At 42.3% G+C, this 139,860-nt stretch overlaps 1 protein-coding gene and 1 long non-coding RNA gene across 2 annotated transcripts; both read right to left on the bottom strand.

Moving 5' to 3' along the window:
* Positions 1 to 8,990: 8,990 nt before the first annotated feature.
* On the bottom strand, positions 8,991 to 15,580 carry LOC123456457. The gene is made up of 2 exons (XR_006634554.1): positions 15,540 to 15,580; positions 8,991 to 14,651 (listed from the first exon to the last, which is right to left on the bottom strand). It is a non-coding gene; the product is annotated as an uncharacterized LOC123456457 (long non-coding RNA).
* A 33,767-nt stretch (positions 15,581 to 49,347) lies between these two features.
* LOC101595094 (zinc finger protein 585B-like) lies at positions 49,348 to 137,537 on the bottom strand. Its single transcript, XM_045139736.1, has 7 exons — positions 137,402 to 137,537; positions 129,851 to 129,980; positions 119,852 to 120,077; positions 77,458 to 77,547; positions 69,145 to 69,271; positions 57,748 to 57,840; positions 49,348 to 53,804 (listed from the first exon to the last, which is right to left on the bottom strand). The coding sequence occupies exons 4-7, from the start codon at positions 77,458 to 77,460 to the stop codon at positions 52,183 to 52,185; spliced, it is 1,845 nt and encodes a 614-aa protein (XP_044995671.1). The 5' UTR covers positions 77,461 to 77,547; positions 119,852 to 120,077; positions 129,851 to 129,980; positions 137,402 to 137,537; the 3' UTR covers positions 49,348 to 52,182.
* Between the last annotated feature and the right edge of the window lie 2,323 nt (positions 137,538 to 139,860).

Genomic DNA, 139,860 nt, shown 5'->3' with positions numbered 1-139,860 from the left:
AAAGCTGGCCATAACACCCATAAGCTTGCTCCCAATAACACCTCTCCTCCATCAAGGCTCAGTGACCAAACTGCCACCAGCTGAGTACAAAGCATTCACAACACATCAGTTTACCAGGGACACCTAATTCAAATCAAAACCGCACACAAACTAGTTAATTACCTACTCCATTACAAAAGGATGAGAACTGTGGGGGAACAAAGGATCTGGAGAATCTAGCTAGCATGGGTAATTTGGCCATTTTACATAGGGCTTCAAGGAGAAAAAGGTTTTCCATAAACACATGGACAATTTGAGGGAAAGGCCAAGAAGATGGCTGTCTAAGGGCTTCCAGGAAAAAAGAAGCTGTAGGGAAAACATCACAAAACAGAGGCAAGAAGGAACTTCAGATCCTGGGAGATTTGTAGACAGAGAGTTTGGGCCTGCTGCCATAAGACAAGGACGTCCTGCTGTCTAAACCTTGTCACTTTGTTCCTCTGATAGCCTACAGGAAACACTGCTGGTACTTGAGAGGCTCTCAAGAAGGCTTTTCTTAACAGCCAGGCATTTAAAATGCTGGGTTACACATGTTACAGTGCCTTGGAAGTTTTTGTTATGTTTATCCGGTGACTTCCTTTTAAAGTTTTGGTATAGATTCACTGGTCACAGTGAGGGGTATCATTTTCCTCAAGTATATTGTGCATATGAACATATTTTCCCTTTATACATTATTCCTCCCTTTTCTATAGTCTCTATAGTCTCAGGCAACATTACATCATTGTCCCATATGTAAATGAGGGATCAATGTTCAGCTTTTCCCATTTGTCCATTGGCATACATACAACTTGTGTCCTTTTAAGGACACCTCAAGGAACTTCCTTCTCTGGTTATTGTTGGTGGTTAACATTTTTTGGGTGGCCCCACTGGCTCATACAATCACCTTATCCCTAGGGAAACTGGCAGCATGATAATAGGAATGCCCTGATGTGAGCAAAGCAGTGCCCTATAGTGCAACCTGCCTGGGTGCCCTGATGACAGCCTGTCCTACCCCCCCACCCCTCACCCCCCACCCCCACCCCGTGTTGGGAGCTGCAGCTGCTCTTTGACTTCGGGAACTACAGGTGGTCTTTAGTCTCTTAACACAAAGGCCTTATCCTACAGCCTAGGTGAGAAGGCAGCCCATGTGAGATGACACCAGTTACAAAGGCATTATTTAACATAAGGCATAGGCACCTGATAGAGGGGTGTTACCACATGGCCCTGATGAAGCTGACTTAGGCACGGAGGCATTGTCGAGAAAGTTCTATCTTCCGTATATAAGCCTGAGTCTGCCTGAATAAACCTGAGCCTTGATCAGAACTTGTCCTGGCTTCCTGGCTCCATTCCTTGTGTTCTTGTCTCAGATTCATTCCCACTCCCTCCTTCGGGGTCTGTTGCAACCTTTGTACTGCTGGCCCACACACCCCGGCCCCACCACAAAAACAAGGCTGAAGGTGCCTGGTGGAAGACCAGTCAAGCAGTTTGGGGGGCATTCCTGCCATCTCAACCCTCACCCTATCTGCCTGTAACTCACTAACTCCTATAATTAATAAAGGCCATTCTGACCAGAGTGACATGGGAAATCAATGTGGGTTTGGATTGCATTTCTGTGATGGCTAAGCATGCTATTTCCTTATTCCTCAAATTTGGAGGACTGGAGGGGTCCACTGTATGTAGTTGGCCAGTATCTTATTTTCAACGGGCTTATCAATCAGTTGTGTTCTATACATTGCATGGTGTGGGAAATTGTGCCTGGTGCCCTGAGCATGTGGCTGAAGGCTTACTTACTGAGCTATTCCAAATTCATCTACTGGGGATAAACTACATACCTCTACCAAACATCTACATAGTTCCACTTGAACTTAGGAAGTAACTGGAGTAAGTTAAAATATATGAACAAAGACCTAATCCCAGCTGCAAAAGACCCAATACAGAAATGTAAGAAAACAAAAATACATGGCAACTTGTTTTGAAATGAAGTCATAGTGTATTGTCAGGCTGGAGGTCTCACTGTATTATCAGGCTGTCCTAAAACTCATGGCTCATGTGATCCTGTGCCTTGGTCTCCAGAGTATATGGGATTAAAGACATGTCACCACAGCCTGGCCTAAGATTTTAAATCTTATATGACATGATAGCAGTTTAGATTATTTTAATTTGCAAACTAGATTTATGTCTTAATGTGGTGGCATGGAGGTACTGAAGTGGGTGGAAATTCAAACACTGCTTGCCTGCCGTCCAGTGCCACTTTAAATCTATCCTTTTCACGGGCTGTATAAAGGAAGATGTGATGGTCTGACCAATAAAGATGTAATGGGGGCTGTACTGCAGTGGCAAGAATAAGAGAGGAAGTAAGGGACGTTGGGGTGCTGGCATGTGTATTTCCAATTCTGTCAAAAGTTTAAATAAGTTTTTGGTTGTTTATTTGTTTACAAGCAGAGATAAGAGAGAGAGAGACTGGGCATATGCCAGGGCATGCAGCCACTGTAAACAGAGTTCAGAGGCATGCATCACTGTGCATCTGGCTTCATGTAGGTACTGGGGAATCAAACCCAGGTGGTTGGGCAATGCAGGCAAGTGCCTTAACTCTGGGCCCATCTCTCCAAGTCCTGTCAAAAGTTTAAGAGGGGAGTGAGCCTGATGCACAGAAGTGTGCTGATGATCAACATAGGGACACTGTTGGGGCATCTGTATCCCACAATAGCTGTGCTTTGGAAATACAGACACTACAGACCATGTAGAGTAAGCCATGCTCACTGAACAGTAACAGTGCTGGTTTAAATATAGTAGGTTTATGTGTTTCTGGTTAAGCATCCTACTTAGTCTTCAGCTGGTGAAGGTTTTGGGAATTGGAGCCTTGCTGGAGGACAGGCATCACTCGGGGTGGTATGGAGGTTTATTTCTTCACAATGTCCCTCCTTCTATCCCTATTCATGTGTGAAGATGTAACATGAATTTGTCTGGTCCTGCTATGCTTTCATCATCAAAATAAAGCTTCCCCTCAAAACTGTCAGCCAAAATAAAACCTTTCCTTCTATAAATAGCCTCACATTGGCCGTTTTGTCCAGCAATGACAAGATACATGCTACAGGCAGGAGGTGGACCCTAGGCGTCAGAGCTACCTGTGACCATTTCCCTGCCCCCGAAAAGACCTCTGTGGTCCTGGGACCTTACCTCTGCTTCAGTTCTGTTGAGACAGTTATATGAACTGTCTAGCCCTGTTGACCCTAATACTTCAGGGCACAAGTGCACTGGGTGATGGTGGCCAGCCTCAGAACACAGAGGAAGGACGACTCCTGGAGCCAAATGGGAGGCTGAGACTGTGCCTGGCACTGAAAACCTCTCCCCCACTCCTGAACCATTTGAAATTTGCTTCAGGACAAACTGCTTTGTACATGTGATCCTTCCAGTGAGATAGTATAAATTGATTATGAAGAGTTTTATGTGTACTTGAAGAAACAAGGAGCATCATGGGCCTGGCTGAGGAGTTCCAAAACATAGAGATGAGAAGTGCTCCAGCTTTCATGGTTTCTTTTTTTCTTTTTTTGCCCCCAAGTGTGAACATTTGAGTTGCATAGAAGCGTCCGGATATTGAGCTTTAGGCTTTATGAGTTACAAAGTGTGAAGCCTTCCTTTAGCTTCTCCAAATCTCGCGTTGGCAGACTTAGGCAGTGCAGACCACGCAGGCTCTGCTGAAAGCCCTCAGCTCAGTCACAGCAACATGCACACATCCATTGACAAGAGAACTCCACAGTCATGGCTGTGCTCTGACAAAGCTTTACCCTGAACTGCTACTGGTGCACAATATGCCACTGGTTATTTATGTATCAACCTTAAATAATATGGAAAACAAAATAAACTGAGTGTGGTGGCACCGCCCTATACCCCCATCTATTCAGGAAGATGAAATAGGAGAATAGAGAGTTTGATGTGAGCCTTGACTATCTAGAGAGACCTTGTCACACAAAGCAAATAAAAAGAAGGAAACAACCATGGGAAGTGCCATTTGGCATACCATTATTAGTGCACTGCAAAGAGCTTAGGGGTCTGCAATGCACTGACTTAAAACAAATTCTTTGTGTGTTCGCTTATTGAGACAATACTCCTATAGCTTAGTGCACATCCTTCTGCCTGAGACTCCCAAGTACTGAGATTATGAACATAAGCCATCATTCTCAATTTAAAAGAACAAATTTGGACTAGGGGCAGGAAGAAAGAGGAAATTGTTGCAGGGCTTCTACTTGATCCTGCCCTGCCTGATCAGCCCTGGTTCAAGGGCTGGAAGCCTGCAGAAGGCAACAGCAGCAAACAGCAGAAAACCAACCATGCTACCAACCATCAAACCTCCTTCAGCCCCCATGGTGCCACGGGTGTTGACATCACCCTCTAATCTACCTAGGTTCCTTGTCAGCCAGCTGTCTGTCATCTCTCACTCTAGAATTTAATAATTATCCCTCTCAGTTTGATTTGCCCAATTCTTTGCTTAAACACAAACACAAACTCATGGTTTAGAGTTCAAGGACATTCCTGAATGTCCACCACACCCAGTAACATCCTGGCATGGCTTCTACCCCACCTGGGTCCTTCCTGAGCTCTGCCACCTTGGTGGCTTTTGATCTCTCCTACCATTTTTGTTTGGTGATTTTGTCCATTGGTACTGACTTCTCTGGGTTGTCTGGGAATTCTTCTAGAACCCGTGAAAGAGCTGCCACCCAAAGCCTGAAGGTTTACACAGGTGAGGACTGTACATGAGGGGCTGGACACTGAGCATCTCTGAGATTCTTCACAGCACGGAGAAGCGGGCCACAGCCCAGAGCAGCAAAGGGAACCAGCTCAGGGGAGGCAGGGTCTCTCGAAATTTGGGTGGGAATACTGGAAGTAGGGAGCCCTTCTGTGGGCCTCTGGGCCAGAAAACCCTCACCTCTGTGCATAAAATCTCACACACAAGATTACCACTTCAGAACTGTTGTCCATTCCACCTGTGTAACCTGAAGTGTGGGTGTTTTAGAACATCTCTGGGTCAAATACAAACCCTGTCCTATCACTGACGCCTGTTCTGGTCTCACAAAACCTTTGTCAGACTGCTTTGTGAGGATTCCACCTGTCTCTAGAACTTTCCTTCTCCTCTTGTGTTTTTTTTTTTTTTCCTGTGAGATTAAGATATGATTTTTAATTTTTTTAAAAGATAGGGTCTGAAACTATCACAAGCTGGCCTGGAACTCACTAGGGAGCCAAGCCTAACTTGAACTGGTGGCAATTCTACTGCCTCAGCCTCCTGAGTTCAGGGATTACAAATTGAGCCATCACGCAAGCTATCTGTATTTAAAGTTCACACTGGGCTAGAGTGAAATCCTTTCTGAAAAGGAAATTTAATGACACTTCAATATAGCATGAGGCAAAATTCGTGTGTAATATGCAAAACTTTCCAGGTTCCATCCTGAGTCTCCTCCATCCCCACAAACACATGGGGGATGGGGGATGGGGGAGAAAGGGCAAGTGCCTGATCAAGGTCACCCAACAAAGTATAAACCAGGTTCCCAACACAATGCCTTCTGAGGAAGAAGTGGTGAGAGACACTAAGCAAAGATGACACAGTGACATCAAAGACAAAGGGGATAGGTAAAATTCACAACTAAATTCAGTCAAAGACAGTGACATATTCAGAGACAGATATTGGAGAGCTTTAGATAGAGAGCCAGAGACATAAACCTGGAGGTCCACCCAGAGATGTGGACCAGTGGCACAGGCCTAGGAAACTACTGAGCACCAGCATGGCTCCCCGCTCTCAGGGTTCAACCTTTTTTTTTCCATCTACCTTTTAGTATTTTTTTTTCCCCGAGGTATGATTTCACTCTAGCTCAGACTGTCATGGAATTCACTATGTTGTTTCACAGTGGCCTAGAACTCACAGTAATTCTACCTGTGCCTCCTGATTAAAGGTGTATGCTACCATGCCCAGCTGTATTTATTTAATTTCCTACTGTCCCCTTTAAAATTTAATCATTCTATATTCCTCTAAGGCTGTGTTCATTTTTCTTCAAATATTTTTTTTTACACTTTCTATCAGAAGAGGTAATTTCTAGGGCTCTGTCTTTTGGATCTTTTTTTTTTTTAATTCTAATCCTTGAAAAACACAAAATTAATTTTTCCATTTTCTTTTCATTCTGTCTTCCTTTTTATCTATCTTTTCATAGACAGAAGGTGCACAACAGAGAGGAAGGAAGTGTGGAAATGCCAGACCATCTTGCTCCTGCAAACTCCAGATCCATGTGACACTTTGTGCATCTGCCTTTACATGAGTACTATGAATTTAAACCCAGGAGAGTAGTGTTTGCAAGCAAACACCTTAAATTGCTGAGCAATCCCCCCAGCACCAATTTTCCTAATATATTTGAATTTGTGTAACTTCAATTTCTTTTATAATATTTTATTTATTTTATGAGAGAAAGATAATGAGAATGTGTGCTCTGAGAATGTCAAACACTCAAAGAAAAGGAGACTTGCAGACAGTGGTTCAGGGATTGTGGGTCTTATTAGCTGATGGAGAGGCCGAGAGGACCAGACCCTGAGCACACTATAGCTAGGACCCTACAGGCAGGGGCAGGTAGACATCTCCACTCTCTCCCCATTGCCTTGGGGAGAAGAGTGAGCCAGGGGCAGTGAGGACATGGGCCAGTGCTCAGTAGCAGGAGTGGAAGGGCAGAGGCCCCTTCTCTTGTCCCACCCTGTGGTGTGACCACAGCTCCCAATTTCAGTATTTTCCTGGGCTTTAGCTTGGTCACTGAGTGAAAGAAGAGAGTTAAATGCTTTAGAAATAATGAGCAGGAAGTTGGGGACTGTGCCCCAAACTTGCTACAGGACACACATAGTTTGCTTATTTTTCTATGGCTGTCCCTGTGTGTCTGCAAATCTGTTCCTCCATCTCTTGACTCCTAACTCCTCATTCTGTCTGTTTTATTTGATTTTCCAGAGAAGTCTTAATATATATAGCCCAGGCTGTTCTTTTTTGTTTCTTTGTTTTTTGTTTTTTGAGGTAGGGTCTCACTCTAATTCAGGCTGACCTAAATTCATTCTGTAGCCTCAGTGTGGCCTTGAACTCACAGCAATCCTACCTCTGCATCCCGAGTGCTGGGATTAAAGGCGTGTACTACCACACCCAGCTCCCAGGCTGTTCTTAAATTTATTACAATCTCCCTGCCTCAGCTTCTTAAGCACTGGAATTTACAGTCATGAACTACAAACTCTCTCATGCCTATAAATGCCAGAAGTTTTGGACTCTATCTCTGTGTTCTTTGAAGATTTGGCAAGGGACACTAGGAGCCCCCTCACACCATGTGTATAGGTAAGTCACCACACAGCTGTATTTCTGAATGAGAACAGTGAAGACCCTGCCCATCTAAACACCAATCATCCATTTTCCTCAGGTGGCAGTTTGCTTGCTCTGGCTGAAGCTCTTGCTTGTTCTATGAATAAATCTAATTACATTCGTTCCTGCTGCAATGGCAGTCTTTTTCTGTCAGATCACTTCTTCCTGCTCAAGATGGCAAACCCTACATCACAGTGAGAACTGTGCTGTTAGTTTCCAGAAGCTCATGAATACATGACTCCACCCCTCCCTGCCTCAGTTTCCCCATCCAAACCATTCCTTCTCAGGAAGGAGACAGAAATAGAGCTGGATTTTGTAGCTACTGCATACTTACATTAGTCTACTTGCTAGAAATGAGATGCTGGAGCCAAATCTGTCTGCTTCCTCTTCATAGCCAAGTGTTCAGAGACTCAAGTTCTGATGAAAATTTGAATTGCATTTTTATATAAGGTTGGGAAGTGATGATATGGTCCAATTCCTAGATGGAACTGGTCCCATAGCTTATGGTCCTATCCTGTCTCATCTTTGTGCTGGGAAAGGCTACAAGAAGTCATAAACTGATAGCTAAGGTGAGTGAAAAATCAGCAATGAAGCTAGGAATGGCATTGCATGTATGTAATCCTAGCACTCGGGAGGCTGAGACAGGAGGACTGCCATGAATCAGAAGCCAGTAGGTACTACACAGGGAACTCCATGCCAGCCTGAACTTCATACTAAGACCCTGGATCAAACACACAAACAAAAACCTGCACAGGTAACACAGCCTTTAATCCCAGCTACTAGGAGGCCATAACTGCATTGCTACAAGTTCATTTTCACCTGGTATATAGACAGAGACCTTATGTTTAAAAAAAAAAAAAAAAAGGCCTTAAAAACATCATGGTGGGGTAAGTGATCCTACGTCTCCCTTCATTCCTAAAACTGGAGAGGAGGCTCCTAGGGAGCCAGGGCATGTAACGGCTGCAGAATGTATACTTTCTCACCTCACTTCCCTACCTGACCAGTTCCCTACTCCAGGTGCCTCTGCTGAACTTGCAGGCAGTTTTTTGTTCTCCAATGTCCTCAAACACTTTTCCTTCTCTCAAGTATACATCTGGAAAAATATATATAAAGATCATACTCCAAGTTACACACACTTAGGCATTAAGCATTGTTTATCACTTCTGTTGCTTGGATGAGGGAATGAGGGGGCTGAATGAGACTGCTCTAGTTCAATTACCCAGCAAAAACTGATGATCTAATAACCCCCATGTAAATACAATTTATGTCTATTCCTTTCGGTATTCATACATTGTTTACGATTTCAAATATAAACACAACCAAATTGTAGCATTTGAAAAATCTATGAAACACAGCATTAATTTAGGCTAGTGTCCACAAGAAATTCATTTTCATCTTGTAGCAACTAGCTACAAAAGGAAGTACATCTAGACTTTCTTCTTTGACTTGTGGCACACAAGACTATTTTCTAATATTTATAACTAAAATACCACAAAGGGCTAACCACATAGTACACATGGCTATCATACACCAGTCAGCACCCTAGACCCTGGTACATGTGATGGAACTGTTAGTGGAAACTGAGTCACACAGACATGACACCAGAGACAGAGAGGAGAACAGAAAGTTTATTCGTGTCAATATAGATTCAGGAGAATAACTTCCAAAGGCTGAGTACTGAGCTCTGACGTCACAGGGGTTTATGGACAGTGTGGTTAACAGTACGGCATCATCATGAACTCTTTACAGTAATGGTGGGTTATAAGCTACCAAGATTACATGACTTGGAGGCACAAACATAATATTTCTTAGCAATAAATCAGTATTAAAGTACAAATATAGAACAGAAAGCTGTTTGTTCAGGGGTGTTGGTGCCTACGGCTACACCAACCAGATAATAAATAATACAAGCAGGGTTCTTACACATGAATGGGGAAGACGCTTGGGTTCATGCTGTCTCCATGGTATAAGCTTGACTAATAGAAACTTGTATTCTAGACTATCATCTGGGTCTGGTTTCCCTGTTAAAATTCTTCTACTACAGAATTTCTGGCTTCACATTAGACTTTTATAGAAGGACATTAAAAGCCTTTCAACCTCAAATTACAATGGACTAACAGATTCAGAATTATGGCTCTGGATTTTTGAGATATGATTAAATTTTCTAGGAGAATTCAGTTTAAATACAAGATGCAAAATTCTTGCTTTGAAACATTACTACATGCAAGTAGCATCTTAAATTTATACAACACAGTTTGTTGCTGTGTTGTAGGATTTCATTTCTACCCATGATTCCTAACTACTATCATTTGTTCACCGCAACATCTGCACATTTTGCTCTTGACTGAACACAGTCCTCCAAGTGCTCCATGATGTACTGCAGACTACAAAGTGTTACTTTCCAAAACTGGCTTATTTCACAGAAGAACTGAGTCTATACCACACTTTTTTCCGTATTCTTATCCTTTATACCTCATACTTTCCTCTTCCTAGCATTTTTCATGTACTCAATGTATTATTACGTTATGAACCTATATATTTGAGGATGGTAAGAAATAATGAACAAATACTTAAGCGGTCACTAAGTCCACAATTTACAGTAGGGCTCACTCTTCACTGCAAATACTTGGTAGCTTTTCACAAATAAGTGCCATGTATCTGGCATCCCATTATTAACTAGAATAGTTTCACTTCCACAAAATTTATCTGTCATCTGCCTGTTGATCACTCTTTTTCCATACACACTGCAAACAGATACCTTGGCATTGGCACCCACTGATTATTAAATGTCTCTGAATGGCATACTTTTTTTCACAATCTTATATCTTTGGAATGATGCTTCCATGTTGGATGCCCTTCTTCTCTCTGGGAGTTCTAGTTCTGGTATGAGAATCTCTCAATCTCCCAGTCCTGCCCTTGCTCCTCATTATTTTGAAGTGGTATCTCACTGTACAACCCAGGCAGACTTTGAAATCACTGTAATTCTCATGCATCATCCTCCCAAGTGCTGGGATGAGAGGCATGAGCAACTTACTAAGTCATGCACCATCCTTTACTTCTTCCCTTCCACCACTTTTTTCACCTTCCTTGTTGTTTTCTTCCTCTTTTCACCCATTTGATCTTTCTAGATAGTGTCTCATTCTAGGCCACCCTGACCGGGAAATTCACTATGTAGTCTCAGGGTAACTTTGACCTCATGGCAATCCTACTTATGCCTCCCAAGTGCTGGGATGAGAGGCATGCATCACCACGTGTTTCTCTTTTTATTCCCTCAATCACCCCATGATTTCTTACAAGTAGCACAGGCTGGCCTCAAAATAACAACCCCCCTGCCTCAGGCTGCAAAGTGCTCAGGTTGAAGATATGCTCCATTAACTTCCCAGAACTTTTATGAGAGAAGGAGTATAAAACTACCACTTGCCATGTAGTTCAGGCTGGTTTGGTACATTATAGCTAACACAGTCTTCAACTCACAAAAGCAATCCCACTACCTCAGTAATGAAAAGAGGGAAGTGTGTCAATATGCCTTCATAGGCCCTTGTTGTTACCCCATCTCGCTCTACACTGGCTGACTGAATGACCATGGTCACTGGCATCCCTTGTACACCTTCCCAGTGAATCCTAGAAGCACAATGACCTATGAGAACACAGCATGTTTCCCAGACCGGGACTTCCTTACTCAATCCATCTCCGAGCCTACCACGACCAAGAAATGTTCAGTGGGGAGAAAGTCCTTGCTTTCCTTTCACCCAGGAGTCACCATGAAACCATGTGCCTACTGTGTTCCCAGAAGGAGTGTGCTAAGTTCCCTGGGGAATTTCTATGGCAGACCACAGTGTTCTATATTCAGGAAGAGAATGAGCTCATAGGACAGGACAGGGGATTATGGAGGTCACACTGCCAAAACCCTACATAGCCAAGGCAAAGACACAGCAGGTAGATGTTAAATTAACCTAGTCTCCAAGGCAATTCCATGCACTTGCATTCCTGTGGACTCAATACCCTCTTAGGCAGCAGGCAACAGCATCCCATTGTTCAGCAAAAACTGAGTCTTAAAAGATTGGCTCTTCAAAGATAGCATGCAGAGAAGGTGAACAGAAATGAAACCCAGAGCCTGTGAATGCCAGGCAAATGCTCTACTACTGAACTGTACCCCTTAGCTTTTTGGAGAGGAGATCACTAAGTTGCCCAGCTTTATCTGGAAGATGTTTGGTATTACAGTCTGCGCTAAACTTCACCTATTTTCTCCGGCATATGCCTCCTCATCAAGGTATGCAGACCTTCATTGACTGTGATTGCGCGAAGATCTGGACCAAGGGATAGGCTCCCTTACCACGTCAGCTTAGCTAGGCACCAAAGAGGACACACAAGTGTAGGCAGAGGAGATGGGAAGGGGCAAAGCCTCTGCATGCAGCTGCTCCTGAAATCCTGCATCCTTCGCTAGTTACCCTCCTGGACAGTCCACTCTCTACATTTCTCAGACTAACACCACACACAGACACTTGCATAAATGGCTCTGAGAGGAAATTGCCATGACCCAGTGAGCCCAGACCTGAAGGAAAGGCTTCATAAGGAACATATACTGAGAAACACAGAAACTACAGACAGATGGGGCAAGGACAATACAATGTGGGGTCACATTCACATGCCTATGATTAGGACAGCCAAAGAGAGTCACAGGGATTCAGAGAAAGAAATATTAGAGTTTCAGAGGTAACATCCTAAGACACAAACTCAGAAGCGAACACAGAGCTCCACAGGTGAGTGAGAACCTTCACCCTTGACTGTGGCTCCCTGTGGGCTGTTAGAGGGTTCAGGAAATACAGGGAAAGAATGGTTACCCTGGGAAAGTGGGTGGCCAAGATCATACAGGATGACGAAAGTCTCTTCTGTTCAGCTGCTGACGGGGTACCTGGTGAAACCGATGTCTCAAACTAGTGCTGAAGATTCTATCACCTACAAACAGTGACCAGATACACTGTCCTTGCTCCCAAACCATGGACACGGGGCCCATGTTTTTTCATATACATCAATAATATCAGTTTCTAACACTGTGCTGCCACTTAGCCTTCCTAAAACTCTGCCTCATGGTTAAAGCATGTCCTTGGAAACAAGACAACCTCGCTATATTAGGGTGAGTAGATTCCTGATGGCCAGGGGTAGGTGAGGGTCACCTAAGATCACCTGACCCAAGAGACAAAGTTTAGGTCACAAAGGATAGGGCTTTGAGTAGCTGGGAGACAGGATCGAGCCTGATGACTTGGGAACAGATATAAGATGATGCAGGTGTTCAGTCATGCCAACACCAGGTGGCATTAGCCTTGAAATCAGATACACATGTTCCAGGAGGTGAGGGGGCCAAGAAATCCTGATCTCTCACCTCAGTGAAGCCAGGAACCAGGTGACATGGACAATGAGGAGAGAGTGAACAGTGTTACATGGTTATAAGGTGTTACCATTGCCTTCCTGTGGCCTAGGATGCCAGGGACAAAATCACCATGTCTAAATTCCCAGGAATTAATTGTCCTCATTTCTTCCCACTGAAGAAATGTTTCCCAAAGAATTTGGAAAAATATCAAGTTTCCATCTGGAAAATTATACAGTCATGAATCAAGGTTATACATGCTAAGAACTAAGTGTAAATCATTATTACTATCAGATAATTATTTTAACTCTATAGAAGGAATATTCTATATGTAGGTAACCATCACCTATAATGTTACTAACTGTGCTGGAATTCTTGATTTTCAGCTCACGAGAGAACTTAAACAACCCCAGAGTGAGGGGCTCCTTTCCTTTCCCATTTCCTCTTACCTTGCCCCATTTCACTCTCCTCACACTCCATAGGCCATGAATTCACCCTTCAAATCTCCTTAGATCCCACTCGTTCAGGAGATTTGGCCTCCAGCCTTAAATTCTATCCAAGTTTCATCTTCCCTCTGAACCTGTTCCAGAACTCTTTCTCTTGGTATGCTGCAGCCACATGGCACTTATCAGCACGGAAGCAACATTTCTCCATGTTAGAGAAGCGCTGAGTCAAGGGCAGCAATTGGTCCCTCTGAGGGGCCACTGACAGGTGGATGGAAGGAACTTAAGGTCCAGGACATGCCAGGGTCCCTCAAACCCTCACATCTTCCCTCAGAACAAAACTGTTTCTCACACAACTATAAGGCCTGCTTACTCACAAACAACACCTGTCATAAATCACTCAGTTCCTCAATCATCCTACGAGACTGGAGCTCCCAGGGACTAACACTTCCGCCATCATTTTTAGCCCCCTGTATGCTTTTTGGACCCACAGCCTCTTGGAATCTCTGATAATCAAGCCACTATCCTAACCATCTTACGTTGGCACACAGTGAAAGACTCAACCACCAAAATAGCAATACCTGGCATCAGATCCCTTTACTCAACAGTAAGATAGGCTCAATATCCCAATGTTCCTTTAGGTCTTACGGTCCCAGGTGGGGGAGTGGGAGATGGTAAAGCATGCCTTGCCTCCCCAAAATGATTTCTTGCCATGCTGAAGCCACACCACAGTGGACTGCAAGGAGGAACATCACTCCATATAGGAGAAGAAAAACACCAAGTCAAGGGCAGAAATTGGCTTCTCTGAAGTAACTGCAGGTGATATGGAATGAGCTTAAGGCACAGGACATGCCAGGCACAAGTTCCATCACCGATAATTATACACTTGGTTGAGTTTTCTTTAAGACAGGTTTTCAGCAGATACCAGTGTTGCCTTCAAATATTTCTCTGTAGACCACATTGGAAGTTGTGGTCCTCCCTCATGCCTTGGGCTTCTGAGTATCTGGAATTACAAATCTGCACACAGATACCTATTTGGAAGAGAGATTGAACCCAGGTCTGGGCACCCTCCTCCATTTCTCTTTAACAAGGAACAGATGGGGGAGCATCCAGAGAGAGAAGGGAGGAGGCAGGAAAGGGTGAGACCTCTGGACACAACAGCAATTGGTGTCAGACATCATGGTAAACCTTCCACCTGGCGGATGTCTCAACAAGAAACAATAGCTCTCCAAACCAGGGCTACATAGTGCTTTTCATCTTTTTACAGGTACATCACAGAGGCCAGAGAGACTGAGACAGATGTGAGGAACAAAATGGACAAGTAGCTAGAGGTTGGCGGCTCATATGTGTACATCTCAGTACTTAATTGTCAGAGGTCAGAGGATGGTTGCAAGCTTCAGGCAAGCCTGGGCTATACAGTGAGTTCCAGGTCCATCTTGACAATAGTATATGGCACTGCCTGAAAAAAAGATAAAAGAAAGAAAACAGAAACCGAGAAAGGAATCTGAGATAAATATTCAGACACAGGGAGAGCCAGAGAAGCAGGATTGGGGTCCACAACTCAGTCCTCTACACCTGAGTACCCAAAGCCCTCCTCTCTAACCTCTGACACCCAGGGAAAAGGATTCAACCCCAACATCAGCCCTATGCACAGGGAAACAGGAATGCCTCAAGCCTTAGGCCTCTATGTCATGGAGAAGATGGAAGGGGCTGCTTATTTCCCAAGCCAGCTGGGCCTGCACCAGCCAGGCCCTCCCAGGTATGGTATGAGAAGTAACAGAAGAGTCGGTTTAATCTCAAACCCCAGTGCCTGGGCCTTGAGCTCTGTGGCCCACTGAGGTGTCTTAATAAGTTCCCATGTCTCTTGAGGTCTCCCCACCAGGCTCCAATGCTGATTTCACAGGACCCACCTTGCAATTGGAAAGCTGTTGTGGGAGAGACATATTCAGCTCTTCCAATTGCCTGTCCAGATCAAAGTGAGTCACAAGGTAATACACAGAAGGACTTGGCTGAGGGGGTTGTGCCTAAACAAGGTCCCCCAGTAAGGAAGGACATGGTATCTGGATTCCAATCCATGTCTGAGTGCCCACAGAGCCTGAAAGAAATGCAGCCTGGAGAAGGGGTGATGGTGGGAAACATGAACCAATGATTACAGAGACTAGCACGGACTTTTCTGCTTTGAAAACTCCTACTTGATGTTTCCATGAATGAACTTTGCCTAGATTTATACCTTTCTTCTTCTATTACTATAAATATTCCATGAGTCTGGTAGGGTGCTCCACATTTTTTATTGCCAGTACAAAAAAAAAAAAAAAAAAAAAAAAAGAGGCTAAAGTAGGAAACTCACTGTGAGTTTGAGGCTATCTTGGTTTACAGGTTGAGTTCCAGGTCAGCCAGGGCAAGAGTGAGACCAGACTTAAGAAATGATACAAAAATTTCTGAAAATTTCCCCATGTTGAAACATTGTGTTAGATGTAACCTAGATCTATTCCAGGCCCATCACAGGGACTGACAGCACTCAGGCCTGGGTTCTGCAGCCCTGCCCTGCTTCCTGTGCTCTCCCTTCCTCTCATCCTCCCTTTCTCATTCTCCATTTCCCATTTTTCTCCTCTCCTGCTTTCTCTCCCACTCTCGCACCTTCCTTCCTTCCTTCTTTGTTAACCTCCCTCACTCCCTCCTTTCTTCTTACTATACTCCCCTTTCCTGTCCTTCTCCCTTCCTTTCACTCTTCTCCCTTTCCCATTTTTTCTTCCTTCCTTCCTTTCTTTCCTTCCCACCTCCAATCTTCATCCTTGCCCCCTCTTTTTTCTCTTCCTTACTTCCTTGTTTTCTTTCTTCCCTTTCGTCTCCCTTTCTCCTTTTTTTTCTCTTTCCTTTTCCCCTTCCTTCTCCCTGTCTGCCTTCCCTCTTTCCTTCCCTCCCCTTCCTCCCTTTACCCCACTCCCTTCATTTCTGCTCTTGTATCTTCAGGTTACAGCGCAGACTAGCTCTTGAAGCCCCTACCTCGGCCTCCCGCGGGACAACCGGAGCGCCCGGCCCCTAGGTTTCGCGCGTGGGGGGGACGCGCATTCAGGCTCCAGCTGGGCTGGGGAGGCCGCGGCCCGCGCCCCGGCTCCCGGCCCTCCGCCCTACCTGCCGCGCCGCGCCCGCGCCCGCCATGGCCGCCGCGCCGCCCACGCTGACCGCCTCGCGGTGCCGCGGAGTCCCGGGCGCGGACTCGCCCCGCCGCCGCCGCCGCCGCCGGCTCGGGACAAGCTCCGGAGAGAGCGCCCCGCGCCCCGCCGCTCTCAGACTGCGCTCCCCGGAGGATCTGGGCGGGAGCCTCGGCTTTGTGACGCCACGGCCGGTTCCACCTGCCCACGATGCGGGGGAGGCCGGAGCCGTCCACCCGCCGGGGTGGCGCGGGCCGAGGATGAGCAGCTGCGGCTGCCCTGGGGCAGGCGCTTGCAGCCGACAGAGCTGCTGCACCCCAACACTCGGAGAGCGTATGCAGGGGCTCCTGACGCCTGAGGTGCAGTTGTCTGGAACCAAGGACTTTGCAGCTCCAAAAAGCTTGCGTGTCCCTCGCAAACTGTGGGGTTCCTGGGGTGTATATGTATAGAAACAGGAACTTTGTGGTTCACACTGTCTGTGCGCCTGCCGACCCAGAGAGCCGATGAAGGGGTGCAGCTGTACTAGAGCACGGACTTTAGGGGTGCAGCTGTACTAGAGCACGGACTTTACAGTTGACCGAGCTTGTGCCCCACCCTGCACATACCCAAGGGAGCAGATGCAGGGGTCCCTGGGACCTGGGCTGCAGCTGTACTGAGGCAGCTTTGCAGAGCTCACAGAGCTTGTGCTCCGCGGCCGCCTGCACTTACCCAGAGCAGAGATGCGGGCACTCCTGAGCAGGCCTGGTGTGACGCAGTGACTCCTGGGGCCAGAAGACCGCACAAGGCCCTGTGTGTGCCGGACCACACTGGTCAGCCCACGGGGATGCACTGTGCTCAGGCCAGGGTCCTGCAACCCGGCCCTGCTTCCCTTGTCCTTCCTTCTTTCCTGCCTCCCTCCCTTCCTTCCAGTCTTCTCACTTTCCCCCACTTTTCTCCATTCGTTTTTTAAAAATATTTAATTAAATTAATTTATTTATTTGACAGAGGAAAAGGGATAGAGAGAGAGAGAGAATAGGCCTGCCAGAGCTTGCAGCCACTGGAAACGAACTCCCGGCACGTGCGCTGCCTGGTGTGTCTGGCTAAAATGGGTCCTGGGAAATTGAACCTGGTCCTTTGGCTTTGCAGGCAAACACCTTAATCGCTAAGTCATCCCTCCAGTCTTTCTATCATTCCCTCTTCTCTCCGTTATGCACTCTCCTCCCTTTCTTTTCCTTCTTCCATTCACCTTCCCCTTCTTTTTCACCTTTCCGTCCTGCCACTCACCACCCTTCCCCCTCTTTTCTCCCTTTCTTCCTATTCTTCTCCCTTTCACACTCTTCATTCCTCCCATTCTTCTCTTCCCTTTCCCTGCTTTCTCCTTCCTTCCTTTTTTCTTTGCTCCCTCCCTTTATCTATGGCTTGCTGGGAGCTCAGAAGCCTGATGAAAGTTCTGGCACACAGAAGGCAAGAGAGAGACGTGAAAAGCTGGGATGGAAGCATATGGAGATTGGGGGGTGGACAATGATGAGATGGAAAGCAGCCCTGAGAACAAGTAGAAGATCTCACCAACACTAGTGATCATTTTTTAATAATCAGTGGGAAATGAGTATGTAATTACAAGAGTTGAACCCCACAAAGAAGTTCCTATCTTTATAACATCTGCAGGGATTTATAAATACTACAGAAGCTTTACAGCATCCTGATGCCCTCTGGCCTTGGCCACTTTGCCAGCCCTCTGTCAAAGGAATAGCAAGGACATAGCACCCAGTAAAGGCTAATTAAAAGCAGCAGGATGCTGCTGCTGCCAGGCCCAGGAGTCTGGGGGAAGTAAAGGGGAGGAGAAGGACTGGGAAGAGCACCCAGGTGCTTTGGTGGAGGTGAGGGATTTGGAGAAGCCCCTACTGGGAAGCTAGACCAAGCTTGGCCAGGGAGGGTGGTGGTGGTGGGGATGAGGGCGCTGATCCCACACATTCCTCTCTCACTGTTTGAGTTTGTGGGCTGGAATGATGATTTCTTGAGAAAAGTCCCTCCGTGGGCTCCAGAGAAAATTCATTTGGTGAATTCCCAGTGTGGGGCAGGAAAATGACTCTTGGACAGCAGGATATTATGTAAGAAATATCTAGAAGCAGGAAGTCAGGCTGGAGACATGGGAGGCATAGCTTCATGTGTGATGCAGGTGAAACCTGGATTTCTCAGCAACTGCTTGCAAATGTGAGGTGATCCCAGCTCATGGCTAAGTCCAGGCAGAATGGATCTTGCTCTTGAGGTCTCTAAATCTGGAGGCAGACATGTGGAGGAAAGACAGGCAGTGGGGTGTGGGCAATGGCAGTGATGGTCCAAAAATGGGAAATGGCTGTGAGTTCGAGGCCACCCTGAGGTCGGCCTGAGCTAGAGTGAGGCCCTACCTTGGAAAAAAAAAAAAAAAAAAAACAGCAAAAATGAAAGGTGAGGGGAAGATAAAGGGAGGAAGGAAAGGAAGCAGGGAAGGCAGACAGGAAGAAGAAAGGGGGAAAGGAAAGGGAAAAAGGGAGAAAGGGAAGAAAGAAAAGATGGAAGGAAGGGAAAAAGAGGGGGAAAGGGTGAAGAATGAAGGTGAGAATGAAAGAGGGGGAAAGGGAGGAGAAGGAAGGAAGAAAAAAGAGGAAAGGAAGAAGAGTGGAACAAAGGAAAAAGACAGGAAAGGGGAGAATAGCAGGAAGAATGGAAAAAGGGGGAAAGGGAGAAGAAAGGACAGAAGGAAGGAGGGAGTGAGGGAGGGAAGCAAAGAAGGAAGGAAGGTGCAAGAGTGGGAGAGAAAGCAGGAGAGGAGAAAAATGGGAAATGGAGGGTGAGAAAGGGAGGATGAGAGGAGGGAGAGCACAGGAAGCAGGGCAGGGCTGCAGAACCCACGCCTGAGTGCTCTCAGTCCCCATGGCTTGACCAAAGCGTTGTCAGGCACACACAGTGGTCCTGTGGGATCTTCTGGCCAGGAGTCGCCTTGTCCCATGAGGCTTCCCCAGGAGTCCTGCATCTGCTCTGTGGGTGGGCGAGGGGCACCATCCCTGTGAGCTGCAAAGTCCCTGCTTCAGTACTGCTGCCTCTCCTCCCTCCAGCAGGGAATGGCACAATGCTCTTTCCCCTCTCCCCCATGCTAGGGACAGGTGGAACAGCCCTCCATGTCAAAATGCTGCAGCTCTACCACAGCACTGAGGAAATTGTAAACTTAGAGGCAGGGAGGTGCAAATGGTGAGCAGGTAGCAGCAGAGTTCATTTTCCTGAGCTTTTACCTGGCCAGATGGTGGTGAAGGAGGTGTCTATGGCAATCTGCTTGCAAGTGAGACCTCTCAGCCTGAGGCAGGAGGGTCAGACCAGGTACAGGGGCCTTGTGTCCTACCCTGGTGGCACTGCAAGGGCCCCTGGTCATAGGCCTGGTCACAACCCAAACCCAGCTCCAGCGTGCCACCCACAAGTGTCTTCACCTCTCCATGCCAGTTTTCTGATCTCAGTGTGATGTGCTTAACAGACATTGCCTTCATTTTCCTGTGTAGGTGGACAGAAAATAAAACCCAACAGTGTTAGGTACTAAATGCTAGAAGGGAAAAGCAGGAAGAAGAATAAGTGAAGTCTTGGCTTTACTAGCCTCTGGCCTTAACCCAAAGTTCAAAAGCTTTTGGGGTGTGAGAAATGAATATCCAGCACTACTGAGTGTGATTATGAAAATTGGGAATGTCCTGAGTTTAATAAGCTCACTGTAATTGAGGAAAAGGTTATCTACCTAAGGTTCACATGGTGATAGACAGGTAGAGAATGTTAGAGAAGTCACTAGTCCCATGAAGAAATGTATTAGGAATTTAAAGGAAGATGACATTAAAGAGAGAACTGAGATAATTCAAGTATTTTGTGTGTGGATGTGCATGCCACAGAGCACGTGTGCAGATCTGAGGACAATTCCTCTTTGCTGGACACCAGGTCTCACTTTTCATATGTGCAGTGCTCTTTGTGTGTTTTTGCAGCTTCGTGTGCCCCATTCTCGCTGGTCTGCAGGCTCCTGTGTTCTCCTAGCTCCACTTCTCATTGCAATGGAGTCGGTATGGTGTGTGTATGTGCCTTTTTGTGGATGATGGGGAATTGAACTGGAGCTGTTGAGGTTTCAAGGAAATACTTTAACCATCTCTCTAGATGCCTCATTTGATATGTGGATGTGTGAGACCTCAACTTCCTGAAATGGTACATATCAAATGTCCCTGAACAAGGTTGTTTTTCATAATAAACAAGGTGGCCTGAATCACAAAGCCCAAATAAGAGGCAATGGACAGGAAACCATAGTGCCTACATGAAAATTGCATGTGTGGTGGGACCTGGACAGGAGAAAGGAGACAGCCAGTGGGTAGAGCTCCAAAGACATGCAAACCCATCACCCCATTTCTCAGTGAGGACATCCTGAGGAGCTATGCCCTGGGCCTGTACTATGAGGATGGCACTCTGAGTTGGCAATAGGATTTGAAAGACTAGATACTGACATGGAGTTTGTGGAATTCAGACCATCAGGATAGAAGTGGGTAGGTGTGGTCTTCCTTTAAGGAGAAAAGGCACACGCCTTGTGCAGGATGAGTGACCATCCTCAAATCACCTTCCCCATTCTGGGAACTGGTGCTAGGTTGGTTTTCGTCTAAATTGTGGTCTGCTCATGATGGTGATGCAGAGGAAGGGGTAACCAGGTGGAGAAGCAGGGAGCCAAGCTCAGACTGCCTGTGAAGCAGGGGCAATGCTCAGGACTCTGATGCATCTACCACTTTAGGGTCTAATGCATGAGACATTGGCTTGTGTATGAAGTCTTTGTTCCATCACTTCCCTCTCAGCCCACTGATTGGTGACTTCAGAATCTCCTGATTTTCTTCCCATAACTGTCATCTATATCAGTGATCCTACATTTCTGAAAGAAGAATTCAGTCCTTGATACTTGTACTCTCTAGATAACAGTAATTATAGGAGGGGAAAAACAACAATCATTTCAAATTATTTTAGTCAAGTAGTCAGTCATGACTGTGAGATTTATGGTGTCTTTGGTTCTATGTGTCTCCTTATGGACTTATGGACACTCTCTCTCCATGTAGTGAGGGTTTCCTATTCACCAAAGCCCTTGCATTCCTCTGAATCTCTGCTTAGACTATATCTAGATCAGAAGTTAACATAGGACAAACCATGACCTGTGCATGTATAGATTCCTTTGTATAAATCAACCTGTCTCTATTTTCCCCTTATCACTCTTATCAGTATGAACAAGAAAGTAGGAACTCCAGCCCACTCTGAGCCCTGAAACTCTTCCCCCTGATGGCCTGTGTTTTCTTGCCTGTTCTGTCAGATCAAGGCTCAGACCTGTCTCAAGGTTGTTCACTTGGCGGCCACTTGCAGTAGTGGTTCAGCTTCTTCCCTGACATAATCAAACCAAAGTCACAGCATGTCTCCCCTTTCCACATGCCCCTGTGCTTCTCCCTGAACTTCTCTGGTATTTTCAGAAAATGGTACAGACTGTGTTGCTGGGGTTCCTCTCAGGAGAATGAGTTTGCTTTAGCCATTCAACAGATATTTTGTGATGTCGGGGGCCATTTTTTGTTATTTAATTGAGGGTGGGTCATACAATGCTGTATCTGACCTTGTGTGTGGGATGCTGCATTGTGCATGTCATTCCCCAAACAAAGTCTATCTGACTCAAATTGTCAGTAGGATGAAGGGAATTCCAAGTGCACTGGCATGGACATTAAAAAAAAAAAAAAAATCCCTGAAAGTATCAGGGTAGAATATGTGCTTATTTTTCAAATTTACTTTTTATCTTAATCTTATACAGGGAATTGAAGCTTTAGATGTCAAACCCCAGTTCTTTCTGAGCCAAATATGAGAGCTTTCCAATTGCAAGGTAGGTCCTGTGAAATCAGAGCATTGGAGCCTGGTGGGGAGACCTCAAGAGACATGGGAACTTATTAGGATACCTCAGTGGGCCACAGAGCTCAAGGCCCAGGCACTGGGGTTTGAGATTAAACCGACTCTTCTGTTACTTCTCATACCATACCTGGGAGGGCCTGGCTGGTGCAGGCCCAGCTGGCTTGGGAAATAAGCAGTCCCTTCCATCTTCTCCATGACATAGAGGCCTAAGGCTTGAGGCATTCCTGTTTCCCTGTGCATAGGGCTGATGTTGGGGTTGAATCCTATTCCCTGGGTGTCAGAGATTAGAGAGGAGGGCTTTGGGTACTCAGGAGTAGAGGACTGAGTTGTGGACCCCAATCCTGCTTCTCTGGCTCTCCCTGTGTCTGAATATTTATCTCGAATTCCTTTCTCTGCTTCTGTTTTCTTTCTTTTATCTTTTTTCAGGCAGTGCCATATTCTATTGTCAAGATGGACCTGGAACTCACTGTATAGCCCAGGCTTGCCTGAAGCTTGCAGCAATCCTCTGACCTCTGACAATTAAGTACTGAGATGTACACACATGAGCCACCAACCTCTAGCTACCTGTCCATTTTGTTCCTCACATCTGTCTCAGTCTCTCTGGCCTCTGTGATGCACTTTTAAAAAGGTGAAAACCACTATGTAGCCCTGGTTTGGAGAGGTATTGTTTCTTGTTGAGACATCCGCCAGGTGGAAGGTTTACCGTGGATGTCTGACACCAATTGCTGTTGTATCCAGAGGTCTCACCCTTTCCTGCCTCCTCCCTTCTCTCTCTGGATGCTCCCCCATCAGTTCCTTATTAAGGAGAAATGGGGGAAGGTTCCAACACCTGGGTTCAATCTCTCTTCCAAATAGGTATCTGTGTGCAGATTTGTAATTCCAGATACTCAGAAGCCCAAGGCTTGTGGGAGGACCACAACTTCTAGACCAATGTGCTCTACAGAGGCATTTGAAGGCAAAACTGGTATCTACTGAAACCCTATCTTAAATAAACCTAAACAAATTTTATATATAAAATGTATAATTTCCAGTGATCAAGCTTGCACCTGGCATGTCTGTGCCTTAAGCTCATTCCATATCACTTGCCATTGGTACTTCAAAGAAGCCAATTTCTGCCCTTGACTTGGTGTTTTTCTTCTCCAATATGAAGTAATGTTGCTCCTTGCTGTCTACTGTGGTGTGGCTTCAGCATGGCAAGAAATCATTTTAGGGAAGCAAGGCATGCTTTACCATCTCTCTGTCCTCCATTTGTGACCATAAAACCTAAAAGAACTGTGAGATATTGAGCCTAGCTTACTAGGGAGCAAGGTGAGCTGATGCCAAAGGATTGCTATTTTGGTAGTTGAGTCTCTCACTGTGTGCCAACATAAGATAGATATGATAGTGGTTTGATTATCAGAGATTCCAGGAGGCTGTGGGTCCAATAAACACATCTAAAAATGATGGGAGAAGTGTTAGTCGTCGGAGGTTCCAGTCTCTGAGGATGGTTGAGGAACTAAGTGATTTATGGCAGGAGGATCTTTGTGAGTAAGACAGGCTTTATAGGTGTGTAAGAAGCAGTTTTGGTCTGAGGGACCATGGCATGTCCTGTGTCTTAAATTCATTCCATCCACCTGTCAGTGGCCCCTCAATCATCAGGGGAATGATTATTATAAGCACATTGAGATTGATGTGATGGCATGCACCTTTATTCCCTGCATTGACAAAGCAAGTGTACATGGTTAGCTATGATTTCAAAGCCAGCCTGAGATTCCATATTGAGTTCCAGGTCAGCCTCAGATAGAATGAGACCCTACCTTGAATAACCAAAACTAGGAGCTGAAGAGATGGATTAGCGGTTAAAGCATGTGCCTACAAACCCAAAGAGCATAAGTTTGTTTCCACAGGACCCACATAAGCCAGATGCACAATGTGGTGCATGAGTCTAGAGTTCATTTGAAATGGTTGGAGGCCCTGGTGTACCTATTCTCTCTCTTTCTCTCTGACTCTTTCCCTCTCTTGATCTCTCCAATAAATAAATACATTTAAAAATTAAATAAATGAGAGCATGGTCGAAGCTGACTGAAGCTTTCACCTTAAATAGCCTAAATGTTGCAATTAGTTTTAAGAGACCCTATTATACATCAATTTTGGAAAACTGCTATTGTTTCTTCTGAGAAAAGTACTCAATATTCTTTAAAGATTAGGGATAACCTATATAAGGCCTAGCTCTGGAGATACATATACTATCATCCAGGATATTTTATCTTGATAAGGAAAATTCAGAATAGGCTTCAAAAGTTTTCCACAGGAGCTTTTGAGAACAAAAAATCCTATTAAAAAAAAAAAGGAAACACCACTACTTTCCAAACTTTTCCATAAAATAGAAAAGGAAGGAATTCTACCAAACTCCTTCTATTAAGCAAGCATCACCCTCATACCAAAACCAGGCAAAGATAGAACAGAAAAAAAAAATTACAGACCAATATCCCTCATGAACATAGATGCAAAAATTCTGAACAAGGGCTGGAGAGATGGCTTAGCGGTTAAGCGCTTGCCTGTGAAGCCTAAGGACCCCGGTTCGAGGCTCGGTTCCCCAGGTCCCACGTTAGCCAGATGCACAAGGGGGCGCATGCGTCTGGAGTTCGTTTGCAGAGGCTGGAAGCCCTGGCGTGCCCATTCTCTCTCTCTCCCTCTATCTGTCTTTCTCTCTGTGTCTGTCGCTCTCAAATAAATAAATAAATAAAATTAAAAAAAAAATTCTGAACAAAATATTGGCAAACAGAATGCAAAAATATATCAAAAAGATTATTCACCCCAACCAAGTAGGCTTTATCCCAGAGATGCAGGGATGGTTCAACATATGCAAATCAATAAATGTAATACATCATATAAATGGACTGAAGGACAAAAATCACATGCTCATCTCAATAGATGCAGAAAAGGCATTCTACAAAATCTAACACCCTTTCATGGTAAAGGTATAGAAAATGGCAATATAAGAAACATATCTCAACATAATAAAAGCTATTGACAAACTTACAGCCAACATAATACTAAATGGTGAAAACCTGGAAGCTTTCCTACTAAATTCAGGAACAAGACAAGGGTGTCCACTGTCCCCACTTTAATATAGTACTGGAAGTCTTAGCTATAGCAATAAGGCAAAAGATGCTAATAAGAGGGATACAAATTAGAAAGGAAGAGATCAAATTATCACTATTTGCAGAAGATATGATTCTATACATAAAAGACCCTAAAACTTTACCAGCAAACTGGTAGAGCTGATAAAAACTTTCAGCAACATAGCAGGATACAAAGTAAATACTCAGAAATCAGTAGCTTTCCTATATAATATAACAAACATGAAGAGAATGAAATCAGAGAATCTCTCCCATTCACAATTGCCTCAAAAAAGTAATGTACCTTGGAATAAACTTAACTAAGGAAGTGAAGTATCTCTACAATGAGCACTTTTAAACATTCAAGCGAAAAACTGCAAAAGACACAAGGAAAGGGAATGACATCCCATGTTCTTGGAGTGGAAGAATCAATATTGTGAAAATGTCAATCTTACCAAAAGCAATCTATATATTTAATGCAATCCCCATTAAAATTCCAATGGCATTCTTCACAGGACTAGAAAAAAAGCAATCCCAAAATTACTTTGGAAGCACCAAAAAACCTTGAATAGCCAAAATGATTTTGAGCAACAAAAATAAAGCTCATGGTATCACCATACCCGATTTTAAGCTATATTACAAAGACATCGTAATAAAAACAGCATGGTGTTGGCACAAAGACAGACATGTAGAGCAGTGGAACAGAATATGTTAATCCAGATGTTAATCCAGGCAGCTATAGCCATCTGATTTCTGACAGAAATGCCAAAAATAATTCATTGGAGAAAAGACAGCCTCTTCAACAAGTAGTGCTGGAAAAATTGGATAGCTGTATGTAGAAAAATTAAAAGAGATCCTTGTCTTTCTCCACACATAAGAATCAAATCCAAGAGGATAAGAGACCTTAATATCAGACCTGAAACTCTGAAATTGTTAGAGGAAAAGGTAGGGGAAACCAACATATTGGCATAAGTAATAACTTTCTGCATATAACCCCAATTGCTCAGAAAATAAAACCACTAATCAACTGCTGGGATCTCATAAAATTACAAACCATTTGTACAGCAAAGGACATTGTAAATAGAGCAAAGAGACAACATACAGAATGGGAGAAAATCTTTGCCAGATACACATCTGACAGGATTAATATCCAGAATATACAAAGAACTCAAAAACCAGAACAATAAGAAATCAAATAGCACAATCAAAAAGTGGGGTATGGAACTAAATAGAGAGTTCTCATCAGAAGAAATACGGATGACATATAAACATCTAAAAAAGTGTTCAATGGCAAACAGAATACAAGAATTTATCAGAAAGATCATTCATCCTGACCAAGTAGGCTTTATCCCAGAGATGCAGGGATGGTTAAACATATGCAAATTGATAAATGTAATACATTATATAAATGGACTGAAGGACAAAAGTCACATGATCATCTTATTAGTTGCAGAGAAAGCGTTTGACAAAGTTCAACATCCCTTCATGATAAAAGTTCTACAGAGACTGGGAATAGAAGGAACACATCTCAATATAATAAAGGCTATTTATGACAAGCCTACAGCCAACATATTACTAAATGGGGAAAAACTGGAAGCTTTTCCACTAAAATCAGGAACAAGACAAGGATGTCAACCGTCCCCTTTTATTTAATACAGTACTAGAAGCCTTAGCCATAGCAATAAGGCAAGAGACACACATAAAAGGGATACAAATTGGAAAGGAAGAGATCAAGTTATTATTTGCAAATGACATGATTCTACATATAAAGGACCCTAAAGACTCTACCAGCAAACTGTTAGAACTGATAAACACCTGCAGCCATGTAGGAGGATACAAAATAAATACACAGAAATCAGTAGCATTCCTATACGCTAACAACAAACACACAGAGGATGAAATCAGAATCACTCCCATTCATAATTGCATCAAAGAAAATGAAGTACCTTGGAATAAACCTAACCAAGGAAATAAAGGATCTCTACAATGAAAACTTTAAAGCACTCAAACAAGAAATTGCAGAAGATACTAGGAAATGGAAAGACATCCCTTGTTCCTGGATTGAAAGAATTAGTATTGTGAAAATGGCAATCTTACCAAAAGCAATCTACACATTTAATGCAATCCCCATCAAAATTCCAATGGCATTCCTCACAGAAATAGAAAAATCCAAAAATACATTTGGAATCACAAAAAACCTTGAATATCTAAAATAATACTAAGCAACAAAAATAAGGCTGGTGGTATCACCATACCTGATTTTAACCTATACTACAGAGCCACAGTAACAAAAACAGCATGGTACTAGCACAAAGGCAGACATGCAGATCAATGGAACAGGATAGAGGACCCAGATGTAAGACCAGGTAGCTATAGCCACCTATATTTGATAAACAAATTGAGCTTGACATGATGACACACACCTTTATTCCCAGCACTGACAAGGAAGATGTAAATGGTTAGCTATGAGTTCAAAGGCAGCCTCAGATTTCACAGTGACTTATAGATCAGTCTGGGCTATAGTGAGACCCTACCTTGAAAAAACAAAAATAAGTAAATGATAGTATGGCCAAAACTGACTGAAGCTTTCACCTTAAGTAGCCTAAATGCTGTGATTAGTTTTAAAAGTACTTATACATTACTTTTGGAAAATATCAAGTATATTCTTCTAAGGTAAGTACTCAACATTCTTTAAAAATTACAGAGAACCTATATGAGCCATATATTTTAAGGAGAGACACATGTTTGGCACAAGCAGGGTCCAGGGTTTAAGCAGGCATAAGCAGTCAGGCTACAAAGATGTTGCAGCAGCCTGAGCCCAGAACCTTGGATCCCAGGAAAAAACAGGAGTTAAGCTCCTTCCCCCTCACAGGGGTTGCAGTGAGCCTGGACCCCAGACAAATCTCAAGCCCCTGATGCTGGCTGGAGTAAGACCACTCCCTCCCCCTACATCCTGATAAGACCTAGGTTTCCCTCAAAGCCCAGTGATCTTTGGCCAGTTGCCTAGAAAACTACTTATATGGTATCAGCCCAGTAACCTTTGCATATCCCATCCCCTTGTGATGCATAACCTATACCTCCCCCACCCCGCCTTTGCTTAGGTGCTGGAATGCATGACCCCATATGCTGATTAGGCATCAGCAAGCAACCTTGTACATCCAATCCTCTATGACCCAGGTCTCTTCCCACTCTGTCACAACTGCTTATAAACTCATTTCCTGACAAATAAACTAGCTGTTCACTGAAACTGCCTCCCAAATGTGGTTATTCCTTTGCATTCACACCCCACAAGGCTCTGCTCCATATGTTGCCTACATGTTTCTGGGGAACCACGGCCCCAGGGAGCCCAGGAACTACAGGCACATACTGCCATTCAGGACTTCTTATCATGGTAAGGAAAATGCAGATTTTCCATCCAACCTCTCCCACAGGGGCTTTTGATGAGGAAAATTCTATTAAAATAAAGGGCTAAAAGTAGGTGGTTTCTTCAGTTGAAAGGATAACATCATATCAAAGATTCCTTCCTACATAGATGAAAAGGATGCTGTGTGGTACTTACTATTTAAGGACCCCAGAAGGGATTAGTTGTTAGACTGATACTTCTCAGAAGTTGTGCCTTCTTTTCCTGAAATCAAATTGTGAATGAGTACATCAGATAACCAAAGAATGACAACTATTTTTGTGGTATCCCCTGCCTGGATTGGGCCTGGTAATTTTCAATTTTGATGTAGCAACCCCATGATCTGCTGCCGTGTAGGTGAGATAAAAGGGGGCTGAAATATACAGAAACCATGACAGTGACTCTAAATGTAAAATCTCACTGCCTTTTCTGATACACAGAGTTGCCAAGGCAGTCTATGGTAGAGTGCCAAATCTTTCTTGCACAGAGACAATGAGATCAGAGTACCAAAAAAAAAAAAAAAAAAAAAAAATCAACTATTCAAGAATACCTAAACCTCTATTTTGAGATGAGACAAGATGCCCACATTATTCGGGATCCAAGAGACAGCTCAGAGGAATTGAGATAAGCACAGTGCTCTTTGGAGGGAGAGTCTGAAAGCCTACACCAGTGTGATGGGGAGACACACAAAACGTACAGATGCAGATTTCTAGAAGCTGCGAAGAACTCGATATTAGAACGACTTAAAACAAAACCATCAATGTTCAGGAAAATGTGTGGAAGAGAAGGCAGAACTAGAGGGTGTGAGTCAATATCCCTGTGCATTGGCTTCCTCCATTGACTGACTGCTGCGTTCAGATACTTACAAAGTATTTGAAATAAAATAAAAAAAACAAAAGAATTAAAATAAACAAAGATATTAAAAAACCTATGTGATTGAGGTTCACCCTATGAATAAGTGTCCTCCTGTCTTGTGTCAGCAGATGCAAATAAAACACTGCTCCTCCTATGTCATGGAGCTCTGCCTCTATTTCACAAGTCATGCACAAACTTCAGAAAAACGGAGTCATTTTCATCATCAACAACAATGGTAAGTGAGTAGTCCAAGTAACTGAACTCAACCCTCCTCTAAGATTTTTAGATCTCTGTAGATTTTTATATTTTATTCAGGGTCGTATGTTCTATCATCTGGCTTTGGACTCCTGGTGGTTCTCCATTCAGCCTTATACCATCTCCTTAGCTGGGCTGTGTTACTCCTAGGGAAACACACCCTTTGTGTCCTCTTCACTCATATTTCAGACACCCCAATCTGACACTGAAGAAAAAGAGCAGGCATTCTTATGCTTTATGCTTATATTGTAGATATCACTGCACAGAGCACTTCCATTTTTAGAAACAGTTTCATATATTTTTCATTGGAATTACATCTTCACTTGCTAGGAAATGACTTTCTGTAAAATACGACCTAGTTTGCAAACTTTTCATTTTATCTGTGATTTTTCAATTATCAGGATGGATGATTATCATAAGCACATTGAGATTGATGTGATGGCATGCACCTTTACTCCCAACACTGACAAGCAAAATGTAAATGGTTAGCTATGAGTTCAAAGCTAGCTGGATATTTCATAGTGTGTTTCTGGTTATCCTGAGCTAGAGTGAGACCCTACCTTTAAAAACCCAAAATAGGGGCTGGAAAGATGGCTTATCAGTTTCCTATAAAGTGTTTCCTATAAAGCCAAAGGACCTCAGTTGGATTTCCCAGGACCCATGTATGCCAAATGCACAAGGTGGCACATGTGTCTGGAGTTCATTTGCAATGCCTAGAGACCCTTGCCTGCCTATTCATCTCCCTCTGTGTCTGCCTTTTTGTCTCTCTTGCTCTCTCAAATAAATAAATAAATAAATAAATAAATAAATAAATAAATAAATAAAAGTATAGTGAGACCTGACCTTTCTCCTAAAATAGCCTAAATATTGTGATTCATTTCAAAAGAAACTATGATACATCACTTCTGGAAAACATCTATTATGTCCTTCTAAGGAAAGAACTCAATATACTTTAAAAATTAGAAAGAACCTATGTGAGCCCTATCTCTTAAGAAGAGATACATACAGTTATCCAGGATGTTTTATCATGATAAAGAAATTTCAGAATTGGTACCAAATATTTTCTATGGGGACTTTTGAGTATGAAAATATTATTTTAAAAAAAGGTGGCTAAAACTGTGTGGTTTCTTCAGATGAAAGAAGGCTCTCTTCAACATAGATTTTTTTTTTTAAAGGGTGCTATGTGGTACTTACTATGTAAGGACCCTAGAAGGGCTTAATTCTGACATTGGTACTTCTCAGAAATTGTGCTTACTTTTCTTGAAAACAAATTGTGAACAAGTACATCTGATAATGAAAGAATGACAACTATGTTTGTGGTAACCCTAGCCTGTACTGGGCCAGTAATTTTGAATATTTACGTATCTCCCAATGGTATGGTGGTATTTATGTGAGAAAAAAGTGGGTTGAAATGTACAGAAACCATTACAGTGCATCTAAGTGTAAAAATCTCAGGGCCTCCTATGATACACAGAGTTGACAATGCATACTGTGGTTGAGTGCCTGGTTTTTCTTGCACAGAGGCAATGAGACCCAAGGACAACAGTTCAAGAACAGGTATCTGAATCTCTATCATGTTTTGATGCCCACCTCATGCACAACTGATGAGACAGCACAAAGGAATTTCAATGAACAGAAGTGCTACTTGAAGGGAGAGGTTGAAAACTTACACCAGGCTGGGCATGGTGGTGCACACCTTAAATCCCAGCACTCAGGAGGCAGAGGGAGCGGATCACCATGAGTTCGAGGCCACCCTGAGACTACATAGTAAATTCCAGGTCAGCCTGTACTAGAGTGAGCCCTACCTCAAAAAAACAAAAAAGGGGGGAGCACTAAAACTGTTTTAAAAGGGCTGGAGAGATGGCTTAGCGGTTAAGCACTTGCCTGTGAAGCCTAAGGACCCCGGTTCGAGGCTCGGTTCCCCAGGTCCCACGTTAGCCAGATGCACAAGGGGGCACACGTGTCTGGAGTTCGTTTGCAGTGGCTGGAAGCCCTGGCATGCCCATTCTCTCTCTCTCCCTCTATCTGTTTTTCTTTCTGTGTCTGTCGCTCTCAAATAAATAAATTAAAAAAAAAACTGTCTTAAAAGAACCTATTATAAAACACTTATGGAAAACATCTATCATGTCCTTTTAAGAAAAGTATTCAATATTCTTTAAAAATTAGACAGAACTTCTACGAGCCCTAGCTCTTAAGGACAGACACATACTGTCATCCAGGACTTTTTGTAATGATAAGGAATATTCAGAAATGGTTACAAAACTTTTTTTAAAAAAAATTTTATTTATTTATTTGAGAGTGACAGACAGAGAGAAAGAGGCAGAGAGAGAGAGAGAGAGGAGAGTGGGCATGCCAGGGCTTCTAGCCACTGCAAACGAACTCCAGATGCATGCGCCCCCTTGTGTATCTGGCTAATGTGGGTCCTGGGGAATCAAGCCTTGAACCGGGGTCCTTAGGCTTCACAGGCAGGCGCTCAACTGCTAAGCCATCTCTCCAGCCCAGGTTACAAAACTTTTTGACAGAAGGTTTTTGAAAATAAAAATTCTATTTAAAACAAAAAAAGGCTAGCCTGTTATGGTGGTGCACGACTTTAATCCCAGCACTTGGGAGGCAGAGGTAGGAGAATCACTGGGAGTTCAAAACCACCTTGAAACTACAGAGTAAACTCCAGGTCAGCCTGAGCTAGAGTGAGACCCTAACTCAGAAAAACAACAGCCATCAGAAAAAAAGAGAGAAATAAAGAAAGAAACAAACAAACAAAAAACATTTTAAAAGGCTAAAACTGGTGGTTTCTTCAGTTGAAAGGATGACATCATATAAAAGACTCTCTTCAACATAGAGAAAAGGGATGCTACATGGTACTCACTATTTAAGGACCCTAGGAGGGATTAATTCTGAGATTGATACTTCTCAGAAGTTGTGCCTCTTTCTCCTGAAAAGAAATCATGAATAAGTACATCATATAAACAAAGAATTAAGCTTACGGAAGACTTGATCAAATGAAAGAATTCCAGGAAGCTTCAAGAAAATCAGAACTCAAATTGAAATCATACACCCAAAAAGAGATGGACATGATGCAAAATAACAAAACAGAAAACAAAAATCAAATCAAATTTATAAAAACCTCTCTGGAACCCCTCACCAAAGAGTTACTCATATAGAAGATAGAACTACTAAACTGGAAGACAAGACAGAAGAAATTGATCTAGAATCCTAAAACTTTGGTAATTTCAAGAAATCAAGTGAACAGATTATGAGGGAACTGTGGGATACCCTAAAACAACCAAATATCCACATCATGGGTAGACTAGAAGGAGAGGAAATCCAGGCCAGAGGCATAAAGAACATAATCAACAAAATTATTGAAGAAAAATTTCTGAATCTCTCAAGGGAGAGGCCAATCCAGATACAAGAAGCCTACAGAACACCAAACAGACAGGACCAAAGAGAAAACTATCCAAGACACATCATAGTTAAAACTCTTAACAATGGAAACAAAGAGTGTTAAAAGCAACTCAGAACATACAAAGGCAATTCCATCAGAATTATCTCAGACTTCTCAATGGAAAGCCTGAAAGCCAGAAGGGCCTGAAATAGAAACTTCAAAGTCTAAAAAACTATGGCTTCCAACCCAAGCTTCTATAACCAGAAAAAATATCCCTCATAATAGATGGTTACAGAAGAGCTTTCCATGAAAAAGTCAGCTCTATGATTATATGAACACGAAGCCAAACCTACAGAGAACACTTGAGGGAATACTCCACACAGAACAGTCAAACACCCAATCTCATGAGCTAACAAGAAAAAGATGACAATAACCAAAATAAACCAGGCTCAAAATATTACAACCCCCCAAAATCACCAAACCCCATAAAACACCTTATGGCAGGGATTAATTCAAACCTCAAAGTAATAACCTTACATATTAACTATCTGAACTCACACATCAAAAGACACAGGTTATTAGGGTGTATCAGAAATTGGGACCCTTGGGGGCTGGAGAGCAGGGTTCTGGCCTGCTCACTTCATACTGCCAAGCCCTGTCCACACAGGGAACCCACACCAGGGAACTGGAAACAGGGGTCTGGCCTGTTCACTCCACACTGCTGTGAATGCCTGCATAGGGCACACCATCTGAGCAGGGAACCCAGACCAGGCAACTGGAGGAGCCAGGAAACAGAGATCTGGCCTACTTACTCCACACCACTGTGCCTGCCCACACAGATTAGCACAGGGAGCCCAGAGCAAGGAGATAAACTTCCCTCTTTTGAAACTGCAAAAAGGAAGATTGCTTTATGCCAGCTAATAAATAACAAAAATTCTGTTAACAATTTGCAGCTAAAGTTAAATAGGAACTGACTCTGGGCCTGACCCTTTCTAGATAATACATAACTACTTTATCTCCGGAGACAGCAACCTATCTTATTGGACAGAAAGGAATGCCTTGACACTCACAGACCATAAATTTCTTCCCTACACAATTGGAGGAAAATTGAAACAGAGAATTGAGAAGGATGTGGAACTCCAGCACAATTGGTATTTGAAAACTCCATGCATGGAGTTTGGAGGCTCTCCCCCTCTCTCTCTGAAGTGGGTTCTGCCTAAAAGTGTGTCTTCCATTAAGTTGTTTTCAGTTAAGATAAAATGAATTAACATAAAAAGTTGTTTCTCTGTGTTTGTTTCCCCTTAATTGTTTATCAATAAAACTTAACTATAAGGGTTTGTAAACATATTTATTATGCCTTGCCTTATATTGAGATAGAAATTTGGGTTAGAAAGTTAAAAACCCCTGACCCAAAGGTATGTCCTGTATTATAACAGAATTTTGTACTGGTAATGTTCCATACTGTACAGTCTGTTGTAGTGATGTAAATGACCTTCTGGAACTTTGCAGCTCTAGCAATTTACCTCAGAGGTCTTCATATAATTTTTATTTATTTAGTTGAGAGCAACAGAAAGAGAGAGAGAGAGAGAGAGGCCTCCAGCCACTGCAAATGAACTCCAGATGTGTGCACCCCCTGGTGCAGTGCATCTGGCTAACATGGTTCCTGGGGAATCGAGCCTCGAACCAGAGTCCTTAGACTTCACAGGCAAGCACTTAACCGCTAAGCCATCTCTTCAGCCCTACCTCTGAGGTCTTTATAACAGAGTAACTCCATCTATCTGAGCCCCTTCCCATGGTTCTTCTAGGCCTAAAATCAACAGGAGTAGAGACTTCCCCTTTCACCATCCCACTTCAGATTGAAGAAAGTCAGACATGAATCTGCCATCCATCTTCTAAAGATCTTGGAGTCTCTCTCCACTAAAATTAGACTTAGATGTCATTATAATACAGAACAAATTTTCTTTGTCCCTGGTAACATTAAAAAATGCTTCTTAATCATAGTCTGATCCTAAACAGAGACATGAAATATGTAATATGTGCTGATAGGTTAAAAGGGTTGTAAAAAGTTGTTCTATCTCTGATAGAGATAACTAATTTATGTCCAAATGATGAGTTTGTATATTTTCTGTTTGATAAACCATGTATTTTGTTGCATAAAATGGCTGTTCACAAGAATAGGTTTCTTAAATATTCTATTCTTACATGTTTTCCTATTTGGTAAAACTTTTATTTGTTTGCTGTAAACTTATTCTGATAGATAAAAACTGGACCTGATATAAAATGTAGTTGTTCCTGTAAAATGAGCTGATAATACAAATTATTAAGAATAATCAAACTTTCAGCGCTTCTAAAACTAAGGCCTTTTGATCAAAGTAAAAAATTATAAACCTTCTTTATTAAGAACATACAAAACCCTTTAAACCTGATGACTAAACTTCAAAATTAAATTACTTTCTTAATCTCTATTATATTTAAAATTAAAATTGCTTAAGATGTTTCAAATATTGCTTCAACACAAGTTTCTTATACTTCCTCTTACCTAAGCTAAATATTTATATTTCCAGAATTTTCATTCAGTTCCATTTCCAGGTTAACAATTCCTTCTTCCTTACAGACATCACCCCTGTTTTCTTACATACAACCTATGTTGTTTTTCAACCTTAGATATAATATTCATATCACCTGTAAATGTCATGTCACATACAAAAATTCATACATAGATATTAACCAAATCATAATGGCTAACAGATTTAATATGATCTAGGTTGTCTTTTTTTTTTCCTAATGGCTCCAATAAGTATCACTCTCCTGAAGATTTGCCATCTTGCCTGTGAGTCTATTACAGTTAAGAAATAACTTTGTGTCAAGGGCTTTAAACTTTCCTTATGCCAATTTCAGTTTCAATATAAGGCATGGCACTTTAAGTTATTTATTTATTTATTTTTATTTTAGAAAGTGAGAAAAATATAGAGAATTGGCATGCCAGGGCCTCAGCCACTGAAATCTAACTCCAGATGCTTGTGCCACCTAGTGGGAATGTGTGACCTTGTGCTTTCCTCATCTTTGTGCATCTGGCTTATGTGGGATCTGGAAAGTTAAACATGAGTCCATAGGTTTTTCAGACAGTGTGTTAATCACTATGTCATCTCTCCAACCCAAGGCATAACACTTTAAATAAATTTATCAACCAATTATATAGAGATAAGTGTGAATTAGATAAACAATTAAGGCAGGATAAGTAAAGAAAAAACCTTTTATGTTAACCAATCCTATTTTAACTGAAAACACATTTTTAGGCATAATCTACTTCAGAGAGATGGACAGAACTTTCACCTCCATGCATGGAGTTCCCAAATCACTTTTTAGTGATTTAAGTCTTAATTAATGTTTAGAAAACACTGATAGGAGCAGGATCAAACTTTAGAATATAAACATGTCTATTGTTGTACTAAGCATGAATGAACACAAAGCAAAAAGTATAGAAATAAATTATTTTAAATATATTATGAGCCTGTTTTAGCAATTTGACATCATCACAAAATATATCTACAAACATTGAACATTTAATGACCATAAGCACTAGAAGAATAAAATCTTAGCAATTTAATACTCTGAAGACAAAATGGAAGAATATTTTCTCATGCTTCCTTCACAGAAAAAAAAAACAACAAAAAACTGGTAGAGGAAAAGGGAATCTAAAACAATACATGAAGACAAACAACAAAAGAATATAAAAATAAAATAACCATAATTATCAGTTGGATTAAAATAAAATTAAACCATGGGCTCTGCCTGGTAAATCCCAGTGACATAATTCTCATAGTGAGATTTTCATCTAGGAGATCCATGGGGTGTCTCCAAAACAATGAGGACCATTGTAAAGCACTGTGTCCATGCCAGAGCTGAAAGATAATGCCCTATTGCTGAAGACACTACAGACTGCAATCAAAGGACATCAAAAGACCAAGTTGGAACTGAGAGGGAAACCAATTTCCTTCTGGTTAACCCTCACAACACTAGAAAGTACTATGGGAATTGCTGGGAAATAATTGTTACCAACATCATGAGTAAGTTACCCTGCTAGGAATGAAAACCTGCTGGTGAAGCAGTACACATCTGTGGCTCCCAGCTTACCTAGGTAACCAACTGTTCTCGGATTCGACATAAGGCTTGTTCAAAGGGAAAGAACTCATACCTGGTACTGAAAACTATGTCAGAATCCCATGGACAGGAAATGCATAGATTCCAGGGAGTAGTTTCCACTGTTCTTTGGCTAAGAGTGCTTATACACATCACAAAATTCTCTCAAATAACCATGTTTATCCCCTTTAATCCAAACTTGGTTGGAGTGGTGTCCCTGAATCAAGCTACCACATAGTTGACAAAATATTTTGACTCTATGGGAGGAATACTTCATTTAGAGCTATGATCATTGTTTCTATTGAAGTAATAAAAGTGGTTTAGTAAAATTTAAATGAGTAATGCCATTTTACATTGATCTGAGACTAAAATTCGACTAAGCTTATAAAAAATTTTAAACTATGACAGATGTATTTATTTGTATGCATGGGTATGTGTGTTTGGGGTGTGCTACAGTGCACATTTTGAAGTTAGAGGACTATTTCAAGGTGTCCATGTTCCCTCTTCTTTGAGACAGTGTCTCTATCACACACTCCAGAGCTCAGGAACCATTGTAGAAGAAGGAATGGAAAGAAGAAAAGAGCCTAGGCACGGGAAGGGGTGTTTGGGAATGCTGTATTCCATACAAATTGTGGGTTTGTATTCATGATATCATAGAGGTTGGCACTATCTACACAAGTTGTATAATATGAAGGAAAAACTATTAAATCAAGATATAAGTATGGCTAGTTGAAAAGAAAAAGGATTTCAGTGGACAGTGTATGGAAGGGAAGACAAAGGAGAATGTTGCAAGTGGATTATGACCATGGTACGTTGTTTATATGTATCAAAGGTGTCAATAGAAAGTTTAATTAAAAAGAGTTATTAAGCCAGGCACGGTGGTGCATGCCTTTAATCCCAGCACTTGGGAGGCAGAGGTAGGAGGATTGCTGTGAGTTTGAGGCCACCCTGAGACTACATAGTGAATTCCAGGTCAGCCTGGGCTACAGCAAGACCCTGCCTCGAAAAAGCAAAAAATAAAACAAACAAAAAAGAGCTATTGTCATAGACTGTTGTCATCTTATGGGTGTTTCTTCTATTTTCCTTTCTCCAATAGATTAATATTTGTTTGAAATTGTTAGCATTTGAAAATTAGTAGTTACATCTGAGGAAAGAAAATAAGTAATTTTGTAGTTCAGTGATTGTTGTAAGAGTAGATTTCATTTGTTAGGTAGCCCAGGAAATTAAACAATGTCTCAACCAATGGGTTCTCATAAAGCTAAAAAGCTTTTGCAAAGACAACTGTACAAGCACAGCCAATAGATTACTGATAGAATGGGAGAAAAATTTTGCCAACAATACCACTGATAGGCCAAATATCTAAAATCTATAAAGAACACAAAAAACTAAACAATAAAGAATAAAACAATTCATGTCAAAATGGGGTAGAGAACTGAATAGGGAGTTCTCAGAGAAATACCAATAGGTAACACACACTTAAGAAAACATTCAACATCCCAAACCATCAGGGAACTGCAAATAAAATAACTATGAGATCCCACCTTACTCCAGTAAGGATGGCAATCATTAAAAAAAAAAAAAATGAAACAACAAATGTTGGGGAAAGAGGAACCCTCATTCACTGTTGGTGAGAATGCAAACTTGTACAATCAATATGGAGAGTTCTGAAAATAATTAGCAACAAACCTAGTTAATCGTCTACGGGGCATTTACCATAAATACTTAATGCTTCATTACAGAGGTATTTGCTCAATCATGATTATTACTCCTCAATTCATAATAGTTAAGAACTGAAATCTCCTGTGGTGCCCACCATTGAATGAGTGAATAACACAGTTGTGGAAGATACACCCAATAGGATTCTACTCAGCACTAAGAAAAACATGATACAATGAAATTTGGAGGAAAATGGATGGGCTTAAAACAGATTATATTCATCAAGTACACACAATCACAAAGAAAAATGCCACATGTTCTTACTCATCTGTGGTTCCTAATCTGGATCATCCTGAGGTGCTGGCATTCTGTATAGGAAATTTGATGCCTAATCAACAAGGATGGAAGGGTTTGGGGGAGGGCAAGGGGAGGGTGGGGAGCAATAGACACAAAACTAAACCCAAAATAAACTGGTACCAGAGAAACCTTTATCCTTGAAGGTACACTAAAATGTATAACCCTCAACAGAAGTATAGGAGGAATATCTGTCATTAATACCAATAAGACACTAAGCTAAGGCAAATATTGTTGCTATCTTGAGGCAGGCTGGCCTAGAAGTCAGGTCAGTTGCCTCTTCCTTTTAAGTACATTACAATTTTTTTAATACCTGACAAATTATAAGTTACCACTTTAGAGAGAATTCTGTTGTTTTTAATAATCCTCTATGAAAGTTGAAGTTGACCTATAACATGCATTCAGTAATTATATTTACTATATCACATAACAAAGTTGACACACTTTTTACATAAAACTTTAGTTTTTTAAACAATCCAAAAATTCATTTGGAATCACAAAAAACCTCGAATATCTAAAATAATATCGAGCAACAAAAATGAGGCTGGTGGTATCACCATACCTGATTTTAACCTATACTACAGAGCCATAGTAACAAAAACAGCGTGGTACTGGCACAAAAACAGACATGTAGATCAGTGGAACAAAATAGAGGACCCAGATGTAAGCCCAAGTAGCTATAGCCACCTGATATTGGATAAAAATGCCAAAAATACTCATTGGAGAAGAGACAGCCTCTTCAGCAAATGGTGTTTTGAAAACTGAATATATATCTGCAGAAGGATCAAAATAGATTCTTCTCTCTCACCATGCACAAAAATTAAGTCCAAATGGATTAAAGACCTTAACATCAGACCTAAAACTCTGAAACTGCTAGAGGAAAAAGTAGGGGAAACCCTTCAACCTATTGGTCTTGGCAAAGACTTTCTGAATACAACCCCAATTGCTCAGGCAATAAAACCTCAGATTAATCACTGGGACCTCATGAAATTACAAAGATTTTGCACTGCAAAGGACACAGTGAAAAAAGCAAAGAGGCAACCTACAGAATGGGAAAAAATCTTCGCCAGCTATATATCTGATAGAGGATTAATATCTAGGATATACAAAGAACTCAAAAAGTTAAATAATAAGGAATCAAACAAGCCAATCAAAAAATGGGCTATGGAGCTAAATAGCGCATTCTCAAAGGAAGAAATACGAATGGCATATAAGCATCTAAATAAATGTTCTACGTCACTAGTCATCAGGGAAATGCAGATTAAAACTACATTGAGATTCCATCTCACTCCTGTCAGATTGGCCACCATCATGAAAACAAATGATCATAAATGTTGGCGGGGATGTGGAAAAAAAGGAACCCTTCTACACTGCTGGTGGGGATGCAATCTGGTCCAGCCATTGTGGAAATCAGTGTGGAGGTTCCTAAAACAGCTAAAGATTGATCTACCATATGACCCAGCTATAGCACTCCTAGGCATATATCCAAAGGACTCATCTCATTTCCTTAGAAGTACATGCTCAACCATGTTTATTGCTGCTCAATTTATAATAGCTGGGAAATGGAACCAGCCTAGATGTCCCTCAACAGATGAGTGGATAATGAAGATGTGGCACATTTATACAATGGAGTTCTACTCAGCGGTAAAGAAAAATGAAGTTATGAAATTTGCAGAAAAATGGATGGACCTGGAAAGGATTATACTAAGTGAGGTAACCCAGGCCCAGAAAGCCAAGCGCCACATGTTCTCTCTCATATGTGGATCCTAGCTACAGATGACTGGGCTTCTGCGTGAGAATGAAAATACTTAGTAGCAGAGGCCAGTAAGGTAAAAAGGAGACATAAAGGGTAGAGAAAGGGAGGAGGATATTTAATAGGTTGATATTGTATATATGTAATTACAATGATTGTAATGGGGAGGTAATATGATGGAGAATGGAATTTCAAATGGGAAAGTGTGGGGGTGGGGAGGGAGGGAATTACCATGGGATATATTTTGTAATCATGGAAAATGTTAATAAAAAATTTAAAAAAAAAACTTTAGTTTTTTATAGGTTGTAGTTAAACGTGACCTTTTTTTCTTTATTGCCGCTTTTCAGTGCGCTGTTGCGGCTGGGCGGGGCTTGTATACACCTTAGATCAGCCCTGCCTTACTCCCAGCACTCCCCAGGGGTCCAGTGTAGTACACATGGAGGTAATGGCCAAGAAGACTGCCAGGAGGCCAAGGATTTTGACTACCTGAAGGGGAAATGGGGGGCCTCCAGGACTGCCAGGAGGCCTCTGAAGAAGGCAGCCAACTGGGAGGCCACTGAAGAAGTAGTGGGCCTGCTCAGAGGCCACTGGGAGAGGAGGCGGAGACATGGCAACTGCATGGGCAGAGGCACCATTGTTTGTCTGCCACCTGACTCTGACCCAAGCCACGTTGGAGTGCTTGCAAAGCTGGCTTGTAGTTTTGCTGCTTAAAGGGAGTGAGGGGAAATTTCCTTCCTGAGCTTTTCATTTCCTAGCCAGATAAGGTATGAGGGTCCTCATGGATGCCCAGAAATCCAGAAATGACCTGGAGGGCTTCTTCCCAAAAGGAGCCTGCCTCCCTCTGGGAGAGCTAATTCCCTTAACTTTCAGAAGAGCTCTTATTCCATGGATCTGAGACATATATCTCTATATGTATATGTTGGCGGGAGGCAATGTTACCCATGACAGAGAAAGATTAGAAACACCAAGACCAGAGGGCAATGTTCCCAAGGGCTGATTAGCACACAGGGGATTCCCCAAAGCTCCGGCTTGAGCCTGTCCACAAGCTTAAGAGGCCGGCGACCTGCCCTACAGGCTTTTTTTTTTTGGCTAAGAGGCACTACAGCCCCTAAAATGACCTTAATGGAGTGGGGGTGGGAGCCTTTGGATAGCTCAGTGGACCTCAGTTGGAATCAGCAGTGGGGGGAAGAGAGGACATTACTCAGACTACAGGGATGGTATGCAGAGCCTGCAGGTAGCACAGTGAAAACCTGGTTGGGGAGTCAGGGGCGTGGAGGCTGTGGTCAGTGGTTGAAAGGACCCAACGGTGTAGTGGGCTGAGAGCATGGTAATCAGCAGATTCCCAACTGTTCCCCTCCATCCCTCCATGCCCTCCCACTGTACTTGACCTGTAGTCCCACACACCTTGCCTGATATTACCCTGGGAGCTGAAACATGGTTGGAAGGTGGCCATCTTGATCAGAAGTCTGAAGGTTCTCTACTGATTCAGTTGATGACTGAAGTGACTCAAAAGTCATTATATTACTGAGAAGTGACCGCAGAAACATCTTTATCACACTCTCCCAGGCTCAGGAATCTCAAAGGGAGAAAATAAGTGTGGGTGGAAATTAACATGATATGTTGTCTATATGTATGGAAGATGTCAATGAAAAGGTTAAGTTTTTTTTTCTTCAAAAATTAAATAATTTCCAAGTTGCCTCTCAGAAATGTTGTTAAAGTTTACATGGGACATATTTTATATTTTACATTTCACACAGTAAAAATTACTAGTTTTTGCAGATGAGAACATAGCATCATTATGTTTAGTTTAAATCTTAACTTATAGAACTTGTCATATCTTTTAAATCTATTTTTATTTATTTGCAAGGAGAGAGGGAGAGAGAAACAGAACAAGAATATGAGAATGCGGATCCCAGGGCTGCAGCCACTGCAACTGTACTCCAGACACATGTGCCACTTTGTGCATATGGCTTCATGTGGGCACTTTATCTACTGAATGACTTGTCCAGCCAAAGATCATTTCTTATTAGTTTATAACTTTTATATATTACACATATGACCCTTTCTTTTTTATTTATTGCAAATATGTTTTTGTATCGTGGCTTTTTATGCATATTTTTCTACTCAGTGTAGAATCTGGGGCTATAAAATTTTTAAACTTTTGTTTGTTCATTTCTGAATTCACTTCAGGCTTGAAAATGCCTTTCACATATACAATTTTAATTTATTAAGTTATCTATTTAACTATTTATTTTTTATTTAAAGCAGCTTTGCCTAGATAAAATACATGTAAATTGAAATTTATTCTTTTATAATTGAGAATGTAAATATATAAATATACAGTACTATAATCATATTCCCATCCGTTTATCCTTTTTAGTTTGCTCTCTCACACCTACCAGCCCCTGAGGGCTGTCTTCTTCAAGACATTCCCTTCTCTGACTATTGCCTCATTATTTCTGTCTTTTGTTATCACAATACTGGTGGGCTCATACCCACGTTGTTCTTGAGTATAGTAACCCTTACAATGTCACAAATGCACCAGTCAGTTCATATAAGGAAAATGCTCCACTATACAAATACACATCCTGTGGCTTACTTTCTTTACACCTCATCTTCCAAAATGTACTCTGATTATTAGAGGGTATGGTAGTTTGAATGAATAGCCCCCAAGATATTCAGGATTTTATTAATGTTTGTAACTTAGATCTGCTGCCACCTGGATGGGGGAGGTGTCACTGCTGGTGGATTCTAGAGTCTAGCCCTAATGTGTGGGGTGGATTTGGAAATCCAGCCTAAAGATATGCAATGTGTTTGGGCTTTTCCTAGAATTCCTGAAGTGTGCTTGCCTGCTTATTGGTGATGGCTTTTCTTCTCTCTGTTTGGGTCTGTGATAGCAGGTGAACTTCTGCTGCTATGGAAGTTCCCCTGTATCTGTAACCTTCAAAAAAAAAAAAAAAATCCCATTTTCTCCTATAAAGGGTGTCTGGTCTGGAGGCTCATGCCACCTACGTGAAGCTGTCTGCTACAGAATTGGTACTAAGGAGTGGAACAGAATTGATGCATGATCAATGTGGTTTGTTAATTTGGAACTTGTGCACAGCAGCAATGGGAAACTTGGTGGTTACAACTGAAGATGCCTTCTGGAGTGGTAAGCCAAGTTATATGGACTATTAATGATGAACGTTTCAGAATGGTAATTGTAGAGAGAATTGTATTTAGAGGCTTGGCTTATGAACTTTCTAGGAGAAAGACTATAGAAACCTTTGTTGGAAATTGGATACTGACATAAGAAGAGCTGGCTATGTTCTGTTGCCCAGACCCAGAGAGTTTGATCAAGGTTACATTTGTGATGGACTGTTGTGCTTGGCTAAAAATATGGGACTGAGAATTTTAAGATTTTAAGTTAGAAAAGTCAAGCAAGTTTAAAATTACTGGCACAGAGACTGGCTGCTGAAGCTGAATTGTCAAATACATTAGCATTTGGAAGGAAGATGGCCCAGGTAATTTCACATTAAAATAATGGGAAGAGTGCTTGAGGAAAGACTGATATTCATGAAAACTCTTTTGGAAAATTTTTGACTGGAGAAGGAACTCACTTTTCAAGTTTACAATTTATTTTGTCCTTAAATTAAAAATATGGTTGTGTTATGCACACCTGTTATTGGTTTCAAAAGGATAAAAAATTTATGCAGTGGTCATAAAGTGCACATGGTCCCAGGGGTCATTTCTGAGACATGGCATGAGACAAGGCATGATGACCCTAAAAGCCATTGGAAGATGGACTGTGGATTGCATGGAGACTTGGAGGTGTTTTGGATGTACCAGGACTGTGCAAGAGCTACCATGGAGGCTGTTGGTTAGGGATGAAGTTTCTCCTGGTATTCAGCACAGCTGAAGGGGTGGAATTGGAAAATCCAGAGACTCTTCCATGGACCCTGGTCATATCTGATTTTAACTGCAAAAATTTTATATTTGCTTCATGGTTATTGAGTATGCAATTTTTCCAATCTCTCTTTGCTATGCATTATAGCAGTTGAAAATGTTTACTCTGTCCCTTTAAATATTGAATCTATACAGCTTGTTTTGATTTTACAGGACTCACAGTTAAGATACTATCTTAAATCTCACATGAGACTTGGGATTTTCAAACTATCTTAAGTTGGTAAAGACTGTGCAGACCTTTGATTTTGATAATATAGAATGTGAGATGGTTATAAATGTATTGGGAGCCAGGGGTGGATTGTGGTTGTTTGAATGAATGGCTTCCAATATACTCAGACTTTAACTTAAATTTGTAATTTAGATCTGTAGCCACCTGGTGGGAGATGTCTGTTCTCTACATTGATGAGTTTTGAGACATCTCAGTGTCTACTGTCATTTCCATGGAGAAGCTTAGTTGGCTAGCACTAAGAGAAGCACTCATGTTCTTCCCATGTCTACCTCACATAGTTCATCAAGAAAGATGACTTTTCTAGTAGTAAGCACTGGGGATCATGTTCTCATTTTGATGAGTATTTCACCTCTCCTAGATTTGTCCCTACTTGTAACAAAAAGTTTTGCTAATCAAAAGTGAGAATAGGATTGTCAAAAGGTTTAATCATATACATTTAGTGGGCTGCTTGTTGGGCATAATTTCTTTTTATTCATATAAAATTTGTTGAAAGCTTCCCTTTGGTATCTATAACCATCCATGCAATAAGTTTCTCATTTTTTTTCAAGGCATCATCTTACTGTACCCCAGGCTGACCTGAAACTCACTCTGTAGCTGCAAGCTGGCCTTGAGCTACCAGAAATTCTATCTCAGCCACCAGGGTACTGGGAATACAGGTGTGTGCCACCACCCATAGGTTTTGATTCATTTCTAAGTTAGAAGCATGAATTCCCACAAATGTATACTGAAGGTATGGATCTCTAAGATAGACTGGAATGGCTGAGGAATTCAAACCTATAGCCTGAGAACATACCAGGGTCTCTTTCTATTCTCCAGACAACTGTTGTTGGAGTGCCCAGCCCACATCCTATAATGAGTCACACAAATGCCATTCAAAATATGTATTAATTCTACTAGTACTGGTGTTCTAGAGGAGCATGAACAATATAAATACACATAGTCTATACATGTTTACCATGTATAAATTGAAGACACATGCAAATAACGGTACATTTACTTCTTGTTTTCCTACTTGCATCTTTTTTCTCTACGTATGTCTTATTTCTCTAGGTAGGGTTTCCATCAATACAATTATAAAGAACAGAAGAAATATAACCTTTGTTTAGTTCCTAATTTTATTGGAAAACATTTTAATTTTGTACCCATTTAGAATGATGTCAGCTAATAGTTTGTTGTGAATAATCTTTATTATGTTAAAATATGTTCCTTATGTTTCAGTCAGCTTTAGGCTGCTGGGATGAACTTCCAAACCTGGTACAGTTAGTAGGAGAAACATAATTTGTTTGAATCCTGCAGATAAAGAGAAAGTTTCATAATTGGGAAAGAAGTTGGCCTCCATTCACAGGACCATTCATAAAAAGAGAAAAGAAACCACTAGTATCATAAGCAAGCACACCTAGGATCCATCCACAGTGACATTGAATTACAAGCTTGTATAAAACCCCTGAAACTACTGGGAAATATCCATTCAAACTATCATATTATGCCCCTGGCACAATAGATTTATAGGCATTTACATTGTAAACTGTATACAGCCAAACATTAAAGGTTACCATCACCTTATCTGAGGGCTTTAAGATTATTTCTTAGCTGTGAGTCCTGGAAGATCAAAACTTATATGCTTTCAACATATAAAAGCACACAATAAATATTTCAAATGGCTATAAGGAATAACGAGGAGACTCTGGGCCAATGAAAACTTAATAACCATCAAGGAAACATAACCTCTGCAGTTCAAGTCCAATACCATAACCAGTGACTGAGTCTCCAAAATTCCCAATACTGCACCTCCAGTTGTGCTGAATAGCCAGGGAAAATGTCCATCCTCAGTGAACAGTGGTCCGTGGTAGCCCTTGCATAGCTCTGGTATCTCCAAAACATCTTCAGGTTTCCATGAAAACTGTGGTCTAGCTTCCAATGGCTTCACCAGCCTCCTCATTAGGGTCATCACACCCTGCCTACATGCCATGTCTCAGTAGCAGCTCCAGAAACTGTGCGTACATCATGAATCATCCCATTAATCTTTCATGCTTCATAAACCAGTATCAGTGAGCACTATACAACCATATGCTTAGTTCCAGAATGAAGGAAATTATGACTTTGAAAAGTAGGGTCCTTCTTTATAGATCTCCTTTCAAAAGAGATTAGAGCCAGACATGGTGGCACATGCTTTTAATCCCAACACTGGAGAGATAGAGTTAGGAGGATTGCAATGAGTTTGAGGCCAGCCTGAGACTACACAGTGAATTCCAAGTAAGCCTAGGCTACAGTGGTAACATACCTTAAAAAATACAACAAAAAAGTTTTCATTTCTACTATTTAGTCCTTTGGGGTGGAGTCACCTCAGGCATTCTCTCCATTGTGTCAGTGTAAAGCAGGTGGGTCATATTTGTTAAGATTGCTAATGTGTTAGACATTCGAAGTTACAGCAACCTGTTTCATTGCCATTAATTTTAAACTCACTTGATTCTTTCCAAATTTAAATCATAAATTTCTGAGCTCCATATCTTCAGCCAAGCATATCAGTCCCTTAAACATTTAACCTCGATCAAACTCTACAGGCATGGGCTGCAGAATGCAACCAGCCCCTATGCCAGTAGCCCAGTTCCAACAACATTTCTTGTAGTCTACCTTCCCCTTAGAAAGTTTATATGAACAGCCTTCAAATACAATTCTCTCTGCACTTTGAATTTTAAGATTCTTATCAAATTATTCCATTAAGCACTTAACACTCTTGAAGGCATCTTCAATTTAAGGTTCCAAGTCCATGCCCATTCTTCCAAAAAAAAAAAAAAAAAGGTACCAAAAAAACAAAATCCACATTGCTTCATCTCAGCACATCTACCCTATTTCTTGGTACCAATCCTGTTGCAGTCAGCTTTATGGTGCTGGAATGAACTTCCAAACCAAGCACAACTTATAGGTGGGAAGGAATTTATATGAAGCTAAAAGAAAGAGAAGTTCCATAACAGGAAAATAGGCTGCACTCTTTTCACAGGTCATTGCAAAGAGAAGGAACTGCAAGCACCATAAGGAAACTGAATCCAGTAATCCAGGCAGAGCTCCAGCACAGTGCATATATTTTATGATGGAAACAGATCCACCCTCAAACACACCTCAGGGCTGGACCCTAGGATCCATTCACAGTGACATGAAGTTACAAGCTTAAATAAAACTTCTATACCTATTGGGGGACATTGATCCTGTATCTGGATTATAGTCATCTGAATGTAATAAGTGATATTTTGAATGTATTCTGCATCAGCTTGCAAAGATTTTGTTTAAAATTTTTGCTCCTATGTTTAACAAATTGGCCTTAGAATGTCATCATTTGTTATAGACATGTTTAAATTATTAATAAAATCCCAGTTGTAGACATTGGGATGTTAGATGTATCTACACCAAGTCTTTCTCTGAACTTAAGAGCTCATCAACTCAGCTGGACAAACTAGATACTCATATCTGGGATTCCTTGTGTCCTCTTCCTTTTGCTGGAATTATACACATGAACAACCACAAATAGTAATTTTAATTGTTTCATTCATTTATTTTTTTATCTGGAGAGAGAGAGAATATGGGCAGGCCAGGACTTCTACCGGCTGCCAACAAATTCCAGATGCATGTGACATTCTGCATCTGAATTTATGTTGTGCTGGGGAATTGAACATTAGTCAGTGGGCTTTGCAGGAAAGTGGCTTTGTCACTGAGTCATTTCGCCAACCCCACAACTCCTATTTTTGTGTGGGTACTAGGGATCCAAAGTCAGGCTCTCATGCCTGCATGATATACACTTAACCCACATAACCATCTCCTTAGTCCTTTAAAACAGTTTTTATAATCATTTTTCAGATATCATTCTTACATGCATTACATGTTATGTCATGACATACATTAAATATTGAATAACCACTGGGCATAGTGGCACATGTCTTTAATTCTAGCACTCAGGAGGCAGAAATAGAAGAATCAGAGTTAGAGGCCAGTATGAGAATACATAGTGAATTCCAAGTCAGCACAAATTGAACAAAACAATGAGGCTAGAGGAGAAACTTTATTGTCAAACATCCAAATTATTCCCCTGCCCACATAAACTCATGACCATTTTATGATTACATATGTATTGTCTGACTTGAAAAATCTCCATAGTATTTAACAAATATAATATTATTCAAAACTCAAAAATCCATCATCTCAACTGGCATGACAGAAAGTCTATTAACTTTAAGCCTTATAGACTCAAGGTATAATTACTTATTTCCAACACATAATGACACAGAGAAAATATTTTCATTGCAAAAAGAAGGCATAACAAGGAAATACTGAAGCAATATAAATGAGAAAACAAACAGGACAAACATCAAATCTTGCAGCTTTACCTTAGGGACTGAAGCAAAAAAATTACCTAGTCTCCAAATGTAACTCCTCCAGACACGAATGCTAGCTTTATGGGAAAATCAAACTATGTCAGCATGAGCAGTATTCCTTGGCAGCAACTACCATAAAATCTGGCCACATTGAAACATTTTTCATCTTCATATCTCTATTTTTTACATGATAGGAATTCCACACAAGAACTTCAAAACTTCCCTTAGTTGGAAAGTGGCTATCTGAACATTGTATGCTTCCTGGCCCATCTTACATGCCTTTGTTTGACTTGCAAAAGCAATATGAGATGAGTGACAAAATTTATTAATATAGGAAGTCTGAAATATACTTGGAAGAACAATAATATCTTTAGTATTGTTATTATAGACTTTTCTATTTTCAAAATGACCAACACTACTTATACTGTTCTATCAGAAATGGAGATTCCTATCCTCAAAGATGGAAATCTCTTAATGAGTTGCAGATGCAGAAAAATGATGCTTGTATGTCTTCAAATTCAAAAGTTCTCAAATTTCCTCTGCCAGACAATAGATGATTCCTTTCAATTAAACATCCCTCCAATTGCAAGAACTGGTCAGAATACAACACATGGTTATTACACAAAATATTGTAAAAATTTCTTATGTCCCAAACGTTATTCTGAGTCTCACAAATCAATTCCAAAAAAAGAAAATCTACATGTTTTTAGAAGTTCACTGCAGGCAATTTCTGATGTAAAATTAGGACTAGTTTGCTTATGGGTTTTCTTTCTTTTATTGTCAAGATATATGGTCAGCGCTGGGGAAAAAACAAGTGAGTTGTTATTTTGTAAGATTTCTCAGTTGTACATATTTTCTCATGTGTGAAATGAAATATGAGTTCTGAGTGAAAAATGACCATGCATTCATTATATGTCAAACTCATAAACAATTTTGGAGGTCTATATTGGGAAAATTGGTACCTTTGGTAGCTTGTTCACATGTATAGGACTTTTGAATTTCATTATTTCTCTGCTGCATACTGAGAAGAGAAATGGAAACATCTTTATGCATTTTTTACATTCCCATGGCTTTTATCTAGTATAAGTACTGAGAGATATAACTTCCAGATCCAAGAGTTGTGACTACTGGCACAAAGCATTTCAACCTACAAAACTTTAATAAGGCTTATCATGTACAATAGTTCTCTGACACATGAGTTTTGACTTATGGAAGGAAGCTTTTTCACAAACATTGTATATGGTTTTTCACTTGTTTGAATTCTCTCATATTTGGCTATCAAAACATAGAAGAAATATTTTCAACATTCACTATATTCATATGATATTTAGGTTATATCAATTCTTTGATGCATAGTAGGTTGTGACTTGGAGATGAAGGCCTTTCCACAGTCATATGTCAACTCATCTGTATGCATTCTCTGATGCATAGTGAGCTGTGACTGAAAGACAAAAAGCTTTAACACACTGATTCTATTTGAATGGTTTCTCATCTGTGTAAATTCTCTGATGCACAGTCATCTGTAACTGGGAGATGAATGTATTTCCATAATTACATTCATATGCCTATTCACTATTGTAAAATTTGGTTTAATTTCCACAAGAAAATTTTCTCACATTTATTACATTCACTTGGTTCCTCACCTGTGTGAGTTCTCTTTATAATTAGTGACTTGTTACCTCAGGAAAAAAATTCCCACTTTCAGTACATTCATGTGATTTTTCTCTTGTCTACAATGGAGAGTGAGTTGTAACTTCTAGCAGAAAACTTCCTCACATTCATTACATTAATATGGAAAAAAATTCCCACTTTCAGTACATTCATGTGATTTTTCTCTTGTCTACAATGGAGAGTGAGTTGTAACTTCTAGCAGAAAACTTCCTCACATTCATTACATTAATATGATTTCTCACATATGAGTTCTCTTTTGCTTATCAAGGAAAAGCTTTTTCACATTCATTGCATGACTATAACTTCTCTTTTATATAAGATATCTGATGAATACTAATGGATAACACCTGGATGCTTCTTTTCCTACATTCATTACATTCATATGGCCACAAACTTATGTGACTTCTCTGATGAATAATGATTTGTGACTTCTAGCAGAAAGGCTTGCCACATTCATATGGCTTTTCACTTATATGAGTTTTCTTAGGAACTTGGAAATTAAGGCTTTCCCACATTAATATGGTTTGTCATGGTTTTCTGATGGACAGTGAGCTGTGACAGGGATATAAAAGCTTTTATACATTCATATGTTTTCTCACCTGTGTGAGTTTTCTGATGAACAGTGAACTGTGACTGGGAGGTGACTGAACTTCCAGATTGATTATATTCATGTGGTTTCTTTTCTATGTGAGTTTTCTAGTGCATAATGGGCTATGATTTCAAGATGAAAGCTTTCCCACACTCCGTGTATTCACATGGCTTCTCACTTCTATCTTCTCTGATGTGTTTAAAGATGTGGCATAGCAGTCAAATCTTTCCCACATTCATATGGCTACTCACCTGTATGAATTCTCTGATGATTATTAAGATCTGACTTGGAAAGTACAGTTCGGCCACATTCATTACATTGATAAGGCTTTTCACTTGTGTGCATTCTCTGATGCTTACTGAGCTGTGACTTAGATATGAAAGCTTTACCACATTCATTACATTGATATGGCTTCTCACCTGTGTGAGTTCTCTGATGCTTAGTGAGCTTTGACTTGGAGATGAAAGCTTTCCTACATTCAGTACATTCATATGGTTTTTCACCTGTGTGAGTTCTCTGATGCATAGTGAGATGTGACTTGGAGATAAAAGCTTTCCCACATTCAGTACATTCATATGGCTTCTCACCTGTGTGAGTTCTCTGATGCATAGTAACATAAGACTTGCAGATGAAGCCTTTACCACATTTAGTACATTTATATGTTTTCTCACCAGTATGAATTCCCTGATGTTTCTTAAGATCTGAACTTGCAAAAAAAGCTTTCCCACATTCATTACATTGATATGGCTTCTCACCTGTATGAGTTCTTTGGTGTACAGTGAGCTTTGATTTGGAAATGAAGGCTTTCTCACATTCAGTACATTCATATGGCTTTTCTCCTGTGTGATTTCTGTGATGCTTATTAAGATCTGACTTGGTAATAAAAGCTTTCCCACATGCAGTGCACTCATATGGCTTTATACCTGTGTGAGTTCTCTGATGCATAGTGAGTTGTGACTTGGAGATGAAAGCTTTCCCACATTCAGTACATTCATATGGCTTTTCACCTGTGTGAGTTCTCTGATGCATAGTGAGATGCGACTTGGAGACATAGGCTTTACCACATGAAGTACATTCATATGGCTTTTCACCTGTGTGATTTCTATGATGCTTATTAAGATATGACTTGGTAATGAAAGTTTTCCCACAAGCAGTACATACATATGGCCTTTCACCTGTGTGAGTTCTCTGATGTATATTGAGTTGTGACTTTGAGATAAAGGCTTTCTCACATTTAGTACATTCATATGGCTTCTCACCTGTGTGAGTTCTCTGATGCACAGTGAGATCTGACTGGAAGATGAAGCTTTTCCCACATTTAGCACACTCATATGGCTTCTCACCTGTATGAATTCTCTGATGCTTCTTAAGATCTGACTTTGCAAGAAAAGCTCTTCCACATTCATTACATTGATAAGGTTTCTCACCTGTATGAATTTTCTGATGTGTAGTGAGCTTTGACTTGGAGATGAAAGCTTTTCCACATTCAGTGCATTCATATGGCTTTTCACCTGTGTGAGTTCTCTGGTGTATAGTGAGATGTGACTTGGAGATGGAGGCTTTCCCACATTCAGTACATTCATAATGCTTCTCACCTGTATGAGGTCTCTGATGCACAGTAAGTTGTGACTGGGAGACGAAAGTTTTCCCAACTTCAACACATTCATATCGCTTCTCACCTGTATGAGTACTCTGATGCTTAGTGAGCTGTGACTTGTAGATCAAAGTTGTCCCACATTCATAGAGCTTATTACCTGTGTTTGTTCCTTGATGACAAGTGTGATGTAACTTGTGGTAAACAGCATTCTGGCACTGCTTAAAATCATCATTCTTTTTCCAGTACATTTTCTGTTCACTTTTTAATACTGAGAAATTAAAAAAAAAACTTATTACATTCCTAATATTAAGTAAAAAAAAAAAACTGACTTACAAGAACTTCCTAGTATTTGGGTAAGACATTATATTTTTTAAAAAGTTAGCTCACAATAATTACATTAATACTACTTTTCAGTTGACTTCTTTACTATTCTCTATGCTTGACATGAGACATTGTCGTATATAGTGAAGTGTAAATTCAGACAATGTTTTCCAATATTCACACATATATTGGAGATCTCTAAGAGAGTTTACATTTGTTTGTTGTTTTTCTTGCCTCCTCAATAGATTCTTGTCTAATTATTCTGACAGCAGCAACTATCTCTTGCACTAGGTTTATTCAAGAATTTAATTTTCAGCTAGAGAGAAGGCTTATCAGTTAGGGTGCTTGCCTGCAAAGCCTAAGGTCCCATGTTCAACTATCTACATCCCACATAAGTCAGATACAGAAAGGTGAGGCAAGCACAAAGTTGCACATGCCCAATAAGTGGCACAAGCATCTAGAGTTTGATTTCAGTGACTGAGGACCTGGTACACCAATTTTCTCTCCTCCTCTCTGTCTCTCTCTCCAAACTTTAAAAGAAAAAATAATTTAATCCTAGCACTCGGGAGGCAGAGGTAGGAGGATTGCAAATGAGTTCAGGCCACTCTGAGATGACACAGTTAATTCCAGGTCATCCTGGATCAGAGTGAGACCCTACCTTGAAAAAAAAAAAAGAATTTAACTTTCAGTGAAAAAACATGGGTATGAAGATTACCTTTTTTTTCCACTCGCAGTTCCTTGCCTAAGTGTTTACACATCATTTTATTACATGTTTACTACAGATGTTTGGCTTATGTATGATGACTAGTGCAGAATTCTACAATAACAAAGTACATGGGGTTTTTTGTTTGTTTGTTTCTAGTCTCTTCCCTACCAACTTTCTCCATGGATCATATTCATGACAGTTTTTGTTTTTTGTGTTTGTTTCTTATATGTTTATAGGTTAATATGTGTTTGCAAGCTTCGAAAGGTGTGTTACTAAATTCATGTTTACAGACAACAGGTCAAACCTGGGAGTAAATCATTGCCTTTGACCTTGTTTGACAGTGCCTTCTGTTGTAAACTACTATGTATGCCATGATTATGGCCTATGACATTTGAGGGATTTCAGTGTTCTAGTTTACTATGGGTATCCTAACTTATAACTATGCAAAAAGCACATTAGCCCACTGAATTATCTCCCTAGCCAATATTGGGTATAATAATGAATGTGAACATGATTATTTGATATTTTTCAATTACTGGTATCTAATGATAATAGTAACTGAACAGTGTTTTCAATAATTGTTATTATGGATGAAGGAAAAAGGGAGAATGAAGATAGCAAAAAAAAAAAAAAAGGGCTGCATAAGAAAAACAAAAACAAACCACACTAGAATATGAAAGCAAAATAACAGTAACTAAAACATATAAGATTAAAATAAAACATGAAGAAGCTATTACAACTGATAGGCTAGCTTCATGGCATTGATGATACATGGCTTAGCCACACTAAAAGCTGCCTTTCCTCTCTAACCTGTAAAGAGGTGATTAAGTTTCCCTTGATGGAGACGCACTGTATATGCGTGTTTATCATGGGGCTTGGTACACTGGGTCATCGTGTGTTTTCGTGGTCTACTTTTTTTTTTTTTGTATTCAAAATTTTACTGAAGACAACAGACCCCCTTCTGGTTTTCTTTTTCTCAACTGTGAATTGTCCTTATTTGTAACTTTTTGCTTTCAATAAAATCTTTGACTTGGATAAGGAAGGGAAAAAAAATAAAATAAAATAAAAAAAAAAAATAAAACATGAAAAGCATCACAATATGAAATAAAGTGAAGGGCTGGAGAGATGGCTTAGTGGTTAAGCGCTTGCCTGTGAAGCCTAAGGACCCCGATTCGAGGCTCAGTTCCCCAGGTCCCACGTTAGCCAGATGCACAAGGGGGCGCATGCGTCTGGAGTTCGTTTGCAGTGGCTGGAAGCCCTGGCGTGCCCATTCTATCTCTCTCCCTCTATCTGTCTTTCTCCCTGTGTCTGTCACTCTCAAATAAATAAATAAAAAATGAACAAAAAATATTAAAAAAAAAAAAGAAATAAAGTGAAAACAAAGTATCAATGTTGAAAAATAAAGAAAAAGGAACAAATTGGAAAACACCTATATTTCTCCTCCAACTGGTCGCAAGTAATGGTGTTTCATCTGTAGATGGAAATTGGTGGTATTATATGCACATGGATGAACCCATAAGCAAGGTCAATGGCAGGTCTGCACTCAAATAAAAATATTTTTTCATATAAAAGTCACTGGAGAGCCTTGAGATTTATATAACAGAGTCCAACATTTACTCCCATACAAGCAAAAATATTAGGCATCTCCATTGTGTAGCACACAATGAAAAACCAGAAAAATTGACTCTTAGCTCAATTCAGGGAATTAAGTACCCAAGCAAGAACCAACTACATGTGATAAGGGGAAGGATACACCCATGTAATTGACCTGGGATCAAAATTTAGATCCACATTACAACTAAACATGTGAAGCTATAATGAATGTCTAAAGGCCAAACAACATAATCAATAACATTCCCTATTTTTGAACACCACGCAATGTGAATGACTCTTCACCTTGAAGGGTGCAACCACTAAACACTTCCTTCCTTGGGCTCCCTAATGCAAAAGTTGATTAGAAATTCTACATTTAACCCTATCGGATCAAGTATTTCTTCTTGGGTCCTTGGGTCCATATCTCACATATAAATATTCAGTGTGTCCAGACTCCGTAGATTATCCATGCTTTCAGGTTTCAAAAAATTCAAATGTTTTCTTATAACATTTTTATAAAGTTAGTCTGCTGTTACAGATTGAGGGACAACACATTGATCTGAATCTCTAGTATTAACCCTTGCAAGAGATACATATTTCTACTAACATTCAGATACCACTGTTTTGGTACAAGAGCTCTTTCTACTGTTTGGTATTATGTTGTACCTGTGGCTTTACCTTGTATTTTCATCTACAACATGACAATGGAATATTTCCTACTTTTCTTTGCACTCTTATGGAGGTTTCCTTCCCTTCAAAGCCCCAAATGCTCTTTTTAAATCTGTGATACACTTCTTATCATTCACAAATCCAGTATATTCTTTTGTCACTTACATTCTTATCATGGACAATTCACAAAAGGATACTAATCCCTTATCATGGAATCTCTGAGGCTCTCTTTTCTCACTTCTAATAGATGACTGTAAATATATTTATATTAAATACTCTCTTTTTGTCAGCATTTTAATCACAACCACCATTATGGAATTGTATACTTGAATAAATACATTTCTTCCTTAAGGTGTCCCTTCTAAGAATTTTGTCACAACAGATAAATTGACTAACAGGACTCTTATATTGAAACAACAAAAAATGGACAAGTGAGAATTTAGGTACACATCTAACATGTAGTATTTTCCAAGACCACCTGTATATGGAATTAAACTTTGGAATGCACAAAAAAAGTTCTTCAGCAAAGTATGGTGGCACATGCCTTTAATCACAGTACTTAGGAGGCTAGGGTAGGAAGACTGCCATGAGTTTGAGACCACAATGAAACTACATAGTATTTCAGATTGAGTTGGACTGAGCTGGAGTGAGACTCTACCTGGAAAAAACAAGGAAGGAAGGAAGGACAGAAGGACGGAAGGACGGAAGGACGGAAGGACGGAAGGAAGGAAGGAAGGAAGGAAGGAAGGAAGGAAGGAAGGAAGGAAGAAAGGAAAAAGAAAGAAGTTCTTCAATGGCAGAAACTGGGTCATGCTTTATCCATGTCATAACTTGTCTGATTCACAATAATATCATTTATCCTAACAAATTCTGATGAGTTCTCATCTCACTGGCCTATGTTACACAGTATGCATTTACTTGCCTGGAAACCTCTGAATTGAGCCTTCTACTACACTCCATGGTGCAAATCCATGTTCCAACTTGAAGATCAAATCTGGTTTGGTCATACAGTTCCCTGTAATTGGGAAATAATGTACAGATTCTGTCAATGTGTTATATCAAGTGGACTCCTGTAACAGCTGCATTTCTACAAGTCATCTCTAGTAGGTGAACTGCAAATTTATACTCCTCGTGTTCATTAGAGTATTTCCCTAAAGTGACATCGAAAATATCTTCTGCAAGGGATGTAGAACAGCATGATATATAACACAATGTTGTTTTTTCTTTTAAAGATATGGACTAACTCAAGCCCAGGTTGGCCAAGAACAGATGCTGTAGCCTCAGGCTGTCCTCATACTCATGGAGATCTTTCTACCTCAGCTTCCCACATCATAGGACCAAAAGTGTGTGCCACAATACCCAGCTTAAAACAATTATTTAAAACATAAATAAATAGAGCATAATGTAGGGGGAGTATAATGAAACTAGAAAGATAAATGGCATTTATAATAGGTGGAACAAAGAGAGAGTGGTCATAAAAAGAACAAGAGAGAAAGATCGTGGGAGAAGAATTCAACTAAAGAAACGAATATAAAAAAAGTAAAACAGCAAACAGGATTCACAAATAAATTGATAAGGAACAGAAAGAAAATAACCTTAGTCAAATTAAGAAACGGGAAAAAATATAAGAAAGGAATGATCTTTGGATGTATAAGAATTGCCCTTAAGTAACTGAATGTATATAAAAACCATGTTCCAGAGTAAAGCAAATAAAATACAAATAATTTCCATGAAATAAGATTCTATTATGGGAACAAAAGCTCACAAGAATTTTAACATATTTGAACAGCAAATTCAAAAGGAAAACCAAAAACCAGTGGGAAAAGAAAGAACTTAAGAGATGTAGAAAATACACAGACGAAATATCCAAAGTACAGATCCAGTAATAATTTGAAGAATACAGGTGCAAAATTCTTGAATGTAATAGAAAATAATGAGAAACAGCACATAAAAAATATTATACAGTATAACTAGAATGATGGCTCAGCAGGTAAATATTGTTCCTCTATAAGCATGTGGTACTGAAGGCCCCTGAGTTCAATTTTCTAGAGCCAATGGAAACTGCAAGACCATGCAGGCCTACAACCACAAGTCATGTAGGGTTGTAGAGACCCAAAAAATCTTTGAATCCCTGCAAGCTCTGCAATCAGGAACAGGAGGCTTAGGCAAAAAATAAGAATAATGCCAGATAGACATGGAACAGATAATATCAGTGAGTTCAGAGATGCACAGGACAGCAACTGCCACATGTTCTCCCTCAGGTGTGAGTCCTAAACTGGAACAGCTTGAGTTCCATGCATACCTGACAAGAAACTCAAGTGACAGATAAGAGGAATGTAAGGGTTGGGAAAAAGGGAACAGGAAGGCAGGAGAAGATATACACAAGACAATATACAAAGTGAATTGGTATTATAGAAACCTTCCTACTGGATAGCAACAAAAAGATAAAACCCTCAATAGGAGCATGGAGAGATGTCTGGTAAGAAGGGCCCTGGAGAGAGTGAGTTAAAGCTTTACCCAAAAACATTTGCCTCTGGATTGTACCTCCCAGTACCAGACATTGGTTACAAATCACATTAAGCTGTTGATCAGAGTGACACACAAAGTCCCCAAAACAAGACAAGTTTTTGTTGAGGCAATTGATTACCCACCTGAGGGAAAAGAAAAGATCATATTGCTAAAGACACTGCATGCTGTGAATGTAGAACATCAAGCAATCCAGCTGAATCTGGAAGCAATTTGCCAGATGGTTAGCCTGTATAGTGCTAAAAAGCACTACACGAGATGCTGAGGGAAAAGTGCCAACAATGTTGTGAGAAAGCAGGACAACCTTCTATATGAAAGCAGTGAACCAAAGAAGATTTACATATTTGTACAATAGTGGCCCCCAGTCTAGGTGGGTAAACAATAGCTCTCTGGTTGGCTATAAAATCTGCTCAGTGGAAAGGAATCTATAGCTGGAACTGGGAACCAAGTCAGAATCCTATGGAGACCAAGATTATGGACCCCAGTGAAAAGCTCCCACTAGTCTTTGGCCAAAAGTGTGGCCACTCTGATCAAAACCTCTCTAAATTAACAATGTTTATCCCCGGTAACTTATTCTGATCTCTTTCTCCATTGGAGAATCTGTTTTTATTTTTCAGATAGTAGCAAGAATTGAGGACAAACAAAATCTATCAATAAAACAAGAACAGAGAGTTGACTCTGTGTCAGATGAACCACCCGTAGCACGGCAACTAGGACCAGGTGAAGCCACAGTGGAAATGACAAGATGCGCACAAGCACTGCTTCGTAGCAAGCCTGACAATCTGCACCAGGGTGATGTAGACAGACACAGAGGATGCTGAAAATGCACCAGAGCAGAAGCCCAGAATCTGATGAGAGCTCAGCGCTAAAGAAGACTTAAAAGTATATGCACCAAAGCTCACAGAATTTTGCAGAATAGGTGGAAATAATGTAAAAGCCACAGGGTAGGAAAGAGGCAATGCCCCCCACACCCACAAGGACTGATTACTACTTTCACAACTTATAACTGACAACTACATGGTGAATACTAGCAACCCCACTAAGGAAGGCCCTCAGTGGAGTGGGGTATGGGAGAAAGATAATCATCATACCAACACATGATGTGTCCACACCAAGTTTCTACTTAATAAGAAAATGTTACACAGAGATGCTGTTACTCATTGTATTTTGAGCTACTCTAAAACAGACTGTATATATAAACTCATAAATAAAACAATCTGGAGCAAACTCATTAATAAAACTACATGAATTATCTTGCTCTATCATGCTGGAAATAAGTACCAGGATGATAATCTAATAAAAATTGATGTGTTCATGGTGTGCTAATCTTCAAAATTGTAAAACATTTTCCCAAATTCCAACTCAAGAAATTTATGCTACAAAAACAGGCAGAGGCTGTGAGGTGGAGCCCCGTTCTACCACTAATGACTCAACCTTGGGCAAGTAACACATCGCATAAGCCTTGGTTTTCTCATCTGTAAGAAGCAAATAGTAAGAGTGCATTCAGCATAAAGTACCTGTGCATATTAAGTGAATACATCATATACTGGGTAGTTAAGTGCTCCATGACTGTAGCCAACTTTGTAATGGGAAGATAATTGTAGTGTAAGAATAAATAAACAGCTTTAATGAGGTACTTGCCTTTACAAGCATTACTAGAGATGTTCAATTCACTGAATCTTTGTTGCAGAGTATTGGGATTACTAGAACGATATGCCCTGAAAACTACTCAGTCAATAATTATAATAAATACATACATATTAAAAAAAAGAATAAGGTCAGTGGAAGAACAATGGAGGAGGCCACTGATGCTCCACTCTTGCCACTACAGGTAACTGAACAACAGCAGAGGAAAGTACACATGGCTTGGTAAAGGCATATGCATGTGGACCCACCACATAAACACTGCAGAAACACACACTTCATGCACACACACAAGCAAAAAGAAAATTCAATCATGAAAAATATGGCTCAGAGCACGGATATAAGCATCACCATAAGAAAATTTATATGTACAAATCAATGATTCTCTATGATAAACTGCACAATCGCCTAATAGTAATTTTACAAAATTCATTTTCATCTTCAGAAAATTCCTTGATACATGGCTCAGTAGAGCACTCTTCCAGGATGCTTGAAGTGCTAGGTTCAATTCAAAACACAAAGAAAAAGATAACGACTTAGCCTAAGACATACAAAAAGGGCAACAAAGTCCATACAAATCACAAGCAAGACAAAAAAATATCCTTGTTTGTAGGTCAAATAGCTATATAGAGAAAAAAGACTCTAAAGAGAAATGGAGTCAGGCGTGGTGGCACACATCTTTACCAAAAACATGTGGATACCTGATGTAGGAGAATCACTAAGATTTTGAGACCAGTCTTGGCTACAGAGTGCATTTCAGGAAAACCTAGGATAGAGTGAGATCCAGTCTTCAAATAAACAGAAAAAATATTTAAAAGGGTGGCATGAACATAACTGTAGAGCATTATGTGAGGTAGAATAACTATTTCTTCTGGTTTTGAAATGACTGTCATCATTTTAATCAAAGCAGCTCTACTGACCTCCAAGAGACTTTCAATACAGTCATACCAATGACATACAAAATGCTGAAACAGAAGTAGAGGAGACTTCCAGGTACAGTGGCCGCAAAGAAATCACACTAATCCAGCCTAGGGAGGGAATTGAGCTAAACCACAGAAAAATACACTCTTCATCTTAAAAGTGAAGGTGTATAGACTTTTATCTGCCACAGAGGAGAAGCAGGAGTCATTATGGTCTATCAGAAAGGACTAAATTGGCCAGAATCCCACTGCGGAACTAACAGACCTCAACAATGGGACACATGCGAATCCGCACTCTCACTCAGCACCCAGATACAGGAGCCAAGACCAAACAAACTCATCATCTTCCTTGCAAAGTCAAGAAATCTGAAGGGAAGACAGCAGGACACAAGCCAGAGGCTGAGAAATTCCACTACAACTCAGGCTTCATGCACTCTCCCATCCCCACACAACAGAAGCATGACCCTCATGAGAATGCATTCAGCTGACAGTGGCAGTACATCCTGCACAGCTGATCAGACCACCAGATTCACAGCACAACATGGAGGAATCGAGGTGAGCACTCAGCATCGGAGAGATTATAAGCCAATCCGAAAGGTAATGAGGCCGACTGACAAAAAAGCAAGTACATAGGCCTGCACCAGAACTGTTAATCTCTCTTTCTATGTCAGGCCAGGTTATGGGTTACACATTCTTGGTTGGATTTACCATTCTCAGTTAAACTGTATTTGGGGGGTGACTACTGTGGCCTTTAATGCTTTCAGACTCATAAGGCCTTTGTCCTTTTCTTTTGTCATTATTGGAGGAAGGGTCTGATTCAGACCCAGGCTGAACTGGAACTCATTTCAGAACAAAAATCTCAACCTCCTAGCTGAAAGGATTAAGGGTGTAGAGCACCACACACCCTTAGAGTTTGTGGCTTTATGAGGTTATCTGTTTGTTTCAATCCCCACACTTGCATACTCTGTGCTGGTTTTTATTGAATGTGTATATTGCTCAGTTGAGTTATAGAATTTGCCAGTAAAATACTCCACCCAGCCTACAGGAATACTTAAATAGCAGGAAAACTCAACACCTAGGATTACTTCTGTGGGTGGACTGGAGAAGAAGAGCCACACTTGACACCTTAAATTCCTACTCTTAAGGCATATGAAGTTTGACTTCCAAACCTAAAAGCAATGCAGATTATAACCCAAACAACAAAAACAAGGTTGGTGGTATCACCATATGCAAATTTAAGCTATTTACAAAGCCACAGTAACAAAAATAGCAGCAACTGGCACAAAGTCAAAATGTAGATCAAGGAAAAAGCATAGAGAACCCAAGCCGGGCATGGTGGTGCACGCCTTTAATCCCAGCACTTGGGAGGCAGAGATAGGAGAATCACCATGAGTTCGAGGCCACCCTGAGACTACATGGTTAATTCCAGGTCAACCTGGACCAGAGTGAGACCCTACCTCAAAAAAAAATAAAATAAAAATAAAAATAAAAAAGAATAGAGAACCCAGATGTTAATGTTATTCCAGGCAGTGATAGCCATATGATTTTTGATAAAATTGCCAAAAAATACTCATTGGAGAAAATGTAGCCTCTTCAACAAGTGGTGCTGGGAAAACTGAATATCTATATGTAGATGGATGTAAATAGATCCTTGTCTGTCTCCATGCACAAGAATCAAGTCCAAGTGGATGAGGGACCTTAATATCAGACCTGAAACTGTGAAATTGCTAGAGGAAAAGGTAGGGAAAACTCTTCAACATATTGGCATAGGCAATGACTTTCTGAATATAACCCCAACTGCTCAGAAAATAAAACTTCTCTTCACCATGTTATAATTGAACTACTAACACACAAACCAAAGAAAATATATTGAAAGCAGTTAAAGAGAAAAAGCAAGTCACCTACAAACGCAAGCCTATTAGAATGACTGCAGATTACTCAACACAAACTTGGGCTTGGAATGACAGATTCCAAGTGCTGAAAGATAACAACTGTCAACCAAGATTACTTCATCCTGCAAAGCTATCTATCCAAATTGATGGAGAAATAAGGACATTCCACAACAAAAACTAGCTAAAGGAATTTATGACAACTAAAACATATGCAAATCAATAAATGTAATACATACATAAATGGAGTGAAGGACAAAAAAAACACATGATCATCTCAATAGAATCGAGCCTTGAACCAGGGTCCTTAGGTTTCACAGGGAAGCGCTTAACCACTAAGCCATCTCTCCAGCCCCCAAATCCAACATCTCTTTATGGTAAAATTCCTACAGATACTGGGAATAGAAGGAACATATCTCAACATAATAAAAGCTATTTATGACAAACCTACTGAAAATGTAATTAAAAGCCTATGGCAGAGGAGGTCATGAGCCTTATGAGTATAAAGCATGTTCTTTTCTGGCTAAATGTATATATTATTCTCACCAACTTGCCCTGAAAGCACTACACTTAATGTTCATATACAAATGCTACTCTCACTTCTGGTTAGAGAAGCTTCTCTTTTCAGATGGTGATGACCACTAGGATGACCCAAAAGGCAAGACAGTGCTGAGAAGAAGGGACAGAGAAGTGTCCAGCACCCTCCAAGGCTCAGGGTCCATTGCAGAAGAACTAGTGCAAAGAATGTCCAGACAGAAATTCGCCTTGATATCCATGACCTCACAGTGGCGAGAAATACCTTCACAAGACCCTCATAATAGGAGAAAAAGCCGGGCGTGGTGGCGCACGCCTTTAATCCCAGCACTCGGGAGGCAGAGGTAGGAGGATTGCCATGAGTTCAAGGCCACCCTGAGATGACAGAGTTAATTCCAGGTCAGCCTGGACCAGAGTGAGACCCTACCTCGAGAAAAAAAAAAAAAGGAGAAAAAGATGATGACATCAAGATAAAAGAGAAACTAATGGAGAGAGGGAGGAGATAAGATGGAGAGTGGCAGTGTTAAGGGGAAAGAGGGTAAGGGAGGAAATTATCATGGTTTATCATAGGTAAATGTAGATGTCTTTTAAAAAAAGAATGCTGCAACAGGACTTCTGGTCAAGACGCTATCTGTCTAATCATGTGTCACCTCACAGGGAAGGAAAGGCAAGATCAGTGGGGTATTTAGGGTCTGCAGATCCTGGCAGACCTCTACTGGGAGTATGTCGAGGAGCAAAGTGGGAAATCTGCTGATTCCCACACTCTTGGAGAGCCCACAAAGGACAAAGATACGGAGAAAGAAATTAGCAACACTGTCCCTTTTTATAACAATAACAATGATAATAAAAATAATAAAATACCTCAGAATAACATAAACCAAGGATGTGAAATAATTTTATAATGAAAACATAAAAACACTCAAGAAAGAAATTCAGGAGGACTTGAAGAAATAGAAAAACCTCGCATGCTCCTGAAGAGGCAGATATAACATTGTGAAAATGGCAATTTTACCCAAAGCAATATACAGATTTAATTTAATAACAATAAAAATGTCAACATTTTTGTTCATACAGAAAGAAAAATGACTTCAAAATTCTTATGGAAAGGCAGCAGGCCTTGGCTATCCAAGTATAACCTCAGCAAAAGAAAAACCTCTGGAGGCATCACCATACCTGATCTAAAGTTATATTACAAAGCCACAGTAACAAAAACAGCATGGTACTGGCAAAAAAAAAAAAAAAAAAAAAGGACTATAGAACAATGGAACAGAATGAAGACCTGGACTTTGGGTCAAGTAACTACAGATACCTGATATTTGACAAGGCCCTAATAATGCAGACTGGAAAAAAGACAGCATCTTCAACAAATGTTGTTGGACAAACTATATAACCATGTGCACAAAAATGAAACTAGACCTACACATCTCACCATGCACAAAAATCAAGTCCAAATGAATCAAACACCTCACTACAAGACCAGAAACTGTGCTACTACTGGGGAAAAAAATAGGAACTTTCCAAAAGTGGAAAAAGACTTCCTGGATGAAACCCCAGTAGCTCAGGAACTTTAAAAAAAAAAAAAATCACTCAACTACTGGGATCTCAGGAAGCTGAAAAGTTTCTTCACAGACAGTAAGCAGAGCCAACAGATTACCCACATAATGGGAAAAAAGTTTTGCTGGCTATACAACTGAGAAAGGACTAATTTCTAGAACCTACAAAGAACTCAAAAATCTACACAATAAAAAATCAAACAACCCATTCAAAAAGTGGGGCAGAGAACTGCACAGGGAGCTCTCAGAGGAAGAAATTCAAATGCAAACACACACATAAGAAACATCCCTAACCATCAGGGAAATGCAAATTAAAACAACTGTGAGATTTCACCTTACCCCAGTAAGGATAGAAAACGTTAAAAAAAATCAAATGAGTTTGGTTATCGTGATCTGCTTCTTGTAGGCTTGAGTTTGGTTATTTGAATCTTCTCTGTGTCTCCAATATCAAGCTCCCATCAATCGTGGGCTATAAGAGGGCCTACAGCTATTAAATTATCTCTATCCCATTTATCTGGTACTGACTTCACTCTTTTTTTTTTTTGGTTTTTTAAGGTAGGGTCTCACTCTAGCTCAGGCTGACCTGGAACTCACTATGTAGTCTCAGGATGGCTTCAAACTTACGGTGATCCTCCTACCTTTGCCTCCCGAGTGCTGGGATTAAAGGCGTGTGCCACCACGCCTGGCTTTGACTTCACTCTTCATTGGAGAATTTCCTTCTGTTTTTCAGATGGACACAGAAGCTGAGGAGAGAATCAGCCCATCACAATTTACCAGGGCCCCAACTGAAACCATAGAGTAATTGGGGAAATGAGCCAGAGTGCTGCTCTCTAGGTAAACCTGGTATCAGCCCAAGGGTGAAGGAAAGAGACAGAGGACACTCAACTCCTATTAAACCAGATATCCAGAGACATAGAGAATCCCAAGACCTCATCACTGAAGTAGACCTAAAATGAATACAACATGGCTCAGGAAAATTTGCAGAAGAGGGGTGAAAAGATTGTTAGAGCCACAAGTTGGGACATTATGCACAGAGACATTGGCTCTGCCCCATAACTGATGGCCAACTCCACAATGCATGACCCACATTCCTCAACAAGGAGAATCCCTTCTGAGGGAGGAGGACAGGGAGGAGGCTAACAATGATACCAATACGGCTGTATACACACTGTGTATGTAACTAATATAAAAATCAAATGAAAACAAATGTTGGTGAGCATGTGAAGTAATAGGAACCCTTATTCACTGCTAGTGGGAATGTCAGATGGTATAACCATTATGGAAAGCAATATAGAGGCTCCTCAAAAGGTTGACAATAGAGTTACCAACAAACCCAGTTTATTCACTTACTGGGAATATATCCTTAAGCCCCATGCCTCAGTTCAGAGATATTTGCTCAACCATGTTTGTAGCTGCTCATTTAATTCATAATAGCCAAGAACTGGAATTAACCCAGAAGTCCATAATTAGACAAATGGATAACCAAGATGTGGTATACCTAAACGACCTTGGGCTACAAGAGAGCCTACACCTATTAAATTCTCTCTAAACTAATAACGGTTATTCCATTTATCCAGTGCTGACTTCACCCTCCATTGGAGAATTTGCTTCTCTTTTTCAGATGGACATAGAACCTGAAGAGAAAATCAGCCTGTGGTGGTTTGATTCAGGTGTCCCCCATAAACATAGTTGTTCTTAATGCTAGGTTCCCAGCTGATGTAAATTTGGGAATTAATGTCTCCTGTAGGGAGTGTATAGTTGAGGGTGGGTTTATGGGTATTATAGCCAGTTTCCCCATGCCAATGTTTGGCACACTCTTCTGTTGCTATTGTCCATGTTATATTGGCCAGGTGGTGATGTCCACCCTCTGCTCATGCCATCATTTTCCCTTGCCATCATGGAGCTTCCCCTTGAGCCTGTAAGCCAAAATAAACCTCTTTTTTTCCCACAAGCTGCGCTTGGTTGGGTGATTTCTACCAGCAATGCAAACCTGAGTGCAACACAGCCCATCTTGCCTCAATAGAGCCCCAGATGAAACCATAGAGTAATTAAGGAAATGAGCAAGAGTGCTGCTTTCTTGTGAACCTGCTATCAGCACAAGTGTGAAGGAGATAGACAAAGAGGACACTCAACTCCTACCAAACCAGTGATCCAGAGACACAGAGGCTCCCAAGAGCTCATCACTGAAGAAGACCTAAAACAAGCCCAAATTGGCTCAGGGAAATTCCCAGGAGAGGGGGCAGAAAGATTGTTAGAGCCATGACTTGGGACATTATGCACAGAGACATTTCCTCTTCCTCACAGCTGATGGCCACCCACACAATGTACAACCCACAATCCCATGGGGATAACTGCCATCCCCAACAAGGAGGGGCCCTGTGGGGGGGGGGACACGCAGGGATGAGGGTATGTATTGTACCAACATGTGCCATTTACACACTGAGTATGTACATAACTAATAATAAAAAAAGAATGCTGCCACAGTTACATATGTCTATGATAATGGAAATAGACTATCGGCACTCAACAACCAGAAATAAATGCCATAAGTTTCTCACTTGATATTCCAGTTGGCAATGTGTAGATAACAGCTAAAAGCTGATAAGGATTTTGAATTTTTAGTACTACAAATGTGTATCATAGAAGCCTTTCCATTTCAAGCAACCCAACAAACTCCTTTACCAAGACAGAATTTAAGACTTTTTCTACTGGGCTATCAAATCCCTCTATAATTGGAGTGAACAGATGTTCACTTCTTCCCAGAAAAGCCAAGAGATAGAAATAAAATATGAAAAACACAAAAACAAATATCATGCATGTTCTCATTTTACTTGCAAGTCCAAGTTTACACAATAGAGGTAGAAACCAAAACAAGTAATTAGAATGTGGGAAATGAATAGGAGAAAAGGGATAGAATGAGCATGGTTAGAATTAACTGGGTGCATTTAGAAGAAATGACTCTTTATGTTCTGTAACACAGCAGTAATTTAATATGCATCTAGCAACACTTATTTAAATATTTAAATTAGCCACAAGACTTTTTTGTGATTTCCTTATAAGCAGTGCCTGATCTGACACGCTCTGGTCATTATATATGTGTGTACAGCAAAGCCATACTGTTCTATATAATATGTTTCTTTAAGTATGTGAGTTTAAGAGTACAATATCAAAACAATACTAAACATTAGTAATGATACTTATCAACCAAAAGGAAAGTAATTGCTATGCAGAGACTCAGGGAAGTTTAGCTCACCCAAGAGCATCAGGCTGGTGTAGTTCTCCAGCATCACATCTCTGTAGAGCTTGCGCTGAACAGCATCCAGGTGCTGCCACTCTTGCCAGGTAAAGTCCACAGCAACGTCTTCAAATGACACAAACTCCTGTAACAACATATGTCTCTTCAAACCAAGACTACAAAAGAGGGAATATCAAATTGGACTTCACACTTCTATATGTATCTTGGCAGAGACTTAATTCAATAAGCTGGAAACTCTCCTTGGCTTCTCCATTCCATAATACCAAGTGGGCTTCCAGTTTGTTAATCCAGGCAGGAATAAAGCAGACTGGAAGAATAGGACAATTCTTCAGCATTCAGACCCCTTCAAAAGAGTCAACATTCTTCCTCCTGTTCCAATGCAGGTCAGCTGGCAGACAGCTTCAGGTTCACTGAGATGAACTTCCAGACCAGGCACAGTTATGGAGGAAGGGATATTTATTGAAACTTACAGATCCAGGGGAAGTTCCATAATGGCAGAAGAAGCTGGCCTGCTTTCACAGGACCAAGTAGAGAGAGAGAAGCACAAGCCAAAAGCTACACAGAACACTTAGGAGCTCCAGCTAGGCACACTTTGCATATCTTTAGATTGAAATCTGAAACCCACCACCACACCTTACTGCCTCCAGCCAGGTGGCTGCAGATGCAAACTACAAACAAGTAAAAAACTGAATATACTGGGGGCCATCTATTCCAACCACCACAGCCCCTGACCCCCAACCTGCAGTCAATGGCCACTTCCAGAAGGTGCTCACATCCTCTCACACACCATGTCTTCTTTCCTTTACACCTGTCAGGACTGCGTTCCTAGCAGAGATTTTCCTCATACAGATGATTTAGTCTCCCACCCATCCTCAGAGACTAGGGACCTTTGACAACTATGTCTCACACCCTATTGAGGTATCCCTTAGCCAAGTGCGGAAAGTATCCAGGGGTCTTGTGATAGCTAAGCCACTGTGTTGCCTGCCTTTCTGAAGTCAGCATTCCTTTCCATGCATTGAGTCAAGTGTCAAACTCCACACATCTGCTTGGCTTGTTGGTTACCGAAGGGACAGATGTTGGCTCTAAAGCAGCAGAGACCCCTGCAGAGCAGTTAGTTACTCTTGCCTCACTTTGTCCCTACCACATGGTCCAGTAAAGAGTGTCATCACCCACTCTCCAGAAGAACAATGTGAGTCTCAAGAGTACTTGGCGTCTCTGAGATCACACACAGAGAAGTTGAACAGGGATGGAAACAAGTGTTCATGTCAATAACAGGCACTACCACTGAACTCTATTCAGTTACTTTTTATTTGAGACAGAGTTCCAGTCACCAGGCTGGCCTTGAACACACTATGTAGTCCAGGCTGGTCTGGCACTTGCAATGCTTTCTCCTTCCTAACCTTCCTCACAAGATGGGTTGATAGGCCTGTACCACCAAGACTTATCTGGAAGCTAGATTTGAATCCAGGTCTATGCTGTATCCACTATTTCAAATGAACACATTACTGTGGGTATCCATCATAGAGAAGAGGACTGGAAGGGATGAGGCCTCTGTGCACAGTTGCTCCTGGAATGCTGCATCCCCAATTGATCAATCAAAAGTATGGGGTCCCAGATAGCCAAAGTTTCTTCCCAGCTCAGGATACAACACTCCTTTCCCTGCCAGACCATTGAAAACATAGAGACAGTGGCAAAGATGGAGGGAAAAAAGACACATGTCTGCAGGTAAGTGGATAATGTACATGAATCCCCATGCTAGCAAGCCAAGGCAAGAGGGAGAATTTAGTAGCATTGCAATTGGATAGCCAGATACACTGAGTCCACTTGAAAAAAATCATGCTTACATTTCTGTTTCTCTATAACCACTCCTGTCACCACAACCAGTACTAACCATAGTCCTGTAGAAGAGAATCCATTGAATGAATATGCATTGTAAGAGGGATTTGTTATATTGGCTTACAGGCTATCTCTAGGCTAGAGTCTGAGACCTCTGATGCTGCTCAGTGCCTGAAGCGGGATGACTCAGCAGTCCCTACTCTGGCACTGGAGGTCCATCCAAAGCAAGCCTGGGGAACTTCTGGTTTTCAGTCTTTGTTGGAAGGCTGATGAAGCTGGGCTCAGATGTCCATGAAGCACAGCAGCAACACGGTAGGTGCATGCACCAGTGAGGAGCAAAGGCAGCCAGGCCAAAGGCCCTGCTTTCTCTTGGTGCTTCTTTTAACATAGTCAGTCACATGAAGTGCTGGCCACTCTGAGGGAACTTCTTCTTCTGTCCCTTAATCATTCCAAGACATGAACTCACAGACATGCCCAAGAGGTATGTCTCATAATTTCTGATCTGAACAAGTTGACTACAGAATTATATTGTCACACATGTATGTGACATGATATACTTCATACTCACTGCTCTCCCCACAGCACTGTCCCTCTGAATCTCTTTCTTCCCCCAATAATGTCAACCTAGCATTCCTGTCACACCAATACCATGAATATTAAGTTCTATTTTTAATATTTTCTTTTTATTTCTTTATTTTAATTTTTAATATTTTATTTAGTAAAGAGAGAGATAGAATGGGTGTGCCATGGCTTCCAGCCACTGCAAATGAACTCCAGATGCAAGTACCGCCTTGTGCATTGGGCTTTCCATGGGTCCTGGGGAACTGAACCTGGGTCCTTTGACTTTGCAGGCAAAGTACCCTATCCCCTAAGCCATCTCTACAGCCCTTTTTATAAAGTTAAATTTTTTATTTTGGTTTTTTTTTTAAAGTAGGGTCTCACACTAGCCCAGGCTGACCTGGAATTCACTATGTAGTTTCAAGGTGGCCTCAAACTCATGGTGATCCTCCTAGCTCTCCCTCCCAAGTGCTGTGATTAAAATTATGTACCACCATGCCTGGCTTTCTTTCATTTTTAAAAATGAAAGAAATAGAAGCGATTAATCAGAAAAAAAAATTTCAAAAATCAATTTTACATAATTTTTTTCTACTTGCAAAAGATATTTAAAAGCTTATATAATAACATCCATATAGATACAAATTATGTTTATCCCTTTTGGAACTTACACATTATTTGTGATTTCAAATACAAACAAAATACAATTACAGTATTTGAAGAATCTATGAAAACTAGGAGCATTAATTTAGACTTAGTGTCCACTAGGATTTCCCTTTTTTTGTTGTTTTTTTAAGGTAGGGTCTCACTTTAGCCCAGACTGACCTGGAATTCACTATGGAGTCTCAGGGTGGACTTGAACTCACAGTGATCCTCCTACCTCTGCCTCCTGAGTGCTGGGATTAAAGGCGTGAGCCACCACGCCCAGCAGGATTTCACTTTTATATTGCAGCAATCTATATATTCAAGAAAGTATGTCTAGACTTTATTCTTTGAATTTACCTGTACAAAGCTGTTTTCTAATAACTAAAATACTGAAAATGACTAACCACATAGTGCACATGGATGCCATGCACAGGTCAGCACCCCAGGCTCTGGAATTTAAGTCTTAATTGTTACTAAAAATTGAGTCACACAGATATGGCACAAGAGAATCAGAAAAGTAAAAAATCAGAAAATTTATTCATGTAGACATGGACTGAGGAGAATAACTTCCAAAGACTGAGTACTGATCTCTGATATTGTAGGTGTTTCATAGAGAGTATTGCAGGCAGTCTGACATCATCATAAATTCTTTTCAATAGCGTTGGGAGCTATGAACCAAACCTTGGCCATGTTAACAGAAACCGCCATATAGCTAGTTAAGTCTCTACTTCCTCACCTAATATTCAACCACCAGAAACAAAGGGATCGTACATTTGGCTGAATCCTTGCCCATGCTGCCAGTAGCTGATGAAGAAACAAAGGCATTACGGCTTAACCAGTAACTCTGTGATCTTTGGCCTGATTACTTCTCCTTCCCCCTACAACCTTATATAAACCTACATGTAAGAATAAACTCTCAAGGCCTTGACAAATACCTAGCATGGTCTCCTTCTTGTGTCTGTTTGCCTTCTCCCATTCAGGTTAACTTCCCCTTGTTCAACTCCCTGCTGGCCAGGGCACAATAGTGGTGGGTTACAAGTTTCTAAGGTTACATGATTCAGAGGCACAAACAGAATAGTTCTTAGCTATCAATCAGTGATAAAGTACAAACATAGAACAAAAGTTGTTTCTTCAGGGGTGTTTGTGCCTATGGCTGCACTAACCAGATGGCACACAAGCAGGGTGCACCAGCATAGAGAGGAAGGAGACCAAGGGCCATGCTGTCTCTCTGGTATAGCTTGGGTAACAGAAACTTGTGTTTTCGAGTATTATTTGGGTCTTGTTTCCTTGTTAAATTTCTTCTAACACTGAACTGCTGGCTGCACATTGGACTTTCATAGAAGGACATTAAAAACCTTCCAACCTCAAGTTACAGTGGACCAATAAAATCAGAATCATGGTTCTGGTATTTTGAGATATGTTTAAAGACTTCTAGGAGAATTCAATATGAATACAAGATCCAAAACTAATGCTTTCACATATTACTACATGCAAGTGGCATCTTAAACTTATGAAACAGTTTGCTGCTATTGTGGCCTTCATTCTTACCCATGTTTTCTAATTACTATCATTTGTTCAACTCAACATCTACTTATTTTGTTCATGATTGAATATAGTCTGGCAAGTGCCCTAGGATATGTTGGGAACTGCACAAAATGTTACTTTCCAAATTTCCCTTATTTTAGAGAAACTAACCATATAGTATACATTTTCCCCTATGTTCATACTTTACAACTCATGCTTTCCGCTTCCTAGAATTTTTAATGGAATAAATATATTATTACTATCATGAGCCAGTATGTTATATTCGGTGATGGTGGCAAATAATGAAAAAATGCATAATTGATCGCTAAGTCCACAATGTATATTAGGGAATCACTCTTTACTGTATATACTTTGGGATCATTTGATAAATAAATGTCAGGTATCTGCATCCCAGTATTAAGTAGACTAGAGTCTCTACCCCCAAAATTATCTACCATCTACCTATTGGTCACCTTCCCCTTTCCATACACACTGCAAGTAGACACTTTGGCAACCACTGGTGGTTAAATGTCTCTGTAGCTTTTCATTTTTCACAATCTTAGATCTTTGGAATGAGGCTTCCATGTTGGATGTCCTTTTCTTTGGGAGTTCTAGTTCTATAATGTGAGAATCAATCTCTCACAAACCTGCCCTCCCTCCTCGTTGTTGTTGTTGTTGTTATTATTATTATTATTATTATTATTTTGGTTTTTCGAGGTAGGATCTCACTCTGGTCCAGGCTGACCTGGAATTAACTCTGTAGTCTCAGGGTGGCCTTGAACTCATGGCAATCTTCCTACCTCTGCCTCCCAAGTGCTGGGATTAAAGGCGTGCGCCACCACGCCTGGCTACCTCCTCGTTATTTTGAAGTGGCATTTCACAGTACAACACAAAGAGGCCTTGAAATCACTACAATTCTCATGCATCCTCCTCCCAAGAGCTAGGGGGAGAGGAGTGAGCAACTCATTAAGTCACCACTGACCCACCACCTCTCCCTTTCTACCAGTATTTTTAAATAATCTTTTTATTTTACTTTTATTTATTTATTTGAGAAAGATATGACCTAGCAGTTAAGGTGCTTGCCTGAAAAACCAAAGAACCAAGGTTCAATTCTCTAGGACCCACAAAAGCTACCATTTTAATTACCTTCCCTGTCTTTCTGTTTCTTTTTGTTGTTGTTGCTTCCTCATTCACTCCATGAATTCTTACATGTGACACAGGCTGACCTCAAACTAACAACCCTCCTTCCTCAGCCTGTAATCTGAGATAACAGATGTGCCCTCATACCCTTCTCAGAGCTTTATAGGGGAGGAAGTGTAAGGCTATCATTTACCATGTAGGTCAGGCTGGTTTGGTTCTCTGTAGCTAACACTCATCAAATTCACAAAAGCAATCCCATTGCCTCAGTAATGAAATGAAAGAGGGTGTCAACATGCCTTGCCAGACCTTCTTTCTTGCCCCTTCTCCCTCTGCTCTGACTGGCCGAATGACCATGGCAGTGGCTTCCCCTCTCCACCATCCTGGTAAATCCTAGAAACAGGAGCTTCTGAGGACATAGCATGTTTCCTCGGCTGGGATTTCCCTGAATCAATCCATCTCTGCATCTCCACAAACCAAGAAATGCTAAGTGCTTTCCATTCACCCCAGTGGCACCTACTAATTGTTCCAGGAAGAGTATGCTAAATTCCCTAGCAGATTTCTATGCCTGACCTCCGTATAGTACATTCAGGAAGAGGCCAAGATCACAGAGCAGGATAGGGGACTGTAGAGGTTAAACTGCTATAACCCTACACAGCAAGGAGCAGATACAGCTAGTGGATGTTAAATAAACCCTGTCCCCCAGGCAACTCTATACACTTGCCTTGCTGAGGCCTAAATACTCTGACAGGCAGCAGGTGACTGCATCCCATTGTTCAGCACAAGGTGAGTCTTAAAAGCGGACATTGGGTCGTCTAAGGCCCCATGCAGAGGTGATTGGGAATGAAACCCAGAGCCTATGAATTACTGAAATGTATACCTTTTTTTTAAAAAAAAAAAAGTTCTTAAAACATTGAAAATGCAACTGACAGATACTCATGGCTTATGAAGTTATTTTTGATAGTTTTACATTTCTTAAATTGTTCAAAGTACAATATATTTTAAATTAAGAAAGGTAATAAACTATATGTATGTGTTTTACACATTTAAAGTTCAGACTAACAAATGATGCTCTTGTTTATGATTTTAAAACTTTGAGACAAAATCCAACTTAATATTTTTCCTTCCCCTACTGATTTTTTTCCAGTGTCAATTCTTAATGGCTAATAATGCTTTACTTTAAAAATGAAGTCACTCACAACCTTTGAGCATATAATGGAGAATGAAAAACTATAGTCAGACAGCTGTAATTGACATTGTCAAGACCTCCAGTTATCAGGAATACATTGTTTTACTGCCTTAACCTGTAGTGTGTAGAATATGCATCAACTTCCTGAAAGGGACTCATGTTTTTATAAAAATTTTCATGTAATTATTGCAATTGTGGTCAAATAAGGAAGTTTTCTGCTTGAAACTGTATTGATTTAAATGATGTATGAGATGTTACACCATTTCAGGCATTGTGTAAATCTATTGTAATAAACTGGCAGGTATCTTTGTAACTATAAATAGTGCATGCTTGGCCATGTACATTGTAAATAGCCTTTACCAAACATGTTTGACAAGGACCATAATTAGCATCACCTAGTGAATTGTGATAAAGAAAAAAAAGCCATGATTTATTTGATGTAAGCAGCTTAATGTTTTCATGTGGTGCCAAGAATGAACCTATTTAACAGCTGTAACCAATGGTACTGATCTATCTGTCTATTGTTGTCTTGATTATATTTGGTTGTGGTTTAATAGTATTGTCAGATGACGTAAGCTAAAAGAAACAAACTGGCCTTAGTTTTGCTAAAGACTGGCCTTATTAATGGACAGCTTTCCTCACAAGCGATTGTTAACTTTCATCAGGTGTTAACATCTGTTTCAGGAACATGGTGGTATGTTTACATGTCCAAAGTTTTAATTCTATGGTATTTCTAAATTGATTTGTTTAAATTAATTCAGCAAATGGAAAAAAAGAAAAGAAAAGAATGGCTGCCCTGGAAAGGTGGGTGACCAGGATCACACAGGATAATGAAAGCTTCTTCTGTTCATCTGCTGCCAGGGTGCATGGTGAAACCAACTTCTTAAATATTCATACACTACGAATAATCTCCTAGAAACCATGGCCAGATACCTTGTCCCGTCCCCAAACCATGGACATGAGGTCCGTGTTCTTTCCATATAGATCAATAGCATTAGTTTCCTACATCCTGCTGCCACTCAAAGCCCTCCTAGACTTCTGCATGTGGGATAAAACATGTCCCTGCATCATGACAACCTCAGCATAACAGGATGCATACCTTTCTGATGGTCAGGGGTCACAAGAACCAAGAGATAAAGTTTAGTTCACAATGGATGGAGTTGTGAGCAGCTGGGAGGTAGGATGGAACCTGATGATTCAGGAACAGATATAAGATGTTCAGTTACACTCACACAAGGTTACAATAGTTTTGAAACCAGATACACGTGTTCCAAGAGGTGAGAAGTCTAGAAGTCTTGATCTCTTACCTCAAAGAACCCAGAAACGAGGTGACATGGACAATGAGAAGCCAGTAAACAATTTTACATGATTATGTGCTGTTACCATTTCCTTCCTCTGGCCTAGGAATCCAGACATAAACTCACCATGTCTAAATACTGGAGTATAAAGTGTCCTCACTTGATCCCACTGCAGAAACATCTCCAACAGAATTCTGGAAAATTTCAAGTTTCCACCTGGAAAATTAATAAGGTTGCAAATCAATGTCATACATGCTTGGGATTTAAGCATCAACCATTGTTATTATAACATTATTATCTTAAGTATATAGAAGGAATATTACCCATATATAGGTAATCATCACAAAAAATGCTGCTAATAGTGCTAGAATTCTTGACTTTCAGCTCCTAAGAGACTTGAAGAACACCCCAGAGTGAGGGGCTCCTTTCCCTACGCAAGTCCTCTTAATTTTCCCCATTTCAACTCTCCTCACTCTTTCCATAGGCCATGACTTCACCCTTCAGATTTCCTTAAGCCTCACTCCTTTGTGAGATCTGGCATCCAGCCTCGCCTCAAATCCAATCCAAATCTCATCTTCCCTTAGAACTTTTACCCTCAAGTCTCCTTCCTCAGACTCTCACTAACTCCCTCAGACAAAGACTTCTTCCTTCATGCCTTTAAGGCCTGTCTCAACAAATCCTTCTTCCATAGACCCTTCAGTTCCTCATCCATCCTCAGAGACTGGGACCTCCAGGGACTAACAATTGTTCCATCCTTTTTAGAATCCTGTGTGCTTATTGAACCCACAGTCTCCTGGAATCTGTGATAGTAAAAGCACTGGCCTATTTGTCCCATGGTGGCAGGCAATGAGGCACTCACCCACCAAATCCCAACCCCTGGCATCAGCTTCCCTTACTCTACTGTACGCTAAACTCCATATTCCACAGTTCTAGGTTTTATGGTCCCAGAGGGAGGGCTAGTGGACTATAAGCAGGCCTTGCAATGTGTTACTTTTGTCAAGCTGCAGCCACACCACGCTGGCCAGCAGGGAGCAACATGACTGCATTCTGGAGAGAAAAGTACTCAACCAAGGGCAGTAATTGGATTCTTTGAGGAGCCACTGAGAGGTGAATGGGATGAAAATGCACAGGACATGCAAGGCTCTATCACTGAAATTTACATGCTTGGTTTGGGTTTATTTGAGTCAGAGTTTCACTAGGCAACCTGTTTGGCTTCAAAATATCTCTATAGACCAAAATTATCTGGAACTTGTAGTCTTCCCTCCTGTCTTAGGTTCCTGAGTACCTGGATCTGCACACAGGTGCATATTTGGAAGATTGAACCCAGGGATTGGCACCCTCCCCTGTTTAACCATAACACGAAATAATGGGGGAACATTCAGAGAGAAAGAGGCAGAAAGGAGTGAGACCTCTGGGCATGGCTGTAATTGGTATCTTGCATCCAGTGTTACCCACCCACCTGGGTGGAGTCTCAACAAGAAACAAGACCTCCCCAAACCAGGGCTACCAGTGTTTTTCCTTGTTTCACAGATAGGCCACAGGGGCTGGAGAGACAGAGACAGATTGAGAATAAAAATGGGCAGGTAGCGGGAGGTTGGTGGCTCATGTATATACATCTTAGCACATGGAAGGCAGAAGCCAGAAGATTGCTGCAAGCCTCAGGCAAGCCTGGGATATAATTGAGATCCAGGTCCATCTTGACTACAGAATGTGACATTGCCTGAAAAAAATAAAAGAAAGAAAAAAAAAAAAACAGGGAAAAGTATGGAGAGATCAGTACAGAGACACAGGGAGAACCAGAGAAGCAGGGCAGTTCATGTGTCCCACTAGCCCCGAGGGCTCCTAAGGTGGCTATAAGCCAGTGGGCTAGAAGCCTGGGTACATGTGGTACAAACTTGGGGGTTTAAACTTCCATCTCCAGGCTTAAAGGCTGCACATACCCCAAGACAGAGTCCCCCAAAGAGCACTGCAGATAGTCTGCATGCATGGAGAGACTGGGCGCTCACCCCTGACCCACAACTGGAGTGAGGACTGCACAAAGGCCCAAATAGAGTGCTCTTGCCTGGAGAGACTGGAGCAAATTCAAGGCCACCCTGAGACTCCATAATGAATTCCAAGTCAGCCTGGGCTAGAGTGAGACCCTACCTCAGAAAAACAAAATAGAAATTTTTTTAAATAAATTATTCAATACTGTTATTTTTAAGCAAAGCTTCCTGTGAGAGATCCTGAACCCAATGAAAAATTTGCACAGAACCTTTTATCAGCATAGGAATATTTATATTTCACAAATGGTACATAGGACATTTATGACAATCTTGCTTTTCTAACTTCCTGTGAATGTTTCCACCTACTGTTTTGAGCAAGCAGCCTGAACTTGGAAATGGGAAGAAATTCCCTAAAACAACTAGTTGTAATCATGACTTCCAAATACTTTTATAAGTACTATAACCTCTGTAGTACCTTTAAAATTGTTCATACATGGTGTGTTTATTCCCATAGTTAAACTTACATAATTCATCTAAATGTCCGTGTGCTTTGAGGCATTATTTTACATGTAATTGTATATCCTTTAACGTGTTTTTCTTGGAGGTGGAGCCTTGCTGGAGGAAGTGGGTCACTGCAGGTGAGCCCTGAAGTTTTACAGGCAGCCTCACTTCCTGCTCACCTCTGCTTCCTGACTATGACTGCAATGTGACCAGCACTGTTCCTGCTGCCATACTTTCCCTTTCTTGTTGGAACTGTCAGTCACAAGAAACCCTTTCCTTCCTTAAATTGTTGCCTGTCAAAAATTTGGTTGCAGTGATGATTAGAAGAATTAATATATCAGTTAATAAAAACTTACTATATTGTGACATTACTTTTTTATGCCTTTCTGAAGAATAGCAATTGGGAAAGAAGTATGTGATTTTGACCTTAACCATAGTGTTAACTCAGTGTCTAATATCATATCTGGACTATTAAATCTGCAAAATAAAAACAATTATAAATAGTTTAAATTGAAAATCTATAGACACTTTTAGTATTTAATTTATATACTGAACTTAGAAATCATATTAATGCCAATAATCTTAATATGCTACATAAGAGTTTTCATGTTGCACAAGAAATTGTGAAAGTTTCATTAGATATTATTTTTTCTACCCTTAAGTCAAAAGAAAACAAAAAAAACTATAAATATTCATTACAAAAGCTTTGAAAAACTTACAAATCAAGAACCAGATGAAAACTAGTTATTGCGATACAAGATTGCAGTTCTAGACTTCAAGAGGCAGAGGCAGGAGGTCCAAGAGTTCAAGTCAGGCCAATCTGATCTACATTGCTAGACATTGTCTCAAAAAACCAAGAGGTGACAGTGCAAAGTTCTACTGGTCAAATTTGGGACAACTGACTATCCAAAAGGCAGAGTTGGAGAAATTCCTCCATGGTTAAAGGCAGTTACTTCCAAAACCTTTTACCACTTCAAACGAACTTTAGATTCATGTGTCACTTTATGCATCTGGCTTTAGGTGGGTACTGGAGAAGCAACCCCAGGCTGCCAGGCCTTCCAAGCAAGTGCCTTTATCCATAGAGCCATGTCTCCAGCTCCTAAAACTATTTTCTAAAGATATATAAAATAGGGGCTCAAGAGATGGCTCAGTGGTTAGGGAGCTTGTGAGAAAAGCCTATAAACCTGGGTTCAATTCCTCAGTACCCATTTAAAGTCAGATGCACAAAAGTAGTGCATGCATCTGGGTTTGGAAGTCCTGCCATGCCCATTTGTTCTCTGTGTGTGTGTCTTCTACTTCTCACTGCTTGAAAATAAATAAAAACAATTTTAAAAATATTTATGAAAACAATAAAAGCAAAATCCATTGACACCCAAAATAAAGCAGAAAAATAAAATAGACCATGGTTTCGCTAAGCTTCCTTTTTCCTCTTTCTGCAATTACACACCTATGTTCCCTTATGAGCCACTTCACTGTGAAGTGAGGACACTTTCTTTTTCTTTTTTTTTTTTACTTTTTTTTGAATACATTTTTTTAAAATTATTTATTTGAAAGTGACAGACAGAGAAACAGACACAGAGAGAGATAGAGAGAGAGAATGGGCGCGCCAGGGCTTCCAGCCACTGCAAACGAACTCCAGACGCGTGCGCCCCCTTGTGCATCTGGCTAATGTGGGACCTGGGGAATCGAGCCTTGAACCAGGGTCCTTAGGCTTCACAGGCAAGTGCTTCACCACTAAGCCATCTCTCCAGCCCTTTTTTTAGTATATTAATTTTATTTATTTGAGAGAGAGAGATAATGGGCACACCAGGTCCTCCAGCCACTGCAGATGAACTCTAGAGGTACCAATGGATGCTGTGTGTCTCAGCATCACTGTTCAATTTCTTTAACCACAATGGCCTCTCCCTAATTCTTATTTTCAGACACTTCTGGATTCCAAGAAGGGTGCTCATGTCTGCTGCTGGGAAGCTGACTAATAACCAAATTACACCATAGCGTACAACTATCTCCTCTCCTAAACTAGAAGCTTCTTAACTTTTGGTAATGTTAATAATTTTAATGCTTATGGCAGTGATGGAGCATGCACTCTATCGCTGTGCACACTTCCAACCCCAAGTATGATTTACATGTGTCCATGAATTTGTATTTGTCTAGATGCACATGTGGGTGTATGTGTGTGTTCATGCATGTGGGTACATGTGTGTGCTCATGCATGTGGGTGTGTGTGTTCATGCATGTGCAAGCCAGAGAACCATCTTAGTCATTCCTTAGGGGTCATCTTTTTATTGGCTTTGTTTTTTGTATGAGCGGTGTACATGTATGTTTTTAAGTATATTTTTAATGTGTGGCACAGTTGTGTGTGCAGGTATGCACACATATGTATGCATGTGCCTATAGAGGTCAAAGGTCAACTCTGGGTGTTTTTGTAAATCAGTCTCCATCATATTCTTTGAGACATGTCCTCATACTGAACCTAGAGCTCATGTATTTGGCTATGCAGGCTATCCAGAGACCCCCAATAATCCTCTTTCTTTCCTCCCCAGTGATAGGACTACAAGTATACTCAATCATGTCTAGCATTTTACAAGGGTTGTAGATATCTTAATTCAGGTCAATATGCTTTTATGGCAAGCATTTTTATTGTTGAGCTACCTCCCCATAACTGCCACACCATAGGGCCTTTTAATTTGTTTTTGGTGTATGTGTGTATAAGGCAAGTATGTTTGAGTGCATGTTCTGGTGTGTGGGTGGGTATGCAAGAGCCATGCCACGCACGTGAAGTCAAAGGGCAAATTGGAAGGTGTCAGTCCTTGCCTTCACCTAGTACAAGGCAGGATCTCTCACTTTTGTTATTTTCCCCACTGTACTGGCAATACTACATAGTCTGGGAACTTCCAGAACCGTTTCTTGTCTCTGGCCCCTCACCTTTATTAGCATGCTGTGTAGTACAGAAGCCCATCACAGTTTTCAGCATTTACTTGGGACCTGGGGATGGGAACTCAGGTTCTCACACTTGAATCACAATGGCTTTGTCCACAGAGGCATCTTTCCAGCCCCTGAGAAAGGGTCTTTCCATGGCTGTGAATTCACCACATATGCTACACGGGCTGGCCAGTAAGACTCAGGGTGCATTTGAGTCATATAATCCCATGCAGCCATGGGATTATAAGTGTGTGCCTCAAACAGGTGTAATGTCTTTTAATCCTATGTTGCCATAAAATAATTTTTGAGTCTTTCAGACACATTTTGTAAATCAACAGTGCATTACACATAGCAAGCATAAAGTAGATATGTAAGAAATATTATGTTATTGGGCTGGAGATGTAACTCATAATGCTGGTCTAGCATATCAAAGGCCCTAGATTTAATTCACAGCAGAAAGGAAAGAAATAAGGATGGAAAAGGAAAAGGGAGAGACATTGAGGCCACCCTGAAACTACATAGTGAATTCCAGATCAGCCTGACTACAGCAAGATCCTATCTCGAAAAACCAAGAAGAAAAAAAGAAAAAATAAAGTTTCATCTTTCTCTCCAGGTTTTTGAAAATTCCTTTCTGGTCTTTTCCTGTCCTCTACCCCATCTTTTAAGTGCTACCTTCTCCCACCCTCTCTGAATCATGTCACTCTCCTAGCTACCCCATAAAGGCCACCATCTCTCAGAATCCTCTACTTATTCATATAGGCTGGAGGGATATCTCAGTGGTTAAGGTGTTTGCCTGCAAAGCCAAAGGACCTAGGTTTGATTCCCCAGGACCACATAAGTCAGATGCACAAGAGGGCACATGCATCTGGAGTTCACTTGCAGTGAACAGAGGCCCTGGCACACCCATTTTCTCTTTCGCTCTCTCTCAAATAAATAAAATTAATATACTAAAAAAAAAAGAAAAAATGTCCTCACTTTGCAATGAAGTGGCTCATAAGGGAACACAGGTGTGTATAATACATACACACACACACATACACACACACACAGACATATATATATAATTTATTTATTTATTTATTTGAGAGAGGGAGGGAGGGAGAAGGGGAAGGAGAAGGAGAGAATAGGCACACCAGGGTCTCTAGCCACTGCAAACAAACTACAGATGCAAGCACCACCTTGTGCAGCTGGCTTACATGGGTCACAGGGAATTGAACTTTGGTCCTTTGGCTTTGCAGAAAAATGCCTTAACCACTAAGCCATCCCTCCAGATTTCCTCTATTTCTTAATGTGACCACTGGAAAGTAACACATATCTGAAAACATGAGTATGGACTACTCTAAGAATCACAATAATTAAAAGACATTTTTCTTAAACTTTATTTTTATTTATTTATTTGAGAGAGAGAGAAAGGGCACAACAGGGCCTCCAACAACCTCCAGTTTAACCTGGGTACTTTGGCTTTGCAGACAAGTAACTTAACCAGTAAGCCATCTCTCCAGCCCTGAACAAATGTTTATTCACCCTAAATAAAGTACCAATGACTGGTTTCTGAAAGTGACAGATATCAAGGACTGAGTTTGAGTTCCAGGAACACAGGGTCACTGATATAGATGACAGTTGTGGAAGGAAAAGCAGTAGATTCTGAAGTCACCAATCAGTGGGGTGAGAGGGAAATGATGGAACAGACTTCATACACAAAGCCAATGTCTCATGTGTTAGACCCTCAAAAGGTAGATGCATCAGAGCCCTGAGCATTGCCCCTGCTTTACAGGCAGTCTGAGCTTGGCCCCCTGCTTCTCCACCTGGTCACCCCTTCCTCCACATCACCATCATGACCTAACCATAGTTTACAGGAGAACCAACCCAGAACCAATTTCCAGAATGGGGCAGATGGGTTGAGAATGGTTACTCATCCTGCACAAGACGTGTGCCTCTCCTCCCTATAAGGAAGACCACATCTACCTACTGCTATCCTGGTGGTCTGAAGTCCACACACTCCATGTCCTGGGTCTGGTTTTTCAGACCCCATTGCCAACTCAGAGTGTCATTTCCAGAGTAGAAGCCCAGGGCCCAGCTCCTCAGGATGTTCTCACTGTGAGAAATGGGGTGATGATTTTGTTTGTCTTTGGAGCTCTGCCCACTGGCTGTCTCCTTTCTCCAGTTCAGATGGCTGAGGAACCAGTCCATGCATGTAATGTTCATGTAGACCCTATGGTACGCTGCCACTGCCTCATATTTGGGCTGTGTGATTCAGGCCACCTTGTTTGCTATTCACAGAAAACAACCTTGTTCAGGGAGATTTGACATGTGCCACTGCACAAACTTGAGTCCAGCTCACACATCCACATCGAGTGTTAAGATTATAGGTGTGAGACTGGCTTCAACAAATGTTTAATAAAGGAACAGATTAAAACAATTTAAGGTAAGTAGTATTGCTTGATTTTATAATGAAGAAAGTACCATTAGGATATAAGAAATAATTATAGAAATAGCATGCTAAAAATATACTTTAAAGATGAAACTGGGAGTACATTTTTTCCAATGCCACACAAACCAATGTACCGTAAAGTTTTATATAAAGTGCCAGCTTATTAGCCTTGACTGAAAGATCAAACACTTACCGAATTTAAGAGTGGACAAAATGAAGGTTTTTTCAAAATCAACATTAGGGCTGGAGAGATGGCTCAGCAGTTAAGGTGCTTACCTGTGACCCGAGTTCAATTCCCCAGTACCCACTTAAAAGCCAGATGAGGGCTGGAGGGATGGCTTAGCGGTTAAGGTGTTTGCCTTCAAAGCCAAAGGACCCAGGTTCAATTCCCCAGGACCCACGTTAGCCAGATGCACAAGGGGGTGCACGCTTCTGGAGTTTGTTTGCAGTAGCTGGAGGCCCTGGTGTGCCCATTTTCTCCTTCTTTCTCTGTCAAATAAATAAATAATTTTTAAAAGCCAGATGCACAAAAAGGTGCGTGCATCTGAAGTTCATCTGCAGAGGCTGGAAGCCCTGTTGCACCCATGCTGTCTCTCTCTCTCTCCCTCTCTCTCTGATTGAAAATAAATAAATAAGCAATGTGGTTTTTAAAAATCAACATTAAAATGTCTTTTATAACAAAGCTTTTCCAGAAAAGCACTATGTTTTCACAGTTTCATGGTCCATTGTTAATATGTCTTACAAATATTATTGCATTTAGACTCCAGAATAAGCACTTCTGAGACCAGGAGAACCAAGGAACAAAACAAAAGTGGTCTCTGACCACTTTACATACATAATTCTGTGAGAAGTTAAAACAAACAAATAAGCAACACAAGCATGTAACAATTTCAGTTTTGATAAGTTATGTTAAAGTGATAAATAGGGTGTTAAGGTGAGGAATAAAAAAGCGGAGCAACTTTTGAGTCCATGGTTGTCTGAGTCTTCCTCGATTGGCAGAAGTTGAGAAAGGAATTCCTAACGCAGGCAGCACATCCACAGGGTTAGAGGTCAGGATGGGTTTGCAATGTTCAGACAAGGGAAGTTAAGAGTTTCCTATCCTCTGCATCCACCCCAGCATTCATCTTCTCTTTTTGGACCAGGTCACTGCAGTTGGGATAGTTTCTGGAAATTCATAATGTATGGCAAATCATCATGTTTGTTTTATGTCTTCTTTCAAGAAAAATCTATTGCGTCTTGTGGTGGTTTGATTCAGGTGTCTGCCATAAACTTAGGTGTTCTGGATGCGTTTCCCCAGCTGGTGGCAATAGGAAATTAACTCCTCCTGGAGGGAGTGTACTGTTGGGGGCGGGCTTATGGGTGTTATAGCCAGTTTCCCATGCCAGTGTTTGACACACTCTCCTGTTCCTGTTGTCCACCCTTTGTGGGCCAGGGGGTGATCCCATCGTTTTCCCTGCCATCATGGAGCTTCCCCTTCAAGCCCGTAAGCCAAAATAAACCTCTTTTTTCCCACAAGCTGCTCTTGGCCGGGCGATTTCTACCAGCAATGCGAGCCTGGCTGCAACAGGCCTTGTGTGCGGTTTGTAACCATGGCTTGTTTTTCATGACTTTTTTTTCTTTTAAGAGGTAGGGTCTCACTGTAACCCAAGCTGAGCTGGAATTCATTATGTAGTCTCAAGTTGGCCTGAAACTGATGCAATGCTACCTCTGCCTCCTGAGTGCTAGGATTAAAGGCAGGTGTCACCACACCCTGGTATTTTTCATGTTTTAAATAAAAGAATGTTAATGAGGGGTCTGGGGAGATGGGCAAAGGCACTTCCTTGCAAGCTTAACAGCTCCAGTTCAATTCCTCACCATCCACATAAAGGCATATGCAAAATGCATACCCACTCCAAGGCAATCAGGAGGAGCCAGAAGACCCCCAAAGCTGCAGGCCACTAGAATTGTGCACATGGAGCAGCAAAGTGAGCAAAGTGCACACCCAGGAAAGAAGTGAGACCCTGTGTCAAGCAAAGTGGAGGTTGTCCTCCAACATGCACATGTACTCTGTGGCAGGCACATGCTACTTCACAAGAAGACACTTAAATCACATCACTTCACTTTTTAATGTCATCTTCTACTGAATTCCTATATACACCCTAAGTATCACATTAACCAACCAATTGGAAGGTCTCATCCAAATAACAGATTAGGCATGTGTGCCTAGAATCCCCTGTTGTTCCTTTCCATTGAGTGCCTAACCTATTCTTCCATTCATGAAGTGTAGGGATTTTCCTGACACCAGCCTACCATTCACAAACTGTCATTTCTTCACAGGTCTAATGACTTCTCTAACAATCTCTACCTGCCTATAACAATGGTACCTTATATAGACACCTTTTCCCAAATTATAGTGAACTTATTAAACGTAAGACATTCCCAATTTTGTTAATCACCGTAGTGTTGGATTTCCATTTCTCACAAATCAAGTTTTTAGCATTTTGGGTTAAAGTCAGAGACTATCAAAGCCAAGACTTCACTTATTCTTTTCCTGCTTTGTGCTTCTAGCACTTAGCACCTAACACTGTTGCTGTTTACTTTCTGTCCCCATTCTCAGGAAAATGAAGGTAATGTCTGTACAGCACACTGTGATTTGAAATTGGCATAGAGAGGTGATGCCATTTGTGGGTGGCATGCTGGAGCTGAGTGTGGGCCTCCTTGTCCAGGTCCTTAGCCCGGGGTCCTCGCAGCAACACTGGGGAGCCCTCGTGGCCCACTGCCAGCCCTAACCCTCCTATGTGATGCTGAGAGGTCTCACTCGCTCATAGATTGCCATGGCTGCTGCCTCCATCACCATCTTGCCAGACAGAGGCTCAGGAAAATGAACTCTGCTGCTACCTCCTCGCCTTTTGTGCCTCCTCACCTTTAAGTTTACAATTTCCCTAAAGCTCAGGTTGAGCTGTAGCACTGTGACATCACAGGCTGTTCCACTTGCTCCTAGCATAGGGGCAGGGAGCGAGGGCAGAGCCATCCACTGGCCTGCAGAAGGGAGAGGGGTACAGCTGTACTGGAACAGGGCTCTGCCATTCAGCTCACAGATCTTATGCCTCCCTTTCCCTCCTACCCTCCCCGCACCTACCCAAAGAGCGGAAGCAGGGTTTCTGGTACCTGGGGTGCTGCTGTACTGAAGCAAGGACTTGTCAGCTCACAGAGCTGCTGCCTCCCACCTACCCAGAGAGCAGATGCAGGGACTCCTGGGGCTGGAGAGACATCACGTGATAGTGCAGCTCCTGGTCAGAAAATCCTACAAGGCCCACTGTGTGTGCCTGACAATACTATGGTCAGCCCAGAAGGACTGACTGTGCACACTCCTGGGTTCTGCAGCCCTGCCCTGCTTCCCTTGCCCTTCCTTCCGCCATTTTTCCTCTTCTCTTTTCACCTCTTTTTCTCCCTTTCCTCCTTCCCTTTCTCCTTCCTTCCTGCCATTCTTTTCCCTTTGCCCCCTACTTCCTTCTCTTCCTCCCTCCCTCCCTCCTTCCTTTCTTCTTTCCATTCTTTTCCCCTTCCCCCTCTTGTTCCTTCCTTCTATTCTTTTCCTCCCTTACCTCCCTTTTTCATTTCTTCCTTCCCTCCACTCTTCTCCTTTCCCCCTTTAAAAAAATATTTTTGCTATATATCTGATAGAGGATTAATATCTAGGATATACAAAGAACTCAAAAAGTTAAGTAATATGGAATCAAACAAGCCAATCAAAAAATGGGCTATGGAGCTAAATAGAGAGTTCTCAAAGGAAGAAATACGATTGGCATATAAGCATCTAAAAAAATGTTCTACGTCACTAGTCATCAGGGAAATGCAGATTAAAACTACATTGAGATTCCATCTCACTCCTGTCAGATTGGCCACCATCATGAAAACAAATGATCATAAATGTTGGCGGGGATGTGGAAAAAAAGGAACCCTTCTACACTGCTGGTGGGGATGCAATCTGGTCCAGCCATTGTGGAAATCAGTGTGGAGGTTCCTAAAACAGCTAAAGATTGATCTACCATATGACCCAGCTATAGCACTCCTAGGCATATATCCAAAGGACTCATCTCATTTCCTTAGAAGTACATGCTCAACCATGTTTATTGCTGCTCAATTTATAATAGCTGGGAAATGGAACCAGCCTAGATGTCCCTCAACAGATGAGTGGATAATGAAGATGTGGCACATTTATACAATGGAGTTCTACTCAGCGGTAAAGAAAAATGAAGTTATGAAATTTGCAGAAAAATGGATGGACCTGGAAAGGATTATACTAAGTGAGGTAACCCAGGCCCAGAAAGCCAAGCGCCACATGTTCTCTCTCATATGTGGATCCTAGCTACAGATGATTGGGCTTCTGCGTGAGAATGAAAATACTTAGTAGCAGAGGCCAGTAAGGTAAAAAGGAGACATAAAGGGTAGAGAAAGGAAGGGAGGAGGATATTTAGTAGGTTGATATTGTATATATATACTTACAATGATTGTAATGGGGAGGTAATATGATGGAGAATGGAATTTCAAATGGGAAAGTGTGGGGGGTGGGGAGGGAGGGAATTACCACGGGATATATTTTGTAATCATGGAAAATGTTAATAAAAATTTTAAAAAAAATATTTTTATTATTTATTTGAGAGCAACAAAGGCAGTCCAGCCACTGCAGACAAACTCCAGACGCATGCGCCCCCTTGTGCATCAAGCCTTGAACGAAGTTCTTAGACTTTACAGGCAAGCACTTGCTAAGCCTTCTCTCCAGCCCTCCTTTCCCCTTTTCTCCCTTCCTTCCTTCTTTCCATTCTTCACTCCCCCCCTTTTCTACATTTCTTCCTTCCTTCTTCCCATTCGTCTCTCTTTCCCCCTTTTCACTTCCTTCCTTTCTTCTCCTTTTTACTCTACTTTTTCCCCTTTCCTTCCTCCCTCCCCTATTTTCCCCTTCCTCCCTTTATCTCTTCCTCCCCCTCTCCTTTTGCTTTTGTGTTTTGGGAAGCGGGTCTCTATATAGTCCAGACTTGCCTCAAACTCTTGACCCTCCTACCTCAGTCTTTCACTGGGGTTACAGGAGTGCACCACAACAGTTTGGGGGTAAGAGGGAGGCATGTGCGTGTGTTTGGTTTGTGTAGATGTGGACACACATTCCAGGGCTGTGCACTGGAGCTCGGTGTGAGCCACAGAAGGCCCTGGGTCCTCACAGTGGCATCAGGGGAGCCCTCTGTGGCCCCTCCACCTGGCCTGGCCCTTCTGCCTGCTGGTGGGAAGTCTCACTGGCTGGACACTCCATGGCCGCCGCCTCAGTCCTGTTGCCAGATAGACACTCAGGAAAGTAACTCTGCTGCTACCTCTGCGGCTCCTATGGCCTGTCTTTAAGTTTAGTTTCCCTAAGGACACACTGGTTGAGCCACAGCATTGTGATGTCATGGACTGTTCCACCCACTCATGATGTGGGGGAGAACAAAGCCATCCATAGGTCGGGGTGTTGGGGGGGAAGGTGGCTTGCAGAAGGGAGTTGGGTGCAGCTGCATTGGAGCAGAGACTTTTCAGGTCACAGACCAGATAAGGGGGTTCCTGGTACTTGGGTGTAGCTGTAATGGAGCAGGGATATTGTTAACTCACAAAGACTGTATCCCCCACCTACCCAGAGAGCAGATGTAGGGGCTCCTGGTACCTGGGGTACAGCTGTACTGGAGCAGAAACTCTGCAGCTTACAGAGCTGATACACACCCACACCTACCCAAAGAGCAGATATGGGAACACCTGGCACCCCAGAAGGCCTCATGTGATGGTATGACGCCTGGCCAGAAGATGCCACATGGCCAACTGCATGTTCCTGACAATACTATGGTCTGTCCACTGGGCTGACTGCTCGGGCTTGGTTCCACAGCCTTGCCCTGCCTCCTTTGTCCTTCCTTTCTTCCTTCCATTCTTTCCTCCTTCCTTCCTTCCCACTTTCCTTCCCTTCCTTACTTTATCTCTGGCTTGCTGGGAACTCTGAGGCCTAGTCAGGACTCCATCTCATGTCTCTCTGTGCAGTCAGTACCAAGATACTGCCTTCCTCCCTTGCAAAGTTCTGACACACAGGAAGGCAAGAAACAGGTGTGAAAGGCTGGGGTGGAGAGCACAGTGAGGGGAGTGGGCGTGTGTGTGCGTGCGTGTGCATGCGTGTGTACGTGCATGTGCGCGCGTGTGTGCGTGTGTGTGTGTGCATGCGTGTAGTGATGAGGCAGATGCAACCCTGAGACCAGGTCGAATCTCACTGACAGAAGCAATCCTTTATCAATCAGTGGGAAATATGTATTAATGACAAGAGATAAACTCCACGGGAAGTTCCTCCTTTATGATGAAGAGTTTTGTAACAGTACAGAGGTTTTACAGCACCCTAAAGGCATGGCCGTGGCCACTATGCCAGTCCTCTTTCAAAGGAATAGTAGGACAAAGCACCAGAGCGCTACTGCTGCTGCTGCTGCCAGGCTCAGAATCTGAAGGAAGTGAAGGGGAGGAGAAGGGACTGGGAAGACCACACAGGTGCTTGGGTGCAGGTGAGCAACTGGGGAAAGCTGCTACTGGGAAAACTAGGCAGGACTTGGCCAGGGAGGGTATTGTTGTCTAGGAGGAGAGCACTGTTCCCAGATATTCCTCTTCTGGTATCAGGGGCCAATTTGGGGACTCATTGTCCTTAGGTTATGGGCTGTAATAGGTTGTGGTGTGTACAATGAATTTGGTGAATGCCCAGTATGGTGGAGGAAAGGGGCTCTAGGACACCCAGATATTTTGTAAGAAACATCTAGAAACAAAAAGTCAGGCTAGAGACATGGGAGGTATAGCTTCATGTATGGTATAGAAGAAACCTGGATTCTGAGCAGTTGCTTGAAAACTTGAGGTGATCCAGCTAAAGCTAAGTCTAGGCAGAGATGAAGCACAATGGATCCCACCCTGAGGTCTCTAAATCTGGAGGCAGACACGCAGAGCAATGACAGGCACTGGGGTATGGGCAATGGCAGTAATGATCCAATGATGGGGAGTGGTCTGAGATCTAGGAAGGCTTCTTGGAGGAGGGAGCTGGGGAGCTGACAGGATGGGCAGTCACACCTGCCATCCCAGCACTCCAGAAGCAGAGGAAGGAGAACTGTGAACTCAAAGCCATACTGAGCTATGTATAGCAAGACCTTGTCTCAGAAAACATTCTTCGGGACTGGAGTAATAGCTCATTGGGTGAAATGTTTCCCTTGTAAGCATAAGGGCCTGAGTTTGAGGCCCAGAACCCATGTAAAAATGCCAGTTGTTCAGGTTTGTAATCCTAGCACTAGAGGCAGAAACGGACAGGTCTCTGGGGATGACAACCAGTCTATCCTACTTGGTGAGCTCCAGGCAGTGAGAAACCCTATCACAAAAAATATCAAGAGTGCACCTGAGAATAACATACAAATTTGTCTTTTATCCCCACCCCCTGTGTGCACATGTTGCATGCATACTTGAAGACTCACATGCATATGCACACATGAACATAGAAATTCACATCCACACACATATCACATTTTTTAATTTTTAAAATATTTTTATTTATTTATTTGCAAGTAGAGAGAGAGAGAGAGAGAGAGAAAGAGACAGGGAGATAGAATAGGTATGCCAGGGCCTCCATTTACTATAAAGGAACCCCAGATACATGTGCCACTTTGTGCACCTGGCTTTAGGTGGGTACTAGGGAAACAAACTCAGATCATTAGGCTTTGCAGGCAAGCACCTTAACTGATAAGCCATCTGTCCAACCCACATATCGCATTCTTAACGAAAAAAAAAAAGCAACCTGGGGCGAGAGAAGCAGATGTTGGAAGAGAAATCTGTTAAGAGTAGATTTTAGTTAAGTAGGGGACCCAGGAAGGCAGCAAGAGTAGTCCTGAGATCCTGTGGAGGGATGCACTTTGCATTAAAAAAAAAAAAAAAAAAGCCCAAAGATTATGCTGAGAACAGTCTAGGAACTTAACAACCGAACCGGACAGATTCCAGCTGAGCAGAGGGTGGCAGGAGTGGAGGCCAGAAACCCCACAAGGGTTAGAAATGAGCCCATCCTGGCCCTCAGAGAAAAATGGCCTGTGCTAGGGTGAAATGAGTCGGCCTGCAACAGGTACCCAGCCCTGCATGCTGGACACTCTGCACACTTCTTGCTTGGGTTGAGAAGTGTCTAATTAGCAGGGCTTTGATGTAGGTACCAGGAGGGTGGTGGTGTCAGCCAGCATCGTGATGCTCTGGGACCTGAGGCCTGGCTCTGGTGCTGGCTGACCACTGGAGAATGTGGCAGCTGGTCCCCTGCAGGCACCTAGAAGAGCCTGGAAGAGAGCAGAAGGTAGAGCCAGCTCTGGTGTCTTCTCAGTGTTCAATGTCTCAGAACCAGGAATTTACATAGGTTGAGAGGAACCAATAGAACTCATCAAAATTATTCAAGGAGTTAGAGAGATGGTTCAGCATTTAAGGCACTTGCTTGCAAAACCTGATGGCCTGGGTTTGATTCCCCAGTATCCATGTAAAGCAGGTGTGCAAAGTGATACATGCACCTGGAGTTTGTTCCCAGTGGCCAGAGGCCCTGGTGCACCCTGGCATGCCCATTTTCTCTCCCCTGCAAATAAATATACAAAAGTATTTTTAAATATTTTTTGTTTATTTTTATTTATTTGAGAGCAACAGACAAGAGAAAATGGGCACACCAGGGCCTCCAGCCACTGCAAAGGAACTCCAGACACGTGTGCCCCCTTGTGCATCTGGCTAACGTGGATCTTGGGGAATTGAGCCTCGAACTGGGGTCCTTAGGCTTCACAGGCAAGCGCTTAACCACTAAGCCATCTCTCCAGCCCTACAAAAGTATTTTTAAAAGAAAATTATTCAAAGCAACCTCTGCGGCTGCACATGTTTTCCTAGATTTCCTGAGATTTTCCTTAGCCCAACAGAGTCTCAATGGACCCAGATAGGCCCAGTGGGGGGGTTCCTGGCTCATCTTTCTCCCAAGGGCACCATGACACTAGCTGACTACTGAGTGTTCCAGGAGTGTGAAGTCCCTTGGAAGATTTCTATGTAGACCTCAGCATTCCACACTCAGGACAAGCTCAAAGGGAGGACAGGGCACTGAAGAGGCCACATTGCCATAACCCATCACAGCATTTATCAGACAGAACTGGTTTAATGCTACACCAGACACATCTCTAAGAAAATTCCTTAAACTGGTCTTTTTTGTGACCTCATTATCCTAGCAGGCAGAGAGTGACTTCATCACACTGTTCAGTACAAACTCAGTTGTTAGGGTGGTGATTGGCTTTTCTGAGGTCCCATGGTGAGAAGGTGATCAGGAATGAACATAGACCCTATGAATGTTAGGCAAGGGTTCTATGACTCACCTGCACCCTTTAGTTTTGAGACAGAATCTCACTAATTTGCTAAGGTTTACCTGGGAGATTTGCTGTATTACAAGATGCTCTAAACTTTGTACACTCCCTCCTGCCTCAGCCTCCATAATAGCGTAGAATATACTGCCTGGGTTTGAGGGCAGATTTGAACCAAGGGATAGGGTCCTTTCCCTGTTTCACATTAACAGCGCACTGAAGACACACAGATATGAGCAGAAAGATGAAACCTTTGCACACGGCTACTCCTGGAATCCTGCATCCTGAGAGGTTTAATCATCCCAGCTTGACACAGTCCCTTCTCAGACCAAGATAACACACACACACACACACACACACACACACACACACACACACACGCATCAATGACTCAAAGAAGGAAAATGCTTTACCAAGGGCATCTAGATAGGAAGTGAGAATCCTGACCTCACCCCATAATCCAGTGATGCCAGGACCTGAAGGGAAGTCCTCATGTGGAAGAGGTAGGGAGACAGAGATATTAGAGACCAATGAGATTGTGGTAGAAGAGAAAACTCGAGGCCAAACTCACATGTTTGGATAGTGACAAAGAGTCGCAGAGACTCAGAAGTAAAGAGATTATACATCCCAAGGGAAACAGCCAAAGACACAAATCCAGAAGCATACACAAAGCTTCACTCCTGGCTGCGCCCCCATGGGTAGCTGCTGTGAGAGAGACTAAGGCAGTTCAGGAAGCACAGTGGGGAGAACTGGCTGCCCTGGGGTGGTGGATGACCATGATCACCTGGACTGATCAAAGTTCCTCCTGTTCAGCTGCTGACAAGACCTGGCATACCAAACTTCACAAACCATCCCACTGCAGATCTCCTAGCAACTCATGAATAGATATTAAGTCCCTGTCTCAAACCACAGACTTTCTTTTAAGGACTTGTGCACCTGGATCAATAATATCACAGCCTCCACCACCATGCTGCTTTCCTGAAGTTTCATCGACCTCTTCCTGATGCTTAAAACAGACCCTTGGACCAGCGCCAACCTTGCCTGGGCAGAGTAACTTCCCAACTATCAGTGGCAGGCTGGGGTCATCCAAGGTCCCAAGAGCCAACAATGCTGAAGATACGTATCAATGGAACTCTGGGTAACTGGGAGATGGAAACTGATGACCCAGGAACAGATATAAGATACTCTCCATACTCACTTAGACAGGCCGCAGTTACCAACAATCTGGAAATCAGCGGTGAGGGTTTTGGGAGGTGACAGGTCAGGAGATCACAGGGGATAGAACCCTGCAGCCAAGTGATAATGAGGAGCCACTGGACAGTTTACTTGGTGTTATGGGGTTACTGCTTCTTGCCACTGGCTTAGGAAGCTAGGCACAAACTCACCACACCTACATCCTCAGGCATCAAGTGTCCTTGCTGATCATCCTACAGCAGTGTTTCATAAGGTATTCCAGGAAATTTCATGTTAATAAGGCCAAACCTGAAGGTCATCTATCTTAGCTTCTTACTAAAGTCCCCAGAAGATGGGGGCCCTGGTGGCAGAGGTGTGTTACTGGGTCCTGAGTATACCCCTAAGGTGTATTCTGAGCCTGCTTGAACTCTGCCTATTTGATTCTTCTCTCTCTTCTGCGAGTGTATGATGAAGTTAGCCAGCTTGCTTGGCCATGATGAAACTTTTCCTGGAATTTGTGACTTAAAATAAGTAAGTTGCTTTTGGGCACTTTGTATGAGCAAGGAGATAGTAAATTCTCCTCACTCAGCTCTCCTCAAACTTCACTTCCTCCTGAGAAATGGCTTTCAGCCTCACGTTCCCTCCAAATTGCCTCTTCTCTCAGAATCATTTCCTTGAACTCTTCTCCAGCAGAACCTCACATGCTCTCTCAGCTAGTGAATTCCTCTCACAGGTCATCAGGCCCCTTAGGCACTGGCTGGTAACCCACATTCCCTGGTCTTCTCCCTCAGTCTCACATTTTCCCTAACTCCATGACTTCTTCCCTCACACCTGTAAGGCCTGCCTGCCTTCCTCATACAGATCTTCCTACCATAAGACCTTTAGTCCTCCAGTCTTCCTCACACACTGGGGACCATTAGCTGCCTACACCTTTCCCATCCTATCAGAACAGTGTGTGCTGGGTGAAGACCCAGTCTCCTGGCACTTATGATTTTCAAGCTACTGCCTGTTGGATGGTGTTAGGCAATGGGGGCTCACCCACCAAATGCTCAACCCCTGGCCAAAGCAATCCCTTACTCTTGGTATGCTGCAGTTCACGCATTGGCCAGCAGGAGGCAACATCTCTCCATTTTCCAAGAGAGAGAAAACTGAGTGAAGGGTGGGAACTGGCTTATCAAGTTACCACTGAGAGAAAGTGATTGGGAAAAAACTCAAGGCACAAGCCATGCCAGGTACCTGTTCTATTACTCAAACTTATACAACTAGTTGTTTATTTGACACAGTTTTACTAAATGCCCAGTTTGGCCTTGAAATATTTCTGCTCACCAAGTTCGTCTGAAACTTAAGGTCCTCCCTCCTTCCTTGCTTCCTAAATGGCTGGGATTACAGGCCTGAACCTCCATTCCTGCTTTAGGAGTGAAACTGACCCCAGTCGCGGCCCCCCCCCCATTTTGCCTTAACACGGCACTGAGAGAGGATGTTCAAACTGAGAGGGAAGGACTTTTAAGCACAGCTGCTTCTAGTATCTTCCCAAGCTAACCATCTACCTGGGTGAGGGCTCGACCAGCAAATTTACTTTCCCAAACCAGGGATCCACACTGATTTTCATTGCCTAACAGGCCAGAGACACATAAAGATAGTAGGAATAAAACAAGGCAGGTAGTTAGCTAGCTGGAGGTTGGTGGCTCATCTCTAACTTTTGGTACTTGGAAGGCAGAGTTCAGAGGATCAATCCTAGCTTCAGGAAACCAGGGCTGTACATTCCAAATCAATCCTGGCTATATAGTGAGACACTACCTGAAAAATGAAAATGAAAACAGGGAAAGGATGGGGGGACAAATTTTCGGAGGCAGAGGGCCACCCAAAGAACAAGAGATCATGTGTCCCCTGGGAAGTTTTAGAGTACATGCCTCCTTCCTATGCATATCCCAAGCCTTTCCCTCTGACCTGTCAGTGAAAAGATTTCAGCCCCAGCAACATTCACAGGGAAAACCAGGAAAGCCCCAAGTATTAGGCCTGTGGAACAGGGAGAGAAGCCTGGAGCAGACTGCTCCTGCCCTGCCTCCCCAGCTCCAGCGCTTCTGTACCTTGTCCTAAGCCAGCCGGACCTGCTCTCCGGTAGCAGGCCCTCCCACCCGCCCTCCCTCTCAGCTGTGGCAGGTGAAGAGAGAGAGCAGAGGGAGTCAACCTCACCCTGAACCCAAGTGCCTGGCCTTGAGTTCTATCTGTGTCCTCCTGAGCTGTCTTACTGAGTTTCTATGTCTCTCATGTCCTCCACACCCGTCTCCAATGCTCTTTCCCTCTGTGAATGTCTGATTTCATAAGACCCACCTTGGGCTCGGGGGGCTCTAGCAGGGGGAGAGACATGTTTAGGATTGTACCACAGCCTGGCCAGACCAAAGTGAACCCCAAGGTAACATACACACACAAGGAACTTGACTGAGAGGGGATGTGCCTAAATTAGTCACCCAGTAAGGAAATGTGGTCTCTGGATTCCAATCCATGTCTTATTGACCCTAGAGCCACAAGGAAATTCATCCTGTAGGGGGGAAAAATCAGTTGCGAGAGACCCAATCCACTATGTATATGGATTCAGAAAATGATTCAAAATCCCTAGCATCACGCTGAGAGGAAGACAAAAATAAATGTGGTGCTGTACCTCTATCATTCATGTGGATGGGTCCATGATCATATACAGCACAAAAATAGTGGTTGTCTATGTTCATGCAAGTATTTTTACATGACCAAGTAAGAGAAATGGGTGAAAAGCAAAGTTCCATTTGATTCCTAAGAGAGAATTTCCAACATAGTTTGCTAGCACCTGTTGCTATTACTTGAAGTTTTATCTAGTTTGCACCAGAAAGTTAATAAAACAAAACTCTCTGATGCTCTAGGAGACTGGCTCTGATCACAGGGCATACTGAGCTCAACCCTTGCTCGCCACAGTCACATCTCCAGGTCCACCAGTTCCAATTAAGTTCAGTTCTCCCAGGAATTGGGGGTTTCAGCTTTAATAAAGTCCTTCTGAAAGAATACATGCTGAGCCTTGGAACTGGGGAACAATGGAATATACAGATGACAATATCACTGGAGCCTTCCTAAACAAATGGTTTTAATAGGCTTTTAACCACACCCACTATCTAAGATCCCCAACAGCATTACAGAAAAAGAGTGAACAAAACAGATTCCTGTTTTATATTTGGTCAGTCAGGTCAAATGAGCCAACGGGTACAAAATGTCTGTTATTGGGGAAACCAGCTGCCCTCTAATTTGTCCAGTGCATGGGAGGGAATACATCCTCAATACTGAAAACCTACAACAGGGGTAGGTAGTCATGAGCCCTAGGGGTATAACATCTACTGCTGTCTGGCTAAATGTGTATATTATGTTCACCAAACTGCCCAGTAAGCACTTTTGTTAATGTTCATACTCATATATTAATGCTACTCTCACTTTTGGTTAGAGAACCTTCTCTTTTCAGATGGCAATGACTTGAGATGACTCAGAATGCATCTTGGTGCTGAGAAGAAGTGACAGGAGTGTTCAACACTGCAATATCTCTATCACACCTTTCAAGGTTCAGGGTCCATTATGGAAGAGGTGGCATAAAGAATATAAGAGCCAAAGGAAGGGTAGGACTCCTTACAATGTTCTCTTCCAGACACAAAATGGACTGGATATTCATGACCTCACAGTGCCTGAGACTCTACACAAGACCATCATAATAGGAGGGAAAGATTGTGTCATCAAAATCTCAAAGAGACTGAGAGGGGTAGTGGATGTGATGGAGAGTGGAATTTCAAAGGGGAAAGTGGGGGGAGAGAGGGAATTACCATGGAATATTGTTTACAATCATGAAGTTGCATATATATATATATATATATATATATATATATATATATATATATACACACACACACACACACACACACATATGAGTTGGTTTACTTATATCATCATACAGCTCTTGCTTCAAAAGGAATAAGTGAATTTGATCTGAGCCAGAAAAGAGTAGATATGGCAGAGGAACATGGACTTGGTTTGCCTCCAAAAATGTCTTCTGATATGGCTATGGTAACTTGAGCTTTTATCATCACAGAACAGAACAATAAAAGTCATAAATCCAGGCATTTACTAAACACTGGTAGTTACATCATGGCGGGTAAAATACCACTGAGCAGGGAAAAGCATAGTATAATTCTTACATACTATCTGATGACTTTTTGAGCCTTGTGTTAGTGGAGGTTGGTGGTTTCCTCAGTTAATTCATTCACGTCATTTTTGCCTGATTGGGTACTTCTGTTTTGCATGTGCAACATTCCATGTTATAGCTTTATAATCCCAACTTAAAAAAAAGTAAACTAGCATGTGTGTGCCTTTTTCTGGAAAGTTAATACACTCTTATCTTAAAATTTTTCCTTTTGTTAATGAAATTTTCAAGTGGCATTATTTTTTCTAACCAAGCACAGCAAATACCAATAGGACTGGTGGACACTGTGTCCATTGTTCCTGGTATCCCACATTGAGTTGCTCAGGCCCCTGCCATGTGTAGACAAGTCCACTTCTGAAGTGACCAGAGCAGGGCTGCAGTCTCTTTGGAGGGGCAGGTGTCTTACAGAGATTGACTTTGAGGGGACCTTCTGGGTCCTGGTGACATGCCAGCTGCTACAATTGGCTGAGGACATTGTCTTCTAGACCCTGGTGTGATGAAGTTATATCTTAGCTAATGAGTGTGGACCTGTGGTGGTTCAATTCAGGTGTCCCACATAAACTTGGGTGTTCTGAAAGCCAGGTTCCCAGATGATGGCAATGGGAAATCAAAGCTTCCTGGAAGTGATGTATTGTTGGGGGTGGGCTTATGGGTGTTATAGCCAGTTTCTCCTTGCCAGTGTTTGGCACACTGTCCTGTTGCTATGCTCTAACTAATGTTGGCAAGGGGGTGATGTCTATCTTCTGCCCATGCCATCATTTTCCCTGCCATTATGGATTTCCTCCTCGAGCCTGTAAGCCACAAGCTGCTCTTGGTTGGTGATTTCTACCAGCCATGTGAACCTGACTGCAACAGTAAAGTGGTACTGAGGAGTGGGATTGCTGCTAGACACCTGACTGTGTGGCTTTGGCCTTTTGGAGCTGATTTTCAGAGGAATGTGGAAGGATTTGAAACCTTGGTCTAAGAGACACCTTGCAGTGCTGTAAGTACAGCCTGATGGAATATTCTGGTCAGAGTTGAAAGGCCTGAATGCGATAAGGTGTATGGACTATGAGGTTTGGCTTATGAGGGTAAGAGCTTTGCTTGGACTAGGCCAGCAGTTCTTGTGAGAAGCTTGCTGTTTTGCCCATATCCTGAGAAGTTGTGCAGGATTACTTTGCGTAGAAATGAGCTAGTGTGAGCAGAGGGATACGGCACAGAAAGAAAAATCTCTGGGTGAACTGCTGCAATTCAGCTGCAATTGAGAGATTATAACCTTTGAGATTGGGCCAGCTGACCTGCACTTGGGCAACAGGAAGAATGTAGACTCTCCTGAAGGGACCTGAGTGCTCAAGACTTCTTCAAAGTCAGCTTTATTCCCCCCTGGATTAACAAATTGGCACCCTACCTGGTATTGTGGAGTATAAGAAATGCAGGAAAGAGAGGGTCCTTGAGTTTGCAACATGCTCTTGTGTTTTGGAAATGGTCATGAGCAGACTGAAGCAGATTTGCTGGATGCCTGCATGGAGACCCCATGGGGCCATGAGGATGAACAACAGATTGCAGTGGAGACCCAGTAGAGGTGCCAGGACAATGAGATGGCAGCTAAGGAAAGCTGCGGCCACAATGAAGTTTTCCAGGACTGTGAGTAACCTAGCTGAAGGGATGGAACTGGAATACCAGAGACTTGTTGCTGGTTAGAATTACTGGACTTTAAGATTTGTCATTGACTAGAATTGTTAGACTTGGAGCTACAGAGTTTGATGTTTGCCATGGTCGTTTTAAATCTTGTATGGGTCGAATACTTCTTTGCTATGCCCAGTGCCATCTTTTGCAGCATGAATATTTATTCTGTGGCATTATGGTTTGTTTTTTTTTTCCGTTTTTGTTTATTTTGGGGTTTTTTTTGGTATTATGGCTCAGTTAAAAGATCTTGGACTATGGGGATGTATGAAAATCATTGGAATTAATAAAAACTATGGGGACCTATAAAGTTGGATGAATGCACTGCATTTTACATCATGTATGGTTATCAATTTATGGGGGCCAGGGGCAGAATGTGGTGGTTTGATTCAGGTATCCCCCTAAAATTAGGTGTTCTGAATGCTAGGTCCCCAGCTGATGGAGATTTGGGAATTAATGCCTCCTGCAGGCAGTGTGTTGTTAGAGGCAGCGTTATGGATATTATAGCCAACTTCTCTTTGCCAGAGTTTGGCACACTCTCCTGTTGGTCCACCTTATGCTGGCCAGGGGGTTATCTCCACCCTCTGCTCATGCCATCATTTTCCCTGCCATCATGGAGCTTCACCCTTGAGCCTGTAAGCCAAAATAAACCTCTTTTTCCCACAAGCTGCTCTTGTTGGATGATTTCTACCGGCGAACCTGACTGCAATAGGAACTAAGTCCTTAAGGGTATGTTGGTCCCCTTATGTTACAAATTTTAAGAAGCATCATCAATGATAGAAGAATCTGGCTTACCACTATAAATCCAAGCAAAGAAACACCATCAAACAACCAACACTAGCAAACAGTCAGAGCTATAAATTATTTTGACACCTAAGGCCTGGGATCCAGATTAGACCCAAATATACCTTAGTGATATATCAAGGAGAAATTGGACTAATACAAATTAGTAACTATCATATAAAAATAACCAGTGAACAATTTTTGGATCTCTGATTTAAAGGCAAACAGTAGCTGACTAATCATAGCCAGGCAGAAACAGAACACATGAGTTAATGCTAGAGCTTAGTACTGTAAGCCAGCATCAGACAGGGGAAACTATTAGTCTGAATCTTTCTGTATATTGTAATATTTTGTGGTTGTGGTCTCTTACTGGGTGCTTAAAACCATGTAGGTAGCCAAAGTATGTATGTATTGTATTTTTTTAGAGGTCACTTTTAGGGATCTATGAGTGAAGGATTAATAGCCTTCCCTGAAAACTCGAGGAAGCTCAAGAGTTACTACCTAACATTAAGATTAGAATGCCAAAAAGGGAGACATCCAGTCCTCCCTAGACAATCCTGCTAAAAAGCCTATTCTGAGCAAATAACTTTGATGCTTCATCTGCTTTCCCTGGACTTGCAGCTGATTCAGTCTGTTTGCCTTAGTATCCTCCTTTTAAGTTTGAACCCGTCTGACTCAATGCTTCAGCCTTCATCCTGCCAGGAAGGCTGCTGCCCTCTCAGTAAACAGTCCATCTGTAGAATTAAGTCTTGTGTTCTCCATTGCTTTTCTCTTACTTTCCTTACAGTGAGGAATTCACTGGCTCTCAGCATTGTGTCATCCGCTAGGGTAAGCCAAGACCATGCTGAACAAGTCACCCTCCCTCTCTTGGGAATACCAAGAGACTGAATTTTCTCTAATGTGACTCTCCTCTTACAGACATATTGACTTGGAGTCCATCTCTAGGTCTCCATGTCCTTCCTGATCATGAAGACAGGTAATTTATCAAAGCCTAGAAAACTAGAAGTGTCCCTTTGTTGCCTGTGGCCTTTTAACCTAGGAGCAGGAACCATGTGAGAGAATTACAGATCACCATGCTTTTGTAGACAATTAGAAGTCCTTTTTATTAAGCCAGCTCCTGAGAGGGGGCTAATGCCAGAAAATGCTCTCAGTGCAAAAGCTTAGGGTTACAAGGTCTTTAAAGGCAAATGCCAATAAAAATTACAGGGCCATGAGTATCAGATGTAGGGTAGAGTATCTTTGGAATTACAGGCATTTCACTTCCTATCTTGGAGCGGTTATCTTGAGTTTGAACACCTTGGTCACAGCTGAAGTCATGGGAAACCCTGATAGTGTTAACAAGGCAGACATGACTCTCTCAGAAAGTTGGGGAGTATGCAACTAACCAGCACCCTAGCAGTAAATGTTAGCTTAGTACCCCCCCACACCCCCCACAACACCCAATACATGGAGTCAGGGCCTAGATAGGGCAGGGTGGAATTATCTTAGCTATTTCATTAGCATTTTCAAACTCTCATCAGAAATGTACATAAAACTTGTCTTACTAATTCCAAAAGCATATTCAGTTGCAAGTACCAAGTCCATGCCCATTCCTTCAAAACAAATATTAAAAAATAAAAATCCACACAGTCAAGAGTTATCTCAGCCCAATCCTCAGTATCAAGTCTAGTAGACAGCTTCAAGAGCTAGGATGAACTTCCAGACCAGGCACATTTATGAAAAGAAGAAGGGTTTTATTTGACACTTACAGATTCAGGGGAAGTTCCGGAATGGCAGAAGAAGCTGGCCCACTTTCACAGGCCCAGGCAGAAAGAGGAAAAAGCCCGAAGCCACACCAACACCATATAAGCAAGCACACTTAGGAACCCCAGGTAGAACTCAGGCAGGCTTTGGGTGTTATAGCCAGTTTCCCCTTGCCAGTGTCTGGCACACTCTCCCGGTGCTATTGTGCACCTTATGTTGGTGAGGAGGTGATGTCCATCCTCTGCTCATGCCATTGTTTTCCCCTGCCATCATGGAGCATCCTCTCAAGTCTGTAAGCCAAAACAAACCCTTTTTTCCCCAAAAGATGCTCTTGGCCGGGTGACTTCTGCAAGCACTGTGAACCTGACTGCAACCGTAGTCATATGCTAAAGCCCTCGGCTCTGCTCCTCCTCTGTGCAGTGGGTAGAGATCCGCCACTGGTCTTCTAAGTCTCAGGGCCCCAAAGTGGAGGGTGGCGTGCCCTAAAGCACCATAGGCCTATCTAAGGCAAGTCCTGCCTCTTGCCTTGCTGTGGCCCCACAACACAGGCAGCCATGGTGTTTCATTGACCCATTCTCCAGAAGAACAATCTTGAGAGAGGGATTCTCCTTTGTCAGGTCCCATAGGGTGAAGGAGTTGGAATAGAACCCTGGGCCCTGTGCTTGCCAGAGAGGCTCTTTACCACAGAATTGCACCCACAACAAACTTTTCTTTGTTTGTTTTTGTTTTTGGATGCAGAAATTCACTCTACCCCTGACTGGACTTAAACTCATGGCAATCTTCCTACCTCAGTCTTCTAAGAGCTGGAATGAAAGGTGTACCCCAACACAAAGATTCCCCTACTCCACAAACATTTTATTGAGACAGTATCTCACTAAGTTGCACAGGTTGGCCTAATTTCACTCTGTATCCCAGTCTGGTTTTGCATTTTCCATTGTTCTTCCTCTCTCCAACTGTGAACCTCAGTCTACAAGTCTCTCTGTCTGTCTGTCTATATACCTATCTATCTATCATCTTCAAGGATTCCTCAGTAACCATCTTGTGCTCTGGGTGGGTATAAGGACCCCAAAATGGGACAGCCTTTGAGCAACTGTGTGCACCCAATCCCATGGTCTGTCATTATGAAGATTATGCAGGAGGCAAAGGAGGAGAAGGAAGGCAGAATTGCAGGTAGTCCCTGAGCTAATGCCAAATTCCAGCCCCTGACATAAGTTTGTCAGCTCATTTCCACAAAGGCTACAGAGCTGGCCCTGAGGGAACAGGACTATAACTCAAGGTACTTAAAGTTCTTACTGGGCTACAGAGTGAAGTCCCATCTGAAAAGGAACTTTAAAGGTAACACCACAATGTGCCTTGAGGTAAAATGCTTGTGTAACACACAGAAGTTCCCAGGTTCCATCCCTAGTGTGCTGTCCCTTAAAGCTTTCTCTGTTATATCCTCACAAAACAGAAGACCAAATAACAACAGTGCCTAATGTTCTCCAGACTTCAGCTGGCACTACTTTTTTTCAAGATTGTGATGCATTTATAAAATAATGAACTTTTAGGGCTGGAGGGATGGCTTAGTGGTTAAGGCATTTGCCTGTAAAGCCAAAGGACCCAGGTTCAATTCCCCAGGACCCACGTTAGCCAGATGTACAAGAGGGCTCATGCATCTGGAGTTCATTTGCAGTGGCTGAAGGCCCTTGGTATGCACATTCATTCACACACACTCTCTCTCTCCTCCTTTCTCTATCAAATACATAAATAAATAAATAAAAATAAAATATTTAAAATAATGAACTTTTAAACACTGAACCATTTAGAGTCCATCAACATTTGGACATTGGAGAATGGAGAAAGACAAAGAGATGCAACATCAAAATAGAGGAAGGATGATTTGGAAAGAGGAGGATCCTCAGTAGAATGGGGGACAGGGGCCATAAGAAGGTAACTGGATGGGAATGCAATCAACTTATATGCTTATATATTATAGTTCACATCAAAACATACTGATTGAGAAATATTAAAATGTAACATGTGAAAGGGAAACAATCATATAAGCTCTAAATATAAATAACTTTTGCTACCTTCTATAGTTGTCTCACATATATGAAAACTGTATGTAGGTCTTCCAACAACTACCTAGGCATCTGGCATCTCTACCCCAGAGCTGCAAATTAGCTACTATTACAGCAGATTTAAAGACCACAAGGCCTGGGCTGGAGAGATGGTTTAGCGGTTAAGCGCTTGCCTGTGAAGCCTAAGGACCCCGGTTCGAGGCTCGATTCCCCAGGACCCACATTAGCCAGATGTACAATAGGGGGCGCATGCATCTGGAGTTCGTCTGCAGTGGCTGGAGGCCCTGGCACATCCATTCTCTCTCTCTGCCTCTTTGTCTGTCGCTCTCAAATAAATAAATAAAAATAAACCAAAAATAATTTTAAAAAAGAAAGAGCACAAGGCCTGCTGGCACCACGATGACCTCCTTTAGGTGTAGCTTCAGAACTACTGTGGACTTTAAGTGTAGCTTCAGAACTACTGTGGACTTTAAGTGTAGCTTCAGAACTACTGTGGAGTTTAAGTGTAGCTTCAGAACTAGCTACTGTGGACTTTAAGTGTAGCTTCAGAACTACTGTGGAGTTTAAGTGTAGCTTCAGAACTAGCTACTGTGGACTTTAAGTATAGCTTCAGAACTACTGTGGACTTTAAGTGTAGCTTCAGAACTAGCTACTGTGGACTTCGGAGTGAGACAGCTGCACAGGAGTCACACCAAACCGGCCTAGGGTGGGAACTGAGCAAAACCACAGAAAAACATACTCTTCTTCTAAAAAGTAAAGGTATATAGGTTATCACTGGCCACAGCAGGGAAACATGACAGACCAAGCTCTTCCAGCAAGGAGAAGAGGCCAGTACACCACCAACGTGCTGCAGCACTGATCTGCATGCATGCCACTGCAAATGAACTCCAGACGCATGTGCTCCCTTGTGCAAATGGCTAACATGGGTCCTGGGGAATTGAGCCTCAAACCGGGGTCCTTAGGCTTCACAGGCAAGCACTTAACTGCTGAGCCATCTCTCCAGCCCCCTGTGACTACTTTTTTCCCCATTCTGTTTATTTATTTGAAAGCAACAGGCAGATATTCCATTCATACCAGCCTCCTCACAAAGTCAAGAAACCTGGAGGGGAGAACAGCAGGGCTGAGCTGAGGAACTGAAGAAGGAGATCAAGGTGGAGCCACTGGAGCAGAGCAGGTCCAGTACGACTCCAGGCTTCCTGCCTCTCCCATTCCTGAACGTCAGGACCACAGACCTCCAGAGAATCATTCAGCCCCTAGTGGCAGAGCATCTGGCACAGCTAACAAGACACCAGATCCACAGTGCAACACAGAGGGACTGAGGTGGGTACTCAGCATTGGTGAGATTGGAAGCCACCTTGTAAGGTAACATTGGCGACTGACAAAAATACAGGCACATAGGCATGCACTGGAAGTACAAATCTCTATTTCCATGTCAGAGCAGGTTGAAAGTTACATATTCTTGGTTGGCTTTACCATTCTCAATTAGGCTTTATTTGGGGGTTGACTATTTTTACCTTGGATGCTTTTAGATTTATACAGCCTTTGTCTTTTGCTTCTGTCATTATTGGGGGCAGGGTCTGATTCAGACCCAGGCTGACCTGGAACTCATTTCAGAACAGAAATCTCAACCTCCCAGCTGACAGGATTAAGGGTGTAGAGCAACACACACCCCTAAGGATGTTGGCTTTATAAGGTTATCTGTTTATTTTAATATACATACATACATAGTCTGTGCTGATTTTTATGGAATGTAATACTACTCAGTTGAATTTTAGAATTTCCCAGTAAATTGTTCTACATGGAATATTCCACTAGAATACTTGAACAGCAGGCAAACCTAACACCTAAGATTAATTCTGCAATTAGGTTGGGGTACCAGAGCTACACTTGGCACCTTAAACTCATATCCTGAAGGTATATGAAGTTGGATCTCCACATCTAAGAACACTGCAGATAAGAACAAAACACAAGCATCACTTTTCAATAACAGCTCAGTATCAGTGGCCTCAATGCTCCAACCAAAAGACACAGGCTTGCAGACCGGATTAAAAGGCAGGATTCTGCTGACTGTTGCCTTCAGGATACTCATCTCTCAATAAAAGACACAGTCTTAGGGTGAAAGAATGGAAAATGGTATTATAAGCAAATTGGCCTAGGAAGTAAACAGATGTTGCTGTTCTAATTTAGGATAGACTTCAAACCAACACTAGTGAGGAAAGATAAAGAAATTTACTTTATATGGATTAAAGAAACACTCCAACAGGAGGATATTACAATCCCAAACATGTATACAACTAACAATGGGGCTCCCAACATCAAACACACTGTCTGTCTCTCTCTGTCTCCCCTACCAGCTCTCTCTCCATATATATATATATATATATATATATATATATATATATATATATATATACACACACACACACACATACATACATACATATATTTCTTTTTTGGTTTTTCAAGGTAGGGCTTCACTCTAGTCCAGGCTGACCTGGAATTGACTATGTAGTCTCAGGGTAGCCTTGAACTCACGGTGATCTTCCTAACTCTGCTAGGATTAAAGGTATCTGCCACCACACCCGGCTACTGAACAAACAGTATTATACTTAAGTTAGTGGATAACAGCAAACACAATTGTAGTGGGTGACTTCAATACCATACTCTCATCAATTCACAGGTCATAATGAAAAAAAATAAACAGAGACATCTGGATCAAATGATGTCATGGGACAGATGGACCTAAGAGATATCTACAGTACATTCCATCCAAATGCTGCAGAATACACATTTTTCTCAGCAGCACATGGGTCATTCTCTAAACCAAACCATTTATCAGGACACAAAGAAAATCTTAACAAACACAGAAAAAATGAAATAATCCCTTGTACTCTATCTGCCAACACTGGGACAAAACTACAAATCAGCAACAACAACAACAACAAACTACAGAGCTACACAAATTCATGTAGACTAAACAGTACACTATTGAAGAATGAATGGTTCACTGAAGAAAACAAAAAGGAAGTCAATGAATTAATACAAACATGATGATGAGAAGACAACATACCAAAACCTTTGGGACAAAATGAAGGCAGTCCTAAGTGGGAAATTTATAGCTTAAGTGCCTATATTAAGAAACTAGAGAGTTCACAAGTAAACAATTTAATGCTTCACCTTAAAGCCTTGGAAAAAGAACAAGGCAAACCAAAATTAAGAAGATGGGAAGAAATAATAAAGAGTAGGGTAGAAATTAATGAAACAGAAACAAACAAAAAATCCAAAGAATCAATTTAAAAAAAAAGAGTTGGTTCATTGAAAGTATAAACAAGATTGATAAACCCTTAGCAAATCTGACCAGAAGAGAGAACAGACAAAAAAATAGTAAAATTAGAAATGAAAAGGTACAATTCCAACAGATACCAAACAAATTCAAAAAATCATAAGGACATACTTTAAGAACATATATGCTTCTAAGTTTGAAAATGTGAAAGAAAAGGATGATTTCCTTGATTTATATGACCTGCCAAAACTTAATCAAAATGAGATAATCCATTTAAATAGATCTATAACAAATACGGATATCCCTGCAGTCATAAAAAGTGTTCCAACTAAAAAAAGTCCATGCCCATATTGATTCACTGGTGAATTTTACCAGACTTTCATGGAAGAAATGACATCAGTGTTTCTCAAACTTTCCCATAAAATGGAAAAATCCCACTGAACTCCTTCTATAAACCCAGCATCATCCTGATATCTAAACCAGACCAAAAAAAAAGAAAAGAAAGAAAGAAAATTACAGGCCAATCTCCCTCATGAATATAGATGCAAAAATTCTCAACAAAATATTGGCAAACAGAATACAAGAATATACCAGAAAGTTTATTCACCCTGACCAAGTAGGTTTTATCCCAGAGATGCAGGGATGGTTGAATACATGCAAATCAATTAATGTTATACACTACATAAATGGGCTGAAGGACAAATATCACATGATCATCTCAATAGATGCATAAAAGTCATTTAACAAAACCCAACATCCCTTCATGGTAAAAGTCATACAGAAACTAGTAATAGAAGGAACTACCTCAACATAATAAAGGCTATTTATGACAAACCTATAGCCAACATAATACTAAATGGGGAAGAACTTGAAGTTTTCCCTAAAATCAGGAACATTCTTATTTAATATTGTATGGGAAACCTTAGCTATAGCAATAAGGCAAGAGACAAATATAAAATGGATACAAATTGGAAAAGAAGAGATCAAATTATCATTATTTACAGATGATATGATTCTATACATAAAGGAACCTAAAGCAAACTGTTAGAGCTGATAAACAATTTTAGCAGTGTAGCAGGATACAAAATAAATACACAGAAATGAGTAGTTATTCTATATACTAACAACAAACATGCAAAGGATGAAATCCAAGAATCACTCCCAATCATAACTGCCTTTTTAAAAAAGTACCTTGGAATAAATCTAACTAAGGAAGTGAAAGATCTCTACAATGAAAACTTTAAAACACTCAAGCAAGATACTGCAGAAGACATTAGGAAATGGAAAGACACCCCATGTTCTTGGATTGGAAGTACCAGTATGTGAAAATGTCAATCTAAACAGAAGGATTCAGTAAAAGGAGTGTAGGGGAAGGGTTAATCAAAACTCAGGACATTGTAAATAAGACATATGATAATCTACTTTTTTGGAGAATGGCACACCCAGAAGCCATAGACTGTTACTTTAAAATTTTTAGTGCCAGGGATGAAATACCTTCCAATGAGTTGTTGGCGAGGGGGGTCCCTGATGCCCCTACAACTTTACAGGTCATTACCAAGGCCCTTGGTTTCCTACCAGGAACAAATGATAACACCCTACTGCTGAGGACTCCACATGCCTGGGCTGCAAGGTCACTGAGAAATCAAACTGGGGCTTAGCTGAAAACCTCTTCCCTGTAGACCAGATGGAAAAGGCAGCACTGCATGTAGCCTTATAGGAGACAAAAGCCATCAGTAGTGAAAACAGTGGACACTGCAAGCCTCAAGTTTGGCCTAACAGGCCCAATAAGCCAATGGGTGCAATAGTGGCATGTCTGCTATGGGGATAACCAACGGAGCTCTAATTGAACTGGAGACCTTCCCTATAGAAGGGAATACATGTCTGGTACCGGAAACCTAGTCAAAATCATATGGTGGGGGAGGTCATGAACATTAGGAGTGTGATGCCTGCTCTTGTCACATATTATGCCCACCAAACTGCCCTGTAAGCACTTTACTGAATGTGCATACCCATATATTAATGCTACAATCACTTTTGGTTAGAGAAGCTTCTCTTTTCAGATGGCAGTGACCACTAGGATAACTCAAAAGGCACCATAGTGTGGAGAAGGCATGACAGAGGAATGTTCAGCACTAAAACATCTCTATCATACCTTCCAAAGCTCAGGATCCATTGAAGAAGAGGTGGCAGAAAGAATGTAAAACTTGAATGAAGGGTAGGAATGATTACAATGCAACCGCCCAGATAGAAACTGGCCTTGAAATCCATGACTTCATATTGCCTAGCCCTGCATTCACAAGACCCTCATAATAGGAGGAAAAGATAACAATATCAAAATTAAAGAGACTAATGGAAAGAGGGAAGAGATATGATGGAGTGTGGATTGTTGAAGGGGAATGTAGGGGAGGGGAGGGAATTTTCATGGTTTATTACCTACAAGTATGGAAGCTGTCAATACAAAAAAATTAAAATAAAAGAAAACTAGCTACTTTGGGCTTCATTGCTCTTTGAAACCTGCAAGTCCTCTCGCCTCTCTCCAGAAAGTTGCACCCAGCAGACTTGATTAGGAAAAGGGAATCACCTAGGAAGAGTTGCACACTATGATAAAAGATGTCCTTCCCTTTTGTGTGCTGCTGTCCTGATGGGGTGAGAGCTCCCTCAGGAAGCACATGTTGTAGCTCTATGACAGAGAGACATATATGAATCTCTCCAAAGCCACAAGTCATCTCTCTTATTGTTTCTTCAACAGCTATAGTCCTGGAGGCATGTTAATCTGCACACAGAATACTTCTGGCTCACCAACCACAGTATATCTGCAGCTTTCAACTCTGCAGATCCTCCCTATGCCACCCTTTCATTCAAAATTTATTTTATTTTTATTTATTTAACAGACAGAATAGGCATGCCAGGGCCTCTAGCTCTCCAGATGTGTGCCCCCCCCCCTTGTGCATCTGGCTTATGTGGCTCCTGGGGAATCAAACCTGGCTTTGCAGGCAAGTGCCTTTACCACTAAGCCATCTCTCCAGCTCTTCATTCACATTCTTACTGAGCTACACTACTGTCAGGAATCAGGCCTCAAACATCTTCTCACACTGAAAATCAAACTGACTTGTAGGACTTGCAGTAAGGAACTGTGGAGAGTTACATGTCACAAATTCACAGCAAAAAATTATCATGGGCTGTATTTGCCTTTTACAGTGGCCAACTTATTATGTCGTTCTGTGTATGACTTGGTCTCTCTGTCCAGCTGTAATAGACCCTGTTCTAGGTTATAACTGTTCTAGACATATTCCTATTTAAGCAAGACCATTTCATACAATGTTGCTTATTTCCCTGAAATAAAATAATTCGTTTTTTTTTTTTTTTTCCAGGTAGGGTCTCACTCTAGCCCAGGCTGCCCTGGAATTCACTACATAGTTTCAGGGTGGCCTCGAACTCATGGTGATCCTCCTACCTCTGCCTCCCAAGTGTTGGGATTAAAGGCATGCGCCACCAAGCCTGGCTAATTCTTTTTTTCTTTTTTTTTTTTTTTTTTTTTTTTTTTTGATGTCAAGACTCACATTTACTGAATGTTTTCAGCTTTCCAATGTCATATTGAAGAATAGGAGATAGCTAGCTTTCTTATTTTTTTTGTGGGGGGGGGGTTCAAGGTCCCTACCTCGAAATCTCTCAGTCTAGCCTAGGCTGACCTGGAATTAACTATGTAGTCCCAGGGTGGCCTTGAACTCATGGTGATCCTCCTACCTCTTCCTCCTCAGTGCTGGGATTAAAGGCGTGCACCAACTTGCCGGGCTCAACAGCTAGCTTTTTAAAGGTAGTTTTAGAGATTGAGGTCAAAAGAAAGAAGGAGATTATCACCCCACATGCCATTTCACCCTGACACAAGTATGAAGCTCTTGGCAGAAATGGAACTCCTATCAGATGGGGACTAATGTACAGTGTCCCCTGCTACCCAGTCTAGCGTGGTGCCTAGACAGAGGGCCCAGGCGGCCTGGCGTTGGGATCCACCCTCCAAATCTACCAACGAATAGGGTCTTCCTCCTGTCACTGATGCTGCCCCATTATGCTCTGTTTTTCTGGCTCTATCTGGCTGGCCTGCCTCTCTTCACTTGAGCCACCGAGATACACACGAGTCTCACTTCCTCCTCACCCATCCTGGCTGTGGCAGGAGGGTACAAAACTGTTTTTGGTTTGGGGAACCCTTTGGCACACGTCTACTTTACAATCTGGGGTAGCTTCTCACTTTGATTACATACCTGATTTTCCTTTAGTCTCTGATCAACCACATAGGTGCTCTCCCTAACTCCATGCCCACTACTGTGTAGTTTTCTTAAACTTAGGGTAACCATGAGTGTAACTCTCTTTATTACTCATTTCTCCCATGAATTCTTGAATCCTGTTTTTAATATTTTCCATCTTATTTTTTCTTGGGCCTTACCATTTTCCCTCTTAACTTCCCTCCCCAAGAAAGCACATGGCACATGCCATGTAGTTTTCTCCTATGTCTCCCTACACAAGCTCCTATATTCTACTTTCCACATTTGTGGTTCTACTCCAGTCCTTTTCCAAAAGCCAGAGTTCCTCTTAAGTGAGCTTTCCACCTGCTTACAGCTTTTCTCTAATCTCTCTTTAAAAACCTCAATTTCTCTTAAGCTAATATTATAAATTATGCAGTGTTACCACAAAAATGTTTCCTAAACCCCACAATTTGTGATTTCTCCCTTAAATAAACCCCACAATGTATGACTTTCCATGAATAAACTAAACAATTTATAATTTATCCTTCTTGAGTCTGTTCTTATTAATTTTTATTAAAGGTAGGATAAAATTCATAACTTTGGGTTCATAAATTCTGGGGGAGCCTTCTGACCCACCAAATCAATGTTATGGACACTTCTCTGACCACATGCCAGTTTAGTCATAAATTTGCCCATTTAACTTACACACATTATTTTAGGAGGTTCAAATCCAAATATCTTCAAACATTCTGTTGTTACTTCCTGAGTACCTATTTCTACTTTTATATTCACAGGCCCTGTATCTAGGCATCTGCCAAGTCAATGCATCCAGACCATCCACCCCAGCACACCATTCATACTTCCTCTTACACATAAGGCATGAACTTCTGATATGGATTATATTGTCCATTACCCCCAAGAGGATTCCCCTCTTCCGTCCCCTTTTTCTATAAAATTTTATCTCTGTTCTTTTTTATGTAAACAAGAAGTCTGGAATGTAACACTCACAGAGCTCTCTCCAGCAACCTGGGTATGCTTACAGACAGTCTGGGACTTAGGAACTACCTCCTGTTATGATAACTAAGTATATTTTGAGCAGAGATGAGGGAATGCCACCGACCCTAAGGCCTTCCTCACCATATCACTCAAGGCCCTTTCTCACAGGACAGTTTTCTACCTTTTCCTATAAAGCTTTCTCTGTATGTCTTGCACCATCTTGCTCTTTCCCTGGCTCATGTCTCCCTGGCCCCTTCTGTTGCTCTGTGCAGGATCCAGTGTTTATATCTGTCTATGGCTTCAGATCTCACCTGTCTTTTCTAGTATTAAAAGAAAGTATTGGGGCCAGGCGTGGTGGTGCACGCCTTTAATCCCAGCACTTGGGAGGCAGAGGTAGGAGGATCACCATCAGTTCAAGACCACCCTGAGACTCCATAGTGAATTCTAGGTCAGTCTGGGCCAGAGTGAGACCCTACCTAGAAAAACCAAAAAAAAAAAAAAAACACAAAAAAAAGTATTGGAATCAAGATATCACTGGCCTTAGGGTCCCTATCTTAACCACAAAACCCAACACTAAATTCCATCTCTGTGCTCTGAGGGTCTTAGGTGACCCCCGTATGGCCCTGACTCCTCAATATACTACAAAATCTGGCCTTTCAGGCTGGGGCCCAAGGACCACCAACATGTTTCAGCTACCAGGCAGTCATGCACAAGACTTCATGGCCTATAGAGAATGTGAGTTGGTTCAGGCACAGCATATCTGGACTCTGTAGAAGATGAAGCATGGATAGGAACACTGCAGCCATGGTTTGGTGCAGAAAAGTGGCTTCATAAAATATGTTTTATCATAAGGCCAGGTGTGGTGACACACGCCTTTAATGCCAGCACTTCGAAGGCAGAGGTAGGAGGACCACCACTGAGTTCAAGGCCACCCTGAGACTACATAGTGAGTTCCAGGTCTGCCTGGGCTAGAGTGAGACCCTACCTCGAAAAAAATAAAATAAAATAAAATGAATTTTAAAAAATGACTAATTTGGTCACATAGCTTAGCGATACATGATTAGCCTCCCACTAGCTTTGCCATAGATAACAGTTCCAACATGCAGGTTGAGAATGGTTTTCTGGATTACTTGTTGGCACCCTGAAGACTGCTTCTGCTGGAAGCACTATTTGTTCTGGCCTTGGATGGGTGACTGGAACTGGGTGAAAAGGAGTGGCAAGTCTATTTTCATATGGTGCCTCTTTGGTTACCTTAACCTTTGGGTTTCAGGAAAATGGATGGATCTGGGAAGGATTATGTTAAGTGAGGTAACCCAGGCCCAGAAAGCCAAACATCACATGTTCTCTCTCATATGTGGATCCTAGCTACAAATGAGTGGACTTCTGTGTGAGTAGGAAGAAAACTCAGTAGCAGAGGCTAGGAGGCTAGAAAGGAGATAGAAAGGAAGGGGGGGGTGCTTAGTATAATGGTATTATATATATGTAAGTAGAAGAACAGATTAATGGGGATGAAAAGGCCTAAGTGAGGTCAGGGGAAGAGATTGAGTAAAGGAAAGGTGGAAAGAGGGCTAATCAACATCTAAGAGGATATAAATAAATCATATGGAAACCTACCTTTTGGACAATGGAACACTCAGGAGCCAATTTGTTATTAGAAAATTTTCAGTGTCAGGGATGGACTTCCAGTGAGTTGTTGGCCAGAAAATGTCCCTGAATCTCCCAAAATATTACAGGCCATTGCTGAGGCCCTTGGTTTCCCACCAGGTGGTAAGACCCTATTGCTGAAGAGTCCACATACTTGGGCTGCAAGGCACTGAGAAATCCTACTGGAACTGAGCTGAAAACCTCCTCCATGTATACCAGCTGACAGAAAGCTGGAAAAAGCCACACTGCATGCAGTGTGATGGGAGAGAGAAATCACCAGTGAAGATACTCAACAGTAAACACTGCAAGTCTTAAATTTGACCATCCAGGTGAAATGAGCCAACGGGTGCAATAGTGACATGTCTGTCATGGTGGAAACAAACTGTCCTCTAATTGGACCAGAGGCCTGCTCCATGAGAGGGAATTACTGAAAACCTACAACAGAGGTGGTCATGAGCCCTAGGGGTGTAACATCTGCTGCTGTCTGGCTAAATGTATATACTATGCTCATCAAACTGTCCAGTAAGCACTTCCCTTAATGTTCATACCCATATATTAATGCTACTCTCACTTCTGGTTAGAGAAGCTTCTCTTTTCAGATGGCAGTGACCTTGGGATGACTCAGAAGGCACCATGGTGCAGAGAAGTGGCAGAGGAGTGCTCAGCACTGCAGTATCTCTATCACACCTTCCAAGCCTCAGTGTCCATTGTGGAAGAGGTGGCAGAAAGAATGTAAGAGCCAAAGGAAGGGTAGGACTCCTTACAACATGCTTCCCCCAGACACAAAATGGTCTGGATATCCATGACCTCACAGTGCTTGAGACTATCTACATAAGACTATCATAACAGGAGGAAAAGAACATGACATCAAAAAAGAGAGAGAGAGAGAGAATAATTGCAAGGGGAAAGTGATATGATGGAGAGTAGAGTTTCAAAGGGGAAAGTGGGAGGAGGGAAGGAATTACCATGGGATATTTTTTACAATCATGGAAGTTGCCAATAAAAAATAAATTTTAAAAAATATGTTTTACCAGCTGGTCTTATGGGACTTTTGCTAACCTGTGTAAGGAGGCTCCCTTCCCAGCCAACTGAGGGTTTCCTAGATCAAAGCACTGAGAAGTAGAATCAGGGCTCTTGATTCCACCCAGAAACAGCCCACCTGCACAGCTCTGGGGCAAGCCATATATGTGACTCTGTGTTTGTGCCATTGGCTGTGTTTATCTTTCTGTGGTCTCTCTATGCCTATCTCTATCACTGTTTAAATCTAGGTGTTTGCCACCCTTTGTCACTGCTGTCACTGATCATCTTTCCTGTATGTCTCTGACTCTCACCCCCTCTTCTGCAAGCCCTGAGATTGATGCCACCTGGACTGGACGAAAGATTCCTACTTTTGGGCTGGAAGACCATGATTAGGCAATTTCCCTCCTTTAGTCTGTGTGTGTATGTGCGCATGCCTGTATCTAAAGATTCCTAAGTGTTAGGAAAAGCATCTGCCATTTAGCTACATTCTCAGTGCATTGTTTAAATTTTTGTTTGGAGACATGGTCTCAATCTAAACCAGACTGGCTCTAAATATGGGATATGCTTATCTTGCCTGCACAAGCAGATGGTCTTGCAGGTTTGTACCTTCAGGGCCAGTTATGTGTCCTTGCAGAAAGAGCCCAGGGCATGCGCTGACTACCCTTCTACCTCCTTGGCTCAACTTCAGCCTTCTGCTCAAGCCACCCAGTGGCAGATTTGAAGGTGAGCCTTCCACAGAACTGCTGAATGTGTGTCACCTTGCATTATCCATCGTCTACACAAGAATCCTAAAGGACAAGGTGGTGGCCTGAGAATGCCTGATACTGAAAGAAAGAGACTTAAAGACAAGGGTGCAGAGATTGTGGGTTATATTAACTGACAGAAACAGCAACAGGATCACACAATGAGCACACGGCAGCTAGAACCCTACTAGCAGAGGCAGGTGGATGCCTGCTCTCCTGTTTCCTCTGTTACCTTGGGGAGAACAGGCCAAGGGAAATGTGGACATGAAGCAGATGCTCAGAACCAGGAGAGAAAGTGCCGAGTATCCATTTTCTTGTCTCCACCCTGTAGTGGATCCACAGGCCCTAATTTCAATATTTTCCTGGGCTTAAGCATGGTCACTGAGTAAAAGGAGAGAGTTGAAGATAGAGATAAGAGGCAGGAAATTGGGGACTGTACCCCAAACCTGCTACAGAACATACACAGTCTACTTTTTCTCCATAGTTGTCCCCCTGTATCTGCACATCTGTTCCTCCATCCCTTGACACCTAACTGCTCACCCTATTTGTTTGTTTTGTTCTTTAATTTTTCAGAGGTGTCACAATCTATATAGTCCAAGCTGCTCCTAAATTTTGGACAGTCTTCCTGTCTCAGCTCCTAAGCACTGAGATTTACAGCCATGAGCTACAAACCCTTCTCATGCCTATAAATGCCACCAGTTTTGGACTAATTTCTGTGTGTCTTCAGTCATATCACAAAACCACTCTGAATGTGGTTTTGAAAACTTGGCAAGGGACGTTAGTAGCTCCCTCACATGTGTGTACAGTTAAGTCAGGGCACGTGACTGCAGGCGCAGTATGTGTTCTGAGAGACAACACTGAAGGTCCTGCCCATCTGGGCTCCACCCAGCCACTTTCCTCAGCTGGCAAAATTCATTTGTTCTTGCTGAGGCTCTTGCTTGTTCTAAGAACAGGTTTAACTCTATCCTTCTTGATGCAATGGGAGTCTCTGCCACATCGTTTCTTCCTGCCCATGCTCGCAGCAAACCCAACATCAGAGTGAGAACTGTGCTGTTAGATCCATGAGTGCACCCCAAGATGCCTCACTTTTCCCATCCAAACCATCCCTTCCCAGCAAGAGGACTGAGAATTAGAGTTGATCTGGAGCCACTGAACACATACAAAAATCTACAGGTTGGAAACGGGATGCTGGAGCCCAATCTGTCTGCTCTCTCTTCATAGTGGAGTGCTCACAGAATCAAGTTGTGATGAAAATTGAATTTATATAAAAGGTTTGGAAATGATTATGTGGTCCAATTTCTAGATGGAACTTATCCCATAGTGAATGGTCCTATCTTACCTCATCTGTGTACTGAGAAAGGATACATACACATACATACATACATTAGATGGATGGATGATGGACGGATGGACGGACAGACAGACAGACCGACAGACAGATGATAGACAGACAGACTTACAAGGTGAGGGTTAGATGAGCAATGAAGCTAGGAATGATACTGCATGTATGTAATCTGAGCACTCTGCAGGCTGAGATAGGAAGACTGCCATGAGTGAGAAGCTCTGCACTACACAGGAAATCCCATGCCAGTCTGAACTTCACGGTGAGACCCTGCTTCAAACACACAAACAAAAACACTGCACAGGTAGCACAGGCCTTTACTCATAGCTACTAGGAGGCCAAAGTTGCACCATGACAAGTTCAATTCCAGCCTGGCATACACACTGAGAACTTTTAACAACAACAATAGCACAAACCTTTTAAAAACATCATGGGAAGATGAGTGCTTCTACTTCCTTCATGTCTAAAACTGGAGAGGAGCTACTGCAGGGGCCAGGGCATGTAACAGCTGCAGAGCGTGCAACTTCTCACCTCGCCTCCCTGCCCTGCCATTTCCTCCTCAGGTGTCTCTGTGGAGCTGTCAGGCTCTGCTCCTTTGTCCTCCTGTGTTCTCAAACACTGTTTCTACTTTCAGGCTTACATCTGAGTGAAAGAAAAATAAAGGTCATGCTCCAAGGTTATATAGACTTAGCATTACATACACTTAGCATTAACATACACATAGCATTAACATACACTTAAGCATGTTTCATTACCATATTCTTTCAGTTTTTTTTAATTTATTATGGTAATTTTGTCTTGTCTTCTAGACAGGATCTTACTGTAGTCCAGGCTGACCTGAAACCTACGCTGTAGCCCCAAGATGGCCTCTAACTCAGATTGACTTTCCTACCCCAGCTTCCCGAATGCTGCGATTAAAGGCATGTGCCACAACACTTGGCTCAGTTCATTATATTAACACTCTTATTTGTAATAACTCTGTATCAAAGGGATATTGTTTATATGCAGGCAGACTACACAATGAATTTTGCTTATTGTTTTGGAATTCTCATCTCTCACAAGGTAAGAACACCAACAAGATTGCACATTGATGAACCCCTTCCTTTCTAATGTCCCCTTAATGTTTTCATTATTCTATCCTGCCTCATTCTTTCTAGGTCAGGCCCTCACCTTCAGACCTCCACATTTTGTCCCACAAAACTCCACTTCTCTACCTATCAAACCTGCCCTCCACCCTCAGTTCCCCTCCAAATTTCCTCTTCACTCAAAACCCTATTTCTCCCAACTGGCTCCTGCCTCAGAAACACTTTCCACATGCAGTCTGCATTTTGCTGCAGCCTGTGTCCTCTCTGTCAGATGCCCCCTCCACCAGGAGATCATTGCCAGCAGAGAACACTTTTTCTGCCAAATTGTCACCACCACAACCCTCAGGACCCCTCCAAGTCTCCTCTCACCTCTCCTACCTCACAACTGCTTTGCCCTAGTTAGTCCTCAGATTTTTGCAGACTGTGGGTCTCCTTCAGACCCTCACTTCATACAGACCTTTACCTCAAGCCTCAGACCTTTAACTCCTCAATTAAGCCATCACCTTTTCCCTCACAGCTTGTCTTCTTACCTTACCCTTCTCAAGCCTCTCTTTCTCACACAGAGCCTCCTCCCTCACACAGATAAAAGTCCCTTCTCCAGTTGAAAGATTGAGGAAAATCAGTATTTGTTATACTATAGTATCAAGGCCTTTCCAAACCTAATACAGGGGTGAACAATGGCTTAGCATTTAAGATGCTTGCCTACAAAACCAAAAGACCCAGGCTTCATAACCCCAGTAAACATGTAAGCCAAGTACACATGCATCTAGAGTTTGCAGCAGCTAGAGGCCCTGGCACACTCATTCTCTCCCTCCTCCTCCCTCCCCCCAAAAATAGTAACACATGTATTAAAATGTATTTTAAAACAACCTAATGCAAATACAGGATTCCCCAGTGCTGTGAGGGCAAAGCCACTGCCCCACTTTCCCCAGGGTGCCAGTCAGGGGGAGGGTCACCACCTAAGCTCATTTGTATTCTGCTTCGTTTTCCGTACAGTGAGTCGAGCTCTAAAACATATCTATCTCTTATGTTTGAGCATCTGACAAGGGAGGACTCTTTGGATCCAAAACAAACTCCAACTTATCCAAGGCATTTCTTTACTCTTGCCCACCATACTGGCTTGGAAAGCGTTATATGGCCTTATTCCCTAGTACAACAAACCAAGTCATAATTCAGAATCCGATTCTGTGACATCCTACTAGGATAATGCTATAAGAAGTAGAACCCAGGATCCTGGGCATGTCAATCAAGTATTCCACCACTGACCTCTACTGTGAGTTTAAATTTTTTTATTATTAAAGTATTAGCTTTATTGAGGGAAGTACAGGGCCAAGGAAAGGCACCCACATGGCTAGAGATCCCACATGGAGGACCTAGAAAAATTGCGGAAAGAGAAAAGAGAATTAAAGTTTAAGGAGCTCCTGCCATGTGGGGAGCTGGAGGGAATAAAGCACCCATGTGGAAAGTAAAGGCTAGGGGGCCAGCCCAGCTGGGGCTGGGCCAAGCCAGCCCAGGCCTCACTGAAGGAAAAGCTCACCCACAGCTGGAAGTTTGCAAGTGATTACAGAGAGCCTGCCTTCTCCTTACAAAGATATTTGCAACCTTTTAGTGCAGGTGGGATGTCTTCAGAAACAGGTGAACCAGAGACAGCTGGTTGCTTAGTGCTCGGGGCTGTCACATTAAGAGGTTAGCCCTGGCATCAAGTTCCAAGGGCTGAACTTGACCAACCACAATGTTTAAATCCTATGAAAGACCTCCCTTCCAAGACAGTCCTGATTGTGGAAAAACAGGTCTAGGGAACTAAATAAGAGACAAGAAGTCAGATCATCTTGGATTTCTAGCAAGTGCAAACTTTCCTGCACTTTTCACACTCAGGGGTCCAGTCACCCTAACTCTACCCACCCCACTCCTACCCCCCACCCCCCCATGAGAAGACACCTGAACTGCTTTTAGAGGACAAGGGGTGATGACATCACATTGTGAACTATTTCCTGCTGAACAGGAAACAGATATGTGGCAGTTAGAAAGTCTCTCCCAGAGAGGGGAACCAAAAGTGTATTGATGGAGGGCAGGAAGATAGTCTTAGAACAGAATATTGGGGAGAAAGAATAAAAGTAAGGAGTTAATGAGAAGTGAGCACACAGCAAACTGGTCACCTTCAGTTATCCTTCTTGTGGACTTCTAGACCTTGGAAAACATTCAAGGAAAAACCCAGGAAGATGGAGTTGGATTGTTTCAGGACTATCTGAGTATAAGGTGGCTGAGATTTTTATTTTTCTAGAACTGTTCATCAAATAGCAAAGTAGTGTCTGACATGGTCTGAATCTATTTCTGTACGCTTGTAAAACAGACGAGATATTAGCAGAGTTATCAGAAACATATACACAACATTTAACCTTGGTAATGGTGAATAATAATAATGGCTTGTATGATAGCCTTTCAGAGTGTACCTTTTTAAATTCATCCTGGGGGTAGCCAGGGACAAAGGTTGGTGCCATAGAGCCATTAAAGGCTATACAAATATATTTTTGGTCTCAGGACTTATTTAACGATGTCCTGGCACAAGTTAGAAGACAGTCACCATTGTTCCCAGTATAAGGAAGTCTTCTGAATTAAGCGATCCTTGGTCAGAGTCAGTCAGTCAGTCAGTCAGTCAGTCAGTCAGTCAGACATACATACATACATACATACATATATTTATTTTTTTTTTCTAGATTTGAAAAGAACCCTTTTGACATCTATAGTTGTTTTTCCTTATTATAAAATTAGAACTATTAGAGATGGGGACATGTATTAAGGCCTTCCTTGTTTCCCCTCTTAGAAAGCTCTTGTTGTATTACTTGGCATCCCTTTATCTTTGGTTATACATTTCTCTCTGAGTGTTTAAGACCAAGCAGATGGCCAAAATTTAATCAAGGATTAATTTTGGAGGTTACTAATGGCTCTCCAATGAGACTTTAGGGACCCAGGAGTAGCCCTGTAGCTTCTCTGATACGGGTGGTGTCTGTTAGGATGAGTCAGAGCTGTGCTGGCCAAGTCGTTTTTCCTTCTTTGGGTAGCCAGGGGGACTAATTGCTCCTCTGTTGTGACTCTCCTGTTTCAGACTATACTCCATTATTTTTTGTTTCTTTTGTTTCTGGGTCTCCATATCCTCCCTCATCCAGGAAGACAGGTGACTTACTAGGGGGCCAGCACAGAAGTGTCCCATCATCTCCAGTGGCCTCAGGATCTGAAAGCACAGGCCAAAATATTGGCACCTCTTGCTCTGATGATTCCAATTGGCTTTGCCATCTACATAGGTTATTAATACATGTAGAAAGGAAGTTACACCCGCCTGCATGTATGTACCCATAAAGCACATTTGATTAATGAGCTAGATCTAGTTACAGAATGGCATAAGAGCTTAAAGTCATTTTGTTCAAACTTTCAAAATTTAGTCGTCCTGTGGCAGCATAGGCCATATCTGAAGCACAGAAAGTAGGCACATCTTATACTTTAAATATCTAATAGTTATAAATGTAGACAGAACCTGTTATCAGTCTTGAAAACAATACAAATCTAAGCCAATTAATTTAACCTAGAAATTGTCAGCAAGAAGTCCAAATACCTGCGTGGGTACCAATTACCCAGGGAACATTGGAAACAGAACCATGGTGTTTGAAATTATTTCTCTCAGATGAGGACCACTGTTTGAGCATGAGGCCAAACCATAAGGTATATAATATGTCTTAAGAGTTAATTTTGGCCGGGCGTGGTGGCGCACGCCTTTAATCCCAGCACACGGGAGGCAGAGGTAGGAGGACTGCCATGAGTTCAAGGCCACCCTGAGATGACAGAGTTAATTCCAGGTCAGCCTGGACCAGAGTGAGACCCTACCTCGAAAAACCAAAAAAAAAAAAAAAAAGAGTTAATTTTGTTATAAGCATTGGACTTGAGATGCCAGAAAAGAGATAGTTACTTTACATATAATAGAGCAGAATGTGGTAATTGTAGACCCAAAACAGCTAAGCTCTAATACGACCCTTGACAGATCTGTTTTGAAGGAGAAAACACCATTTGGCAACCAATGTTTTTAGATTAACCTTGATATCAATTGATTTTATGTATAACAGAAATTTTTATTAACATAAAACAATATTATGTCTTACCCATGACTTAAAATTGATAAAAATTAGACAGACTATTCCAACATATTTTACCTAACAGGAGCATAAAGGTTATAATGACTGAAATTATATCATTTAAACCTAAGTGATTAAACCGAGTGATGGACATTCAATATAATTAGCATCAATGAAACAGAAGCTATCTTTAAAGTCACAATGGCTTTAGATATGAATACCTCATCTTTGGAAATTAAACACGAACATGTGAAAGTTTTATCTTAAGAGTCAGTTTCTCCAAGAGTTAAAACCTTAAAACCTGACAAACAGAGGAACCTAGTTTACTTTACTGAGAGTTTTAAAACCAATTTTATAACCATTAAACCATAACAAATTAGCATCAGTGGGCTGCTAAGGAGTGAAGCATTAACCATAAGACTCAGTTTCTCTAATGGTTAGGATGTTTACATCAAGTAAACATTTTAGATCTTAACCAATTAAATGTTTCAATAAGCATCCCTTTCCTGAGCAGCCTTTATTACCATTATGATGTACTGGTGATGTCTATCTTTTTTTTTTTAAATCCCCCTTTCTGGTCCCTTTTTTCTTTGCTTCCTGATTCTCATAAACTAAAGTTGCCACCCGAAGCAACTGTTTTAGTTCTTAAGAATTTCTTCCTCCATAGTGTCTGGAGTTATACTAGTATGTTTCTAATTGTCTCCTTAAGTCTCTGGGGAGAAGTAATGGCAATTCCTGTTCTCCCTGTATTATCTCAATGAGCCCAGTTTTTTTTTTTTAATTTTTTTATTTATTTATTTGAGAGTGACAGGCAGAGAGAGAAAGAGGCATATAGAGACAGAGAATGGGTGCGCCAGGGCTTCCAGCCACTGCAAACGAACTCCAGATGCATGTGCCCCCTTGTGCATCTGGCTAACGTGGGTCCTGGGGAGTTAAGCCTCGAACCGGGGTCCTTAGGCTTCAAGGCAAGTGCTTAACCACTAAGCCATCTCTCCAGCCCAAACCCAGTTTTTAAGGAGACAGGGGAGCAGAGAGTTTTGGGGTATCCTAGATGCCAATTGTCTCATCTGAAACAAAGTGGAGGAAAGTGAAAAGTACAGAGTCATGTTATGCCCAATCCTGGCTTTCACCTTCTTGTAGAAGGGGGGTATCCCTCTGACCAGATTTGGGAGCAGAAATTAGGGCTTTTTAAAAATCTCCTTCCTGAAGTCTGAGGACAGTGCATGACACATAAGACCCTGTCCCCCTAAAATTCTTATTTTCAAGTGAATAAACTATTGCATAAAAAAAAAAAATCTCCTTCCTGGAGGAGGATACTTAATAGGTTGATATTGTATATATGTAATTACAATGATTGTAATGGGGAGGTAATATGATGGAGAATGGAATTTCAAATGGGAAAGTGTGGGGGTGGGGAGGGAGGGAATCACCATGGGATATATTTTATAATCATGGAAAATGTTAATAAAAATAAAAAAAAAACATTGAAAAAAAATAAAAATCTCCTTCCTATGAGTTTAAATTTTTTTTAATTTTTATTAGCATTTTCCATGATTATAAAAAAATATCCCATGTTAATTCCCTCCCTCCCCCCTTAAAAAAATTTTTTTAAGGCAGGATTTCACACCCTCTCGCCCATGTTGACATGGAACTCAACCTTAAGTCCCAGGCCTACCTCAAACTCACAGCAACTCTCCTTCCTCATCCTTCTGAGTACTGGGACTAAAGATGTGTGCAAAAACACCAAATTTTCAATAGAGAGAGTAAGTGTGTGTGTGTGTGTGTGTGTGTGTGTGTGTGTGTGTGTGTATTTAGGAGCACAAGGGTCCCTTGTGGCTGAAAATGTACACCAGATGCATATGCCATTTTTTTACATCTGGTTTTATGTGAGTAAGAGGGAACTGCTTTTAACCATTGAGCCATATTCCAACTAGAGTTTTATGTGTGTTTTTGGACAGGACCTCACTGTATTGCCCAAGTTGGCTATGAACTTGGCCTTTAGCTCAAGCTGCTCTGGAATATCTAGTGAATGTTGCTGCTTCACTGTCCACACGCAGGATTTCCTGGCCTACACCACCAGGCTTGGCTTGGGGGTGAGATGTGAACCCTGCTCTAGGTCACTTCACCTGTTTCACCGAGGAGAAACCAGACAAGAAATGAATGACACTGATACACTGACCCAGGCACACAAAGGCCGCAGAGATGGCTGAGAGGATGAGTGTCTCCACTGCATGTAGAGGGACTGGGGGCTGAGGCACCTGTAGTTCAGTTACCCAGCACCCACATCAACAGCTGAGCACTGTCACACCTGTCTGTATAGCCCCGTCTTATGGGGAGCAGAGGTGACAAAAATATTGGGTCTTAAAAAGAACAGCAAGCCCTCACAGAAAAGCAGGTGGGTCCCGGATGGGGAGGCACACTCAGTAATTCCTCTGGCCTCCTCCACAAGCATGCACACACACACACATATATAAACCCAAACACTACAACCCACACACGTGCACAACTCATGACACATATGGCATAAACACCCACAAAAAGAAAAAGACTCTCAAAGAGTGAAAACCGTGCACACATACCTAAGGTTGGAGACTGAAACATACAACCCAGCACTAGGGGACTGATGCAGGAGGATGGATGTAAGTTTGAGGCCAGCTGGGCTACAAAATGGAAACCTAAGCACAGTGGGGAGTGTGAGGGGGTGAGAAGAATGACCCATATGTAGAGACACAGCACCAGTGAGAGAAAGAGCAGGGGGATGCCTGCCCATCCACCATTGAAAGGCAACCCCTACTTCCATGCCCTATGAATTTCCCAAGTGTCCACTGTGTGTCCTGTGACTCCACTATCAACACTGACCCCGGGAGCTGGGTGTACATGCCTCAGTTTTGCAAAGCCTCTGGGCCCAGGTTTGATTCCCCGGCAACCACATAAAAATGGATGCAAGGTGGCTTGTGCTTCTATTATCCCAGTGAGACTAGGCCAATAGGAAGCAGAGCCAGGAGAATCCAAAACTCTCAGGGAGGAAATCCTGTCTCACTGTGAGTGAAACTAAGATAATGAGATTTTCTTCTGACCATCACATGCACAGACACACACACAAACACATCCACAATTAACTAAATGTATATATTTTTAAAAAGATGCAACTTAAGAAAAAGCCTGAAAGCTTGGTGTTGTGAAGACCTCTTTTAATGGAGGGGACAAGAGGAGGACACCTCTACCTTACCTCCCTAACTATAGAACATTTGCTTCATGTCCCCAAAGCTGATGGCTCTAACCATGGTCTGCTGCACTGTTTGTGCCTCTTGTTACTTGTTTCTCACCATTTCCGCACCTCTTTCTCCAAGACTCTGGCTATATGCACCTGGGATTTCCCTAGCTATCATACTGTACTCAAAGGCACTGGCTGGGAACAAGAACCACACATTCAGTGCTTTTGTATAACCCCTACCTCCAGACCCTCCACTAGGAATTGCATGCAGGAGGCAAAGTCTAGTAAGGGAGTCAAAAGGATAAATAGTGCCTGCCCTGTCTCCTCTGTTCACTTCACTTCCACGAAGGACACAGAACCAGCCCTGAAGGTATGTGTTTGTAATTCCAGGTATATGGGAAGCAAAGGCAGGAGCATGCATAGGGCAAGATCAGCTTGGGGTACAGAGTGAGACCATGTGTCATGTCTCAAAGAATATGTTTAAAAAAAAAAAAAAAACAGGTAATGTGGTCCAGTGACAGAACTTGTTACCATACACAAATCTCCTGGTTTGTTCCCTAATAAAACACACAGACATATGTATGTGCACACACACACACACACACACACACACAGAGAGAGAGAGAGAGAGAGAGAGAGAGAGAGAGAGGGGGAGAGAGGGAGGGAGGGAGGGAGGGAGGGAGGGGGAGGGAGAGGGAGAGAGAGAGGGAGAGAGAGAGGACGGAGGTTGGGCTCTGAGACTAAAAGGACAAATCAAATGGCAAGTAAGTAGAAATCCTGATAACATCTCCTGTCCTGCAAACCCAGGTACTGATGGTAATGCTCCTGGGAAAAGGTGGTGAGAAGCCTAAACAGACCAGGGAAAGCCAGGTCAGTGACAGCAGAAACGAAAGTGAGTAGAGGGCTGGAGAGATGGCTTAGCAGTTAAGCACTTGCCTATGAAGCCTAAGGACCCCGGTTCGAGGCTCGGTTCCCCAGGACCCACGTTAGCCAGATGCACAAGGGGGCGCACACATCTGGAGTTCGTTTGCAGAGGCTGGAAGCCCTGGCACGCCCATTCTCTCTCTTTCCTTCTATCTGTCTTTCTCTCTGTATCTGTCACTCTCAAATAAATAAATAAATAAATAAATAAATAAATAAGAAAGTGAGTAGAGCTCAAACAGCTGGTTTAGAAAAGGTAGAGAGATAATCATGAAGATTCAGAAATGGAGACATCACAGAGATTCAGGTATATACAGAAAAATAAACACAGAGGTGCCAGGGAGGCTGCGGCTGGGTGGGATCAAGAGCCCTGACATGGTCTCCTAGGGCTTGAATCCAGGAAACACTGGAACAGACAGCCAGGGGCCCTCATAGCAGTCTGACAAAAAGTCTCTGCAGTTCAGCTTGTCTTAGTGTGCCTTGAGAAACCAGCTTTCTGTGCCCAACACTCGATGGCCACAGTCTCCATCTCCAGGAGACCTTGCCCCCATACTCCACATGGAATGTGTGCAGATTCTAGTACTTCCCACACAGATAATACCACAGCTCCCAATGTAACACTCCTGCTCCCTGAATACCACAATATGCACAGCCTCAAGGGGATCCATAAACCACCATGGCACTAACCACCCTGATATCTTCCCAAACCTCTGTCTGGCAGCTACAACTTGCTGATGGGGCTCAGGTCCAATCCAGGCTGGCTACTCATAGTAATATAGCTCCTGAGAATCAGGGCCTGATTGGGTCTATCAAAGAATACCACAGTCCAAAGACAGAGCACAGAACACAAACAGATTGAGGTTCTGGTTAGCTGGCAGACTGAAAAGAATACATTGTCCAAGGGACAGGTGTGAGGTTGTATAGATACCTACTTGAAATGTCCTGGAAACCACATAGAAGGGCTCAAGAGTTGGGTGTCATAGTATTCTAGAGGACAGAACCCAGACCCAAATGAGATAGACAATGGGAGGCAAGAGACTGTCCTATGGTTGAGATATAGGAGTCAGAGTTTACCTTCTCTGGCTGAGAAATCCAGTCCACAAATGCATCATCATTTTTGGCTTTCTGGGCATAAGGTTCCCTGCCTTAATCTCTCCACAGAAGCTTGTTGCAGGAAATACCACAAATTTTCAAATTTTCACACCTGGAAAAGGATGAAAGCCATAATCAAAGATTAGTTAACTTAGGACTTAAGTAAGCATGGTTAATCACTACTTTAATAATATCTGAAATATTATCGTATAAAAGAAATATCCTCTGCATGTTGGCAAACTTCACAGCAAAAGTTGCTAATTTTGCTGGAATTCTTGACTCTTAGAGACTAGTCAAATACCTGACTGAAGGGCTCATTTTCCTGTCCATATCCTCTGAATTTTCCTTTTATTCCTTATTTTGTCTTTCTCTTGACCAGGCCTACACCCACCAGATATCTAACTTCACTCCTCCATCAGATTTGCCCCCATCCAAAGCTCAGATCCCCTCCAAAGCTCTTCTTTAGGACCATGTTCACCACTTCCTGCTTCAAAACGCTTCTTTACATTTAGTCCTGACTGCTACACTATGACCCCCCTCAGACTTACCTCTTCCTGCAAAACCTCACGTGGTCCCTCACATTAATCTTATCCTCACCTCCAACCTCTAGATGTCACTTCCCTCAGTTCCTCATCTCTTCCAGAGTCGCTGGCTACCAACCCTCAGTGAATGTCCACCTTCGAAGGTGTTCGCATCCTCCCTCACACCATGCCTTCTCTTCTTTACATCTGTCAGGCTTAAGAGCAAAGATTCTCTTCCCATAGACCATTTAGTCTGTCATCCATTCTTGCGGACAAGGAACCTTTGACCACTGATGTCTCACATCCTATTCAGAACCCTCTGAGCCCAGTGAAGAAAGTTTTCTGGAGCCTTGAAATAGCCCAGCCACTGCATTTTCTGCCTCATGGTGGCAGCAAGTGCAAGATTAATCCATGCCCTCCCTGAAGTCAGTGTCGCTTCCCATACACTGAGCCAAGCACCAGACTCCACACCCCTCCTTGGCCTGATGGTCACAGAAGGGACAATGGTGGGCTCTAAAGCAGCACAGCCCCCTCCAAAGCAATTAGTTATCTTGCCTTCCTGCGCCACCACACAGCTCAGCAGGGAGTGGCATCATTCCATTCTCCTGAAGCACAAAATGAGATCACACACAGAGAAGTTGAATGGGAATGGAGACAAGGGCTCTGTCCATGTCAACCATAGCTACTACCACTGAACTTTTTTGACTTGGTTTTTGCTTATATCAGATTGAGTCTAACTAAGTTAAACAGGCTGATCTTCAACATACTATGTGGCCCAGGCTGATCTCGAACTTACAACACTTCCTCCTAATCCTCCTCCGAACCTGGGATGATAGGCACGTACCAATATGACTGGTTTGGCAGTGAGAAATGAACCCAGATCTAGGCCATATCCCCTATGTCAAATTAACAGAATACTGGGACAGAGGATCAGTGAGAAGGATGCTTGAAGGCATGAGGCCTCTGTGCATAGCTGCTCCTACAATTCTGCATCTCAAATTAACCATCCAAAAGTGTGGGTCCCAGCCAGAGTTTCTTCCCAGCCCACGATTCAACAAACACTTTCAATGAAGACTACTGAAGACATAGACAGTGACAAGGATGGAGAGACAAGTGCCGGCAGGACAGAGGTCAGCATATAGGAATTCACATGCTTAGCAAGCGAAGCACTACAGTGGCATTACAGCTGGACAGCCATATATAGTTAACACTGAGCCCACTCAGGAAATTCATCCTTACAATTCCTTTTCTCTAGAACCACTCCTGGAACCATGATCAGTATTAGTCACAGTTCTGTAGAAAAGAGAACACATATTATAATACTATAAGGGGGATTTGTTATATTGGCTTACAGGCTATGAGCTGGGCAGTCCAGCAATGACTGTGCCTGCAGGCTGGAGAATCTGGGAACTCTGTGGCTGCTCAGTGCAAGACTGGATGCTTCAGCAGTCCCAATCTGGTACTGGAGGCCTAGAGGATTCCCAGGGAACTGCTGGTCTTCAGTCCATGTTGGAAGGCTGAAGAAGCTGGGTGCAGATGTCCATGAACAGCAGCAATAGGGTAGATGCTGGCACCAGTAAGTGGCAAAGGCAGCCAGGCCAGAGGCCCTGATTTCCTGGAGCTTCTTTTTATATAGTCCATCACTTGAAGGGCTGGTCACTCTAAGAGCCACCCAAAAGGTGTGGTTCTTAATTCCTGATCTGATCAAGTTGACAAAGGTATTAAATTGTCACACATGTTTGTGACATTATACTTCATTCTCATTCCCTTCCCCCATAGCACTGTCCCTATCTGGCTGAATCCTTCTCTTCCCTTAAATAGGGTCAACATAGCATTCCTGTCCCACCTATCCCATGAATTGCTGAGTTTAATTTTTTGATATTTCCTTTTCATTTTAAAAGAAAAAGAAAAAGATAAAATTTCTCCTTCCTATGCAATCCAATAACTAATAAAACAGGGCTATATTACCTAGAGTTGAGTGAGCAGAGATTTGAAATAAGGTGTAGGCCCCACCCCTATTTTACCTTAACAAGACACTGAAGAGGACATGCAGACATTGTGGGAAGGAAAAGGGAAGTGGTGAGCTTTCTGTACACAGCTGTTCTAAAGTAATCATACGAGCTAGACATGGTCCCTCCTCAGACCATGACAACATACAGACACATGCATAAATGGATCAGAAAGGGGAAATGCCTGATAAAGGTCACCCAGGCAGGAAGGGAAATTCTGATTTCAGCCTATGACCTACTGACCCTAGGACCTGAAGGAAAGGCTTCATAAAGAATAGGAAGTAAAGCCGGGCACAATGGCACACGTCTTTAATCCCAGCGCTCGGGAGACAGAGGCAGGAGGATTGCCGCGAGTTCAAGGCCACCCTGAGACTGCATAGTGAGTTCCAGGTCGGACTGAGCTACAGTGAGAGAGACCCTACCTCAGAAAAAGCAAAGTCAAAAAAAAAAAAAAAAGAAAGAAAGAAAGAAAGAAAGAAAGAACGAACTAAGAAAAGAATAGGTAGTGAGAGACTAGAAAGAGATGGACCACTGGCAGAACAATGTGGGATCATATTCAAATGGCTCAGTTAGGACAAAGACTGAATCACAGAAATTCAGAGACAGACAGATGGAATACACAAACCCAAATGCACACGCAAAGCCTCACATGTGAGCTGTAACCCTGAGCCCTGGCTGTGCCTCCCTGTGGGACTGCAACAGAATTAGGGAACACAGTGGCAAGAATGACTTCCAAGTTAGACAGGGACAGGATTAAAAAAGAAAAGACTGCCCTGGGGAAGTGGGTGGCCATGACCAGGCAGGATAAGGGAAGTTTCTTCTGTTCAGCTGCTGACAGGGTACCTGGTGAAACCAACTTTCCAAACCACCCACAGTACTGCTAAAATACCATGACCAGACACTACATCTTGCCCCAAACCATGGGCATGAGGCCCAAGTTCCTTTGCATCCAGATCAGTAACACCACAGAGTACACACCATGCTGCTCTAAAACCTTCCTACACATCTGCCTGATGGCTCAAACATGCCTGTGGACCCATGACAAAACCACAACAGCAGGGTAAGTAGCTTCCCAATGCTCAGTAGCAGGTGGGCATAACTTAAGATCACCAGAGCCAAGAGACACTGTTTAGGTCACAAAGGACGGAGCACTGAGCAGCTGGGAGACAGAATGGAAACTGATGACTCAGGAAGAGATATGAGTTCATGTAGGCATTCAGTTACACAGGCACAATTTGCAATAGCCTAGAAATCAGGTATGAGGGTTCCAGGAGGTGAGGGGTCTGAGCATCCTAGGCAAAAGTACCCATGAGGGCTGGAGAGATGGCTTAGCAGTTAAGCGCTTGCCTGTGAAGCCTAAGGACCCCAGTTCGAGGCTCGGTTCCCCAGGTCCCACGTTAGCCAGATGCACAAGGGGGTGCACGCCTCTGGAGTTCGTTTGCAGAGGCTGGAAGCCCTGGTGAGCCCATTCTCTCTCTCTCCTTCTATCTGTCTTTCTCTCTGTGTCTGTCACTCTCAAATAAATAAATTTAAAAAAAAATTAAAACAAAAGTACCCATGAGTCAAGTGACAGAGACAATGGGCAGCCTGCGAACAGCGTTACATAGTTATATAATGCCACAGTTTCTCTCCTGTGCCTTAGAAAGCCAGGCACAAACTCACCATGACTAGATCCTGGGGTATAGTGTCCTCTCTTGCTCCCACTGCAGCCAAATTTCACAGGAAATTCTAGAAAATTTTAAGTTTCCATCTGGAAAATTAATCAGGTCAGACCTCAAGGTCATATTTGCTTTACCTTTAATCATAAATGAACATTACTGTTACATTATGATTTTAAGTATATAGAAGGACCATTCTAAGTATATAGGTAACCACAAATGTTGCTAACTATGCTCCAATTTTCACTTTCAGCTCATAATAGACTTTAAGCAGACCCCAGAGTGAGGGGCTCCTTTCCCTTCCCATGTCCTCTTAATTTTCCCTATTTTTGTTCTCCTTATTCTTTTCTTTTGCCATGACTTCACCCTTCAGATCTCCTTGAACCTCCCCCATTCCTGAGAACTGACCTCCTGTCTAAAAATCCCTCCAGGTCTGGAGAGATGGATTAGCAGTTAAGCATTTGCCTGTGAAGCCTAAGGACCCTAGTTCGAGGCTCGATTCCCCAGGACCCACGTTAGCCAGATGCACAAGGGGGCGCATGCATCTGAAGTTCGTTTGCAGTGGCTGGAGGCCCTGGCGTGCCCATTCTCTTTCTCTCTCTCCCTGCCTCTTTCTCTCTGTTGCTCTCAAATAAATAAATAAACAACAAAAAAAATTTTTTTAAAAACCCTCCAAATCTCATCTCCCCTCAGAAACTTTCCTGAAGTCTCCTCCCTCAGACACACTCTGCCTCCCCCAGACCATGGCTTCTTCCTTCACACCTGTAAGGCCTATTTTCCTCACACAGATCCTCCTTCCACAGACCCTCTTGTCCTTCATCCATCCTCAGAGATTTGGGAAGAGCAGGAACTCACACTTCTTTCACAGCTGTGAAAACCCTGTGTACTGAGTGAAGACACAGCTACTGGCCTACACATCCCATGGTAGCAGGCAATGAGGGTCAATCCCACTCAACCCCCAAACCCTGGCATCAGCTTCCTTTACTGTGCAGTAAGGGAAGCTCCATACCCCACTGTTCTCCTAGGCTTTATGGTCCCAGGGGGAGGGCTGGTGGACTAAAAAGCAGATCTGGTCTCCACAAAACAGTTCTTTTTTTTTTACTCTTACCATAATGTGGCCACATCACACTGGCCAGCAGGGAGCAACTACTCCATTCCATAGGAGGAAAAAAAAAAATCTATACAAAGGGCAGGAATTGGCTTCTCTGAGGTGCCAGTGAAAGGTGCTTGGGAATGAACTTAAGGCACAAGTCATGCCAGGCACATGCTCCATCGCTAAAATTTAAACATTTGGTTTTTGTTTACTTGAGAAAGAGTTTCTCTAGCCACTTCAGCCTTGAAAAATGTCTGTGGAGCAGATTGGTCTGGAACTTGTGGTTCTACCTCTAGCCATCGGCTTCTGAGTGTCTGGGATAACAAATCTACACACAGATACATTTTGGAAATGAGAGTGAACCCCAGTCTTGCCCCCTCCCCTCCGTTTCACCATTACAGGGAACTGATGGGGGAACATTCAGAGAGAGAAGAAGAGAGTAACGAAGCAGTGAGAACTCTGGGCACAGCTACTCCTGGTACTCTGCATCCAGTGCCAGCCATCCCCCTGGGATGGATCTCACCCAGAAAAAATACCTTCCAAACCAGGGCTCCACACTGATGTTCACTGCCTTACAGATAGGCCACAGAGGACAGACAGACAGATATGAGGAACAAAAAAGAACAGTTAACTGGAAGTTAGTGGCTCATGTGTATATACATCGCAGTCCTTGGAAGGTAGAGTCAAAGTACTGCTACAAGGTTCAAGCAAGCCTGGGCTACACAGTGAGTTCCAGGTCCATTTTGACTATAGAAGGAGGCAGTCTGGAAAAAGCAAAAGAAAAGGAAAAGAGGGAAAGGATGAAGGGACAGACGGACACAGAGAGAGTCTAAGTAGCACAGGACCAGGAAAGCCCCAAGGTGTAGGCCTGTGCATCGGGGAGAAGATAGAAGCAGATTACTTCTGCTCTGCCTCCCCAGCTCCTGTGCTTCTGAATCATGTCTCAAGCCAGATGGACTGTTTTCCACCATCCAGGCTCTCCCAGGTGTTGGACAGAAAGGGAAAGGGCAGAGGAAGTCAATCTCACCCCAAACCCCAGTGCCTGGCCTTGAGCTGTAACTGAGGCCTCCTGAGCTGTCTTACTGGGTCTCTGTGTCTCCCATGATCTCCCCACCTGTCTTCAGGGCTCTGACGTTACAAAACCCTCCTGGTGTTCTGAACATTCTAGTGGGTAAGACGTATTCAGCACCCCACCATTGCCTAGACAGACCAGCATGAGTACCAAGGTAATATACATACACAGGGACTTGGCTGAAAGGGCAAGTGCCTAAATTATGTCACCCAATAAGGAAGTACATGGTATCTGGATTCCAGTCCTTATGTGAGTGACACCAGTGCCTCAAGGATGTGCATCCTGGGGAAGGCGTGATGAGAACCCCAGATACCCTAGGAAACATGAACCAATAATTACAAAGATCAAGGAGGAGATGCTCACATGCCTGGGACCCCACAGTCAGACAGACAAACACAGATCCAGAGAAGGAAATCAGAGATTAAAACTAGAGGCTCAGGGAGAACTCTGGAGGTGATGTGACACTGCAAACTTTGTTGCCGACTCCCTGGGGACAGAGTGACACAGGTTAAAAAACCCAGGGTGAGCCAGGCGTGGTGACACATGCTTTTAATCCCAGCACTCTGGAGGCAGAGGTGGGAGGCAGAGGCAGGATGATCGCCATGCGTTCAAGTCCACCCTGAAAGTACAAAGTGAATTCCAGAGTAAACTCCAAGCTGGAGTGAAACCCTACCTCAAAAAACAAGGGGGTGGGGGATAATGGTGACCACGAAAAGAGGACCAGCCATCATCCGCCGTTTCTGGCTGCTCCAGAAAACATGGACATGGCATCGTGGTCCCACGCGCCCCACCCAACAGAACCACACGGCTGGCGCCAGGCCGCCCCTCCGCGGGCTTCCCGTGAGACCGGCTCTGGAGCGGCCGCCAGGCAGCTCCGTTGACCCCGCTGGCCCCCGGCACCTGCCGCGGCCGCCCACCCGCGGGCCGCAGGCCTGGGCGCACACGTGGACCGGGCGCGGGCTGAACGCTTCCCCGCCGCCGCCCAGAGGCCGCACCCGCCCGGGACCCAGGGCGCCGCAGCACCGGCCGCGAGAAGGCTCCGCTCCGCCAGCCGCCAGCGGGTGGAGGAGTGCGGGGCGGCCGCGGGGGTCCTTGGGTCCGACTCCTTCAGAGCACCCAAGGACGCCAGGCCGACCTGCCGCTCACCGACTCCTGCCCTGGATCAGGACGTCGCACTCACCATTTCCGCCGTCCTGAACGTCGGCTCCTGTCCCTGAAGCACCGTGGCACGGGCCAGCCTAGACCCAAAGTCCCCGGACTCGGGGAGCGAGACGGTCCAAGGGCAGCTCGCAGGAGGCGGGCCGCCGCGCGCTCGCTCCCACACAAAGGGCCCGCACGGCGGAAGCCCGCCCCCGCCCCGTGTGCCCGGCAGGACAGTGCCGCCCATTGGACGCTGCTTCAAGTCCCACCCCCTCAGGACCTGACTGGCAGCTGATGGCTGGAAACCCTGGGCAAACGGAGACTCAGCCGCAACTCTTGGAAGCGTGCGCAGAGTGAGTGTGTGCTGCACCCCTGCTGTAAGCATTAAACTTCTTAATATTCCCGAACTTTAGGCAGCTTGCAGTTTAGGAGAGGAAGCACAAGTAAGTATGGTCTAATTTTGTTACTCACCCTCCCAGCAGGAGACATGGGCATCCTTGTTGGAATTCAAAAGACAATTTAAATGGGAATTAGGGAGCCTCCACTGCAGTTACAGAAACTGAACAGTGATGCTGAGGCAGTTATCATCATTACTATCTCTGGGTGTAAAAGCAGAGAGAGGTGAAAGTGTCCACAGAACCTCAGAGAGAGTGACAGAGCCGCGAGAGAAAGAAACTTCCTGCCAGAGCGATAGGCAGGAAATTTTAGACAGTACCAGAGGTAAGCAGCCATAGCAAACCTGATACCCTTGGGCCAGATAGAATTTCGAAGTTAATCTTGGGCCCTGGGCTCGTGAGGGTTCCGGATATCGCCCATGCTCCTATGGTTAATCTTGTGGCCCAAGCTCTACAGGGCCCAAGGTTAAGCCCAGGCTCACTCACAACTTCCCTTGGCCCCAGGCTGTTTAGGGTTCAGTATGATGCCCAGACTCCTGCACTTACTCTTGAGGCCAGGGCACATTGTGATTCAGAGTGGAGCCCTAGCAAAGGGAGCTCCGGTGTGTTTAATGTCAGTGTATGAGAGTCTTGTAAACAAAGTGCTTCTTGTGTTCACATAGTAATCACTTCACTATTAAATAATCTCTTAACAATGATTTTCAAATCAGCACCAGCATCCAAATCAGGACAACATCAGACATTGCAAAGGCCACAGGTTAAAGGCTGTGTGTGTGTGTGTGTGTGTGTGTGTGTGTGTGCGCGCGCGTGCGCACATGTGTGCGTGAGTGGGCACATTTGTGTGTGAACAAGGTCACAGGCAGATATGCCTGGAAACACATCAGTCAAGGAAAGTGTGCCTCTGTTGGGTAGAGACTAACACAGCAGATGTGGTACAGCAGATTCCTCCAAACTGAACTATTCCCTCCTTAAGGGAGTAGAGAGACTCAGGAGGTCAAGTCGGATCCCTCTGGGTCACTGCAAGGCAAATGTTGTTAAGTTGGCACAGGCAAAATTCCTAAAAACATAGCCCACCATAGTGGCAGGGCCTTTTGCCCTTATGTTCTAAACAACAGACAGCAAGAGGTGAAGAAGAGCACATTTACCAGTACAGGAAATAGCTAAGGATTTACAACGCATTTTCCATACAGAATTTTCTTGCCAAAGCCTATGGACAAAGCTTGCATCTCCATATCTAGTTTCAAGAATGCCTAAAAAGTGTATTTTTGCTGGATAACCTGTCATCTTGAGCAACAAGGGGATGCAACGCATGATGAGGGGACAAGCTGCTGCAGGCCCAGATAGCCAGCTAGTGTCACCATGGTTACATGTTATTGTCTAATGTATGGAAACCTGGCTGACAAGGAAAGCAAAGGCAGGAGACAAAATGTGAACTATGGGTTTTTTTTTTTAAACTTGTAGTCATATCACTATGAAGCCTTCTCTCACTAGTCCTCCAACCAATGCTAGATTGTATGTTTTTATAAAGGAGTTATGTGAACTTGCAGTTTTATGCACTTATCTACACTGTTACACCAAAGTGGACCTTACCAATATTCTCTTGAGATTTTCACAGGAATTTTTTAGGCTGGGACCAAGCATACAAAGTAAAAGACATCAATATCAAGGTCCTCATCAAAAAGCAACAATGGGTTTTCCTTCATAACTAACATGCCAAGACTGCATTATTGTAAGAGTTCTACATTCATTTGTAAGGGATCAGAGTAATTATAAAAGCCTTGAAGTAAAGCTAGAGACAGCAATGAATTATATGATATCACCAGAAAGGCTGCTGACTTCCAATAGAGAGAACAACAAGCTTTTGATCAAGTATGTGTGTATATATCTGAGTTTTGTCAACTATATACTATACAACCTGAGGAGGATATATATATATGGACTTAATGTTTCTTAACAATTATGACAAGTGGGCTGTTGGCAGTGACACCATAGCCAACACAGTCACCAACACAGCTGCGCCACCAGTAGTACCAATAGAGTTCCTGAGGGCTTGGTCCCAAATATTGGAACCATTACCATATTGGTCTCAATGTTACATATGCAA

This window comes from Jaculus jaculus, chromosome 23, assembly GCF_020740685.1.
Source record: "Jaculus jaculus isolate mJacJac1 chromosome 23, mJacJac1.mat.Y.cur, whole genome shotgun sequence".
Taxonomy (NCBI): Eukaryota; Metazoa; Chordata; class Mammalia; order Rodentia; family Dipodidae; genus Jaculus; species Jaculus jaculus.
This window is presented reverse-complemented; position numbering and strand designations above follow the sequence as displayed.

Excerpts from the sequence above, each read along its gene's own strand:
- LOC101595094 (XM_045139736.1), bottom strand. Across the intron at positions 57,841-69,144 it reads CACCAGCCTGATGCTCTTGG|GGAACTGTATGACCAAACCA; the intron begins GTGAGCTAAACT and ends TCCCAATTACAG. Across the intron at positions 53,805-57,747 it reads CTCAATTCAGAGGTTTCCAG|TATTAAAAAGTGAACAGAAA; the intron begins GCAAGTAAATGC and ends TTAATTTCTCAG.